This window comes from Populus trichocarpa, chromosome 8 (assembly GCF_000002775.5).
Source record: "Populus trichocarpa isolate Nisqually-1 chromosome 8, P.trichocarpa_v4.1, whole genome shotgun sequence".
Classification (NCBI taxonomy): Eukaryota; Viridiplantae; Streptophyta; class Magnoliopsida; order Malpighiales; family Salicaceae; genus Populus; species Populus trichocarpa.
The window spans coordinates 13,959,864-14,104,042 of NC_037292.2; the positions used below are offsets into that span (position 1 = coordinate 13,959,864).

The 144,179-nt window shown below is 33.4% G+C and overlaps 11 protein-coding genes and 1 pseudogene across 28 annotated transcripts; 3 read left to right on the forward strand and 9 right to left on the reverse strand.

Annotated features, from left to right (window-relative positions):
• Window positions 1–9,889: 9,889 nt before the first annotated feature.
• On the forward strand, window positions 9,890–21,631 carry LOC7473265 (nucleoside hydrolase 3). Of its 16 annotated transcripts, XM_024607628.2 has the most exons (14): window positions 9,916–10,032; window positions 10,700–10,781; window positions 10,877–11,107; window positions 11,593–11,772; window positions 11,975–12,085; window positions 12,393–12,728; window positions 12,810–12,986; window positions 13,110–13,394; window positions 13,582–13,704; window positions 13,820–14,017; window positions 14,123–14,376; window positions 14,484–14,688; window positions 14,788–15,096; window positions 15,303–15,735. In XM_024607628.2, the coding sequence occupies exons 3-14, from the start codon at window positions 10,925–10,927 to the stop codon at window positions 15,591–15,593; spliced, it is 2,652 nt and encodes an 883-aa protein (XP_024463396.1). In that variant the 5' UTR covers window positions 9,916–10,032; window positions 10,700–10,781; window positions 10,877–10,924; the 3' UTR covers window positions 15,594–15,735. The 16 variants fall into 16 exon arrangements, with proteins under 16 accessions (XP_024463397.1, XP_024463396.1, XP_052310923.1 ...); XM_024607629.2 differs by lacking the exon at window positions 10,700–10,781 and having other exon boundaries at window positions 9,890–10,032; XM_024607633.2 differs by lacking the exon at window positions 9,916–10,032 and having other exon boundaries at window positions 10,477–10,781; window positions 15,213–15,348.
• Window positions 21,632–22,594: 963 nt separating this feature from the next.
• Window positions 22,595–24,496, reverse strand: LOC7473266 (histidine-containing phosphotransfer protein 1). Its single transcript, XM_002312683.4, has 6 exons — window positions 24,017–24,496; window positions 23,764–23,894; window positions 23,556–23,624; window positions 23,222–23,293; window positions 22,980–23,052; window positions 22,595–22,862 (listed from the first exon to the last, which is right to left on the reverse strand). Exons 1-6 carry the CDS (start codon window positions 24,074–24,076, stop codon window positions 22,803–22,805), a joined length of 465 nt encoding a protein of 154 aa, XP_002312719.1. The 5' UTR covers window positions 24,077–24,496; the 3' UTR covers window positions 22,595–22,802.
• A 3,276-nt stretch (window positions 24,497–27,772) lies between these two features.
• On the reverse strand, window positions 27,773–31,066 carry LOC7469094 (probable prolyl 4-hydroxylase 4). The gene is made up of 7 exons (XM_002312684.4): window positions 30,860–31,066; window positions 30,697–30,754; window positions 30,513–30,617; window positions 30,367–30,424; window positions 28,809–28,984; window positions 28,430–28,499; window positions 27,773–28,317 (listed from the first exon to the last, which is right to left on the reverse strand). Exons 1-7 carry the CDS (start codon window positions 30,997–30,999, stop codon window positions 28,022–28,024), a joined length of 903 nt encoding a protein of 300 aa, XP_002312720.1. The 5' UTR covers window positions 31,000–31,066; the 3' UTR covers window positions 27,773–28,021.
• A 1,807-nt stretch (window positions 31,067–32,873) lies between these two features.
• LOC18101714 (receptor-like cytosolic serine/threonine-protein kinase RBK2) lies at window positions 32,874–36,075 on the reverse strand (annotated as a pseudogene).
• A 13,831-nt stretch (window positions 36,076–49,906) lies between these two features.
• LOC7473267 (uncharacterized) lies at window positions 49,907–50,554 on the forward strand. Its single transcript, XM_002311780.3, has one exon. The coding sequence runs from the start codon at window positions 49,907–49,909 to the stop codon at window positions 50,552–50,554; it is 648 nt and encodes a 215-aa protein (XP_002311816.1).
• Window positions 50,555–53,595: 3,041 nt separating this feature from the next.
• Window positions 53,596–56,119, reverse strand: LOC7491253 (uncharacterized). Its single transcript, XM_002312685.3, has 4 exons — window positions 54,927–56,119; window positions 54,384–54,594; window positions 54,166–54,295; window positions 53,596–54,044 (listed from the first exon to the last, which is right to left on the reverse strand). The coding sequence occupies exons 1-4, from the start codon at window positions 55,802–55,804 to the stop codon at window positions 53,782–53,784; spliced, it is 1,482 nt and encodes a 493-aa protein (XP_002312721.2). The 5' UTR covers window positions 55,805–56,119; the 3' UTR covers window positions 53,596–53,781.
• Window positions 56,120–57,017: 898 nt separating this feature from the next.
• On the reverse strand, window positions 57,018–59,226 carry LOC7469097 (uncharacterized). The gene is made up of 4 exons (XM_002312686.4): window positions 58,911–59,226; window positions 58,724–58,825; window positions 58,477–58,603; window positions 57,018–57,593 (listed from the first exon to the last, which is right to left on the reverse strand). The coding sequence occupies exons 1-4, from the start codon at window positions 59,115–59,117 to the stop codon at window positions 57,379–57,381; spliced, it is 651 nt and encodes a 216-aa protein (XP_002312722.1). The 5' UTR covers window positions 59,118–59,226; the 3' UTR covers window positions 57,018–57,378.
• A 2,711-nt stretch (window positions 59,227–61,937) lies between these two features.
• LOC7469098 (putative E3 ubiquitin-protein ligase RF298) lies at window positions 61,938–66,477 on the reverse strand. 2 transcript variants are annotated; one of them, XM_024606255.2, is made up of 3 exons: window positions 66,313–66,476; window positions 63,672–65,801; window positions 61,938–62,632 (listed from the first exon to the last, which is right to left on the reverse strand). In XM_024606255.2, the coding sequence occupies exons 2-3, from the start codon at window positions 65,793–65,795 to the stop codon at window positions 62,090–62,092; spliced, it is 2,667 nt and encodes an 888-aa protein (XP_024462023.2). In that variant the 5' UTR covers window positions 65,796–65,801; window positions 66,313–66,476; the 3' UTR covers window positions 61,938–62,089. The 2 variants fall into 2 exon arrangements, with proteins under 2 accessions (XP_024462023.2, XP_052310896.1); XM_052454936.1 differs by lacking the exon at window positions 61,938–62,632 and adding an exon at window positions 63,408–63,565 and having other exon boundaries at window positions 66,313–66,477.
• Window positions 66,478–70,048: 3,571 nt separating this feature from the next.
• On the forward strand, window positions 70,049–70,748 carry LOC7469099 (uncharacterized). The gene is made up of 3 exons (XM_002311781.3): window positions 70,049–70,222; window positions 70,349–70,394; window positions 70,485–70,748. The coding sequence occupies exons 1-3, from the start codon at window positions 70,082–70,084 to the stop codon at window positions 70,538–70,540; spliced, it is 243 nt and encodes an 80-aa protein (XP_002311817.1). The 5' UTR covers window positions 70,049–70,081; the 3' UTR covers window positions 70,541–70,748.
• Window positions 70,749–71,375: 627 nt separating this feature from the next.
• LOC7454233 (peptide methionine sulfoxide reductase B5) lies at window positions 71,376–72,444 on the reverse strand. The gene is made up of 3 exons (XM_002312688.4): window positions 72,142–72,444; window positions 71,890–72,046; window positions 71,376–71,783 (listed from the first exon to the last, which is right to left on the reverse strand). Exons 1-3 carry the CDS (start codon window positions 72,234–72,236, stop codon window positions 71,634–71,636), a joined length of 402 nt encoding a protein of 133 aa, XP_002312724.1. The 5' UTR covers window positions 72,237–72,444; the 3' UTR covers window positions 71,376–71,633.
• Window positions 72,445–88,908: 16,464 nt separating this feature from the next.
• LOC7469100 (probable protein phosphatase 2C 35) lies at window positions 88,909–93,292 on the reverse strand. Of its 2 annotated transcripts, XM_002312689.4 has the most exons (4): window positions 91,567–93,290; window positions 90,290–90,421; window positions 89,668–89,877; window positions 88,909–89,420 (listed from the first exon to the last, which is right to left on the reverse strand). In XM_002312689.4, exons 1-4 carry the CDS (start codon window positions 92,485–92,487, stop codon window positions 89,409–89,411), a joined length of 1,275 nt encoding a protein of 424 aa, XP_002312725.2. In that variant the 5' UTR covers window positions 92,488–93,290; the 3' UTR covers window positions 88,909–89,408. The 2 variants fall into 2 exon arrangements, with proteins under 2 accessions (XP_002312725.2, XP_024463558.1); XM_024607790.2 differs by lacking the exon at window positions 88,909–89,420 and having other exon boundaries at window positions 89,446–89,877; window positions 91,567–93,292.
• Window positions 93,293–101,275: 7,983 nt separating this feature from the next.
• LOC7469101 (S-adenosylmethionine decarboxylase proenzyme 4) lies at window positions 101,276–103,069 on the reverse strand. The gene has a single exon (XM_002312690.4). It carries the CDS (start codon window positions 102,805–102,807, stop codon window positions 101,782–101,784), a length of 1,026 nt encoding a protein of 341 aa, XP_002312726.1. The 5' UTR covers window positions 102,808–103,069; the 3' UTR covers window positions 101,276–101,781.
• Between the last annotated feature and the right edge of the window lie 41,110 nt (window positions 103,070–144,179).

Below are 144,179 nucleotides of genomic sequence, written 5' to 3' on the forward strand. Positions count from 1 at the left end.
TGGGGCCTTCTCAAAACCCTAAGAAAGAAGTATTCAGCAACAATCCCATATTTGTTCCATGTATATATATCCTCTCTTTGAAAAATCGATAACAAAACTTGAACTTAATACTTTCGAACTGAATTAATTTTTTCCTCCCCGACTGAGCCAACTCCTTGGGAACGATTGGGGCGTTACGAGCATGCTAGGGTGTTATGCCAAGTCCCTTGAACTTCCTACCAAGCTAGTGTTATGCCAGGATCCCTTAAACTTTCAACCAAATTACGCTACAGATTAGCTGTGTCAATTATTTCAAGAACATCATGGAGACAAGACGATAGAATTGTCTCGAATCTCAATTTGCCCGACCGACAACCCAATTAATCAAAGAACAGGAATGCTAGTTGACACGGCTTGGGAAATATCAGATCTAGATTTTGGTCGGAAGGTTATGTGCAGTTGCAATTCTGAATCCAATCACATTGAGAAGTTAGGGGCCTAATAAATCTGATTTGACCAAGGAGATGATATTTCGAGCTGGCCTTGATGAACATGCCAATGCGGATCTAATCTAAAGTTAACCTCTACTTATGATTTGGTTTGAAAGGAGAAATTTATTGAGCAAGAATATTTCAATTTTTTTCCCACGATTAAGGATCGGTGCCTGTCCCCTCGGCTTCGGAGACATCCAATGACATAGAAAGTGGTATTAATCACTCTAGTTGATTTGGTAGATATATTTATAGAATAGATAGATAAAATCAAGTTAAAAAAAAATAATATGGACACATCAAATGATTTTTTTAATAAAAATAGATATAAGTTATGATCATAGTTGAGTTGAGATATGTTTGTTTGGGAATGTAGTTTAAATTGTTTTTTACTTAAAAATTATTAAAATAATATATATTTTTTATTTTTTTAAATTATTTTTAAAATCATTGTATTAAAATGATCTAAAAATATTAAAAAAATATTAATTTAAAATAAAAAAATAAAAAAAAATTAAATTTTTTAAAAATACTTTTAAAACACAAATACAATTAAAAATTTATCAAAACTTTCTATAAGCTCTGTTTTTTTTTTAAGAAGTTAACATTAGTCGAGATCGAGGTATTGCGTTTTGAAAATATGTTTAAAATTTTTTGAATTTATTAGAAAACTAAATAAAATGGGTACGTACGCAACATCTGTTTCCCATCACATCCTCAATTAATTAACATTCGTACATTCAATGAATGAAGTCAGAGAAGTGGAAGTACTAACTCTTTACATCACATGGGAGAAGTGAGAACGATGATTACACCTATCTATGGCAATGAATGGTCAGTAGCGTTCGAAGGAACATACATACAATCGAAGACTCTGTGGGTACGATTGGACGATACATGCATGCTAGCATGTTGTGCCGAGATCCCTCAAGACTTTCAGCCAAACAGATCAAATTATTTTAAGTACTTTATGGAGACAATATGATAGAGTTGTCTCAGATCTTAATTAATTTGCCTCACCGACAACCCAGTTAATCGAAGAACAGGAGTGCTTATTGTCACGGCTTGGGAGATGTCAGAACAAGATTATTGGATTTTTATAAGGTTCGCCTGTAGTTGCAATTCTGAATCCATTCACACTGAGAAGCTGATGGCCCCGAATCTGACTTGACTAAGGAGATGATCTAGGAGGGGGGGCTGGACTTGATGAACACAATTAAGGATCGGTGACTGCCTCTTCAGCTTCGGAGACATCCTCTAACATGGAGTGGTAGTCATTACACTCAAATTTTTTCAAGATTCGAAGATAATGAATGACCGGGATATTCGAAGACTATTTCTATAATAACTAGGGTTTGGCATAATTTTGACGGGTTGAGGGCGATGCTATTGTTCTTATTGCGAGCGATTGTTATTATTTCGATCACTCTCGAATAGCGATTGTGAGGTATTTATGTTGAATTTTTAGTATAGATTGACAAATTAAGTTCAGGAAGAAATCCAGACGTAATGGGAAAATAAAGGGGTGTTTGGTTTGGTTTTTTTGGTGGGATTCATATAAAAAAACATGTAAAAAACATGTATTTTTATTTTTATAAAATATAATTTATACTTTAAAAGATTATAATCTTAAAAAAAAAACTATCTTATTTTCAAGCCAAACACCATGAGATAACACATTATTCGAGTAACCTAGATGCTGTCGGAGTAAATGATATCGCGGTGATAATCTTTGATTGTTCAAAGGCAATGAATGGACCCAGTAGCATTGGAAGGACAAAAACAATCGAAGACTATTCACCACATGACAATTTACGAGCCAGACAAAAATTTCAATTTTGTTTTTTAATTTGGTTCAATTGAATGGTGTTAGGGAGTGTTTAAGGGTGTTTTACTTTAAAAAAATATTAAATTAATATGTTTTTTAATTGTTTTGATGTACTAATATAAAAAATTAAAAAATTAAAAAAAAATAATTTTATATATTTTTAAACGAAAATAACTTTTGAAAATTATAGTCCACCGGAACGTCAAATACATGGAGGAGTCCATCGAATAAGGGGCCCGCATTCTATTTTAGTCTCATAAAAGTTTGATGGTTTCGAGATATAAATAATATATTTTTTATTTTATTTTTATAGTCAATATTTTGGATTTAACGATGTTGATTATAAGGCCTGCAGAGTCGTTAGTAAATCAAGTCCTGCGTGATGATTACGTCTCGCCTACAATATTAATTAATAATCTCGAAGCTCCCATCAGTTATTCAAAGGACACCTTGCACATCGACTCATCTCAAGGCTCAAGCTCCCAGTTTTGGCTTGGAACGCGCTTTTTCTTCGGCTCCATGTTGCCCTCCATTAATGTGTATGCACGTGGTCCTCGAAGTCAATAAAAAAAATAATACATAGATATGGCCTAGTTTTTGTGAATCTAAGGAGAAATGTGTAATTATACTATGCAAGTAAAAACAAAAATACTAAAGCATCCTTATCCGTTAGTTTATATATATATATATATAATAGAGTTATTTTTGTTATTTTACTGTTTATAAAAAAATAAAATCGATGAAATATCCTTAAATAAATCAATAATAGCTAGTATGTTGTATAAAAAGATTAAAATACTCCTAAATTAAAGGCAAATAATTTATTTTAATCAAGATTATTGACATCATTTTACTATTACAATGAATTTTCCTTCTCCTTTAGCATTTTTTTTTTCATATATATTGATTTCATAGTAATTAGTGCATTAAAGCTTTTATTTTTATTTTTTTCTATTTTGAACTCCTGGATCATCACTTCATACATCCGGTGTTACTTGTTCTTAATTTCTTGTTAATTTCGTTGAACAAAAAGTGATTTTGAGGACTCCAAAATTGGAAGTGTAGTAATTAAACTCCGAATGTATTGAATCTATCCATGAACTTATGGACGCCATGTTGCATAATCACTCGGCAACACTACGAAAATCAGAAGCATGATTGCACTTGGAATTTTTTTTTTTTTTTTTTGGCAACGATCGAGTTTCTCTCTGTGATTAATGATTCAGGCACTCTATAATCTAAATCATCAATTTCTAGTAAATTAGTTAAAAGTCAACTTTTAAATTCAAGGTCAAACTCATCAAAATGACTAGTGATCACTAAAGAAGTGAGTAATTGTTCAAACAATCCGGTTTAGATGAAAAATCTAACCCAACCAATTTTTCTTTTCAAGATTTTTGATCGAACTAAACTGAGTAAAAGAATCAAACCAGTTAGTTTAGTTTGGTTTTGTACTTAATTCAGATGATTCATAAATTATACCTGGAAAACAAATTAAGAAATTGATGCATCTTCCTTCTGTATAGAGTTAGCTCCATCAAGGTCCCATGAGTTTTTTTGTAAGATGAAAAAGAAAAATCAAACAATATCGAGATTATTTTTTTAAAGAGCCGGAAGATATCACCGCATTATTTGTTTTTGTATTTAAAACTATGTTTATATACATTTTAAAAGTATATTTAACTTGAACAAATATTAAATTGATGTTTTTTAATTATTTTGTTATGTTGCCGTCAAAAATTTTAAAAAATATATATTTTAATTCATTTTCAAACAAAAAAATACTTCTTGAAAAAACTTTACACCATATTACAAAATACACATTGTTAGTCTTATGGCTACGATGATGATTTAATGTTGTTTTTCATTATGTTTTGATGATAACATAAACATTGATTTGATATAGTTTTGATATATGGATATCATATCGATAACTCATGATATATTCCATGAAGCTTTTAAATGTTATGATATAATGCTTAAATGATTTAATAAGAATATATCAATATGTTATATGTAACATAATTGTGTGCCTATATATATATATATATATATATATAGTTGTTGTACACACCCTTGCTATGATTTAAACAGGTTAATATCTTTCAAGAAATCATCAAACAGGCAAGGAAAAAATTCACGAAGGTCAAGAACGAAGAACTTGTAAATATAATGGTTATCGACTTCGCTTATCAAGTTTTTGTAATTTTTAATTAAAAGTTAACTAGTAAAAGTTACTGCAATTTTTAATTAAAAGAAATCCTGAATTTGTGTGGAAGCTAGCCACTAGGTACTTAAGGATAAATTGGGCAATTAGGACCCAAAAAAATAATTAAATGCCGGAATAGCACAAGATAAAAAGGTTTTGGTGAAATAGCAGATATCAAGGTTCAAAAACACGACATTTCAATGATGTCGCAGTTCAGAAACGTGACATTTGATACATGTCGTATTTCAGAATCGCGACAATTGATATCATGGTTCGTAACCGGGACATTAATAAAATGTTGTGTTTCTAAACCGCGACATTCTAAAAAAGACCGTTTTGAGAAAAGGCTGGACATTTGATAAAATAGTTAGACTGTAGCCAAAACGGTCAGATCATTTTTGCTACTGTATGGTTTTAGGTCATTTTCGTGTTTTAAGCCTGAAAAAGTTTATAAAATCATAGTTTTTGTTAATCTAAACTTTTATTTACTTTATGATTTTAGAGAGTTAAAATATTTACAATTTTATCAAAATTTGGACAGAGTTTCCTCTATATAGGAACTATTCCCAAAATTTTATCTTGTTTAAAAAAACCAGCAAAAAACCACAATAACTGCAATCAATAAATTCTAACTAAACTCAACATATTCTCATATTCCATAATCATAAGTAGCCCCAGGAATGCAAAAAAAAAAAACATATATACATGCAAAATGAATATAAAATAATTCAATAATACAATATTCAAGTAATCTTAAAATATACAAGCATAACTAATCTATCTATCTACGTTTACATCGTTTACTGGATGATCTGGTCTCATCAATAGCATCGCCGGATCCATTTAGTTAATGTCGCGTTTCAAAAGCGTAGCATATAGGTTTCGCGTTTTAGAAACGTGATATTTAGTGGATGTCACGCTTCAGAAGCGCGATAAGGTCAAATTATGTTATTTCGCCAAATCTTTTTCAAACAATGTCTTTCCCCTAATTTTTTAGGTTTACTATGGTAATTTGATGAAAAAAAAAAAACAATGCTTCACGTGGTACAATTATTTTGCATAGTAATAGGTGATATTAGTTGGTTGGGAACCTATTACTCGTACCAAAATGCTAGAGTTTAAGGACCGATTTTGATGAAGAAAAGCAACATTTCTATTATATTGGGATTTAAAAAAAAAATAAGATAATTTGTTAAAACTTTTGGTAGAATGACATAATTTCATAAAACATTTGGAAAATAACACAATTTGAACACAATCATGTTTTTCAATATTGCTTCTATACAAAACCGCTACTGGAAATAGCGGTTGAACACAACTGTGTTTTCTAATATCAATTATGTACCCAACTGTTATTGAGAGTAATGGTATTTGTAGTGATGTTTCTTCTTCTTCTTCAAAATAATTAACATTATCAACAATCAACTCAAAATTTTATGAAGATTCAATAGCTAAAATTAAGATTTAAGATCCAATGGTTAAAGAGATAAGGTGATATGGCAGGATAGAGAAATTAAGGAAGAAAAAAAAAGAATCATCAGGGACACACTGATGATTTGTTTTTAACACACTTTGTACTGTTAGAAAGATTTCAACAAGATGTTTTTAATTACATCTTGGAAGACCATTAAACGAGGTCATAATTAACCCTAAATTAACCTCGAACAAAACCTGAAGAAATTAGGACCATAATTTGATGGTCTTTTAATGTGTGGTTAGAATCATCTTGTCGAGATCTTTCTAATGGCAATGAGTATGTTGAAAACAAAGGTCCGATGTATTCTCATAAACCTTTTTTTCTTAAGCATTAGATCTTGAATTTTATTTGTTGACCATTGAATTTTTATAAAAAATTGAATTGATTTTCATAGTTGTTAATTAATTTGATTCAGAACTTATTTTTAAAACAATGGCTATTTTTAATAGTGGTTAAATTCAAACTATGCTATTTCTTAATCTATTCAAACTATGCTATATTTTTTAAAACATCATACCTCACAATACCCAACACACTTGCTGTTTTTTCGAGATCCAAATCATACTATATTTTTTTTTTTATTCTTACCTTTCACTCTCCATTATTACCGAACCACAAGTCAAAGTTTCTTTTTTTTTCCACAAAAGAGTTTTGAATACTCATCGAGATGTATTCTCCACTCCCAAATTCTCAAACTAATGAGATAGACGTGTCCAACACCACAAGCAGCACGACAGACCCTTCTCATACACAGCAGCAGCTTGCACCAAACCCTTATTGCACATCGATCGTGCCCTTTCTTTTCTGTTTGGCCCAAGGTTTAGTCAATAACAGCGACAATTTCCTAGCACAAAATGTTCATCAATGATAATGGTATCCCATCATTTTTTTTTTATTTAATTTCGATTATGGACCAAAAGCCTTCTCCGAATTCTTAATGGAAATGTTTTATTCAGTGACTGAGTCCTTGTAGGCCCACCTTGTTTACTATTATACAGTGATTTTTCTAAAGAACAATTAATTTCCTTGAAGCACAAGGAATTGAACACGTGCTCTCAAAAGGAGCTAGGTCACTTGTGTGTTGCTCTAATTGGTTTCCAAGGAGGATAGTCTAGGACCAATTACTTGCTTAATACACTCTTCAGCACTATTTTAGTGGATGTTTACTGGCTAGTGTTAGCCTCGTGCGTTTGATATCACGATCTAATCATGTTTCTAATGTTTTTTTAAAAAATTAAATTTAAATTAATTTTTTATAAATTTATATCGTTTTAATATATTGATATTAAAAATAAATTTAAAAAAAATAATAATAAAATTATTTTAATACATCTTCAATCAAAAATTATTTTAAAAAATAATTTTTACCAAACTTCTCGGCACGTTTTTAGTCAAGAAAGGGCTAACCCTTAACCTAAATCCCACTCATAACTCTATTAAGTGTCCCATAACTCCATTATTAAGGATAATAAGTGAGGTTTGACCGAGATAAACAACTTGTACTAGTGGTAGAAAGCAAAGCTCCTTTTAGTGCAGACACCACAACAAAAACAAATATTTTGGTTTCTAAAATCTTCCGATCTCCCTTTTTGATCCCCTTTTAAACACTCTACTTATCCGCGAGATGTTTTTAATCTTGGACTTTTTCACATTCCACCATTGAGAAAAGGACTGAGTGGGGCTTGATCTCAACCCAATAAAGCCAATATACTCATTTCAATGGCTGGGAAAATAGAATTTATCATGTTGGAGACCCCCTTTAAGCCAATAATTAATGGGAGGAATACGTTAATTAACATATACATAATGGAGGGAACATTCAAATCAACTCTCGATGCTCTTAGCGCATACGTCCCTTTTGAGCCAGAGGGTATTATTAATTAAACCCAATTCGTAATCTTTTTGTTTCTCTTGTTTAGAAGTGTAGTTGTGATTGTTTTTCAAAGTGTTTTTATTTGAAAATATATTAAAATAATATTTTTTTATTTTTTTAAAATTATTTTTGATATCAATACATCAAAATGACCTGAAAACACCAAAAAAATATTAATTTGAAGCAAAAAAAAAATAAATTCAAATTTTTTTAAAAACGTTTTTAAAACACAAAAACAAACAGGGCAGCTAATAATCAAAATGATCGATCCTCTTATTTAACTTAATTATTATTATCAAGAGGAGAGAATCTCTAATTTCAAGTTAAATATTCTGCATGCCCTTCCTAATCTTCTAGGCGTGGTGGTCGGCAAGATTCTCAGTCCTTCCAGGCATGGTTGAGTAGATAATTTAATTTAATTTAATTTCTTCGTTTTTTTTTTTTTGTTCTTGAAGTCTGAATCTGTTCTTGTAATTAAAGCAAGAAAAATATATAATTTTTGAATTCATCACTCTTTGATTGGCCGACAAGAGTGAAGTATAGGGATCCTTCGGCGATCATAATTTACAAGTCGTGCAATCATCCTATCGGACACAGAAAACAAATTATTTTAATTGATGGCATTAAGAACATATATTAATTTATTTATTTTTGGATACTTTAATACGTATGTGAAATCCCCTCCATGATAACAATCAAAGGGCCGTTCAAGTCTCTTCAACTCCAACCGCCAAAACCGAAAAAACAAAACGGACAATCCACGTGGGAAACGCATAACAAAACGACATGCCTACGTAGGAGCGCACAAAGTCTTCGGATTGCCAGTCGATGTCAGGATTTTTGCTGAGGTGTTTTGGACTTGGGCCCCACAGATTTAAGCATCGCCTTGTCAAATTAGAGTACGTGTCTCCTGTGGACAACGTGGCATAATGAATCCTGGGACTTTTAACGGAGGCCCCACGCCTACTTTTCTCGGATTGCATCATAAAAACAAAGAAATAAAGATTATTTATTACCCATCAAGGTCAGTTCTTGTCTTTTCCTTGTGTCAGAAAAAAAAAAAAAAAGAAGATTGTGACAGGACATAAATAATTCTTTTTCCTTACTTTGTTATTTAAAAGAGATAGCAATCAATCCAAAATTGTTGATTTATCTATTTTTTAATATGTCAACTTGTTAAATGCTTTTAGTAATAGTTTTTTTCATTAAAAATGTTTTTTTTATATTTTTTAAATAAAAGGATATCTAAGTTAATTCATAGCTATACTATCATTTATAATGCACGTGAACTTTTTATTTTTTATAAAAAAAATATGAATGGATCTTAAAATATGAATTAAAAAAAAATAAAAACAAAATTCACCAATTCAAAACTCAATCTGTTTATTTGGGTCAACTCTAAAAATTAACAATACATGGCTTTAATTTTTTTCAAGGTCCGGATTGTTTTTGCATTTCAAAAATATTTTTAAAAAAAATTAAATTTTTTTTATATTTTTTTATTTCAAATTAATATTTTTTTGATGTTTTCAAATCATTTTGATGTGCTGATATTAAAAATAATTTTTAAAAAATAAAAAAATATTATTTTGATGTATTTCTGAGTAAAAAATATTTTGAAAAACAACCGCAACTATATTCTCAAATTTTTTATCCTTTAAAATTTTTTATCCTTTAAAAAAATATATAGCTACGTAGTTCATCTACCAACCTATGGACCTTGATCTACGTAGAACTCTGAAATATATAATAAATAATTGATACAAATTGTTGATTATTATAAACAAATATAATTGTGTACATGTTCCCTTAAAGTGTGAATGGTCAAATTAAATCCAGTCTTGATCCATTCACCAAGCCATAACTTGGCCGCATTCAAGGCCGACGAGATGGAGCACCCACAGTTGAATTTGTCAGGATCAAAGAAAATTATAAAATAAGAAAGGAAACCAGAAAAATAAAAATCACAAGTCAAAGCACACCTTACACCAAAAGAATTCCGATCATGCTAGCTCATTGACGATATATATAGAAATGTTTTTGCGGCATGATTATCTTGCCCACAACAGTGCATTCACACCGTTTCTTCTCTAGCTTTTACCACCCCATGGTGGATTCGCAGTGGCTTAATGGAGTTCCACAGCTAGTTCAGGTCTAGCAAAAAAGACTTACGAGGTGCAACATTCTATTACCTAGCTCTGCAGTTTTTTCATGCCAAGAGAGCAGTGATTTATTTACTTGGCACTTTTTTTTTCTTTTACCTTTATCTACACTGGTAAATCCAAGATTAACTGTGAAATTTAGACATGACCAGTGGTTTTTTTCTTTCCTGGAAATGAGAGAATTCAATTACAGCAACAGTATTGTCTCGGCAATATAAATAAAACTTGAATTATGAACATTTTTGGCTCTCGAATTATGTCTGCCAGCCCTTTCTTGGAAATAAAAAAAAAAAATCTTGATTTAGAGAGAGAGCAGGTAAAGTTAAAATCAGTGAAAAGTCATGTCAAGATATATATAATCATACAAAATCATGAATAGAACATTAGCAGTGATCTCACATGGTAACCAAAGATGACATAATTAATTTGACTCACCCCATGATAGCTACCTACTACATGTATGGAATTTGACCCTTCCATATTTTGTTACTGATACTCTTTATCTTCGTTTTTTCTTTTTTTATAATCTCTTGTGATGGAAAAAGGTCCAAGAATCTATTATAGTTCTGGTAATGAAGACATAATTGCATCTTCTTTGTCTCTTCTCTTGCTGCTGCTCACAGAAAGTAGTCTTGTCAATGCTTTTTCACATGTGAATCTCACCTTTAAAACCATTTCAGACACCAATTAGCTAAACCTTCAAGTCCTTGTCTCCCTTCTGTGTGCTCTCACCTCTTTGTTTTACGGCCTCCATTATATTCAGTAAGAGTACTGTGCTTTTTGCTATCATGTTTTTATGTATTTGTTTTTCTTGTTTTAAGGTATGGAATGGATGTAACAGTTTGTATTTTCTGTAGTTTTTGGAGGGAAGAGACTTTGGGGATTGTGATTGGAACAGAGAAAAAATGTTGCGGAGATATCTTTTGGCAGTTGTAGTGTTGATTAATGTTCTTGAACTTGCCAGAGCTAGTCTGTGCACTGATGGGGGAAAGCCACATCGGATTCTTTTGGATACAGATGTTGATACTGATGATTTCTTCGCTCTTTTGTACCTCTTGAAGCTTAACAGATCAGAATTTGAATTGGAGGTGAGTCCTTTTGCTTTTCTTGTATCTGTTGTACATTCATTTTCCGGCTTTTGGATCTGTTGCATAAAAGTTAAGCTGCATATGATCAATGGAAAAGTTGTTAGCTCAGGGTTGAGTTTTGCCTTGATTCTAGAATCATTAAATAGTTTTCTTCCCTAGAATCATCAAATAGTTTTCTTCCCTCTTTGATCACATCAGAATTATTAGATAGTTGGATCAGAGAATTCTTTTCATTCTCTGAAATGGCCAGGTAGTCGAAGCACCTTTTAATCCTAAATAGAGCTCATCTGGATGCTTAAAATATGACTTTAGAGCCTAGTTTCCTGGAATTACAACAGAATTATTATATATCTTTTAGTTACAATGCAGTTTCTGATATCTTTGACAAGGCCTGCATTTTTCCTTTTCAAGATTTTTTGCCTGCTCCAAGATACATATAGGTTCATGAACACTTGATAACATTGGCAGTTATTGCCTTAGTCCAGGCAGTCACTATCAACACAAATGCATGGACTGATGCAGGGCATGCCGCGAACCAAATCTATGACATTCTTTACATGATGGGTCGTGACGATTTATCTGTTGGAATGGGAGGTGAGGGTGGAATAAAAGAAGATGGTCACATACTTCCGGATGTTGGTGGTTATCTTCCTATAGTTGAACAGGTGCGTTCAACTACCCTCTTCTGCATTTAAAGATGGTATCCTTTTCTTTTGATCAAGTTGTACTTTTATGATGATTTGATTTGCTAATACATGCTTAGGGAAGTCAACTTAAAGAAAATTTCATTGAGATATTCACTAATCTCTCGTTTCTATGATTATGTTAATCGACATGGTAGTACTGATGTCTAAGACTCCATATCAGGGAAATGCAACTGCAGGAGGTTGTAGATACAGACAAGCTATTCCTGTTGGTCTAGGAGGACGGCTAGATATTGATTCTAATTATGGCATAAGGAAAGCATTCCTGCCTCAGGTACAAATTTGGTTGAGTTGCTTGTAGTTTTCAACTGCAGTTTAAGCAGATTATTCTCTTTCGCTCGCGCACTCTCACACACTACATGCCAGTGTATTTTGTTTGGATTGATTATTCAGAACAATATGTTAAATCACTATCTAGCAGGTATGTGGTTTCTCCTTTTGTCAACAAGAATTTCCTGTGGAACTGAATCCACGAGCTTAGCATTTGTTGTATTTACAGTTGAATTTGAAGATCTGCTCTTTAACGTTCCTCCCGATAACATTATATTCATATATGTCACATACATTTGTTCATGAACCAGGGCAGCAGGAAGTATTCTCCTCTTCAACAGCCTACTGCCCAGCAAGTGCTGATTGAGAAAGTATCTGCAGGTCCTATTACCATTTTCATAATAGGAGCTCATACAAATATTGGGATTTTTCTTATGAAGAATCCACATCTCAAGAAGAATATCCAGCATATATATGTAATGGGCGGTGGTGTGAGGTCAAAAAATCCAACTGGTTGTTGCCCCAATAATGCAAGTTCATCATGCCAACCAAGACAGTGTGGTAACCCTGGTAATCTGTTCACTGACTACACTAGCAACCCTTATGGTGAATTCAATATCTTTGGTGATCCTTTTGCTGCATACCAGGTAAACCAAGAATAGACTTTGGATACTTCTAGATACAAAGAATGGCTGCATTCTACGATGACACATTTGCTTTTAATTCAGGTGTTTCATTCTGGAATTCCAGTCACCCTTGTGCCCCTTGATGCAACAAATACCATTCCAATAAATGAGAATTTCTTTGAGGCATTTGAGCAAAACCAGCACACATACGAGGCACAATACTGCTTTCAGTCCTTGAAAATGGCTCGTGACACTTGGTTTGACGACCAATTCTATACTGTAATGCTTGTTTCAAGAACTTTTACCAATTGAAACCTTATATTAAATGTCATATATATCTTTTCGTGCGGCAAGGGAGAACTAAAACTTTTATGATCATAAATCTTAATACATCTTTTGCAGAGCTATTTCATGTGGGACTCCTTCACGTCAGGTGTAGCAGTTTCTATCATGCGTACTTTGCATAACCAAAATGGAGAAAATGAATTTGCAGAAATGGAGTATATGAACATAACTGTGGTGACTTCAAATGAACCTTATGGGATAAATGACGGCTCGAATCCATTCTTTAATGACCGTAAAGTTCCAAAGTTTAATCTAGTGAAAGGAGGAGTGCACAGTGGTCATGTTCAGACTGGTCTTCGAGATCCATTTTGCATTGTGCAAAATGGGAAAGGGAGATGCAAGGTAAATCACTTTCTTTAGTGGAAACACACCAGCCAAATTGTGTTCTTAAAAGACCATCTATCATTTATTTTTTTCATCTCACCCAACAAAGATGTTGCTTGTTTTCTTCAATCCAATGGCTTTGGCACTAGGAAAATCAATTTCAGTCGCTTGTTTTAGTTAATTATATTCAAATCTTTACATGTAGGACGGCTACACGGAGGAGGTAACCAGTTCAGATGCAGTACGTGTTCTTGTTGCTACAAGAGCAAAGCCTAATCCGGACAGTAATAGCATCCTTGACAGAGCATACTTCAAGAGCTTTTTGGATGTAAGTTCACTCAAGCATTGTTTCTCTATATAATCATCAGTGTTTATAATTGTTTCTGATGCATCACTTTAGATATCTTTCAATGATATACTAACAAACGTTTTCGTGTATACAGGTTCTTAACCATCCTCATCAGACTGGAAGGTTCAATTTTACTACACAATTTCCTCATTACAAGAAAGTTTTCTACAAACCAGACTTCGGAACCAAAAGACTAGGGAAACCTGTTGTCTTCGATATGGATATGAGCGCAGGGGATTTTCTGGCTTTATTCTATCTCCTTAAAGTGCCAGTAGAAAGAATCAACCTCAAGGCAAGTGCTTTCAATTTTCTAGATTCTTTACAGCAGGCATATGCTATTAGTCCTGTAAAAGCCAAGTTCGAAAGACTACACCTCTAGTTACCATTTTTATTTCAGGCGATAATTGTAACTCCAGTAGGCTGGGCAAATGCTGCAACAATCGATATTGTTTACGATTTATTGCACATGATGGGTCGCGATGACATTCCAGTTGGTCTAGGAGAGGTATTTGCAATGAACCAGTCTGATCCTGTTTTCTCTGCGGTTGGAGACTGCAAGTACCTTAAGGCCATCCCTCACGGGAGTGGTGGACTTTTAGACTCGGACACTCTCTATGGGCTTGCTCGTGATTTACCGCGAAGCCCTAGAAGGTATAATTTCCCTCCATAGATGTTTATGCCTTTTCTTTCCTCTTATTTGAACCGTGATCTTGCTTTATTCGGGACTCAAATATCGAGGGCTTATTTTTCTTCTCAAGGTATACTGCAGAAAACTCTGTAAAATATGGAGCTCCTCGCGACACAGATCACCCTGAGCTCAGGCAGCCTCTAGCACTGGAAATCTGGGATTCCATTGTAAGAACATTGGATCCAGGATCCAAGATTACCATATTGACCAATGGCCCCTTGACCAGTTTAGCCAAGATAATACAGAATGAGAATAACACAAGCTCTGTGATTCAGGTAAGTGGACTTTATCTGCTATTTTCAAGTAACTTGCAACTAATGTTGTGCCACGCAGTGGCGGTACACATGCTCATGATGTTTCAAATGTCATCGCAGGATGTTTATGTTGTTGGAGGACATATCAGCCATAGTGATACAGACAAAGGAAATGTTTTGACTATTGATAGTAATGAGTATACAGAACTAAATATGTTTCTTGATCCCTTGGCTGCTAAGACAGTTTTCGAGTCATCACTTGACATTACGCTCATTCCACTCGGCGTCCAACGTAGAGTCAGTTCCTTTCCTAAGATCCTAAGAAGTTTACGCAGCAAGACGAAAAGAACACCTGAGGAATTGTTTGTGCGGCGTTTGCTATCAAGGCTTTACCGCCTGAAAGAAACTCATCACAGATATCATCACATGGTAAGGATTCTAATCTTAGCCTGAAGGCAAGCACCATTATATTGGTTATAGATAGTAGTAACTGGATCATTTCATAGACTTTCTGAACATTGAAGGGCTTAAATTTGTTTGCTAAGAGACTATAGTTGTATCCGGGGAGTATGCTTGATCCTTCTCTAAAGGAGAGAGTCTTTTAGCTGCCACTACTGAATGAGCTTGCTCTGCAGGATACATTCTTGGGCGAAATCCTTGGTGCAGTCGTCTTAGCTGGGGATCATTCCAAGCTTGAGCCAATCTGGCTAGCCAAACCTATCACGATCCTTGCTGAAGGTGATGAATCGAAAGATGGACAAGTTGTGATTGATGAAAAACAAGGAAAATTTGTCAAGATATTGGAGAGTGTAGAGCCTGAGGCACATTATGATCTTTTCGCAAAGCAACTCACCGTTAAGAAGCAATCTGCTGTCGTTGGAAGCTTTGGTGAACAGAGAAGAATTTGGGGTGCGCCACCAAATTGAATCAGAGGGGTCTGCTTACTGATACATTGGTGTGAACATTATACCCTGACAGCAGTAAATGATTTTTTATTTTTAATACTGTTATTAGTGGAGGATTTCACTGGATCAATCATATTTCCTGCAAGAATAATTCTTTCTGTTTTGTACTTAGCACATTGAAAGAGAAACAAAAAAAAGGTAGCTTATATAGTAGAAAATTGAAGGTATACATTGAAAAAAGGGGTGCTTTCTTTTGTCGGAGCAAAAAAGTATTTTAAACCTGTGAATTCGCATTTGGAAACTATGTGTTCTAAGTTTTAAATCAAGATTTTGATGAATGTCTTTGAAATCTTCTTATAGGATGAACTTTCAAACGGCACAATAGCTAAAAAGACTATTTTCTTCTTCCCCCTTCTCTACTCAGATTTTACCTGCTTGCTATTTCATATTATGATGTTTGTGCACGTATCCAGTGCTTGGAATTTGGAAAATATCTTTAGTGACGAAGCTAGATTCTTTTTTTTTTCTTTTTTCTTTTTTGAGAAATGGGGCAAATCTATTCTAAGGTAAAAACTGGAAAAAATATATTTTATCCATATATATATATATATATATATATTATTGCTTTGAATTATTTGTTGGGGTTTGACCACACTCCCAAATACAAATGTATCCCTGCGATTATTTTTAAAATAAATTTAGTATCGGTTGACTAACGCAAGGCAATCCAAGATATCTCTTACCAGAAATCAAGGAGGGAGGAAAAATAGCGCTAAATATGGCGGAGAAAAAATTAATGCACGCATCTTTGAAAAAGGAAGGTGCATGCATGGTAGGAAGATGTTTAATTACATAAATTCTTTAGAACAAAATCGGATATCTGTAGCCATCATAATTACTGAGAAATCTATCAAAACGCCTATATATAGCGATCTAGTCTCCCTAGTCTCTTGTTTGTTTTTCAAAGAATGGAACTTGATCAGTAAAATATATCGTGAATCGGAGGAGAGAAAATGATCCAGCAGAAGAATCTCTGGGTGCTCTTAGCATTGATTAATACTATAGGACTTGTTGGATTTAATCATCTGTGCCATGCAGAGGGAAAGGCACACCGTATTCTTTTGGACACAGATGTCGATACTGATGATGTCTTCGCTCTTTTCTACCTCTTGAAGCTCAACAGATCACGATTTGGATTGGAGGTCAGTCTGTCAATTGATCAAGTATGTGTTTAACAAATTACATCAATCGAGTCTGCTTTGATCATCAGTCTGCTCTATGCTTGCTCCAGGCAGTCACTGTGAACACGAACTCATGGACAGATGCAGGGCATGGTGTGAGCCAAATCTATGACATTCTTTACATGATGGGCCGTGACGATGTGTCTGTTGGGATGGGAGGTGAGGGTGGAATAGCAGAAGATGGCCACATATTCCCAGATGTTGGTGGTTTTCTTCCTATAGTTGAACAGGTCGGTCTTCAACTGTGCCCCCCTCATGATCTTCTGCTAGATTTCACTGCAATTTTTACTATTCTTTCGTTGTCTCTGAATTTATGGACTCAATGATACCTGAGGCTGTATGATATTACTCAGGGGAAGTCAACAGCAGGAGGTTGTAGATACAGACAAGCTATTCCTGTTGGTCCTAGAGGACGGCTGGATCTTGATTCTAACTACGGCTTACGGAGAGCATTTCTGCCACAGGTACAGAATTAGTCAGAGCCCATTTGAAATTGCGGCGCGCTGCGGCATGAAAATCATATATCGTAATCTTAAACAAACATTAGCCGAGTTTGCTTCTGGTATAGACATGGGATTTTGTTTTCCTATATACTTTACTGATGGAAATAATTGAATGAAATAAATAAACAAATCATTTTTAGCTGCCTTCTGAAAATCATAATCAATATTTAGTAAATGACTTTAATGATATTGATTTTTATGATATTATTAAATTTAATTTCTTAATTCATATATGACTTGTTTATTTATGGAACTAATCAAATAAAATTCAATTAATAAAGGAAACAAGTTAATTATTTTATTTATGAATATAATTGAAATATTTCTTAAATAAATTATTTGTTTATTTGTTTATTCTTTATTGAAATTCAATATAATTGTTATTTCTACGACTTGAGAATAGCAAATTAATTTTATTTTTGAGAAATAATTATAAAATAAACTAATTAGTTCTTAAAATGAACAAAAGAATTAGTTCTTTTTTTTATATAAAATTTTGTTGATAAATTAACCAGGGCAGCAGGAAATATTCTCCTCTTGAACAGCCAACCGCCCAACAAGTGCTGACAGAAAAGATATCTGCAGGTCCTATTACTGTTTTAATTACAGGAGCTCATACAAATATTGGCGTTTTTCTTATGAACAATCCACATCTGAAGAACAACATTGAGCATATATACGCGATGGGTGGGGCCGTGAGGTCAGACGGCAATCTGTTTGCAGACCTCTATAGTAATCCTTATGCTGAATTTAATATATTTGCAGATCCTTTTGCTGCATACCAGGTATTTAATTAATTAATAAGCAAAAACAAATATATATATATATATATATATATATTAGCTAGGTAATAAATAAGAATTGTTGCCTGTGATTATTAATGGAGAGTACGCAGATTTGCTTCTAGGTTTTACATTCTGGAATTCCTCTCACCCTTGTGCCCCTCGATGCAACCAATACCATTCCTACAAATGAGAATTTCTTCAAGGCATTTGAGCAGAACCAGCACACCTACGAGGCACAATACTGCTTCCGGTCCTTGAAAATGACTCGTGACACTCGGACTGACGACCACTTTTACACTGTAATCCTTCCGTATCTTCCTTTTCGTTTTGTTCTTCTTCTTCAAGATTCCTCAGCAGCAAGTGACAGTTTCCTTTTTACGATTGTCGATGGGATGTGTGTTTCAGTGACTGACAAGATTTTTTGCAGAGCCATTACATGTGGGACACCTTCGCAGCTGGTGTAGCAGTTTCTACCATGCGTAACTCGCAAAACCGAGATGGAGAAAATGAATTTGCTGAAATGGAGTACATGAACATAACAGTAGTGACTTCAAATGAACCTTTTGGGATAAGTGATAGCTCGAATCCATTCTTTTACCACCGTGAAGTCCCAAGGTTTAATCTAACGAAAGGCGGAGTGCACAGTGGTCATGTGCAGACAGGCCTTCGAGATCCTCTTTGCCTCGGGGAGAATGGGAAAGGGCGGTGTGAGGTAATCTTTCTAGGACCCCTGCATGCCATCTTCTGTACTTCATAGAGAAAGATGTATCATTTCTTTAAGGATTTACCTTGTAATTTCCTTTCCGAAATGTTAACTGGCCTTCTGATGCAACATAATGGTCGATATAGGATGGCTATACAAAGGAGGTAAGTGGTGCAGAGGCAGTGCGTGTTCTTGTTGCTACGAGAGCGAAGCCTAATCCTGACAGGAATAGCACACTTGACAGAGCATTCTACAAGAGCTTCTTGGATGTGAGTTCACCAAGGCATTAATCTTGTTCTTCTGAATCTAAAGTTCTTTTTGCTTATTCCTTAACTCTAGACCAACAAAATCTAATGCAATGGTAATACAGGTCCTGAATGACCCTCAACAGTCTGGGAGGTTTAATTTTACCACTCAATTTCCTCATTACAAGGAAGTTCTTTACAGGCCAGACTTTGGAACCAAAGGACTGGGGAAGCCTGTTGTCTTTGATATGGATATGAGTGTTGGAGATTTCCTGGCTTTATTCTATCTCCTTAAAGTGCCTGTAGAAGAGATCAACGTCAAGGTAAGTGACTTCAATTTTCCAACAAGTATATACAATTAGCTCTGCTCGTCAAAACCAGCTCGGGATCTAACCCGATAAAGGACCAAGATCATTGAGTTGTTAGGTCAACCTGGTTCAATCATTTCTTATCAAAAAGACATTGTTTTGTTCTTTTAAAAAAATTCCTTAGCCAATTGTTTTGTTTTGTTCTTTTAAAAAAATTCCTTAGCCAATTTAAACAAGTCAATGTTGAAACCGATTCAAATTGAAACCAGCTAAGACCAGATTAGGTTTGTCGAGTTATTCTATAGAATTGTCTTCGAGTTACCCCGTAGAGTTAGAGTTGTGTTGGGTTTAATAATTATACTTGCGACTACCAACACATTGGTTCCAGTTGTACAAAACACAACTATGGTGCCTTTTTCTGTTCTCTTTCCCTCCTCTCGAAAGCAGTGGGTCTAATGTCATATCCTCTTGGTCATTTCATCCAGGGAATCATTGTAAGTCCAACAGGATGGGCAAATGCTGCAACGATAGACATTGTTTATGATTTTTTGCATATGATGGGCCGTGATGATATTCCAGTTGGTCTAGGAGATGTATTTGCAATGAACCAGTCTGATCCTGTTTTCTCTGCGGTTGGAGACTGCAAGTACCTTAAGGCCATCCCTCACGGGAGTGGTGGACTTTTAGACTCGGACACTCTCTATGGGCTTGCTCGTGATTTACCGCGAAGCCCTAGAAGGTATAATTTCCCTCCATAGATCTTGATGCCTTTTCTTTCCTCTTATTTGAACCGTGATCTTGCTTTTTTCGGGACTCAAATATCGAGGGCTTATTTTTCTTCTCAAGGTATACTGCAGAAAACTCTGTAAAATATGGAGCTCCTCGCGACACAGATCACCCTGAGCTCAGGCAGCCTCTAGCACTGGAAATCTGGGATTCCATTGTAAGAACATTGGATCCAGGATCCAAGATTACCATATTGACCAATGGCCCCTTGACTAGTTTAGCCAAGATAATACAGAATGAGAATAACACAAGCTCTGTGATTCAGGTAAGTGGACTTTATCTGCTATTTTCAAGTAACTTGCAACTAATGTTGTGCCACGCAGTGGTGGTACACATGCTCATGATGTTTCAAATGTCATCGCAGGATGTTTATGTTGTTGGAGGACATATCAGCCATAGTGATACAGACAAAGGAAATGTTTTGACTATTGATAGTAATGAGTATACAGAACTAAATATGTTTCTTGATCCCTTAGCTGCTAAGACGGTTTTCGAGTCATCACTTGACATCACGCTCATTCCACTCGGCGTCCAACGCAGAGTCAGTTCCTTTCCAGAGATCCTAGAAAGGCTACGCAAGATTAACACAACACCCGAGGCATTGTTTGCGCAGCGTTTGCTATCAAGGCTTTACCACTTGAAAGAAACTCATCGTAGATATCAACAAATGGTAAGGGTTCTAATCTTAGCATGTATCAGTACTTCTGAAAATCATAATCCTAGAAGAAAAGCATTGCTATCATTTTTGTTCCTGTTTTTTACTGTCTGATCAGAATCAGCATTTTACACAACGTGTAATTGAAATTGTTTCGTAGACTTTCTGCATTTTCGAGAGCTTAAGATTTACATGTGAGTGTTGTTGAATACATGGAGTATCTTTGATCTTTCTCTGATGGAGAATCTTTAGCTGCTATTGCTAAATGATATTACACTGCAGGATACCTTCTTAGGGGAAATCCTTGGTGCAGTAGTGTTAGCTGGTAATTTTTCGAAGCTGGACCCAACATTCCGAGTCAAACCCATCAAAGTCCTTGCTGAAGGTGTTGAATCAGAGGATGGACGAATAGTAATTGATGAAAAACAAGGAAGATTGGTTAAAATAGTGGAGAAAGTAGACTTGGGAGCATATTACGATCTTTTCACAGAGCAGCTGCGCAGCAAGGAACAATCTGCTGTCATAGGAAGCTTTGATGAGCAGAGAAGAAATTGGAGTGTGCCGTTAAATTTAACCAAAGGTAAGCTTAGTTTATTGGGCTAATTATTTCCAGACAACAGGAAATGGTTTCTCTTTTTTTTTCAACTTTTTTAACTCCGATATTTTTTTAATTGTATGCTTAAACTCTTCTTGTGTACAGGATTTCACTAGACCAATAACTCATGCAGAAATTATTAGTTCTGCTGTTCTGTACTTGGAATAATGAAAAAAAAAATAAAGTGCCTGTAAACTTATAGGGAAACAGTGAATATAGACATTGAAAATTTGGGTTCTATCTTTTCTTGGAACAAAATATTTGTAAAAGGTTGTGTTAGGTTAGAATTTTAAAACAGATATAATAAAAACATAAACATGTTTGGTTGGAGAGACATAAAAATATTCAGCTGTCAAAACAATTTTCCTTCTCTTTCGTTCTACCAAAACAGAAGCAGAGACCAAGATGTTTGGTGATAGTGATCGGTCCTCTACTTGGAGACTAAACAGGCAATGGCAACGAAACCTGGGTAGTTTTTTTTAATCACAACTAACCTCCACGTTTGTGTCCATTGCTTCGCAGCAGACAGAAGAGACAGCCTCAACAGATTACAGTTGACCTTAAAAATCAAAATCTTTCCAGTTGATTTCATTAAAGTATTGGCTGTCCAACGATTCAATATCACGGTAAACTTCACACCCGCTTAAGGGCTTTGTTACACAGTTGCCATTTACAACTGGCAACTTCAGAACTTGAACAGAACTTTGGGGTAGGAATATCACTATTGCTTCACTATCTGACCATTGAAATTGTGTACTAGTCCTGTAAGATCTTCAGTATCAAACTGAGCGTACAGATTGCAAAAATTACTACGGTGACAATGAGAAACCAATTTTTAATTAATTAGGAAATGGGGTTTCTTACTTCTACAAACAACACCAGTATTGCACTTGATTGAAAGATAAATGCCCCTGCCTATTAAAAATACTGTCACTCGGTGTAAACCAGCTTGTAAGTTGTAGATTGAGACCAAAAAATAACGTCCCTAAAACCCAAAATCAAGTTGCCTAAATCCTGTCAAATAAATGATCTTGCAGTGATTACTGTATCGACATTAACCTCTGGGAATATTGCATGAACAAGAATCCATGTCATGAAATCATATCGGATGCAGCTCTTGAATTATAATAATCAGCAGTCAAAACCATTAGATTGTCTAGCATGAAGAACAAAGGAAAAGATGGTAAATAAAAGAGAAGCATGAAGAGCAATGGTTGTCTGGATTGAAGCACATAATGATAAGTTGTAGTTCATGGGACTTATGTTCATGAATTAATACAAGCACAATCTCATTAGTTAAACAGAACCTTCCAGTGAGAGTAGTAGAACGCGAAAAAACCCAAAAAAGCTTCTCTACAGTAATCCTCCCACTTTTACTTGCAGCTTTCCTTGCATTGAATTGATAGCCCTTAAGAACTCAATTCTTCCATAGGAATCGTCCCGCAAGCTGCCACGATCTGTTGCTCCAACTGTCATAGAAAACATTTCATTTGAAAAACAAAACATGAATACAAAAGAAATTCAACATCTAGATTTCTTTAAACAAATGAGCATGTTATTAAGCAAAAGTAATTGACTCTACTCACCCTGATTAGAGCTTCAAGCTTGCTCTTCACAAGATAGTAATCCTGTTTCAATTGCTGCAGGCATCTCAGGCACCTGCGATCCAAGTAACCAATCACTTGTAATTGTAATATTAAACATTGTTTCACTTGAAAATACTGATCCTGAGATTCAATTGCTAAATGAGAAGAAAAAAAACTAGGAAAATAATTTGAAAAGATGAAAGAAAACAATATGGAGAATGCGGTAGAGGAAAATAACTCACCCCTCAATGTTCTGTTCCTCACAGAAGTTGCGAAAGGCGATGCAGTCGTTTTTAACTCTCAGTGCACCTATGCTATATAACACAAAATCCAATCTTGTAATCATTCATCGAAAAACTGAGTTGAAGAGAAGAATTCATCTTTATTAAATCAAACAAAAATGAACTAAAAAGAAAAACAAACAATTTTAACAATTCCAAGTCTAGTTTTTCTAGGCCATGTGTATTAGATCTGAACTATTTTTGTAAGGTTCAATGCATTTCATATCCAATATGGAGAAAAACAAACCCTCAAGAATGCTTTTTTTTTTTAGCTGTATAGGAAGCAAACATGTACCTGGAGCTGCTACCCTTAAACTGGTGAACATGAGCATCAACCTTTTTGAAGTCTATATTTTGCTGTTCTCTATAAAAGGAGAGGTAAAAAGAAACCCATTTAGTTAAAATACAGTCAGCTAGCTAGAATCAACCATAACCAAAAGGAAAGCTCAAAACTTTTAATCAACATCATGCAGTTTCAGATGTCTGAGAGGAAGTCTCCTTACAAGGCAGAGGTTAGATCAGTCAGAAGCCTCTCTGAATCTTCAAAGAAGAGAGATACCACTTCAGCAACAAAATCTGGATTGCTCTCATCTTGCAGAAGCTGAAGCTGTTGAAACTGGGCATCCAGAAAACCCTTCATCCACCCAAAAAAAGAACATACAGAGATGAAAACCCAACACAAACACTGACAAAACTCAACAGCAAAACAGAGACAGACTAAAGAAAGTTAACAACATTTTTTTTTTTTTGCACTACCTCCCTAAACAAGGACTTGGTATATTCAACCCATGCTCTCTGCATCTGGCCAACCTCCATGCTTTGACCCTCTCTCTTAAAAAGTTGGAAGAACACAAAAACAATGTGAGTTTTTAAGCTACGGTTAAACACAGCTTTGTGGCTTAAATTTTCAGATCTTGTGGAGTTACTGCACAATCAAAGTGGGTAATAACTAGAGAGCATAAATGCTATGGAAAAATTAAATGTGGAGAGATTTTTGCTTGCTTTTTTGGTTATTAAGAGATTGACTAGCCACCTTTCTTTATCCTTTCCTCTCTGGATTTGTGCTTATGTTCTGTTTTCAGTATTATTTTTTTGGCTCGCACTCAGATTCCAGTCACAGTCACAGTCACAGCCCCACCAACAACATTTGCTCTTCTACTATATCATCATTTAAATGAAGGAACCTCAACCTGACTCCATCTTCATCCTAACTTTACTTGTGCTAAGGCTAATGTATTCCTTCAAGAATAAAATTATTTTTTATGTGCACCACAAAGTAGAAAGTGGAAAACTATTGGTTCTGGTTAAAATTATTGACTCTGACTTCAGACCTTCTTTTTTTTTTTTGCTTAATTTCACGCAACAGTTTATTTTCGTTACTTTACATGTTAATTAAGATTAAATTTATTCTTCTGGCCATCTTAAAGGCGACACCACATGAGTAAGATAAATTTAAGTAAATAAATTAATTTTAATTGCTATTATCAAAGATTGAGTTTATTATAGGATTTCTGATACATTTAAGCATCATTGTCGTATCTCATCCGTAATTTGACTCGAAAAAACACTCAATAACTCGTTGAGTAATAAAATTAATATTTTTTTATTAAATTAATGTTATTTTTTTTATTTGTAAATATTAATATTAAACTTGTAAAGTTTGGATGAATATTGTTGGGTCAATTAAATCATTAAAATTTCATCTTAGTCGGTTTAGTCATATTAATAATTTTTCAATCAAATTAAAATTTATATGGTAATCTTCTAGGTGTTTACTCGATAATCCAATTTTTTTTTTCGAGTCAATTCTCAAATCAAGTATACCAATCATGTTGTAAGTAAGATATGTATTTAAATTTTTATCCATCAAGCAAAACTATATATAGCAGTTGTCATGGTTAAATTATAAATAAATAAAAAAAGTTTAGCGTCATAAATAAATACAAGTAACCAGTCCACCAAACATAGTAGAGATATAAAGTCATTACAAGCTGTTGTTGTTGTTTTTTATTATTATTATTAACGTGGTTGTCCAGATCAGATTGCGCGTACCTCGACTAATTCTACAAGTCCTAAAATTAACAACCATATAAACTTTTAGTGGCTATTATATTAGTAATCATGCTACTCGAACATGAGATAATAAACAGAGCAAGCGTTTATTGCTTCCTTGGTTGCTCACATGACAACTTTCATGAATCAATCAGCCTCCTGATTCCGTCATTGTTGCCACTATCAAATTTTTACTGAAGCTCTCAAAAGAGACATGATCAAGAAAAAAAAAAAAGGTCAAACTTCAAAAAATTCTCTGCTTTTAGGGTAATCTCAAGTGGTTCTCTAACATATTATTTTTATCGATTAGTTGTCAATGTATTAATAAATTATCTTTGTTAATTTAAGTTAATATAATAGTTAGATTGTTATGTAAAAATCATGAAACTCTCATTGCCTCCATAAAACTTATTTAATTAATTAAAATCTTTCATGTGTTAAAGTAGACTATAGAGAAAAAAGTAAAAATTAGGGTTTTTTTATATATTATCTCGTGAATTTTATATTATACAAAATAAAAAAATTAGAGAATTAACTAGTTTCTTATAAATAATTTTTTTAAAAAAGTAAAATTATATGAATATTATGCAACTATTTAATATTTTGTTAACTAAAAACGAATGCATGGTATGATTGAGAATTTATGGATATATTGAGGATTTAATAATAATATCCTTAAAGGTTAATCACTTTTATAAGATTTAATATTTTTTTTGTTTTTACCTAGGTATCCTCGTACTTTTTTAATGGGTGAGACTAGTCTCGTTCGATATTCGTGGCTGCCCCTCCCAATAAATGCATTTTATAGGAATCAAACTTGTGTTTTCATCCTTACAAAAATATAACAACGCCTTAACTGCTAGACCAACATTTCAATAATATTTACCAAAATAATATAATCCACGACAGCGTTTGCCAATTAACATTACAGTATTATCTACATCATCTAAATCCGCAAAGTGGAGAAAGATGATTGGCAAGTTGGTCAAACTTTGAAGTTTATTTCATCTTTGTCGTGTTTTATTTTCCAATGACAATGCGTATTTATTTTTAATCATTGTTTTAAAATTAGGATAGGCTCGGCAAGTCACATGGGTATCGAATAATCCAAGTAAAAAAATAAATTTATTAAATCCATACAAAGTTAAATTGATATACAATCAAATTGATTTAAATCTATCATTCATTAATTTTTAAAAAATTAATTAAAATAATATTGTTTTGATTGAAAAAATAATTGAATAAATCCTTCCAACTAATAACCTAGATTTGATCTATGATTGAATTTCAAGTTGAATTTTAAAATTAAATATATTTTCAGTAGATATTATGGATTGATTAAAAAACTGAATTGTTGTGAAGTGTCAACGTATTCTCTTGCGATCTAGTTGTTTCCATTATTATTTGGTTTCTACCTTTCGGTGTTCCTTAAAGTATATTTATCTAAAAATATTAAATTAATAATTTTTTAAAAAATATATTTATAGATATTTTGTCACGAGAATGGTAAGATCACAAGAAAATAATATTAATTTAGTGCCTTAAAAACACCATCAACCTTACCAGACACGCACCCAACTTTAATTAATTATTTTCATAATCTGAAAGGGGACAGCTGGACAGAACAAAAGATACGACTCAATTCTCAAAGGCCAAGCCCCAGCCCCCTTCCTCTCCCTCAAAGCCGAAAGAAAAAATCACAAGTCACGTGGCCGGTTTGGCTTGCTCGCATTGTGACCTGTGAGGTGTTGACACCAGACGTGGAGAGAGAATCCCTACCAATTTTATTCTCTTTGTTTTTTGTTTTAAGGGATGGTGGTGGTGTGTGTATCATTAATAAGCTTCATATTCTTCCCTTCTTCTCTTTTCATTATTCGTATGCATCGTTGAGGATATTGTCTGATGCGAGATTTGGGCATCCTTTTTCATTACTCTCTCTTGATACCACGGGAATCCGAACTGAACACGACTTTTTTTTTTTTCTCATTAGTATGGATGTTTAATCAGCTTGCGTGCATCTCAGCTAATCTTACGAGTCCTTAAATTAATAATCATATAACCTTTAGTGACCCTAAGATTTGTGAGAAGTAAATCTAAAGTCTGACTAGTTAAACTACATCTCTTCAAAGTAACACAACTTCTTTTATGCATTTGAGTCAAGATGGTCAAATGAATAGTGGGTTGACTTGTTAAACCGAGTCATGTTTTATAAAAAACCACCAAGGATTTAACTCGACATATTAATCTTTAAACCGATCAGAAAACCAGTTAATGTTTTTGTTTTAAAAAGACAACGCGACATTGTTTTGACCAAAAAAAAAATCTGGGTTTGGTGTACAAAAGCATATCATCCACCTCACACATCTTCCAAATCACTTCTCCTTCCTAGTACTCATTCAAATGTTAAGCTTTAAAAGGGCGTTGGGGGGGGGGAGCAAAAAACCATTATTGAAGCACATATTTTTAATGCATCCTCTGTATTTCAATTATTTTCTAAGAAGCTGGCTGTATCTACAATGAAAGGAAAATCACGTTTAAAACCGTCAGGACATGATTACAACTTGTAAAATACAAAATGGATCATTTTTCAACAATGTCTAGTAGAAGATTGTAATTGAAAAGAACAATCAAGTACAGCCCACCAAAACGATCGACAACCCACAGCCACAAGTAACATACAAGGAGCGTGGAGGGCATACAGTGATCTGCTTAACATACCTTACAACTCCTCCTACAATATCCAGGAAGACCTGAAGATCCAACCATGTACTCGACGTTTTTGGTGCATTCTCCAAGGGCGGCCCACCTCCCACAACTTTCATTCTGATCAGTGCAATTCCCACCAGCTTCCAAGTTCTTGTCAAATGAGTCTACATGAATCCACTTTGTGGCGGACCATTTCTCACCTTCAATCACAGGGCACCCTGCGTGGATGCTGCTTGTGTCTGGAACAGCAGTTGGATAGAGACTGAAGAAAAGAAGCGCATCCCCTCTACGTGGTTTCACTAAGTATTTCCAAGGTGTGGACAAGAAGACAAAGGAACACATTAACTGAGTGCAAATGCAACTCGAGGAATACAAGTTATAAAACCATTAGTAATCTGTGTGGTGGCTCACCTGCAATTCCTTTCCTTGCACATTCAGAAAGGTCTTCATGACTAACAGAAGCTTTACGACGGGGAAGTTCCTGATAGCAAGTCATTTTTTGAAAAACTTGAGTTAATTCTTGTAGAGTATTCTCTCTGCCTCCCATTCTCAATGTTACTAACTTCAATTTTAGAGAAGTGATTGCCCAATTATGTCAGTGAATGCAACCAATATTGTAGTTAATCCAAGAGATATGTTAGGCCTATCAGCATGTGTCTCATGCAGACAGCCAAATCCAGAAGGTATTATAGACAAACAAATTCTTTAGCACCGTTAAACTGAAAGTTCTTGTAAACTGGATGAGCACAAGCGTATCCACAATGAAAAAGGACAAGGAGCTTGAACTTACCTCAGCTGAGGGGAACACTGTTTCACCACCCTTTTCCACATCTGTAAGATACATGAGTACAGTTGCCACCCGGTGTCCACCACGGGCAATATTAACCTTGTCAGAAAAGTAATCGTAGTGGGGATCATATTTCTGCCCATGCTCATATCTCAACACTTGTATGTCTTCACCATTCTCTGACCAAAAGAAATACAGATCACTGTTATGCCATTTGTTGAAAAGGGAGGGAAAGAGTAAAAATCTGAATTATTGCATATGTTACATATTATTACATATGATTAAAAGATGGTTAATCTTTCTTGTTTGGTAAATAATTTCTTGCACAAGAGTACAGCTGAGAGAAGCAAACACTACAGTAACTTCAGGATCTCATAACCCGTATACCAAGGAAGAACAAACCTTTAAATGATAGACCACAACAAAAATTCAAGTGAATTTCACGTTCTTTTTTTTTCCTTGTTGCTTTACCAGTAAATTATGATTCATGTATTTGAAAGCAGGGCTTTCTTTGGAATTGAGAGTTCTTTGGCAGATCATTTACAACCCCAACCATCTATCATCACTTGCATCCAAAACATGTTCCAGCATGACCGCCTAGTATCTCCGCAGGTCAATGACAATCAATATTAGGATTTTGAATGTATAAAAATCTTAGAGATTGGATAGCACTAGGCATCAAAAGTGAAAGGTATAGTCTTGAAAGCAAGTTTGTAACCAAGAAGCTTCCTGATAGGCTCTTCTACAACACTCAAAAGCTGTTTCACAATGTATCACAATGAGCAGCAAGAATCTCCTTAAAGGTAAGGCTTCTAATACAAAATGCACCCCTCAATCTTAATCATTATTAAGTGGCACAAACATTAAGGGAAAAAGAAAATGGAAACACCCCTTTTTAGGCTTCTAGTGAAGTGAGCTTTAGCATGCCAATATGACCTTAAAGGCGTGGGGCTTGGCATTACGTTTCTCTCTCTTTGGAAGCCTGCATCCAGGCATCTATTTTTAAGAGACAGAGGAGTGCATGCATAGCAAAGTAGAAATCATATCAAGAAAGAATTCCATCACTTCCACTTGAAAACAAAATGTTGAGCTCAATCGACCACTAGAATTTTTGGGAGCAAAAATGCTTTATATGCATTTTTATAGAGGTAATGAAGGGTAAAACAGAATTGACTATATGCAAGAGCACACATTTTACGTTCAATAGTCTTGCCCGCATGCGGGAAAATAGTGCTTTTGGTGCAGGCTAGGTATGGTCTTGGCAGCAAGTTAAGACCCAGGCTTTGAAGGCAGGCACAGCTCTGGCAAGTGTGAGCCCTAATATGCCCTCATTGAGACCTAGCCTTGCACGGCCGTTTTCAAACACATAAAATTGAACAGAGACAATCCCATATTCCTAAACAAGCAAGAATTACAGTGATGAATTCATAACTGAAACTGACACTGTAGTATGTGAATGTTGGAGTGAGAAATTAAAAATATCAGTAAGAGTTAACAAATGTGTCCAAAAAATGAAAGAAAAAGATTATGATAGTGAGATTCATTATAGTGCACTGCACACCTCTTGGAAGAAAAGTCCATGTTGCAATCTTGTCCTCTATACCAGCAACAATTGGATCCTAGAGAAGGATAAATTAAAATAAAAGGCAAATTATAAGGCTTAATTTGACAATTATCTTACAAAAATAGGACTATAAAAAACAAAACCTTTGCTTTAGTGATAAACATTCCAGAACTGGTTCGAACTTCGCTAAGTTTACTCTTTCCACTCTCATTATCAGCCACTGCTGATCTTTTCAACTCCGATTTGGCCTTAGTTTCACAAAAAAAATCAAAAGTCAATTAAGAGAAGAAGATACTCTTTTCTTGAATATATTAAATTAGGACTCACCAGAGAAATCAAGTGATCGCATTCTAAGTCTGTTAGAAATCCTTCGTACACAAATGCCCTGCAAAGCCATCGTCATTATTTTTAATTTCATTTTAGATTCTGTTTCACTAAGGAGATGAATGTGTGAAATTTCTAAATCTGAGAGAGAGAGAGAGAGAGAGACCTTGGCTTCCAAGAGACTTGTTTGACTTTGGCAGGGTTGATGATGGAGCTGGAAGTACCTGGATAAGAGATGGATTTATGGAGAATCGAAAAGATCGACAGTAGAAACAGGAACTGGCGAGGGTAGATCGTAGTAGCCATCAAATTTGAGAGAAGAGAGGATAGAGAGATTTCCTGGGAAAATGTTTGATTTTTCTAGTTCCTTTACCAATCTCGGCTCGTATTTATGCGTTTTGCTTGGAATCAAAACGGCGACGTTCTTTCCTTTTATAATTAGGGGTCACCACTAACAAATCTATTAAGGGGACAAAAAAAAAAACCAAGGCAAGGAACTCACACGACTTGTCATGCTTCCAGTTAAAATCACGATCCAATTCATATAATATTCTTGAATTCTTTTTTCTTAGCTACAGGTTGCGAGTCGAGTTATTTTTTAAAAATTATAAAAAATATATAAAGATATTATTAATATATTTTTTAATATAAAAAATCAATAATATGTTAAAAATTTAATGCATATTAGATGGTACTTTTTAAAATATTAAAAAAGTGACATTTCAAATAACTTTATTTTTTTTAATATTAATACGATGATATATCGGATCAATCAGGACTAGCCATTGCTAATTTACAAAACTTATAACCCGGTTATGAGAGCGTGATAATCTTATAGAAAATAAAATAAAATATATCATGAAGCTCAATTCTTAATAAGTAAAAAAAGTTGAAAGACAAAAAAAAAACGGCTTGAGTCAACTCAAGTGAACCCTCTAAATCTGTGAACTGAGATTACCTCATATAAAATAATTTGAAAAAATATACAAAGAGCGACTCTAAACCAAATCATTGTTGAAGAAAAAAATTGAAAAATAGATAATTAAAAAAAAATTGAGTCAATTCGTGAAAATTTGGCAAACACGCGACATGATCATATGACCATAATTACTTAATATTTTAACAATATTTTAATATTTTATTTATTTGATAATAATATGTATTCTTAAGCTAGCCTACACTAAATCAAAACTAAGTTTCATTCATAGATGATTTTAAAAACATGCCTTCATATTGGTTTGGTATATTTAGAAAAATTTAATAAGTTATTCTTGATAATAGGATTGAGTTTTAAAAATTATGATAATATATATATATATATATATATATATATATATATATATATATATTATTGTTTGATGAAGTTAGAAATAACTTCAGATTGAATTTAGGCTTTTCATTTCCATTAGACTAAGGTGTCTAAGGTTTGATCATTCCACCCTCTTCTACAAAAAAATATAACGGATCTTTGAATGCTTAAGTTAATAAGTTGTTAGTGGGAAATAGTGCATGTAAAGATAACAATAACGAAGAGTGTATGAGGGTGTATGTTGTGTGACCTGTTTTGTGATCTTATGTGTTGTTACCTAGTGACTCAAGGTATTTATATATCTCAATCACATTAAATTACCTCATAGAGCATGGAGTTGTTGATATCGTGTGGAGTAATGATGAGAAACAATTATTTATAGCATACAAGTAAAGTTGTGTAGGCATTGTACTAAAAGGTTAGTTGTTGTGGCCATAAGTAGAAAAGGTTTTCGCCCTCAAGTGATTGACTAGAAAATTTGACATCGTACTTACATAGCTAACGATGAGAAAGCTATGTGTCATATTGACTTCTTGAATATCATAACACTATATTATTGTATGTGATAACATTGAACTCGAAAATTTATATGAGATTAGGATTCAAATTTAGTGGTTCGAGTCTTTAATAATAGTTGTTCGATGTTTATTGTTGGGAGCCCAAAACATAGCATGCAGGGCTGACTACTTTTTATTTTTATTGTTGTTGTTGTTGTTGTTATATTTACGCCATCGGTGCTGAACTTTTAAACTTGGAAAGATGAATTAACACAATATTTGAATTGTGAAATCCAAAAAAATAAATTAATTGTCAATTATATAACAAATGCAGATAAATAAGTGTTCACAAGAACACGAGTATAGATTATGGCTGAGAATGGATAAGAAGGGAATCCCTGGTAATTAAAGGTGTGCTATGTTATTCGTTATTCATAACTAGTTCTTGAAATACAATGGCTAGCTGGAGACATCTCACCGTTAAACAAATTCCTACTCAAAGCTAAGCAACTAATTTGTTGTTTAAGTCAATGAACATAGTTCAACTGCTTTACTTTTGATTAGTAAAAGAAATGTCATTAAGTTTTGAATTGTTCTTAGCACTTCTACTCATAGCTAAGCACACATCTCCAGGACAGAAACATGTTTGATTAATATATGGTCTGAAAAAGTATTTCCTTTCCTGGCTTCATTTTGTTTTACCGCTGTTCTTCCAAACTGTTTGTTTTAGTTCCATAGTTTTGGCTCCAATGCTTATGAGTCTTGTCAGAATAAAGATTTATAGTGTGGAGAGAAAGGGTAATGGATTCAATTTCGGTGTGGCCTGGAACCACCTCCACCCTTCTGTTGATTCCGATCAGTTGTTGATCGGTCGTGGTCTTCAGACTTTTCATTACAGTTAACCAAAACCACCATCTGTTGATTGAGATGGCTTAGATACTCTGTCGGATTGTATTCATCTGCATCAAACAGATCCGCAACCGAGGGTGTCCTTTGGTGTCGAGACCTTTGTCGTAGCTTCAACTCTATCAAACTGCTTTCATCTCCTTCTAAAACCCTTACACCCTGCAGAGAAATCTTAATTTAACAGAATCGCATAAGAACTTTGTTGAAGCATTTATAGAGGAAGAACTATACTTGGCTCATCTGGGGTCTCTCCGAAGGAGACTGGTCAATGCATATACAAGCTGCACATGCCACATGATCCATTTGTTCTGAATCATAGGCATCTCCGAGAGTTGGATCAACAAGCTCCTTGATGCTGTTTTTCATTAGCAAAGGTTTGGCCTGACAACAACATTGCTCTAAACTGCATAAATTCTTGCTAGAAATACAATACAACAGACTTGAAAGAATCCAATCACTCAGAAAGAAGCTTACGTGCCCACATTACAAGACTTTGCTGTGAACTATCTAAAGCTTGCCTTACGGTAATGAGCTCTAACAACAGAACCCCATAAGCATAAAAATTCGTCTTCTCATCTACTATGCCATGCGTGAAGAATTCAGGAGGAAGTTAACTGTTAAGATAAGAAATGAGATCAGATTACAAGGCAAGATATCTTGAAGATTTAGAGATCATGCCAAGTTTTGGATTACAAACCCAAACGTGCCTTCAATTTTTGATACAGTGTGATGAGACCACTCCTCTGGTAACCATTTTGCAAGCCCGAAATCTGAAATCTAAAATAATTCGAAGTTCATATGTTAGAGATTAAGGGGAGATTTAGGTGTTGCATATTACAGCAGCAAGAAATTAAGTTTCTGGCACTCCTCATGAAGATACAGAAGGCCCTGAGCAGTTCCAAGAGCAATTTTATATCTGATTCGCCAGTCCAGCTTTTCCTTTGGGCCTGGAAACATTTGGTAGGAAACAAATTGATGGTGGAAAACTTGTGAGAGGATAGAACAGACCATAAAGTAAAGATGCTAGGCTCCGTTGGTGGACAATTCAAGGACAAGATGCATTCTGTTACAGCTGGAATAAATAATGGTTACTGGATATTCTGTTAGTAGTAACAGAATGCATGGCACGTGGAATCAGTTACAATCAGTTAGTTGTTAGTTGATTAATAAGCATGGAACTCATGTTAAGCTGGTATATAAGGAGGAACAGTTGACGTATACCACACGCAAAATAATAATAAGAATTCATTCTTCTGAAATCTCAGTCTCTTCTTCTCTGTTTCTTCCATTTCTTCAGTCTTGTTAAGCCAAGCTTAACACATTCCTCCTTCAATTCCATACCCAATCACTTTAGCAATATTAGGATGGTCAACATGGACTATAATCCCAAGCTCCGATAAGAAATCAACATTCATTTCTTCCGGTGAGCCTTTGGTCAGCCGTTTAATTGCAACAAGCTGCCCATCTTCCAATTGCCCTTTGTAAACTTCAGCATAGCTTCCTTCTCCAATCAATTTTTCTTTATAAAGGAAGACAAGGTATCGTAAGCATATTGAGATCGAGACTAGTACAACTACATAAAAAACAGATCATTGCATTTGGAGTAGTTTCATGCTTAACCATGGAATTGGCTAATAAAGTTTCCGAATCGTAACCCCAAGAAAGTGAAGAAAAAAAGAAGCGTAAATCTAGATTCTGAAAGAAGCATAAACCTTTGCTAAAAGTATCAGTTGCAGCCTGGAGTTCTGAGAGCGAAAAGTTATTCCATGAAGATTTGAAATGGCAGAATTCACCGTCTAGTGGAGAATTTAGAGTAGGAATAATGGCCTCTCTAAATTTTCTGCTTCTACTTCTCCTTTGACTTAGCTTTGGTACACCTTCCTTTAGGGGAGGGAGGGTATGAAAGCTCGGTGCAGGTCCCTTTCTAAATACACGAAAGAAATCACGCCAAGGGCAGGAGCTGTAGTGGCATTCGGGTGGCATTCGGTTGCCCTTCGGAGATTGAAGTGCTGGCCCTGGGAGATTGTTTCAGATTCATATCTATTTGAAATGCACGAAGAAGTTTTAGATTCTGTGCTCACAGAGCAATCTTCTAGAACTCCCCCTGGAGAACACTCTTCTGTACCATCCTTCCTCTCCTTTTGCTCCTCCTCCACAGTGAAAGATTTCATATCTGATGCAGAAGCATTCAAATAAATAACAATCGACAGAGTTGCATCAAGACTAATAAAAAGATAGTAACTAGGTATGATACCATGAGGCGAAAAGGAGTAAGAAAACCTTGATCGCGTTAATCGTTTGCGCCCAACAGGAATGATAGCTTTCTTTTCATGATTTTCTTCGAAAGTGTCCTGGGAACCATTGCTGCTAACACAGAAGAATGTGAGAAAATCCAGTGGGTTAAAACAACTCATGATAACAAGAATTAATGCTAAACATCAACAATTATAGATTAAAGGCCAAGAATCTCCCATGCATGACACAAACTTCATTCCTTGAAAAACTTTTCTAGCCCCAGCACCAAATTTCTATCATCATCTCATCTTCAAAATTAAAAATGGCAACTCTATACAACTAGTAATCAAAGGAAAAAAAAAAAAGAGTCATATAACGAAGCATAAACACGATTGGTTATAACATTCTTAAATTCCAACAAGAACCAAGAGAAAAAAAGAAGCTGTTAAGGATATGAAAACGTACCACATAGAAGTAGAAGGTTCTTGGACATCTTCCATGATGTTTCTAAGAGGTCACCAAAGCATAGAGACGATACAAAACGAAAAGGGCGACGGAGGAAACGCGTGTCGAGAGACAGACAAGACAGAGAGATGAAAGTAGCGGCTGTCATGATTTCTCTTTGCTTCTCTAAATATTCCCATTACTTGACATTTCTTTGCTAATTTTTATGCACAAAATTCGGCTTTTATCTGCCATTATTTTCACTCTCTGATTTTTTTTATTGTTAATTAATACAATCCTTGATAAATAAATAAAAATTAAGCTAACCAGCTTAATTTTATATAGTTGAAAAACAAATCCATAAAATTAGTAGATTGAAGAAGGCTTGTGAGTAGGGTCGATTCCAAGGAGTGGCCCTGGCCTCCCAAGGCTCAAAACTTTTGCGGACTCCCCTTGTCAAAGTATAATATATTTGGTCCTTTTTGTTTCAAAACTCTTAATTTAACCCTGAAAATGTAAATATTAATCTTTTTTCCTTGAAAGAATTATTTTCTTGGCAATTTTAACCATACAAATATAGAAATCAGCTCTCCATATTGAAAGATATCAATTTGGTCCAATTTTCTCAAAACAACTTTAGTCTAAGCTCCAATATTTTATTTTTGTATAACATATTTATGTATTTTCTTATTAGGGGAGAAGAAGTTGACCCCCCCTGCACGTCAGTATTCTCCTCTCTGCTTGCTCGGGAAAATCTCTTGTCTTCTCTTCAGGTTGTAAAATGCCTATCTCGCAGCAAAATGTGTACTACTGCTGTATTATTTATGTGATTCTGTCTAGATCTCATCACCAAGCATGGAATCACTCTGTCAAGCCAAACATTCGAAGGCTTATTAATCAAAATAGATTGCTTAACCATTCCATTTTTTTTATATTTCCTCCTGATCTGGGAATTACAGACAGTCATAATTTATCTTCTTAAACAATTATGATGCTCATGTTTCCTGCCTCAATTTCATGAACGGGAAAAACACAAAAGATCCAACCATTTCTGCAGCCTAATTTTATACAGAGGGGAGATCGCAACGATGACAGTACTAACATGCTCCTTTATAAAGACAGAAATTGTGCATGTGCTCCAGATCGTCCAACAACGTTCATCAGAAGTGATGAATTTGACGGTGAATCTGTTAGGTATAAAGAAACGGAATGTAAGCAACCAGATAAATGCACACATAAGACCTTCGTTGGCTTTTGCAGCGAAAAATAAAATGAAAAAAACGAAGAAAGGACTCTCCTTCCTGGTACAACTATGGTTAAACGGAAGCTATAGAGTGGTTTGGCTTATATATTTTAGAGTGCTAAATCGGATGATTTGTTTGATGCTGTTTTCATATTTTCCTTTTATAAATCTTGCAGGTGTACATGCTGAAGGTTGAAGGAGCATTTCGATTTTTACCCCATCCAGTTCAAGTAAAGAATGCATTAGAGGTCGGTTCTGATGAGTTGGTTATCAAAGCACTGCTTGTTAACATGGAAGAAAAAACAATATCAAAAGGAAAAGAAAAACCTTTAGTAGAAAATTAACAAATACAAATGAAAACACTTGGTATATTAAGATGATCTTTACCGATATAATTCTCTATCCCTATATTCATTGGTAAACATAAACAGAAAACTTCTCACGGTATATACTGAGGGAATAAAAAAAAAATCAAACAGTATGATAATGTGTAGCTTTTATAGATGATATTGAATGTTGTCGATAATGCCATCAATGATATTTAATTTATGACCTGGCGATAGACCCTCCTCTCCCCTCCCTTATTTCTTCTTCTTCGTTATGTTTTTTTTTTTTTGCAACAAATAGTCACCCCCTCCCTTCAATCTTAACAGAATTCAATTTCCCGCAACAAATTCGGTCACCACAACACTTAGTTTTTCAGCATTCGTGTTCTGATTCAAATTTTATTGAAGATTCTTCACTTTAAGTAAACAAATCTATCATTTTTTTATTTGAACTCAATTTTAAATTGTTAATTTTTTTGCAAATTTTTTGTAGTATATGTATTTTGTTTTGGTGTTTACTTGTTTTATAGTTTTTTTCTCATACAAATTGGTGGTATAAATTTATGATTTATACATGTTAGAGTTTGTTTTAAATTTTATAAAAAGAAGAAACATATCCTTTTCGTCTTGACTATTTTCATCTTTTCTATTTTCAAATAGTATCCAATCTTATATTAATATTAAAATTTTTCTCAATTTATCTTTGATGAAGGTTATGACATTAATAAAACCTAAACCACGTGAGAAAAACATTATAGATATGTCTTAGAGTACTGTGGATTTAATAATGAAATTACACTTTTTCCCTTGACTGGAAAATCAAATTAATTGGCTTTGAGGGGTAAAATGGTCTTTTCACGGGGTTAATCTGTCATTCTTATTTGTTTCGGGGCAATACTATCTTTTACTTTTTTTAATAATAGTAAAATCACTATATAAACATTAAAAAGTTAAAAATCAAAACCTTTGATCTAGGGGTATTATAGAAATTTCATTTCCCAATAAACAATGTAATTACTCAATTGCCTTTATCATCTAATTTTTTTAGCCTTGACTTTCAGGGGCTTAGATGTAATTTTATAATGATTTTTTTTGTTATTATTATTTAATCCTAGAGGCATTTTAGTATTTGTATAAATAAAAAAGGAAAAAGTTATTGACACTTCCTAATATTTTTATAATTTTTTTAATGTGAAAAAAAAAAAAAAGTCCGTTGAATAGTGCAGGTAAAAGAAAAAAAAACTAGTTGTTATGAAGCTATGAACTGGACTATGGATACGTATTTTTTTTACCTAACTACCTAAGAAGCAACCTAAGCTTGCCTTCGCAGGTTATGAGCATTCTTTGTCTCTAGTTACTAGAAGCCCAAATTCAGGCTCCAAAATAAGTCTCGAGGTAGAATTTTCACATGCCCGTTCAAAGCTTGTCATCCATATTTTTCAAGGGACCAGAATTAATCAGATCATTGTGTCGATTTTTCTCGGAAATTGACTACTTAACTAATCAAGACTCTTTCTTTCCTGACCAAGAACCGATTGTGACTTTTGATTTCAATGAAATGATCGATCATCTTTGCCCTCTAGCAGCTGGAATTGTTGGGGCCATAAAATAATGGATTAAATTATACGTTCCATGCTACCATGACATGCAAAAGGTCTAATAACGGAGTTATATCTTGGAGAAATTGAAGAAGAATTGGGTTTAATTATAAAATTATAATTAGAAAGATTAGAATTCGCTACTTAATATTAGATTAATTATGTAAGAAGAAGACATATTATTCTTAGTGCACCTTACAATTCAAGGTGAATCTTTTTTCGTGAGAAAATCTCTATCTTATCAGATTAAATCCTAATAGTTATAAAACTCTAATTTTAGCATCACATTTATTTTCTAGTTTATATTTTTAATACTTGAGGGTATATTTTACAGTGTAATTTTATACTCTTAAATATTAAAGTCTACAGCTAAATCCTAACCCTCTGAATAACAAACTAATTGTTGTGGGATTTTTGGTATTTTGGTTAAACCCTAATGGATAATCATAAACTAGTTGCTCTATCTATTTTGTATTTTTAAAACATGATAAAAATATTATTTTATCCTTTTTATAAAATATGCATGAGAAACCTTTAGGATTTGATTGTATGCACGAAAACAAAATATTTTTTTTGTTTTTTTGAAATGAGAGATTTTTTTATTTTATTTTTTGGATTTTTCAAAATTTCAGAGAAAAATCAGATATTTTTAATAATGGGTTCATATCTTACAGTGTAAGTCTACGACCTAATATTAGGCAAAATTGTTGGAAAAACACGTGACGAAACAAATAATTTCAAAATAGTCCTTGAAATTTTTTAGAATTTTTTAGGCTTGTTTGGCTAAACATTGAAATAAAAACAAATTAAAAACTAAGCGAAATGTATTAGGGTGTGTTAGGAAAACATACCCTTAATCTAAGGGCTTGCACTGGTTGGGCCCGATACCTAAGCCTAGTCCAGTTGGGTTGAGCCAATTGAAGGTTCACCAATTTTTTTTTTTAAAAAAAGCAGATAGGCTAGATCTAGCCTAGCCGTGTGGGCTGAGCTAAGGGTCAAGCCTACATAACTTAGTCAATGGTAATCATTGCCCAGCCCAGTGACTAAGTTGTGTAGTAAACATGCAGAACGTGAATTATAATTTATATTTTACGTGTTTACACATAAAAGAAAAGAAAAGAAAGAAGATGATGAAGATGGTTACCTAGCTTGGTGAGTGTCGTTGCTAGGAGGTCTGGCGTGAAGATGGTGGAGACGCTGGCAGAGTCAGCTTCTACTCACGTTGGTTGTCCTAGCTAATGTTATGTACAGTTACTAAAAAGACAAGCTGTTGCAGATGGAGCTATTGAGGGAAGCTATTGAGTCATGTTTATGACTTGTTGGTTTCGAGTTGCTAGGTCAGTCGAGAGGAAGATGGTGATGTTGTCATTTCAACCAAAAACAAAGAAGAGAAAGGTTCAGGGGTTGTCACGGTTCTTTCTTTCTTTCTTTCAATGGTGTTTATCACGGTGAAAATGGCTATTGGTGAAGGAGTTGCACGGCTATTAGTGTAGAAGGATGGTGTTGGTGAAGGTAAGAATGGCATAGAAAATGGTTTGGTGGTGAAGAGGAGATGCGGGGAGATTGAGCTGAGAGGGACAACAAAAAAAATAGTTTAAATAATGGTTTTTTTTGCTCCCGTTCACTCAGATTTCTCCTCCTCTCATGCACGAAATTGACCCCTATTTATAAGAGGGAAAAGAGGGGTATGTGGTCTTTATTAGGAATAAATCTTGGTTTTTGATTCAAACAAGAAGGATCCTAACCGTTGGCAAAAAGTCATCATCATAAGCTGTGAAATTTGGATGCAAATGCTGATCGGGTCAACCTCTTTGGGGCGGCATCGCAGTGGCTACAGAGATGACTAACCAACAAGAATTACACTGTGGTGTAGTACGGTGTCGGGCCATGAGAGTGGTGTCTTTATTTATCCTGTTTGGTGGAGAGATAAGGCATTAAATACCCTTGAAAGTAACCACTCGAGCACCATTTCAAGTACAAAAGGTTGAAGATGATAAACAATTATCGTTTGACACCCCATTTTTTTTTTTTTTTGTCTTAGTCAAAACATAGTCATTTTGTACCACAACAAACCGTTTTGGTCAAAACACACCGTTTCATTTAAATCAAACGGCGCCATTTTGACATCCTTATAGTTTTAATTAGGGATTTGACTAAAATTCAATTTAGTCATTTGTCTTTTGATTACTTTTGATTACATCTCTAATTGAATTCAAATTTTTAATTGTATGCGATTTTACCCTTGCCAAACTCAAATATCAACATTGAAGTTCAACTTCTTTTCATTTTGATAATTAGTTTTGAATTTATGCAAAGTGATTCTTTATTGACTATTTAACTTTCAATTTACTTCAATTTCACCCCTGTTTTCAACCAAAATAAGTCTTCGAAGTTCAACGCTTTTTTCAAAAATATCTTTGGTTGTGAATTTTTTCAATTTGATCCTTAATTGACTCTAAACTTTGATTTTCTTATAATTTTATCTCTGATTTTAATCAATTGACTTTGTAAAAATTAAGTTTGATCCTCTAAAATTTCAATCTTCTCGATTAAGCCCAAATTAGGCTTCCAAACTTAATTTCTCACCAATTAAGTCTCTAATAAAATTAATTTGGCTCATTTAAAGTATAATTAAGTCCTTGCACCTAATTAAATCTTTTAATTTAACCCAAATTAATTCTTAAACATAATTAAAATTTTAATTTGGCCTACGATTAAATCAAATTGGACTATTAATGGCCTATTAAAAATTTAATTAAGTCCCTGAACTTAATGTTTATACAGATTCGTCCAATAATCATTTAATTTGACTTTGAATTTGCATTGTCTCTTTAGTCTTGAATATAATGGGATACGATAAGGCTCCTAATTTTATCCAAAACTCCAGCTTGATTTTTCTATATATTTGGTGAAATCCTGTTTAAATTATTGAATTTCAAAATATATCAAAGTTTATAATTATAACTTTAGAACTTGAGAAATCTTATTTATCTTTTTGTTATACGCTGTATCACACACCAATTAAATTGTTTTTGTTTTTTTTAAGACATTCAAAATTGAAATGATTAGAAACAAGGAATACAAAAAAGATGTGACGTATTAGTTTATTCTCTTGTAGCTAAATATTACAAGGAATAATTATTTTTAATGAGTGAGTTCAAATATGGAAATTAATGACGCATGTTAATTGTATTAGGATGATGATAATTACACTGTGATTTGGTGATTTTCCATTTACTAATATATCTCTCATTGTAAAACCAACATAAAGAAAACACTTTCCATGTAAGTACATATCATTTAAACAATCATAAAAAAAAAATTAAAATTAATATAAAAATTAAATTAAATCAAATTTTAAAAGATGAAATTGAAAAAAAAATCAAACAAAATATATAGCAATCAAAAGTTTGAGAACCGAATTTGATATAATCAGCAAATAATATAATATTTCTAAATTTTTCACAATTTCTAAAAAGTGTTTTCCATCCAAAATAAAAGAAAGACACTTTATTAGAAATAAAACCAAATTTGTTTTTGACATGAAAGTATTTTTCGTTGACCGGAAAATATTTTCTATTGACCAACTTTTTTAATGACAAATAAATATAGAAAAGTTTGAAAAATAATTTTCTTGAAAATAATTTTCGAAAAACAAATGCACCAATCTTAATCTTATTGAAGATTTTATGCAGAGGATTCTTCCATCATTGATTCTTGAATTATGCAATCAATTAATTTCTTTTTAACACAACTTAACATCTATTTTATATATATATATATATATATATATATATATATATATATATATATATATATATATATATATATATATATATAATTGGAGAGTTGTCATGGTGAAGTGGGGAGGGGACAGATTACCGATTTTGGATGTTGTGTGATCAAAATTTGGTGATATTTATTTTTCATGACAATTAAGAAATTAATTTCAGGAAATTAAGTCCCTTCTTCCACCCAAAAAAAGTAGTTGAGGTATATTTTTTTGTCATGTTTTCTTTTTCATATTCCAGTGGTTGATAAGAAATTTGTCGTAAGCTCCATGGCTTGTGAGCTTTGACTGGAACATCTTCCTGCTTGTTTCCTTGCTCAAACGTGTTCCCATGATTTGTTTGGCAGTGTGGTTGTGGTTGCTTTTCAAATAGCTTTTCGTATCAAAATACATGTCAATAATTTTTTTTATTTTTTAAAAATTATTTTTGACATCAGCACATCAAAATGATTTGAAAACACTAAAAACATATTAATTTCAAGTTAATAAAAAAATAAAAAAAATTTAAATTTTGTCAAAAGCGCTTTTAAAACGCAAAAACAAACAGGGCTTAGCAGGGTCATAAACAACCATAAATTAAACATGACAATGATTGAGAGATAAATGCCTCAACTCAGAGGGTCTCTTTGGTTTTAATTGTTGTGCCTGTGTTTTATTTTTAACTACATATTCATGTGTTATTTTGTACTGCAGTCCATCTATATCCTTAAAAATCTTTTTGCTTTAATTTTTTTTTATTGTTTTGATTTGCTGATGTTAAAATTAATTTGTAAAAAAATATTGTTTCGATACATTTCAAAGCGAAAAAGCATTTTAAAAAGCAACATTTACTACATGTAAAAAAAGTATCTCAACCCAATAGCTTAAGCTTTTTAGATGAGGTTCACGCTACCTTATGCTTAATTTTTATCAAATAAATAAGGATGATGAGATTCGAACTCGTGACTGCTTGATCATCAAGGATTCAATACCATGTCAAAGAATCATCTCAATCCAATAGCTTAAACTTTTTAGATGAGGTTTCAGGATATGATTTATATTATTATCTAACGCTATGCTCTCAAATAAACACTCAATCTTGTTTGATTATTAAAGCTTTTTGTGTAGTTTTACCTTGATTGCACTAAAAACTCTTCCATTCCATTAAACATGATTAATAAAAAAAGCTACAATTTGTAGTAAACTTGATTAATAAAAAAAAGCTACAATTTGTAGCCTACTAAACCAAGCCATTGATAAATTATTAAACCATGCATCTACAATTTGCAATTATTTTCAAATATAATTTAAGCCACTAGCATCAAATTAGTATAATAAATTTATTTACACATGATAGTTATATGTTAATTATATATTGATGTCAACTCCACGACAGTGTAGTAGTACTAATGTACTATATAAATTACAAGGGATCCATGCCCATGTACATCCCCTCAAGGGACCAAGTGATTTTGAAAGGGAAAAAAAAAAGAAAATAAGATTACTTGATTCTCATATCTTTTACTTTGCACTATAGTTTTCAGAACTGATTCGGTGACGGGCTCAGTTCAAGACCTGGATTTTAGATTTAATCGGGTTACTAGCTTGCCCGGATCAATTTTTTTTTTCAATCAAAATAACATCGTTTTAATAAAAAAAAAGTCAATGAGTTACAACCGGGTCATCAGGTCATACCAAGTTTTTTTTTTTTTTTTTTTCTATAACCCGGCTTGATTCTAATTTTAAATCATTCGGGTTTCAAGCTGACCCGTCGAATCAGACCGAATTTTAAAACTATGCTTTACAGTTCTCAAGGATTTTCTTCCTTTCTAGAAGGATGTTTCCACTACCCCTTCCCAACGTACTATTCTATAAAAAGGCAACATGGGTGGGAGACAACGCACCATCATTGCTTCCTTCCAGTTTACTTCTCCGAATAAGAAAACTTTTTTGGCCCCACTTGGAAAAAGCTCCTCTCTTTTTCTTAAATATTCCATCTTTTTTTAGTGGGAAATTAATTCCATGGGGTCAGATAAATTAGGTTTGTGTTTTGAATAGCTTGTTCTTATCGGGTAAACAAGGTGCACAGTATTACCAAACCAAGCCTTTCCACTTGTATATTTTTTTTTTTATAAATATAGGTGTCCGGACCAGCTTATATATACCTCAACTAATCTCACGGACCCTGAAATTAATGATCATATAAACCTCCAGTGGCCCTGATAGGACTCGAACTCGTGATCATTAAGAAGCAAATCCAAGATCTAACCATTTAACAACCATATAAGCTGCCACTTGTATATATATATATATTTTTTTACTTGTATATTCTTACTAAATATAATAGTGGCAAACTAATACAAATTATTAAATCCACCCAGCTCATGATATAATTTAAAATTTTGATTACGGATTAGCACTTGGATTAATCAAAATGATATTATTTTGATTTTTTAAAAAATTAAACTGGATTTTGAATAAGTCACTGATTAACAGCTAAGTCAACTAGGTTAAACCAACTCGATATTTTTAAAACTTTATTTCCGAATCAACCATGTATGCCGGTAAGGTTTTATACCTGTTACCAGCACTGCAACTTATCAGCCTCTGTGATCTGAGCACCGTGCACAAAAACTCAAAAACTTAGTTGATTGAGCTTCCATGGATGAACCCATTTTAAGACGTTGTGTTCGAATCACTAAGGCACCCATTTTAAGCTCACTTTACAGGGAATGGTGGTATCTTTAGAGGAAGTGCTGGTTAACTTAGTTGATTGAGTTATTTGATATGGTTTTAGCCGTTTTAAATTGAATTTATTTAAAATTAAACTAGAAAGAAAATCGAGAGGATGTTTGGGGGGAAATGATGCTAATTACTTTTAAAAGAATTGTAAGTAGCAGTGCACAATTTTGGAAAAAAACTCAAGTAATTTATTATTTTAAATTAAGTTATATATATTAATTGATAATCACAATTAAGTTGATATAACATAAATGCTTCATTGAAACGAAATAATACATGAAATTAAAAACCAAAATCATATCAGTTTAAGTACAATACTAGTTTAAAGGTTTGTGTTATTATGCGGCTTGAATAAAAAAAAATTAAATGTAAATAAAAATATTGAGGTCATAAATAAGAAGTTATTTGGTATCATTATTAAATTCTATTCAATAAGTCAATTTTAAAACCTCGATTCAACTTCTTGTCAAGCTTAAATTTAACATTAAATTAAATCGTTTGAAAGTTATCTCGATATAACTTAGTTGACTTGTTGGGTCTAGAAGCAACTCAGAAGGCTAGTAAAAAATATGGTTTGACTTTTTTTTTAAAAAATAAAAAACTCAAGATGATTTTTTATTGATTATCGACACAACAACATATTAAATCAACCCAGGCTTTGTATTGTGTGTTTTTTTTAGATTAATTTTCCTCCAATTTCATTTCTCAACAATAAGTTGATTGAAAATTGTGCTTCAACGTTGATTTGTTTTATATAAAATTATCTTAGTCTTATGATTCAAGTTACGATTTTAGTAGATTAATCTAAATTAACTATTTAATTTTTTTTATTAATTTTTTATAAAATTATCTCAATTTCATAATTTTCATCATGAGCCTACCGACCTAGTGCATTTGTTGATAAGCACTTCATTAAAGAAACAACGCAATCTAAACAGAAGATTTGCTTACTATCCTGCAATGTTTTGAAGTAGGTTTCCACCATTTAATTAAAAACTCTGCAACTAAAACACTCGGTCTCGATTTGAGTAAGCATGAAATAGATGGGAGAATCCTCGACCAACTCAAAGCACATGGACTCCAAGTTATTTTATGAAACAAAGACGGAAAGAGTTCCTTTGTGTCATAATTATTAAATTTTGATCCACAGTTTAATTTGAAAAACTCGCAATTCAAAACTTTACTTATAATGAATTTTAATTTTAATTTTAAAAAATATAAACTAATAAATTTACCTAATAAAATAAAACCCGGCTAAATTAATATAATTTTTATTTTTTAAAATGAAAATTATTAACCCGAATCCATTCAATAACTCATAAAAATTAACAGGCCGATACATTTATATTGTTACAAGTGAAATCTCAGATAGGATACTACAGCTATGCCTTGGTGAGCTTTTCTAAAGCATAGCATTTGTGTAATCTTCAATGATTTCCTTACTTTATAAAGTTACGATTATAGTTTTGAGAAAAGAAAAGAAAAAGTGCAAAGCAAGTGGCCATATTTCAATGCTCTTTGGACGATGAAACACACACACATATATAGACAAGAATGATGACAAAAGGAGTAAGAAATCATTGCTTTTGCTTGAAAAAATGAAATGCTTAAATTAAATTAAATAATCACAATAAAATAATGTGTATAGTGTAATTGTTTTTGTGTTTTAAAATATTTTAAAAAAAACTTTGAAATTTTTTTTATTTTTTTCTTTGTTTTAAAATAATATTTTTTTGATGTTTTATAATCATTTTAATGTGCTGATGTCAAAAATAATTTTTAAAAAATAAAAAAATATTATTTTAATGCATTTTCAAGTAAAAAAAAAAACAACCACAATCATACTCCCAAACAAATCTACGTGAGAATTTCAGCGAACTCTATTATGGTTTGTATGTTCATTTATTGCAAATCAAATTTAAAAATAAGTTTTAGGAATTATTATGCACTCAACTTACATGCAAATATGCGATCACTAATAAAATCTCGCGACCACATGTTTTTCCTATAGTTTAGTTCTTGAAAAAAGCTGCTTATTCATAAAAAGTATTTTGGAATGTACATAGTGCAAAGAAAAGGAGAACTAATTTGGCGACGAATCTGTCCTTGTAATTTTATCTCTTTTATTTTTATATTTTTAAAAAAATTTAAAATTTACAATTTTTTTTTTAAATTATTTTATTTTTGTGTTTTTAAATTATTTTGATATATAAATAACAAAAATTATTTTAAAAAAATAAAAAAATATTTCTTAAAAAACATTCCAACACTGTCGGAACACCTCTGTGGCAGTGTAGGCAGCTGTTGATGCATGGGGCATTTTCCAGTTCTTTGTATGCATGCTATAAAGCAGCTAGGTGCGAGATGCGAGCCCATGACACCAGGTATAGTCCAAAGATTTTCAAGAACTTATCGTGTATTTGAGGATATAATTATGATTTTTTTTTAAAATATTTTTTATTTAAAAATATATTAAAATAATATATTTTTTTATTTTATAAAATTTATTTTTGATATCACCACATCAAAATGATTTAAAAACACCAAAAAAATATTAATTTAAAAAAAAAATATTTTAAATTTTTTCAAAAACATTTCTGAAACGTAAAAAAATATTAAGTGCATGCCAGTGGGATGATGACCGAGAATAACTTATATTATTCTATATTATTCTACATGACAAATAATTTCTAAAAATACCAATAAAAAACATCTTAAATATCAAAATCTAAAATAAATGATAATTAAGAAAAATCCTTATAAAAAAATAAGATAAAAATAAAAGGTAATTCCAGATTTGTTAAAACTCACCCATCTCTTTACTCAACATAAATCATAAAAAATTTCAACATAATTGATCTAAGTTGACTTGAAGGATCACTCATGATTTAGCTAACTTGACTCCTTTTTTTTCTTCAAAATAATATAGTTTTTTATTAATCTTAATTAACTTTGATTAACTTACCTAATTTATGGACCAAGCCTTGAACGAGGTTAGGCATCAAACTAATTTTAATAACTTTGTGTTATTCAAAAACATGATATTTAAGTGATTTTTTAGCATGGTGTTAATTACTGTTTTTAAATTATTTTTTATCTAAAAAATATCAAATTAATATTTTTTAGATATTTTTTTTTTTATAATTTTAACATGTCACTATAAAATCTATAAGAAGTAATTTAATATATATTTAATTAAAAAATACTTTAAAAAATATTATATCCTACGTTACAAAAGATGATTTTTATTTTATTTTATTTGTTTTTGCTAGGGAGCACCACCACAACCAAAAGGTATTGTATAGGTTCACCACACCAGAAACAAGCCTATCATCATTCAAACCTATTAATTATCAAACAACACAGGCCCCTCTGGGCCCCACCTTAAAATAATTTCCATCCACGGATGGAAACCGACAACTAACCCTTTCCTGGGCACCCGCAAACGCCGTTATCCTTAAAAGGGATAGCCCCCTAGTTTCCTAACAGAAAATATAAGAACAACTAGAAATAAATCCACAACTATAGCACATTTCACAATTCAGTCCCTCCCATTCCTTGAAATTAATTCCAAATTGATTTTTTGGTTAATATCACCAATGCATTGTCGTGAAAAGTTTAAAGATCGGGGAGCATATTGTAAATTGTAGACCTGTTTCATAGCTGTCCACACAAAAGTTTTTGCCTTCTCATGCTTTGCTGTTACCGTGTCCGTCAACAGGACCCCACCCAATTCCAACAAAGACCCAGTCAGGGTCAGCTCTGGGGCACCGGTCAAACCAGGCGGCCCTAACCCAAAAAATAAAAATAAAAAAAATCATGTAATAATAGGGAAGGCCAGGGCGGACTGCGAAGAAACTCTCCTTTGCCGTTTATTCTCATCTTCTCCCCTATATAAATAGGACACAACCCCATCACCTCTCCTTCACAGCCACATCTTTTCATTTCAAAAAATCCCAACCACCACATCCTCCTCCTCATTCCCCTTCTCTCTTCTTCCTTCCTTTCCCTTCCATGTGATAGAGGAGAAAGAAAGGAAAAGGCTAGACAGACATAACGACAATAACCCTAACAGATTCTTGTAAATTTTTCATCTCTTCTTGTTTAGTCTAGTTATTATTGTTGTTGTTTGTTTAAATTTATTATGGGGACTGAGGTTTTGAGACCACAGGATTGTCTGACTGAAAGAACAAGAGTCTCTCCCTGTCGGAGGAGGAATTATTACTATGGAAACGGGAACGGAAACTTTGCTAACCCTAACGTTTATAGCTCTAACAACAACCGCAACAATCCTAGGTTCAACAGAAAACCAACAGCGGTTCGGTCTGATAGATCGGACCAGAGAAAGAAACAATCAGAGCCGTCGGTTTCAAAGAAATCACGCTCTGTTGATGATTTTGTCAAGATCTACAAGAATAACAGCAGCAACAACAAAGTGATGGAGAAAGTGACTATTTTGCGGCGAGGAGAGTCGCTAGATTCGAAGATCAAGAGCAGCGAGACTGCGTCTGCGACTGTTTCCTCGAAGAAGGAACAAGGAAATGGTGGGGATTTGGTTGTTACTAGTACGGACAGATTGGGTCCGGACCCCAAAACGGTTTCAAAACAGATCAGGATCGTGGATCTTAGGTCTCCGGTGGCTGGGAATTGTGATATGTACGCGGGATCGGCCTTTTCAGTATCTCCGCCACCGAGTTCGCTTCCTTTACCGTTGTTCTCAAAGAAGAAGCATCTTTCGGTTGATGACTCAGCCACCAGAGACCTCAGGCGTTTGCTTCGGCTCGATATTTGAGATCCGAGTAGAATCTTTCGGGTTTTCTCTCCATGTTAATCTCTCTAGCCTCTATATTTCGTCTTTGATACGCTTCCCTTGATTTCCGGGATCCTCCCGTCAGCTTTTTACAAAACTGGAGGCAGATCTGGAAATCAGGGAAGAATACGGGGGCGAATCAGTTAAATTTGTGGTGGTGTTATGTAATACTGGGTTAATCCGAGGGCTGTTTTTAAAAATGGGTTGTATGGGTAATTAGGGAGTTGTCTAGGGTGGAGAAATGAAAAGGAGGAAATTGGGGGGGTGGATGTTGTAATATTTGGGAGTTAGGGTTGTGAGAGAAGGAATTAGTGAAAGTCTTTGTTAGGCCACCACCTAGACTTCCCTTCTGTACTTTAATGTTATGTGAAGAGAGATCAAAATCAAGTTGAATTCAAGCAAGGAAAATATATTTATTTATAATAATTGATCTTTATTATTCTCTAAATAATAATAATAATAATAATATTCCACTGATAATTACTGGGTTTGTTTGGAGGGATGTTCCAGGCAGTTTCCCTGAGCTTTCGGACAGGGTAATCAAGACCAGAGCCGGCAGCCGGCTTAAGCTAAGTTAAGTGCTAGCAATGGCAAGAGACTCTCAGTTATTTTTATAAAATAAAAACTATCTAAGATTTTATTTGTCACACAAATATAAAAAATAAATAAAATATTTTTTAAAATTCTATTTATGATTTTGTTTAAAATCCTGTTTATTTTAAGCTGGCTCTGTCTAGAACACTCATATATCATCATAGTATGGTTAATCAGTGTTTTGTCCCAGAAAAGATACGAGGTTTAGGTTATTGGATCAATTCTTAGTTTATTGAATTAATCAAAGTTAGATAATTTTATTAAAATGATGTTCATTTTTTAAACTATAATTTCTTTAATATTGACCCTACATTTGAACTAGGCTTGGACAAGTCACTAAAAATGTGGTTGGTTAATTGAGTTTTATTAGATAAATATTTAGTATAATTCAACATAAAAAAAATTAGCTTGAGCCAAAGGTTTCGAGTTTTGAAGTGTATGTTTCATAATTTTGAAATCTAATCCGGCCCGATGAATCGACCCGGGTCTGAAAACTATAGCCTATTTAACTACAATACCCGGGTCTGAAAACTATAGCCTATTTAACTACTATTGTTTGTTATGTAAAGGTATTTAAAAAATATATATTAATTTTGTTTTACAATGCATGTTTTACATGCTTAGATGCTAAACAAAATGTAAAATATTATTATTCTTATAAAAATGTTATTTTTATGTATTTTGTAAAAATTCTAAAATTTTATAAAATACTATTCATTGTAATAATATTTTTTTTTCACTAGTTTTTTTTCTTTGATTTATTTTAATTTATGTTTTTTCAGTTTATTTTCTATAAGATTAGTTTAGTCTCATGATTTGTATGAGTTTGACGAGTTCATCTAAATTGACTCAATTTCTTTTTTAATTAAGCTTTTTCAATTTTATTTTTTAATATTGATTTTTGATTGGAAATCATTTAGATTGTCTTTAGACCTACTAAGTTAATCAAGTCATATCAAATTATTAAAATAATTATGTATCAAATATATTAAAATATAATTGGCTTTTCTAAATAACATTTATACACATAAAAAATTATAAAACTATATTATGTTCTTTTAAATAATATCTCCACTATATATATATATATATATATATATATATATATATATATATATATGCTTTCAGGGTGCAGCTGCATGGATGTCTCTTTCTTTTCTTTCTTTTTTCCTGGCAAGACAGGGTCGCAAGAGTGATCAGAAGTGAAAGTTCTGAGTGTTTTCCTAGAAATTATCTCTCTGGGCTGGACTGCATTTTCTGTGGAGGAAAGGTGGTGGAGCTGTGGTCCTACGTATCTGTGCTCAAGTGCTGTGTTACGTTAGCCAGAAGACATAGAAATCAAATCTCGTCCAGTTTGGCATTGTGGGCTTTCTCCACTACACAGAGTGATGGAATATAGTTGATAAAGAAGAAAAAGATGGAAAAGCTAAGCCGAAAACCATCAAGGCTGTCAGGAATATCTTGATTTCTCAAGGTGAATCCATTATCCCATGGGTGCCCTAATTAGGGTTTTGGGAAACTTGGGTCTCTAAAATCACACGAAGGAGAAAGGAGAAAGGAACTTGTTCCTGGAGAACAAATCCCTTTTGGAAAATGAATTTTGTGGAAATGGATTGTTTTTTATTTTTATTGTGTGGTTCAAAAATTAGTTCAAAAACATATTCTGTTATTTAGTGTACATTAAAAATAATTTAATAATATATATATATATATATATATATATATATATGATTCACTTGTTTTTTTTTATATAAATTTGTACCCAGTAATTATTGTACCTTTTTATTTTTGTATTTTAAAAACATTTTTTTAAAAAATTAAAATTTTATTTTATTTTTTTCTCTATCTCAAATTAATATTCTTTAGTATTTTCAGATTATTTTTATGGATTAATATCAAAAATAATTTTTTAAAAATAAAAAAATATTATTTTAATTTAATTTCAAATAAAAATACATTTTAAAAAATAACTAGCTATATTTTCACACCTCATGAGTCCTCGTCAATTTGGACAGCCCATTAATACGTTCAGTGCTTAAAGATGGAATACAAGGGTTAACTCACTATGGAATTGCAACCATGAAAGGCCTTGGCCATCTCTAGATATTCTGCTGGCTCTGTCGACTTGTCAACTTCCAAGCTTCGAGTTGGTGACTTTGTTAATGCTTTCTTTTCCTTGATCGTGTTTTCAGTGTTGGTCCTGTTGGATAGCTACATGGTGGAGAGCTTCTATCCTAGTTTTGATCGTCCACCGAGAAGGTTTTGCTCATGGCGTTGCCTCCTGGTATTGGTGCAGTCTCGGGCACCGTGTTCATGGTGTCGATAGAAAGCAGGCCTAACCGGAGCATCCTTCAATGCTAGGAAAGTGGGAAAAAGGCTATCTTTTTGGGTAGTCTAAAGCTACTTTATCATGTGTAGCAACAAGAGGGTAAACAAATAGAAAGTTTCATAGTAATATCTTCGTTATATATCCATCTATAAATAACATATTGAATTTGTCCTGTCAGAAATTTGTGCAAATAATGCACTTTGAATTCGATAATCCATCAGTAAAATCAAATCATAGATAATTTTACTACAAAAATATCAGACATATATCTTATCCATGAAGATTTTCAAGTGTTCAACTTCCATACACCTCTAGAACACCAGGGATTTGATATTCTTACAACTTTCTGCTTTGCTTGCTGGGGTTCTCCAATTGCAGTCCCTTGATAACCCTCTCCTACTTTTATGATATCAGCTTTAACTATGTGATGATCAGAAGTTCCTTTGGATGAGATCACCGAGTATGATCCTGGAACAAACTTGTATGGTGAGTAGGGTGATGCCAGCATGTAATCCACTCTTGTGCCATACTTGCATGTCCCTTGTACATCTATTTCAACAAAATTTATGACACGCAAACTTTATGATCATCTCGAAAGAGAAAAAGGAAAAAGAAGTACAAAAACTGGTTAAATTTTGGCAAAAAAACCAAGACAAGGTTGTTCAATTACTTTGGCCTTTTGCAACGATGACTACTGGCTCGCATTCCCCTGCATATTCTTTTGCATCTACGTATCCTTTTCCCTTCAGAAACTTTGTCACTTCGATTCTTGGTGTTGGCTTTCCTATGTCCTCGTAGTACTGGAAAATCCATACCGGCGGGTTAGAAGGTGTAGAAAATGCTAGCATTAATGTAGATTATCAAGATATTTTTTGTTGAAAATTATACCTTGACAATGTCCATCCATCTCTCTGATGAGTAATCTGATCCATCAAGAGAATTGATACCTCCTGCCAATATGTGAGGAGTCATGTCATTTGATTTTATCATTGCTCCTATCTGTTTCATTCTCCAATTTTCATCCAAGTGGTCTAATTGGGTGCAGTAAAAGTCTACTTCTCCTGCCCATGGCACATAAATTGTGGCCTTCAGCACATTCCTGCATTAAAAAGACAAGGTTTTGCCCGTTGCGCTTTAAGTTTGAGATTCTCAAGGAAGAATGTTTGCAAATATATTTCTAGAAAATCAAGCTGATGCTTGTACAGAGCAGTAATTCATCTGTTTAAGTGATGACAATTTGTCCTAGAACATTCAGACAGATAAGCTCTTCTAACTTAGCTATTCATAAGAGAAGCATACAACTTTGAATATGGTCCATGATCAATGCCTGTCCATCAGAAATCGCAGACATCTGCCTTTATAAAAAATGAACTTCCTAGTTCCAAAAAAAAATAATCTGCATGTTTAGTATAACAGCGAAAAAAGCAGTACCTGAAATCTTCATCATTGGCAATCTTCTGAACTTTCCACCTTTTGATTGGCCACTTTGACAAGATCGCATTTCCATATCCCGGTGCCCAGCTCTCTGCAAACACGTATTTCATCCCCAAGGAAGCAGCCAAATCTGATAGAGGACTCATGCCTTTCTCTTCATCTGCCTTGACATCTTGCAGGGCCAAGATATCAGAATCCACTTCTTTTAAGACTTCCATAATGCTTCTGCTGCTTTTCCAGCCTTCTTCACTTATGAACTGAGTCATATTAGCCGGCAAGCACACAGGAGACCTCATCACAACATTGCTTCTATAGTTTCTGCTAGCAACAATGTTAGAAGACCCCCCCTTTTCATCCTCCACAAAGCCAAGCAATTTACTATTTGCTAATGAAATCTCATTATCAGGAAGATTAATTGAAACCTTTAGTTTTGATCTTGAAACCTTCTTTTCTGCCGGGAATTGCTCTGAATTTTTCAGGCTATCATGCAAGGGAGATTGCTTGAGTATGCTCTTGGGATAATAGCTTACAGAGTTTACATGAGCATCGAATTCCACCGGACTCTTGTATGCCATATAGCCGTCATGTTCTTGACTGATCATGATTGATTCCTCAGCCTTGGGAACTGCAGGTGCAAGAGAGAACATGGCAACATTGAATGTGGCAATTCGAATTGGTCTATCAGAACTAGAATTACCATGCTTGCCATTTAGATGAATTGAAGATTTACGAAAGCCTGGACGCCATTTACATCGATCTTTGGAGCTTATTTTTCCAAACCTTTTGATAATAACTTTTGGCCTTGGACGCCTCCATATCAGCAACCGTATCCTTGCACAGAGCTGCCGCAACTTCCTGCCTATCAGACCCAACATGTAAGATGCTTGTTGCAGAGATCCTTTTTAAAAATTTGCAATGCAACAAGTTTCAGGCTTTTAGCACTGTGTCACGGTAGTATAATTAGATACGAGACTAACTCTGGAACTAGAAGGGAGAGGTAGCAGGGAACACAGGCTTGTTGCGTAACTAACAATGTGGTAGTGAGAAAGTAGTTGTAGAGGCAAAAAAATGCTTCCTAGTCCAAGTTTCAACTGCTCCAAAGGAGTGGGGTAGTTTTTGACAAATTAGCAATGTTGTTGAGCTTCTTTTGAAACCCTTCAAAAAGCATACCAACTGCTACCATTGAAACTAAGATATAATTGGAAGCCACAAGATATAGAATAATAAGAAGCAAGACTTTCTTCAAGTCTCCAACACAATAATGACACAAGTGGCTTCCGAATGGCTTTGCGTACCAGTGCAGCTGAAATTAGATTTTCTTTAGCAAGTCTGATAAAGTTTCAAAGGATTTAATCCAAATTTGTTGACTAAGAAGTACGAGTTAAGAGATGAAGCAATCACACATGGAGTTTTCCTCTATGCTGATTCCTTCAAGAGGATTTTGTCCACAGTGGGACATGAAGGCCCAACCACAAATGGGCAATAGTCAAGATCAAACAGGTAGATGAGTGTGACTACTGTTCTTGGGTTCTTGTATTATAAGTTTTATGTGTCAAATGAGGTTTTTTTTTTTATAAATAATTTTTTTTTATAAAATTAATATTTTATTATGTTTTTAACTCATTTTATTATGAAAAAATAATTTTTTAATTAAAAAATATTATTTTAATACATTTTCAAACAAAAAACCACTTTAAAAATCAACCATTACTTCACCCTCAAACACTCTTTTATTCTTCATTCTTCATACTTTGTCAAAGAAAACAATCACAACCTTTACAGGCATGAACGTGTGGAATCAAACTGCCGTCCCAAGTGGAGAGTCAATGTTCAATTAAGGCTGGTTTTTCCAGTGGCTTTCGTATCTTATTGTTCATTTCCCTTTTCTCCTTGAAAGCTTGTGGATAATGGATTCTTCGAACATCCAAAAGACGTGTAGTGGTAAAAGGAGTCTCGAACTGTGTTTGATAATGATGATGCAGAAGTGCAACTCGATTAAGAACACACCAAATTAGTGCCTTTTGCATTTCCAACCATACCAGACCACCATGATGAACAGATTCACTTAATAACATGTTTTAACGCAGATTAAAACCTGAAAGCATGAATTGCTATTTCACTGGTAACAGAGACGAAACAAGACAACAAGTCAACTTCGTCCAGAACTTGAAATAAAAACGGACATATTTAATGCTGTCAGCTAATCATGGTTATTGCTCAAGCTCCAGCATTTTATTACAATAGTAACCCTCAAGGGTTTAACTTACAAACCATTTCCCCAGACAGCGTATAAGATTCTTCCAAAGCGTAAACTCACAAATCTTTCTCCACATTGGGCTATTTCCCAGCAACCCGTGCAATGTCATAACATCACCCACATTTCATACCAGTTTCATGAAATCAATTTGCTCTACAAGAATGTAAGAAATAACATCTATTATTTCGTCGATCATTCCTCAGTAAACAAGGTATCCAAAGGGCTAGAAGTTGACTCTGCATTTCTGGTCTCATCAAAGAATCCATTAGATGCATTTTCCCTCCTAGATTTCCTTTCCTGGATTATAGATTCTTCTGTTTCTGTGCAATATTTCCCCTGTTTCACAGGTCTCTCGGCTACAATAAACTTATGTCCATCTCGGCTTCTTTCAGAAAAGCCTGCCCAAACTGAAGACAACCACGAGTGAGAACCAGGACAATTGTATACAAAAGTTTGAATCTTAGTTGTTTTTTGTTTTTTGTTTGTGAAGGGAAAAATATCTACTTCTCTATACTAATTTAGTTCTTGGTGCTATTAGGTTGTCAATACCATTCATTACATGATAATGGTGACATATGCAGCTGAAAGAAAAAAACAAAGGCATGTGGAATGAAGACGCAAAAGATATTCGTCCATTATGTAATTTGTATTTAAGAAAAGTTAAATGCGAAAAAGAAATGACAGAACAGAATGCAATTTGGAATGGATGGGTTCAATATATGACATGAAACTTTTGACACAAATTACTTGCTAGATTATGGTCGTTTTATGGTTCATTGGTTTATCCTCTTGGGGTGTTCCTTAACATATAAGACCTAAGAGATATTCAAGAAATCTTTATCAGAAGCAACTACCATGATGTAAGCCTACAGAACATTTTCAAGAGTACATTTTACTTCAAGTGTGGAATTTCTTAACCATCAATAACGGTGATGAATGCATTTAAATAATCACTTCTGCCTTCAACGACTATCTGAATCCCTACACAAAGATTATTCTCAAACGAAGGGAGCACTATGCTCCAGAGTGTTCAAATTGCAATTACAGTATTCTAACATCTGAGCAATTTTTACTTGTTAAAGGAGACTAAAATCTTGCAAGAAATAAAAAGGGAAAGAGATGTTGTGCATTGATTTCTTCCAAGAGAGCCTGAAAACATTCAAAAAGAAAAATAAAGTACGAAGAGAGTAGCAAAATGTCATAAATTTACACTACACAAAAAAACAGAGTCATCAAGCAGGCCTAAAACCTAAAAAACAATCCAAGTGCAAGCATCAATTTCATGCATACCTCCAAAATGATGCAGAACAATAGAAGCTGCAACAGTAACATTTAATGAAGCCGTACCACACCCATACTGTGGAATATAAACAAAAAAATCGCATATCTCACATTCCTTTGTTGAAAGCCCAGTTCCCTGCAACCAAGCCCTATTCAGAAATCCAGAACCACACCATCCATTTCCATAAAAAGCAAGCAACTTTTCCATAGAAACAAAGAACAAAAAAAGACCCACAATCATGAATTCAATGATTACCTCGTTACCAAGTAAGAAAGCAGTACTTCTCTTAAAAGGGTGTTCATTAACAGGAAAAGCAGAATCCGTAATCTCCACGCCGCAAATATCACAATCTTTCTCCTAATTAAACAACATAAAACCCTAAACATCAGATATTCGTGATAAAAATCTGGAAAAAGAAACAAGATTTGGAAGAGAGAGAAACTTTGAGGAAGTTGCGGGCATCAGAGAGAGAGTGGAAGTGGCGAAAAGGGAGGTGTGAAGTGGAGCCATGGCTGCCAAAAGAATTGAAGTCTCTGCGGCCAACAAGTATAAGCTCTTTGACGCCAAATGCAGTAGCACTTCTTGCTAGTGTACCCACGTTGTGTCTCTTTGCTATGTTGTGTACCACTACATAGCTTTCTCTTACCATTTCTCCTCCTCTTCTCTGCTTCTCAGTTTCGTGAAGGTTTTTAGGGTTTTGCAATTTTTGCCGGTGCTTGAAACGACAACGTTTGCAACATTACTATCTCATTTATTTTACCGAGTGATATTCATTTATAAAGTTAAGACCAGAGCTCGGCTTGAACTTGATTAAACTACGTGCAGTTTGTATTATGTATTTTAATTAATTTTATAAATTTTAAAATTAATAATTATTTAAGTTTTTAATATTATTTTGAATATTATTTTGTTTTTATTCAATTATTTTATATATTTTTAAAAAATAAAACTAATTTTATTCAGAGTACTTAGCTTGAACATTAATTAAGTATTAACTTGAATCAAGTTGAATGAAGTTAATGAAAGAATAAAATTAAATAATTTAATAAAATAACTCGTGATTCACTTTTTAATGTTTTTCTAATTAAAATTAAAGTTCCACGTGATCCGAGTGAGACCAATCAAATTAATCACAAGTTTTTTTTTTAAATTTTTGTCTAAAATAATATCAAATTAAAAAACAAATCTTCGAATTTATATTCTAAGCATAGTATAAAGAAAAGTATGTATAAAGATAAACTAGACATTATTTTTATTTTATAATGTTTGGATAAATTTATATTTATTTCATCAAACCAAATATAAATCAATCTCATTCTCGTCATTTCATCTCATTAATTTATGATACTGACTTTTCTCTTCCATCTTGCACCACAATTAAACTCAACATGTTAGGTGAGAGATAATTGAGACTGTGTTTTGCTTTAATTGAAATTTTATATTTATTTAATTAATTAATGAATATCATAATTTTATATAAATCTATTTTTTCAAACAATAAATGCAACTATTACAACGACAATAATGAAGTGATGGACTCCACTAGTGACGATGAACAGAAGAAGCGCAACCAAAAGGTAGCCGTAAAGCAGGCCCATTACTGTCCCGTTGGATTGCCTCTCTGTCTCAGGCCATCGGAGCACCTCCACTGGCAGCAACTCTTCGCCTCAAAACTCAATTTCCTTTACTCGAGCTGAAATAGCGACTCTATTACTCGTCCAACATTGGCAAATGGATAATTCATATCTTCCAGACTGCCAACTGACAGAAAAGCAGTCAGCAGACGCAACACGAAGGGCATGTAGAAGTCATTTTTCACCTTTATGAAGGAAGAACAAAGTTCACCATTCCCATCAACTTCTTTGGTTTTTCAAGTTAAACATCCCTAGGAAGGTGAAACAATTTCACCCCACGGCATTTGTCTCGCAACTGTTGCAGGACTTCCATCCACATAGAGGACAAAGCAATTTAGTCTTTTAGCATTTCATTTCAAGCTTTTCTGTGGTGATTTAAACAAGGTAATATTCAGATTTCGACATGAATTTTTTTATTATCTAATTTTAATGCTATCGGGTGTAAATTTTAGCTTGATTGTTGGATTGAGTTGATATTTTTACAGGAGTTTCTATACATATTATTTTATATTGGATTAAAATTTTAAGTCAATCAAAATTTAAAAATAGATTATTTCAGATGGTCAAAATTACTAGACGAATCTTATCAATTATATTTGTTTGGACCTTCATCTACTATTTGGACTATATCTAGAGTTACAGAAGGAATTCTGCTAAGATTATAATTGAGTTGGAAAATAGACATTCATACATTTCTGGTGATATATGGCAGGCTTGCTAATTCATACAGACAAAAAAGAATAACGTGTGACGTGTTTGAAATCAGAACTGAAATCTGTCAGGAATGTGTCAAAATTAGAGAAATATTGTTTCCTTGTATATTATGAATTCCAGTTAATATAAGGATTCCTTAATGATCTTGAAAGCATGTATAGCAGCTATTAATTTACATATTCTACAAGTATTCCATGTCAATAAGAAGATATTTATGATAGCAACTATTATCCATAGTTTGCAAGATTTTCATTTCCATTATGGATTGTATGTGATGGCAAAGAGGTTTGGGATCCTTTCGTAGTTCTTTTTCTTATTTTGTAGGATTTTCTTATTCAAAAGAAAGATTATGAGAGGCTATTTAAAGAAGATATTTATGTCAGTTTCCTTTCTATTTTTTAGAGTATACTTTCGACTAAACAAGGAAAGAAACTTCAACATTCAAGACAATATTTTTCAAGCATGGAAAGAGACTTAATGGACAACACAAAAGGATACTCTTTTATCTACAAGTTTCATATTCGGCTACAAGGGACTCAATGCAAAGAAATACGGTTTTGGTGTTGTTTTGACAACTTGTATAATATGAATATTTCTTAAGGTTTATTTATTGTTTTAATTAATATTTGAGATAATTATATTTCAGTTTTAGGGCTTTTATTTCTGTTGGGTTTGTTTTGACCCAAAATCAATGTTTAAGCTTGTTTTAGACATTAGACTTATGCTTAGCTAAGTTTTTAGTTAAGACCTATTGGTTTGCAGTCCAATTTAAGACCAATAGAGTTATTATCTTAGGACTATATTATGTTTTGTTTTACTACAAGTTTAGGCAGCCTTATAAATTAAAAATATTCAATTTTTCTTGAGCAAACTTCTTTTTCTTTGCTAAGACAAAGTAAATTCAACTTATCAAGATATAACTAACCTTGTGGCATTCACAATCATTCAATACCACTGGTTCTTAATTACAAGTTAACTTCGGGTTAAAGTTCAATCAAACCTAATTATTCAGCTTTTTTGAGAAAGTTATCATATTTATTATGGGTTTTGTTACCATATAATCACGAGTTTCGCTTCATTTTCTTTTATGTTGTAAGAGATTTAAGGGGAAGATCGCAAAATATGGGAAAAGCAATACTGAAGCATAAACATTGCACTGTAAGCCAATTTGAATGTCTTAAACTCTTTCAATAGGTGTGACTCGGACGCATTATTCAACTCAAATGAGTCCCGCAATTGTTGCTCAAAACACTCAGCTCAACTCCATAACAAATTAAGAGCGAGCATATCGTACAGGAATACGCTGCTGTATGGGACCTCTACACGAGGGGCAGTCCTTCATCCCTTGTTTCGCATGGAGCTCATTGCATGTTGTGCAAACCACCTGATGAGCACATGGGAGAAATACTACAGCCATCTCTTCCGAGAGGCACATCACACATTCCCTTTCTCGTTTCACACCTCCTGTCTCAGAGAAGTCATGGAAATCGTTGGCCACTTCTGAGATCCATGGAGTCCTTGACTCCTTTTGAGCAGGACTACTTTTTATATCTGCAAGTCTGTTAGCATAGCTTCCATCAATACCCCTACGAAGTGCTGCAATTTTTGAAGAATCAGTCTTCAGTCTCAATTGGGAGATTTCTTTTTCAAGCTTCTGAATATCATCCTTGTACTTCTGTAAATTGGTTTCTGCTTTCAATTTGATCATGCCCTCCTTGGATTTAGCTGAAGCCTCGATATTTTCTATTTCTTTTCTTAATGAACTGGCCTGCATAAGCAGTTCTTCCTTTGCCTTCTCTTCCTGTCGCCATCTAGCCTGTGATATTTTTCACTTTCAATGAGAAAGGGCCTAGTAATAAAGCATGCACGAATAGAATGTGATGTGTCGAACCAATTTGCCAAGCACACTATATACTTTCCAAAAAATTACATATTAAAACTCCACAATCGAATACAGATGTTTAACATTACACCATCAAGCTTCTGGGAATTATGCTTCAGGGGTAAGATGGTCAGGCAAAGACAAACAAAAATGCTCCCTAAAACACAGACAAACAAAGGATAACGAAATGACAAATAAATAAGACCTCAGTTTAAAGAAAGGGTTTGCAAACCAATTTGAAGGTAAGAACATCTAGATGAGAATCCAGCAGGACAGTGCTGCCAGAAATAGAAGGATGAGAGACAAAGAAATACAGTTGGAAAGAATCTGCAAACAAAATTTTGATCACTATACACAGTAACCCTGACATTTTTTGGTTAACAAAAATCAACAGGAAGTCTACAAAGGATCAATATATGAAGTCCATCTTAACATATATTTACAGCTCTAGTGCCAAAGCATGCAGATGCCAGCAGAGAAGTGTCGTTCATTCTGTTAGCAGCAGTAGCATATATTCTAGCCTAAATCATTACCTCTACATGTGCGCTTACCACATCAACTAGCCTTCTAATAGAAGTAGCCTGATAGTGTATGTCGTACACATGTCAATGAACACAACTGCATGTAACACATCACGCATGCACATGAAAATGCAGCAAAGATTCTCAGACCAGGTATCAACCTAATTGAGCATTGTTCACCATTCCATCCATAATTCTTTTTTCTGAGCAGTGAAACAACCTATATCTCAACCAGCTAAGCTATGAACCACATGGTAAGTTGCAATGTTTTGAAATGGTCAATAAGTTGGCAATGAGAAACCTGTCACTGGCTGCACCACTCAATGATTGATCAAACCCCCCCATGCTACGTAAAATTCAAATGATTAGCGACTGTTACAATATATCCAGCGTGTAGCCTCTGAAAAAAGATGGAGGAAAAGGAAATTGGAGCCAAATTCTCAGAAGCATACCTCATGCTGTTCCTGTATTTGTCTAGCCTGCTCAAGATCTTGTAGCAGCTCTAAAACCTTGTGTCTTTCGGTTGCAAACTCTTCCTGGAGCAGAGCTTTTTGCTTTTCCCATGACTGAAACTTCATTAGTGTTTTCTTCTCCCTCTTTGATACTTCCTGACAGCTTGCAGCTGACTCAACTGCACGTAACTTAGCGGCCTCCATTTCTTGCCTCAAAGCAGCATTCTCCACCTCAAGCCTCTGGACAGCAGAATTGGCTATCTCCACCTGCCCGCTTGCCTTGCACAAAGCATTTTCCATTTCAGTAAGCTTCTTCATGGTGCTTTCCTCCAGAGTTTGCTTCTCTTTCTTAAGCCTTTCAACCTCTTCCTTCTCTTGTCTTAGTGACTTAAGTTCAGCCTTGTCCTTACCCAGCCTTCGAGCAGCCTGCATAACCTTTTGATTTGCCCATTCTGTCCATTCTTGGAGCTGATTTTGTAGTTCCCGTGCCCTTGGAATAAGCTTCATAATCATCTCATCCTTCTTGTCACGGGGGACCCACTGTGTTAGAGACTTGTCATACAATATCCCAGCATAACTAGACATAGGTGCCTCAGCACTGCAGCTAGTAGGCACTAAAGTTGAGTTGCTTTTTGCAGGCAGTGAAAGAGAGAGCTCAGTATCAGCTGCTGATGATGCAGGTGGGGTGGTGACTGTAGGTAGAACTGGAAGTACACTTACTGGGGGTAATGCGGATGAGATATCAGTCTTAGGGATAGAAGAGCTTGTACTAGAAGATACTGAATTAAATGTTACATGGGAAGAGGGATTGCTAGGAAGATTCAGGTTCCTGTTATCTTGAGGCACATCAACTCCCATTGCCTTGCTTAATCTTAATGAAGCATTCTTTATGTTAACAGAAGTAGAGTCTGAAACAGATTTCAATTTTTTATCCAAGATCAAACCACCCAAGCCGCTTAGTTTCCCTGCTCTGGAAGCTTTAGACCCATACGTCCGATAACTCTTCTCCAAATGAACTGACTTCTGTCGAAGTATGTATTCTCTCTTATTAACACCAGAATGGACCTTCCTACTGACGATAAACTTTTCTTCCAGTATAGTAGATTGAGATGATCCTGCAATGTTGGAGGATTTATCATTGACTGTAGAATTCGATCCCTCTTTATCTGATACCGGTCCATTGAGAACAGCAGAGTTCTTAGGTTTTGTATTTTTGGGAACTCCTGTCACATTGGTGCTTGTCTCTGATTGAGAACAAGGATTTGGAAGGTTTAGTTCAGAACATTTAGCTTCTGGTTTCAACTGGGGTTGAGTAGAAACAGATGCGGTCCCATTTGAAGCACCATCAGTAGCAAAGCTGCTCAAGGGATCACCATCCATTGCACAAGCATGAGAAACATTCATGTCACAAATCAACAAGCACCACATTGCATCTCCAGTGCTGAAGAAAGGCCTGACTTCCCGAAGTACACAAACCAATTCTGCCAATACATACCTCCCCAGCTGTTGTAAATCCTCAAAACAGTGCTCTCTTGAAGGTTCAATATCATGACCATTCCTAAGAAGTGCTAAAGTATTATCCACTATATTTGACACGGTGTATTTACACCCATAACAGAGACCAGACCTCAAAATAGCCTTCGTAGCCTCTTCCTCAGTATAACCACAAGCAACAATTTTCTTAATTGCACCCTTAAATATTGCATCCAAATTGCTCAAAACAAGTTCTTCTAGCTGAGATTCTGTAAGATCACTCCAATCAGCATCATGGGATTCCTCTGACTCTACTTCCCCTCTAGGCTGGCTTGGCCCAACCTCAGATGAACCTAAGGCACTAGACAATCCAAGGTCAAGTTTTAACCCATCAGAATGGTATTGGTTTACACCACACAAGTCACAGGCACTGGACTGCCCATGACCTGGGGCGGCTTCAAATTTCTCAGCAGAGAATTCATAACCTGGACACTCATTCTGAGCTGAAGACATAATCTTACTCGGGTCACCCAAAGGTGGATCCGCACGGAACTTCCTCTTATTCCTGCTTCCCTTTTCTTGGATAGACGCCATTGGCAAAACTTGAATGGGACAACTACTACTACTTGCTTTAGCAACCATTGACGCCATTTTAATCTGTAAATAAACAAAACCAATATCTTTATATCACTCAAACCTTACCGATCATCTATCCGTCAACCGGCGATGCACCCCCCCATTTAATGTATCAAAATCAACAGAAAGAACATTCAAATAATCATAAAAAAAAGCAGCTAAATCAAGAATCAATACAAATCAAGCAATCAAAAATCAAAAATCATTTCTTCACCATTTTATCTCACTAACAAACAATAACCCAAATCAAGAATCGCAAAATCAATCAATAAAAAAGAATTCCCAGATACAAAAACGAAGAAGAAGAAGAAGAAATAATCAATAACCAATGAATTAAAAATAATCCCAGTTGACAAAAACATGATATCTCAACACCAACCATATAAATTTGAGCAGGAAATGGAACAAAACAGCTTAAAATAAAGGAGATTTATCGATTGAGGCAAACACAAATGATATAAATAGATAGATAGATAAAACATCTATAAAAGAAATAAAGATTTGAGACAAGAATGGAATGATCGAGGCGTACCAGAACTGTGAGCTAACATAAAAATCAAAAGGGTATTAAAAATTGGAGACCAATCTCAAAACATCACAGAAATGGCAGAAATATATGTAGTTATTTCTCCTCTCTTTTTTTTAGTTTTTCATAATTGTATTTGTTGCAAATTTATGTAGTCCTAGAGTTTTTTTTTTTTCTTTATTCTAATAATTAATTTTAACCATACCAACTACCCATGGTTAGCTGTATATAATTAGAGTGTTTTTATGTAATTTTTAATAAGAATTATTAAACTCGATTTGATATTGCAAATTAAGATTTAACTCAAATTTAATTAAAAAATTAGATGAAAAATAACATTTTTAAATTTAAAAGGAATAATAATTTGATCAAAATCTAATTAGATTTTAAGAAAACTAAAACAATTTTATTTTATTTTTTATTTTTTAAATTAAAATAACATTATCATGATTGATTGAGGTTATTTAATTAGTGTGACTTGAATCATAATTTTTTTTAATAAATTTGATTTTGATATATATGAACTATTACTATAATTTTTTGATAAATAATAAGATAAAAATAATAAAATTACCCTATTTGATTCGAGTTTAAGTTTCATTGTTAAACTTTTAAAAATATAATATAATATATGTTCAATTGATACAATTTTTTTTTATTTAAATGCAACATAAATATGATAAGATTATTCTAAATATGTGTTGGTGAAGACAACATAAATTAAGTAGATATTATAAATACACAATATTTCTTTTAGAGTGTGGTTGGCCTAACTTTAAATCTATTTTTATTAAAAATAATAATTACATGTGGTTAAGTTAAAATTTACTCAATCTCTTAATTTAACAAGGGCACCTACCCATTCTTAAAAAAAAAAAATTCCAAACATGGCACCTACTCACAAATTGTTGTCTTTTTATCTTTTTTATTTTATTTTATTTTATTTATTATCCTTCCAAATATTCATGCAAGGAAAAGAAAACGGAAATGTCCTATCAAAACGAAAATGTATTTTTAACTCTCGAGAAAAATTAAAAAAAACATTAGGAGATTGAATGCATTTCTTTCTTCTTTCTAATTGCTGGTATCAATTCCATCCACGCATCAAGTTTGTTGATAACTTATTGGAGTCACACAAAGAAACACCATCTCCTTTTATTTGATTGTGATGCATGTTAAATCATAGTCATTAAGCACGATTTGGACGATATGGTTAAGAGGATTGATCCCAAAAAAATCAAGGATTTATTATTATTTTTAATTAATATGGGTATTTGGCCAGCTAATTGTATGCACCTCGACTAATTATTCATGTCCTGAAGTTAACGACCATATAAGTTTCTAGTGGCTTTAAGGGACTCGAACTCGTGACCATTAGAGAGCAAATACAAGACATGACTAGTTAAAATACCCTTCAGGATTGAGGATTTGTTATCTTATTTAGACTAAATTTATAGTTGAACCAAATAAAATATTATCTGGGTTGAGTTTTAGGAATTCGATTAATTCGATAAATTTTAACAGGGTCAATATAAAAAATAATAATAGAATAAATAATATAATCAATTTATTTTAAATGATTGTTTTAGTTTATGGATTAACATGGTAATCTAATAATGCAGGATCTTTTTAGGATATATTTTAAATTGGATCAGATAACTACTGCCGAATATTTGGTTGCATCATTTTTTTTTTCATTATGCTTGCTAGGATGTATTTGATAAAATTTTTGGTGTAATTACCTTTTAAGAATGATTTCAATAAAAAAAACATTAAAATAATAATTATTTTTAAAATTAACATATCAAAAACATAAAAAAAAACCTAAAAATACATCAATTTAATATTTTTCAGACAAAAAATAATTTAAAAAGTATTTTAAAAATAGTAAAAGCTACCACAATGTTAAACAAACATTTAATTTGGAATTTAGTTTTCAAACTATGATTTGCATCTAAAATCATGGTTTAAAAAAAAAACATCAAATGATACCCTTTTCAAAATCAAGTTCATAAAACTGTAGTTCTAAATGGATAATGAAATAATCAAAAACTCATTCTTCTTTATTTATTTGGCAAATTTAACCATGACAATCAAAAGGTAAAGAGTGTCTCTAATTCATATAGTTGGAGAAACCAAAAAAAGCACTTATTAATCTTTAATCTTGGTTACTTGGGAATATTTTTTACCTAATGCAAACATGTTTTTAATAAAACTTAATGTAATAATTTAGTAAAAGTAGTGAGATAATCATAATTGTTAAATCTAGTCTGGCCTAGCATGTTGATATAGAAAACAAAGATTCATAATCTGATTTAATTTAAATTTTTAATTAAATTAAATAAGATATTGATTTAACAAAACTCGTTCGATCCGACTAAGTTTTTGATGACCTAGTTAATCTAGATAAACCTAATCTACCTCGCCTATAAAAAATAAAATACAATCATTTAAATAAAAATAATTGATTTAGCTACCCAAGTCTTTTATCTAGTTGGAGTGCATCCAAGAAATTATATTATTTTTAATCTAAAAATTAAAAAACAACATGATACACGTGAAATCTTCCTTCCACTTTTCAGAACAACATGATACACATTTTTCCTTTTCCTTTTAGTTTTTTGCAATCTTTTTAGTTGAATTTGATAGTCGGAAGCACAGGGAAGCAAGTGAAAAATACATGGGAGTGTGAATTGGAAAATGAGACTGACTGATGAGACTTTGACCCCCCGCCCGGCGTAGCCCCTCCTTACTCGATGGGGTTGAGCCCCCACCTATCATATGGTAGTAGGTGGGAGTCTAATTTCAATATTTTTAATGGACTTTTAACCATGTTTTTATAATCTGGCCTGGTTGGCAGATTAATTCAAGATTTGATTGATTTAAGGTTAGAGTCGAGCTGAATTTAAAAAAAATAATAAAAATAAAAAATTTTATTGCAATCCATTAATTATTTATTTTTTTAATCAAAACAATATTATTTTGATTTATAAAAAAATTAGGTTTGACCCGGGTGACCCGGTCCAAACTCATGACCCGAGCCTTGGACCGGGTCGACTACCAGGCCGAGTTTAAAAACTCCGCTTTTAAGCATAGTTGTAAAATTTGAATCTGTCTGGCAGGTAGACTCGAAATTTAGTTAATCTAATATATTAATTAATCAAAGTTAAAAAATAAAAGAAAGAATGTTTTTGATCTAATTAAATTTGACTTGATGATATGGTTAATTCGGGTTAAATGTAGTCAAAACCTGGCTCTTAACTCAATGATATTTTTTTTTAAAAAAAATTGACCATAAAATATCAATTTGGTATTTATTTTTTAAATTTTTGTTCAATCTAAACATATCCTTCTAATCCGTGATCCAACCATTATTCTTGTTACATCTCGGGTTGGATTTTACATCTATGCTTTTAGGCCATGGATTTGTTTTTGTTGGAAAAGAAATTTGTAATGCTATTAGTCAATATAACAATCATTATAGGAATTAAAATGATGTAATTATACTTTGAATTTGATATGGAATTATAAGGGTAACTTATTTAATTGTGTTTGACATAATTTATTTTTGTGCCCTTCTCTTCGATTTGTAAATTTAATATTATTTGTTCTTTTACAATACTTATTTCGGACTACAAGTATAATATTATCTATTTTTTTTTTATAACATTACTTAATTTAAATATTAATTTGATTTATATTAAAATTTAGTCACTTATTATTTTTAAATGGCTCACCCAAACAAATTTAGGCACTGAGGATAACCGACCCCACAATGGCTGAGCTACCAAAACAAGCATCCACATCTCCATTTCCACCACCTCGTCAGCAACCGCTTCACCAGAGCGATGCAGATGAGGATGATGACAACGTTAAGCAACTCAAACAATGCTCCTCTCTCTACCTATCCCTACAGGTATTATGTCCCACTAAATTAAGAAAAAAGGAAAGGCTCTAAAACCCTATACCCAGCAAGGGTATTTCTCAGTCACTGATTTGAATAAACTTTTTATTTTTTTTTCCTTTTGCTTATAATTTTCAGGATTGCCTTGTTAATTCCAATAGAAACTGGAAATCTTGCCAAAAGGGTATATGCTAACTTTATTTGTTGTTCGGGGTGGCATCGTTGCTCATGAACAAGTGCTGACACTCGTCCTGCTTGTTAAAATGTTTCACAGAAATTCAAGCTTTGAAGGCATGCAATGATAGGATGAAGAATGACAAGGGGAAGTGAAGATTCGTCACTCAGAAGCTCCAAAACCGTGACTAACTCTCGGCTCACAATAAACTCTCCCTTGACTTCAGCATTCATAACTCTCTGATTGGCAATTTTTGTAATACAATGGATTGCTTCAAACATTTGAGCTATTCAAGAATTTTGGAATGCTTCTCGTATTGGGATTCAATCCAAAAGAAATATAGCATTTGCTTCTCTTGGTTCACAGTGGTGTCATACAGTACTTTATTGTTTCCAATAAATAGGCAAGTAAGAGATGAGAAAATACTTGTGTTGTACAGCAGAAATAAATGGGCACTGGGAATTACGTGATAATTATTTGGACTCAATACTTTATCAGCTTGTAGGCTTGCAAAAGAAGAGAAGAAATTGATAGAAGAAAAAACAGTTATGCTAATTAGCAAGTGTGTTTCTAGGATTGACTCTCTGCTGTTTCCTTTTTTATGCCACCAGTTAACATCTTAATTGGCTCATAAAGTCCTTGGCAATCAAAGTAATGCCTGCCCTTTCTTCTCTATTGAAGATGGTCATGGTGGACAATCTTCATGTTCATTTCGGTATGGTTGTCCAATCCTAGCCCCACATACGCAATTGAGAATCATTGTTTTTCTTAAAAAATCTCTCTCTCTCTCTCTCTGAGAAATCATCATAATCTGAGGCATTTTGGTGACTGTCAAAAACTGCTCTGAGTCTTTAGAAACCATGATTTCTGAGACGGACATAACCATTTGTAGAATAAAAACCCTTAGCTTGGAAGGGATGCGTAGGCAATTCCATCTCATTGCCCGAATGCCCAGGAAAAAGTAGATTATTTTGATGGAAAAAATGGAGATCCTTTTAAAAAGCCTTGTATCTTGAAATTTATTCACCAAGTTCCTAATAAAATAGGACGCCACATTATGTTCTTTTACACAACAACCCCTCAGAGGAAGGGCCAAACAAGGGTGACAATAGATATAAGAAATGGAGGCTAGGGCTGGGATTTGATTTCACATATTTTTGTGTGCTTAGACTGGTTTTGGTGGCAGGCAAAGGGGCTGGGTTTACACTGGAAAATGAAAGCCTTTATTAATTAACTCCAGAGAGGAGATCACTGAGAAGAAACAAACTTGATAGAGATGCTGTTGACACAATGGCGTTCGTCTGTTGGAGTCTTGTGACCCTCGCCCTTGAATACATGACCCAGATGCCCCCCACAAGCTGCGCATGTGATCTCAGTTCTCCTCCCATCAGGGTCCGGCTGAAACTCAAAAGAAGAAGAAGAAGAAGAAGAAGAAGTTACAGATCGATTTATCGCAGCAGCAAGACCTTCATAGAAAGCAGGCCGAAGAAGAAGAAGAACTTACAGATCGATTTATCGCAGCAGGAAGACCTTCATAGAAAGCAGGCCAGCCACAGCCAGAGTTGAATTTGGTGGTGGATTTGTAAAGAGGTGTCCCACAACCAGCACAATTGAAAACTCCTTGCTCAAAAAACTTATCATATTCTCCACTGAATTTCGGCCTGCATGTTTGTGTTTAGATTTATATGTCATCAGATCAAAATCACTTGAAGGTAATATGATGAGAAGAGAAAGGAGGAGAGGATCCATGACTCACTCTGTTCCCTTGTCACGAAGGATGTGAAACTGCTCGGGGGAGAGAACAGCCCTCCATTCTTCCTCGGTTTTCTGCACCGAACCTCCTCCTGCCATCACTGTTTTTTATTCCTATAATGGAGCTAATGCAGAAAAATATGCGGTTATGACTGTATATATCCTATCCTAGCTTGTATCAAAGTAGTATTTTAAGAAAATAATCAAAAGTAAATATTTTTAATTATTTTTAATAAAACTTAAAAACAAGAATCAAGAGAATATATATATAAATTATCAATAATATTTTCTTCCATTATTTCTGGAGCAGCTAGTGGTGGGTGGGTGGTCCTGGAATGTACAAAGACTGAATATAGAACCAAATTCATTTTTATTGTAAAGCCATTCATTGCATCTTTGTACTCGTCATGGGCTTGGGTTTGGACCCCCGTACAATTTTGCTCTCAGCTACTCTCGTCCTACTGCAACTCCTCCTCACCAATCTGTTGGGAATTGCAGCTGGTAAAATGAAATAGAAGTGCAGGGAAGTTGAACATGTGAAAGGCTTGTTCATTGTCTAATCTGTATATGAGCTTATGCTTAGCAAAGCAAGCCTCACTAACGAATCGAAACACCAGAGATTTCCTCAACTTTCCGAGATCTAATTGTTATTTTGAAAATGATCGAAGAAAAAAACATGCGTATACACTTCAAAACTGCTAACTGAAGTATGTTCTGCAGTCCTGGTTGCATGTTTACCTCATAAGGGATCGATCATCTTCCACCATTTGCTCTACCAGGAGCTTCCAAACTATCATGTGGAATCTTTTTGGAAGGAAAGGCAATCACTAACATTAGCAATGCAATTCATGCAGAAAAGTTGAATAATTGGCAGCACTAATTCACATCTTCAAATGCTTGATGCGTACCAAACACCCCCAGATGATTTCTGCAGGCTGAGTCGTTTCCTTAAAATGTCAGAGATGTTGGGGATTTTGACCGGTGATGTACTGATAACTGCCCATTGAAGGCTAAGCACACTGACACAATATTTAACGTGGTTCGGCAAATCACCTACATCCACGGAAGAAGCCATTTGATTATATAGGGAGAGAACAAGATTTACAACAATAGAGGAGGAGGAATCTTCCACTCTTTAACAACTCTCAACCTCACTCTATTTCTCTATTCTCAGTGCTGTAATGGCAGCTACTGCTGGTCCTATATTTCTCACATCTTTGGCTGCACTCTCTCTCTCATTTTGCTCTCAAATAATGCCTTTATTTATAGGCAATTCATGGCAGACAAGAGGTCATAAATTATGGCACAAATGGTGGCAGCACATGAGTTGCACCATTTTGTCAATGGTTGGTGCAATTACCATTGTAGCCTTTTGACAATGGCAACCCTCTTTCTTAGGGTAGGCTGCAAATGTTCTATGATTGCTGCACATTAATGGCAACAATTCTAACAATCACCCCCTTTGCCATTCATGTGGGCAATTGTCCTCTTGCTTTTTCAGCACATGCTTGCATCCTGCAACTCTTCCAAGCTTACCATTCTGAGAGCGTCTGTGACCAAGTTTACAGGTACTCGCCAAACCTTTCAATCACCAGAGTCACCAAAGCACCCCTTTGCTCACTCCAAAGGATCACTTCAACCAGATGGTCTCCCACATCACATCTGAAGAGTGTTAACGCTTATCTTTGAGACATAACATTCCCCTTCGAGCGTATTAACCATGCTCGGTCTGGAATGATTTTTCAAGCCTCACACCAAGGCTTACAACACCCCCTCAAACGAAAATTTCTATTTCCAAGTGCAATAGTCATTATCTGAGTATTTCAATATGATCATGAGCTCACCACTCTTCCAAGAGTCTACTCATCCCGGAGTTGCGTCTGCCCTCTGTTCCACTCTAGGAAACACGCCTTACTTCTCCGTGAGTCTCCCGCTCTTAGTCCCAAGAGTCTATGTAGCTCTCCACCTTTAACAATGGGGGCAACCAGGGGCGGAGCCTTTTACAAGGCTAAGGAGGGTTGTAGCCCAGGTAAAAAAAACTTAATAACCCATTTTCCCTTTTAATTTTTACACAGCCAACCTATGTCCCACTTTCCCTATCTTTTACACAGCAAACCTAGTGTCCCACTTTTCCTTGCAATACAAATTAATTACCAGCCATTAGCCGCCCACTTTACTTTCCCTAGAAACACTAATTAATTAGCCACCCACCTTCCCTTGCAATACTAATTAATTAGTTATATTTTACAGCAAATCTATCTAAATATAAATAATTAATTGGTTCACATGTCATCCAAATAACTTGGAGTTTTAGCTATTTTTCTTCTCAACAATATATAATTTTAGCTTGGATTTTGAAGAAGAATCTATATAGAGAGCCGCAAGAGTGTAAAATCATCAGGTAAGAATTTACAAGTCATGATTTTTCATTTTGAATTCAATGTTTCACATTCATTACAGTAGATTGTTAGTGGAGTAAACAATAGACTATACCCTAGAAATGGATGCATGCTAACACACTAGTAGTCTAGTACTAATAATTTACTGGTTATTTCAAAGTTAAGTTCTCTAAATCTCCCAGTAGTTTGCATCACTAGTTTATCCTTGTATATTCTGCATTTTATGAATATTCTATTGTGGCATTAATATCTTTTCATCTTGCATCTGACTTCCCTAATTCCTTTTACGTGAATAGGTTATAAATTATAATGGAAAATCAAGGAAACAAGAGAGGAAAAACTATGTTTTCATTCTTTAAACCAAACGAACAAACATCAACCAGTAAAGGACATTCTCCTTCTAATGTTGATGTCTCAAATCGTAGTGAACAACCCCCTTTCAAATCTCAAAGAGTTGAAATTGATGTTAATACTCTTGAACGAGATCCTGGGTTACGAATTCCAGTGTGGAAACATCCTATTAATCAACAAGATGAAATTAGAAGAGCTTATATCAAAATGGGTCTATATCAACCTAAGTTAGCAGAGTATCCATAGACTAAATCAGGGAGACAATATCATCGATTTCAATACACTTGGTTTGATCAATTTTCTTGGCTAGATTACTCTCCATCAAAGGATGTTGTATTTTGTTTTCCATGCTTTATCTTTGAAAACAAAGTGCCTCGTCATCTCACATTCACCATCGAAGACTTTAGAAGTTGGAAGAGGGTTAATGACGGGGTTAGATGTGCACTTTTGATGCATGTGGGAAGTCCCACTACACCACATAATAATGCTGTGAAATCTGCTGAAGATTTAATGAAAGTAAGTAGACATATTGATAAAGTTTTGAATGCACAAACTGCTGAAAAAGTTCAGAAAAATCGGTTGAAACTTATGACAACAATTGAAAGTGTTCAATGGCTTAGCTTACAAGCATGTGCATTTAGAGATCATGATGAATCTTTGGCTTCTAATAATCGAGGTAATTTTTTGGAGATGATAAGACTTATGGGGAGACTGAATGTTGACATTGATGATATTGTCTTAGAAAAAGCTCCGAAAAATGTAAAGTATACCTCGCCGACTATTCAAAAAGAGATTTTGCATATTCTCGCGAACAAAGTGAGGAAAAAGATTTGTGAAGAAGTTAGAGATGCAAAGTTTTGTATTTTGGTTGATGAAGCCAAAGATGCATAAAATAAAGAACAAATGGCTATTGTTTTGAGATTTGTTGACATTCAGGGTTTTGTACAAGAGTGTTTTTTTTGCATCGTGCATGTTTCAGATACTACTTCTTCAATACTTAAAAAAGAAATTTGTGATGTGCTCGCTTGATATAACTTGCATATTTTCAATATGCGAGGTCAAGGGTATGATGGTAATAGCAATATACGTGGCGCATGGAATGGACTACAAGCTCTATTTCTCAGAGATTTTTTTTATGCATATTATGTACATTGCTTTGCTCACCGACTACAACTGGCATTAGTTGCAGTAGCTGGAAATGAGATTTTTATTTGGTTATTTTTCTCAAAATTGACAACCATTATCAACCTTATTTGTGCTTCTTCCAAACGTCATACCGAGTTACATTATGCTCAGGCTATAGAAATTGCACATATGGTAGCTACTGGAGAACGTGAGACTAGTAGAGGGGCTAATCAAATTGGTAATTTACATCAAAGTGGAACTACTCGTTGGAGCTCTCATTTTGATTCTATTTGCAGCTTAATAGATATGTATGGTGCAACTATTACTGTACTTGAAAGTATGGTTCAAGAAGGATCTTTTAATTCTATACGTGGAGAAGCTGGTGGTTGTTTGATTGTGATGAAATCTTTTGAATTTATATTCATCTTATATTTGATGCATAAAATAATGGGGATTACTAATTTACTTCGTCGAGCTTTGCAGCAAAAATCTCTTGACATCTTAAATGCAATGGATCTTGTATCAACTACTAAAACATTGCTTCAAACTTTGAGAGATGCCGGATTTGATCTTCTCCTTGCAAATGTGCAATTTGTTTGCACAAAATATGAGATTGACATACCACATATGAATGCTTCATATAAAAAGGCTACAGGTCGTTCATGTCAACAACAAGGTTCAGTGACAGTTTACCAACATTATCAATATAATATATTTAACTCAACAATAGATTTTCAGTTGGAAGAATTAAATTCTAGATTCAGTGATGGGACAGTGGAACTCCTTGTACTTAGCTCTGCTTTAGAACCTAAAGACAACTTTAAATCATATAAAGTTGATGCTATTTACAAGCTTATTGAGAAATTTATTTATGAAGATTTCAATGAACAAGAGATGAATTATTTGAGATCTTAGCTAGAGCATTATCAGATTGATGTGATTCATCATGAGAGCTTTCAGAATATGTCTATCATTTCTGAATTATGTCGAGAATTAGCTGAAACAAATAAGTCGCAGCACTATCATTTGATTGACAGGTTGATTCGTCTTGTTTTGACTTTGCCTGTTTCCACTTCCATTACAGAGCGAGAATTTCCAGCTATGAAACATGTTAAAACTTTGCTTCGCAATAAAATAAAAGAGGAGTTCTTAACAGATTCTATGATGATTTACATTGAACGAGAGATTGTTGAAGATATTGATTCGGATTCGATCATAGATGAATTCTATTCTACAAAACATCAAAGGGTGCAGATTTGATAGTATAATTTATTTTTATTTTTATTTTGAATTTTATGTACTTTAAATTTTATTTTTTATATATTTTATGTTATGTATTTGAATTAAAACTTTATTGTTAACTTGACAAATTTATATATCCGAGTGAATGATTAATCTTAAAAATAATTTATGTGTATTTATATCATAGCCTAGGATAGGAAAAATTCCTGGCTCCGTCTCTGGGGGCAGCCCATTAAAGATTGATCCATATTTGTCTTCATACTCTAAGTATTACAATGTCATTACCAAGCTCACCACCTTGACAAGAGTTAACTTGTTCCCGGAACCTGCGCATGCCCACTGCTTCTACATAGCAGTTGCGTCTTAATGCTCCGCAAGTCATCCACTTATTATCCAAGACAAATGTCTTCTAGCTTATTGATCTTTAGCATAGGGGCAATATCCATGAAAGTCAATCCTGCATTTGTCTTCATACTCATCATAGCCTCTTTATTGGCTATACACTTGTCCACTTATATCCAGCCATCACATTGGCTCTGGGGCATTTTAAAATTGGGCTCCTATCATGGCCCTCACACCTTCTCCTGAGGTGTCTCCACCTGTCATCATGAGACAGTCTGATCTTGGACTTATATCATGGTCCTCACACCTTCTCCTGAGGTGTCTCCCCCTGTCATCATGAGACGGTCTGATCTTGGACTCATATCATGGTCCTCACACCTTCTCCTGAGCTGTCTTCGCCTGTCGTCATGAGACGGTCTTTAACCTGGGCTTATATCGTGGCCCACATACCTTCCATCTAAGGTGTCTCTGCTCGTCGTTATGCGACGGTTTGAACTTAGGCTTATATCATGGCCCTCACACCTTCTGTCTGAGGTGTCTTCGCTCGTCGTCATACGATGGTCTGAATTTGGGCTCATATTGTGGCCCACACACCTTCTGTCTGAGGTGTCTTTGCTCGTCATCATACGATCTCATCCGCCTTTATTGGGGATGACTCCTGTGGCTCCAAGATTCTCTACCACCATGTAGAATTGGGAGAGATCACTGCCACTGATCTCATAGAAAAAGAGAGTTGCGGTGCACTCTTCGCAATCTTCCATCTCATTTTCTATGTTTGGAGCTTCTATGTCTTTCTGCTTGATAGCTCCACCCACACCAACTCTCTTTTGGTGTCTTCGCCTTTCATCATAGGTGATCGCACCCCTTTAATTTGGTGCTTCTGCAACAGCTCATCTTTCCATCCTTGTATGCATTGGAAAGGTCCTCGCTTGTTGTCTTCATCAAGAGCACAAGAGGCTTCCTGTTGTACACAACTTTTACATAGTCTCTGCTCTGAGCTTCATCTGGGAAAACTTCTTCTCCTTGCACCTGTTGTCTCATTATAGTACCTCGTTGGATCACGGGTACTCCTGCACAATCTCCATGTGCCCTCGTGCAATTTATGTTCTCCAGATTTCTCCTCATTCCTTGCTTATGTTTGACAACAGCTCATCTTGTCACAACACCTATCCAAGTCAAAATAGGGTGTTAATCTTTATCCCCTTGTTGTATTTCTCTTCCATTATTAAGGTCTTCATCAATTCTACTCTAAAAAAATCACAGTCACTAAATCTAACTTCTTTGGAGAAATCACCACTCCATCAGATCCTTAAACATACGGAACCCAACTGTTTCTTTGTGCCGTCATTTTGCTAGTCTTCAACAGTTTCATTTCAAACTGTTACATATACGAAAATAGTACCGTATGGATAATCCTTCAACTAAGCAAGTTCCCAGGAAAGATTGGAGGGTTCACACCGGTCCCGTTTAAAACCCAATCTCCTAGACAGAACTTCTTAGGCCATATATATCCATCGTACTATCTTTCTGTATATACAACCATTTGCTAGCTTTGTTGCGGCTTTCCTTTACAAGTGATCTGGGGTATCCTGTTTTATACCTGATTTTTCAAAATCTAGCGAGACTACCAGTGCTTAGATTCATCTAGATTGGTCTTCATCAATTTTCACTCTCCATCTTAAATCTTCCACATGATTGGGTGTCCAAAGTGTCCCAATTTTGCCTTCCCTCAAGGCAATTAAACATTCCCCACTTAGCGGTTCAACACACGTAATTGGGCAAACGTGTGCGACTTCTTCTTCTTCATCTCCATCGACCACCATGATGACCTTCAGATGCCTCCTAATCAGGCAATCTCTCTTTAATAATTCACCACCACCATTTTCATTCTCAATCTCAATGATCGGACCGTACCATTGCAACCAGAACGATCAAATTAGATGGAAATAAGTCTGAAATCATCAAAATAGCATTTCAGACGGCTAAGATTTGATCAAAACAATTCTGGCATGATTCGCGGCCCAGATCCAGTTGCACATAGGATCAGCTACACTAAATCCTTTTCCTCGGCTCGCGGCTGATGACGTGTCAGTGGGTCCCATTGTGCTGACGTGTCAGCTGACTGGTTGCTGACATGGCATGCCCACTATGCATGCTGACGCAATGCTTATGTCATGATGATATCATCCTCCATCCAGGTTAGCCACGTGGGTCGGGTCATCTAGTATTCGGGTCAGGTCAGCCCATCCGGGCGAAGGAGACGCGTGGCACGCGTCTGTGCGCGTGAGCAGCCACCTCGCCGGCGCGTGACGGCCATGTTCGAAGTCTAATTTTTGCGCTGTTTTCACCAGTGTGCTCGTCTCTTCTTCCTCTAAACAGTGGTATGGTCAAAACATAATTTTGACAACTTTTATTTTTGAGCAAAAATCAAACACCGCTTTAAACTAAATGCTCTGATACCAATTGTTGGGGATTCCGACTAGTGATGTACTGATAATTGCTTATTGGAGGCTAAACATACTAACACAATATTTAACGTGGTTTGGCAAATCGCCTACATCCATGGGAGAAGCCATTTGATTATATAGGGAGAGAACAAGATTTACAACAATAGAGGAGGAGGAATCTTCCACTCTTTAGCAACTCTCAACCTCACTCTATTTCTCTCTTTTCAGTGCTGCAATGGCAGTTACTGCTGGCTGCCCTTGGCAGCCCACTCTCTCCGATATTTCTCACATCTTTGGCTGCACTCTCTCTCTCTCTCTCTCTCATTTTGCTCTCAAATAATGCCTCTATTTATAGGCAATTCATGGCAGACAAGAGGCCATAAATTATGGCACAAATGGTGGCAGCATATGGGTTGCACCATTTTGCCAATGGTTGGTGCAACTACCATTGTAGCCTTTTGACAATAGCAACCTTCTTTCTTAGGGTAGGTTGCAAATGCTCTATGATTGCTGCACATTAATGGCAATAATCCTAACAAGAGAGATGCACAAATTGACGGTTTCTTGATCGATTGCCGCTACTAGTATTTCAAATCAGGAGACGGAAAGCATATAAAAACACTGTTGTTCTGAGAAAAAAACCTACTATGCTTATGGGATTGCATTGCAACATTACAAAGTATCATAACAAGTTTGTGATTATTCATTAAGATTTGACCAAAAAAACATCACAAAACTAATTTGTTTAATTAATATTTAGGGTATGAATTTTACAATGTGATGCATATTCTAGGTATTAAATTAAATGAATTGATAAAAATAAAATGTTAGGAGCTAACGTAGACTTTAATATTAGGAGTTATAAAATTACACTATAAAGTATATTCCCAAGTATTAAAGATACAAAATATAAATAAATACATTTAATACATACAAATGTATGTGGTCCAATGACAATTTATGTTATAAGTGTATGTACTTATTTCATCATATTTATTGATGATCATTTTATATATAGTTATGTGTCATTAATGAAATACAAGTTTAAATCATTTAAAAGATTCAAAGACTTTAGAAATAAAGTTCAAAACAAACTGAAAAAGAGTATCAAAATACTTTGATCAAATTGAGGTGGTGAATACTTGAGTCTAGTATTTTAGGACTATCTAAAAGATAATGAAATTTTCTCACAATGAATACCTCCTGTAACACCACAACTTAATGGAGTTTCTGAAATGAGAAATCGTACCCTATTAGATATGGTACGCTCAATGATAAGCTATGCAAACCTTTCACCTTTTTTCTAAGGCTATGCTTTACAAATTGTTACTTACCTTTTAAATAGGGTTCCATTAAAATTTGTTAATAAAACTCTATATGAAATATGAAATGATAAGAGACCAAACCTATCATAATTAAAGATTTAAGGATGTGATACTTATGTAAAGTGTATTGTATCTGAAAAGTTAAAAGCTAAGTCAAATAAATGTAAGTTTATGAGATATCTAAAAAAATAAATTGGATATTATTTCTACCATCCCGTTGAGCAAAAGGTATTTGTCTTAAAATATGTTACCTTTCTGGAGAAAGAATTTGTTCTTGAAATAACCAATAAGAGGAAAATAAAACTTAAAAAAGTTCAAGAACTATAAGTTGACATTCAAATAGAACCATAAATCAAGACCATAACATTGGATGTTTATTTTAAGACTCAAGAAATACAATAACACAATAAATTTGGGTGGACATGTTAGACACCAATGAGATATCAACTTCTCGTGGAAATTGATGATGACAAGTTGCTTATACTTGATAAGCCTACCAACTATATGGAAGCAATATCTAATATTGATTATAAGAAATGGTTTAGGGCCAATAAATCTGAAATGAATTCCATGTATACCAATTAGATATGGATTTTGGTTGATCTACCTGAAATGATAAAACTCATTGGATGTAAATAGGTCTTTAAAAGAAATACTAATATGAAAGACAATGTACAAACATATAAAGCTAGACTAGTTGCCAAAGTTTACAGACAAAAACAAAGGGTTGAAACTTTTTTACTGGTAGCTATGTTAAAATCCATAAGGATTTTGATTGCTATAGCTACATACCATGATTATAAGATTTGACAAATGAATATCAAAACAACATTCCTAGATGAAAGTTTTCACAAAGATGTGTATATGAAATAAATTGAAGATTTTGAATCTAAAAAATTTACCAACAAAGTATGCAAGCTATACAAATCCATTTATAGGCTTAAACAAGCTTCAAGGAGTTAGAATATCTATTTTAATGAGATAATCAAATAATTTGATTTCATAAAAAATAGAAAAACCTTATGTTTATATATATATATATATATATATATAAAGTTAATGAGAGAGTTGTTTTTCTTAATATATATGTAGATGAGATAGTATTGATAGGAAATAACATTCATTTACTATAGTCAGTAAGGATCTGGTTGTCCAATAATATATCCATGAAGAATATGGAAAAACAACTTATATATTAAGAATAGAAATCTATAAAGATATATCTAGAAGGTTACTTGGATTATCTCAATTCATGTACATAGACAAGATGCTAAAATAATTTATCATGAAAGAATTCAAAAGAGGATACTTACCTATTTCATCAGGTATATCTTATGCTTTGAGTATAATGAGTAGATACCAATCTAATCTAGGTGAGAGTTACTAAAAGATAGTTAACAATATTTTGAAGTACTTAAGAATAAATAATAATATCTTTCTGATCTATGAAGGACATGAACTAGATGCTAGTTTTCAATCAGTTATTGATAATAGAAAATCTTAGTCAATATATATTTTTACTCTAAATGATGATGCTATGAGTTTGAAGAGTTTTAAATAAGAGACCAAAACAGATTCTACAACTGAATCTACATATATCTATGTGTTTAAGGCAACAAAAAAAGTTGTTGGATCAAAAAGCTCATAATTGAACTATGTATGATTCCTAGCATTGTTGATCTAGTAGCTTTATATTGTGAGAACAATAAAGCCATTACATAAGCAAAGAAATCAAGGTCTCATCAAAGATTCAAACATGTATTTAGACGATTCTATTTGATTAGATAAATCATAGAAATAAAATATGTAAAGATAAAATGAGCACACACTGAAGAGAATCATGCAATTCCTCTCACTAAGGCACTGTCCAACTAGAAGCATGATCATCATATGAAGATATATGATATTAAATACATGAGCGATTGACTTTAGTATAGGTGGAAGATTGTTAGTGAATATGTCTTGTAACCAATCAGCTAGTTACATGTAATACTAATTTTATTTATGTAAAATATATTTATTATTAATAAAGGTTTTTTTTTATCTTTAATATTTATTTATATTTGATTAATGAATCTAATGTTTGATTAATGAATCTAATAGAGTTTATGAGACAAAAATATTTTGCAAAGAAAATTATAAAGTTGTTAAAATTATAAGATTCATATTATATCAAAGTATTGTTTTTAAATATTCATAGTCAATATTTTATAAAGACTGAATATTAATTAAAGTTGTTAAAACTGATACATATTATATTTCTTCTTTTATGAAAGGAAGCAATTGCTCTCATAAGTTGAGGTATGAGAGATACCTGAAATTAATATACAAGTGTTTGTTAGATTACATGTACACTAAATTGACTCATATGAGAATTTTGTATGGAGAGATCACTTCTATTTATAGAAAGCCTCACATGATAATTATGTAAATGATCTTTAGACTTAAGATCACTAAGTTATCTTATATAAAGAATATTATGCTTTGATCATGACTCCATGTTGTCCTAATCAAAGGTAATAAATAAACAAATATTGAGTATAATATAAAGTATATTAAGGTATTTGAGTAATCAATAGAGAATTCATCACCCTAGTGAATTAGGGAAAATATTTCATATGTTCTCAAAATATTATTGATTGTGAAATCCTTGAATACGATGAAATGATATTTGAAAAGAGTTTCAAATATTATTTAAATAATCAATGATTATAGTATTGAGAACAAAAATGATTTAACAAAGAAAATATATTTTATGCTTTAATGCCTAAATCAGAACATTCTTAATGAAGAAATAATAATTACACTGAAAACCCAGTCACTGAAATTTTAGAGAATCATAACAAGTTATGATCAATAGAGGTATTTGAATAATCAATAGAGTACTCGTCACCTTGGTGAATTAGGGAAAATATTCTATATGTTGTCAAATAGTATTAATTGTGAAATCCTTGATAAAAGTGAATAAGATTTGAAAAAAATTTCAAATCTAATTTAAATAATCAATGACTATGATGTTGAAAAAAAATGATTTAACAAAGAAGACATACTCTATGCTATAATGTCTAACTAGAAACATTCTTGATGAAGGGATACTAATTACACTAGAAACTGGTAACTGAAATGTTAAGTCAAACCATTTATGACTTTTCTAATATTTAGAGGATCATAACAAGTTGTTAGATATTGTATTTGATCTTCAAATATAAATCAATCAATTATTGAATTGATAATAAATTAATTTATTTAATCATATTTTATTTAGGATTGTGATTTATATTTGGATGAATTTATTAGGGAACCTAATGGGCCACATACATAAGAACCATTAGTCAGAAATTAAAATAGGATGATTAATCAAGTGTAACTTAATTGTAAATAAGTTTTAGAAATTGAAGACTATAATGTAATTTGTACATGGAATTACAATTCTAGGCTTAGAAAAATCAAATAAGGACTTGATTGAATAAATTTATAAAATTATCATGAAATAGTATATGTCATATTATTTAAGGGGAAAATGATTTTTTTTTAATCATTTATAAGGCTTTCAAGTTTTTCTATAAATAGAATATTATGTCTCTTATTTTATATACAGAAAAAACTATTTTAGTTACAAAAACACCTACAACACAAAAAAGGTTAGCACTCACATGATTCTTTGGATTTTTAAACCCTAAATGAGTTAAGAGATTTCTCATTGGTGGTTTGTGTGGATAACCATTAGAGGCCAGACACTTGAAAAATTTATAGTTTGTGATAACCCAACCTTGAAATAATTATTCAAAGCCAAAAAGAATATGTAATCTTTAAGTAATCTTTGTTTAAACTCTAAATGATTTTAGATTTGTCTAACATGATTCTTGGAATTTTAAAAACTTTTAAATTTACTGTTTCCGTTGTATATATGTCTTTCAGGAAACCTAACATTAATGATGATTCAATGGCTTCTTTTGCAACTCACATCATTTGTTGTTGCTTCTAGAACTAGTTTAACTGCTTCATTTCATGACCTAAAAAGGCCTTTATCACCTCATTCACATTCTATACATAAAGGTCTTTTCATAAATTCCATTCAACTTTCTTTTTTTCTTTTTATAAATAAGCATTTTATGAAAAAAAATGCAATAATTATTTATTGAAATTACTACTTTTAAGTCATGGAATTTGGACCAGATAATTTCCCATTGTAGTTATTCTAATTTTCCATTGTAGTTATTCTTACAACTGGTATTGATTTATTGTCATCATGCTTTGCTCAAGTTTACTACACTATACCCATTATATGTTCAACATTTAGAATTGTCTCTTAGAAGGAGCTAGCTTGAAGGCATCTTTCTTGATTCTTTGAATTCTCACTCTTTGTTACCTTTTGCATTGGCCAAATGGAAAGTTATTAATATTTATAAATTATGTGATATTCAGGTTATTAAAAGAACTAATTGAGTAATGAATTCACTATGCTCTTAAATATGATGCACCACGGATAAGAATAATATAATTATTATTTTTGCTCTTCCATCAAAATAACAATAAGCTTAGTATTTGGTTTTTTTCACTGGAGTCATTAGTCGTCATTATAGGATTTAAAGGATAATTGGATTGTTTTATTTTTTAAATGCATAGTGTAAAAACTATATTACCCTTAAAAGCAATATATTTTAAAAGATTAATCAAGGTAATTAGGTATTTTTACTCTTTTATATGCATAATGTAAATACTATATTACCTTTACAAGCAAAATTATTAAAAGGTTGATAGGGTGCTTCTATTCTTTTAGAAGTATAGTGTAATAATTATATTATCTTTAAAAACAAAATTTATAAAGCTTGCATCTAGTGGCTTTTTGTATTTTTAAATTGGTTTTTTAGTGATTAATAAGTGGATTTGAGGGCAATTTGATTTTTTAACAATCATGAATATTATTTTAAAATATTATTGGCATTTGAAGTGTCTCACAGTACTCTAATGAATTTTTTTTTCCTTTTTTTTATTTTCTTGTGAAAAAATAAAAGGTGATGTTCTTAACTACACTAACACGATTGCCTTGGTGGATAATCAAAGAGATAGTGTTCGCTGGCAAAGTGACCAAAGAAGCTGACGAATTAAAGAGAGTGCAAAACTCGAGAAGTGAGAAGCTTTCCATTTAGTTCTGATATTAAGCAACAAATTGTTTTTTAATCTCTGCTCATAACCTTGATGTTAAAGGGAGGGTCGGTCTTGAATCTCTAGTTCTGTACTATAGCTGCGATTCATTTGTGAAAGGTAAAGAATATTTAGCAAAGAGTTTCCTGTTTAATTGCCCAATAGCATGTGTGACAAGAAATACTACAGCATTGGCCCGGCACTGCCTCACAAGTGAAGTCATTTTTTTTTTAACACTGAAAAAAAAAGGTTTAGGTACTGCTAAAATATTAAAAAAAAAAAACAAAAGATTTAAACCATGAATTTAAAATCTGTTGTATATTTAACAATATTTTTTTAAATATCAAGATGGTGATACACTAAATGATTTTTTTAGTTAATATTAAGACAATAATATATTAGATTTATCTAAATCAATTCGGGTTGATTTGCGAAACTCAAATGAATAAACTTTCAAAAATAAATAAATTGAAAAGCTCAATCCCCAATTAATTTAATATCAAAGAGTGAAATTAATAAAAAAAACATAAGTAAACTCGAGTTAACAATCCAAACTCGCAACCCAAGTCATGAACATCATTGAATTCAATAATTTTTTTTGATCTTAAAGATTATTTTTCATTTAATTGTATGATAATAAAGTACATGCTAATTTTTTATTTTAGAAATATTTTAAACAAAAAATAATCAAAACAAGTGTGGGGGCCTAAGATAGCAAAAATAAGCATAATTATTTATGCTAAATAACAAAAAGAGGTCCTTTTTATTTGAAGTAAAAAAAAATAGATTATTGATAACAAATGCTAAAATTATAATTTTTTCAAAAAAAAGAAGTTAAATCATTGATAAAAAAAAGTGTGAAATTGTTTTTTTCTTAAATTGAGGGACTAAAAGTACATTAAACAACAACAAAAAATAACAACTCAGACATTATGGTTTGACCCGTTAAACCTGTGATTCAGGTCATGGACTCAACTAGGTTTAATACATTTATTTTTTTTCTTAAATTTATGTTTTATCTAAATATAAAATAATAAAAAAAGGAAAAAAAATGCTTAGGCACGCACACTTAAGCCTAATTTTTTTTTGTTTTTATCTTGTTAGGGACGGACAACCATACTTGGGCCTTTTTTCCTATCTTTTTAAGGGGCAACCAACTCTTTTTTTTATATAAAAAAAACTAATAATTAGACAACATGTTGTCTGCTTGAGGTAAACAATATGTTATTTGTTTGCCCAAATTTTGGCTATCACTGTGATGACTAGATAATCAGGACAAAATATTTTTTATCCTAAAACCCCATTTTATCCTAAAAATATATTATAAACACCTTTAGAACATCTAAAAATTAATTTATCAACCTAAAAAACCCAAAAAAGGATCCATAAACACAAAATCAAACTAGGTAAAATTTTGTTTCCTTAACTATGATTTGTTTTTTAGGTAATATTGAGATTTTAAATAATCATCATCAAATTCTTCTCATTAAATGGAATTTGTGGACATTTAGATTAACTATTTTAGTAGTCGAAATTGGTGTTAACAACGATTTTTTCTCTCTACGTCAAAATCCGACGAAGCTCTCTCTCCTCTCACAAACAAAGGATTGAAAAAAAAATGAAGTTTTGTATCAAAATTTAATTTCAAAGAACGTAAGGGATTGAAAAGGTATAATTTAAAAAATTAAAGGATTAAATTGAACTTTTCATGATAATTTTGAACCACCACCTATTTTCAACACTTTTTTTCATCTTGGATCTCTATCTTTTCATTTTGCCCTTGGTTGGCAAATAAAAAGCGATTCTCCTGTTTTTCAGTTGAAGAACTGAGTCGGGGAGAAAAAACCTTTGAGAATCAAAATGAAAAAAAAGAAGAAAAACATCACTCTCAAGTGCATAGTAATTTTTAAGAAAGTCAACAATACACATGTATAAAGTGTTTTCACCCCATGGTTTAGTGTTCTTTATAATATATAATTTGAGCTTGTTCTTAACAGACCCAAGGCTTGACAATTTTTCAACTTCCTTTCATTTTCCTTGATCGAAAATGACAATATTGTTCCTGGATTGCCCGGGACCATCAAATGGCAAAGATTTTTTCTTTTTCTTCCCCTACTGTACTGTGATTCGTGAGCTCTGTGGTGAACTTGTCACCAAGTAATGGGTTGCCGCTCACTAACTCCACTGAAATGAATTGCCGACATCGATCCAATCTTTCTCCAAGAGGTGGGGGCATTTGACTTCAAACCTTTGTCACTTACTGAAGAAACAAGAACACAAGCACGAGAAAGTCACATCCTGTGGAAAACAACCCCATGTCTCGGGCATTAATTGGATCAGACAGCTAACCCAATATCATGGCAGGAACTTCGACGTCCAGAGACAACATCAAATCTTTGAAGTAATTGAACATAGTCTATAGATTTCACTGGATCTGTTTATTGTTTGTTAGCGGATACAAAGCATGGTAGCTGCAATAACAATATTAGATATCATGTAGGATATGCATTATTTATACATTTACTTTATATCTTTTCATGCCTACTCTTCACAGAGATATCAGGAAGATCTAGGATTACAACTGAGTCGTTGAGCTTCCAAGCAGAAACCTGATGAAAAATTTTCTTTCTTGATACAGCATAAAGAAAAAGGAATCTTCATGGAATTCATGATTATCAGCCTGAACATCCCGGAATCTCTCCAAAGTTTGTTTTCCAACTCCCCTTAAGTTTAGATTAGAAGGGGAAAAGTTACAGCAAAAAGGGGAGCATTTTTCTCACTAAGTCACGTGTAGTTAGTAACCATGTTTTAGTAGACAGATTGGTAAGAGCTTGCAGCGTGGAGATCCTTGAGCATGCAGACCAAATTGCCTTCTATATTGGCAAAGGGTGCCCACTAACCCCCATCCTGATACAAGCCAAAAAAAAGATCATTGAGACTTCAAGGAATAGATTCCTCAGAACCAAATTTGAGGCAAATGAAGAACAGGCAGCATCAAATGTATTAAACAAGTGAAACTACATGGAAATAAAATGAATGTGAGGCAGCTTTCTAGAGGTAATTTGATAGGGTTACTATAGTAAACAACAAGGGAACATCACCCAGTCAATAATATAGTTGTAGCTCAATTGCACAAGACAGTATATAGACCCACCAGCTCCAAGGGCTTCTGGTGAGATGGAGATGGAACAACAATAGCTGGGCTTCGACTCATGGAAAGTTGCAGATCTGTGAATTCGCTTCTTATTGCGCGGTAAATTTCTGATCCGGAGGTGGTGGAGCCGTCAGAAGATCCTCTTCCTGCCCTTGAACTTGCAGGGTTCCTATTTGCCCCAGTGGTTCCATCTGTATCTCCAGCACCTGTCTGTATTAATAAGAATAGACATCAAGATCAGCAAATCATCAGCCAGTGACAGGCACCTCAGAAAAATAATTCCACTAGTACTTTGAGATTCTATGAATAGGATGCCCAGCTTAACCTTACTGAGCTTCCAAAGGACAAGCACCACTTAATAATCTTAACCCAAACACATCAACAGCCCACCCCAAACACAAGCAGTTGCAGCATTCCTCAGGTGGTACAAAGCTTATTCTTCAAAAACTGAAGGTTGCGAAAAAAAAGACAAGCCTCTCTCGAGTATGACATTCTAACACTAACTCTACTGATAGACATTAGTTTAAAATGAAAACATGAGATTCAACTAGAGCATTGGAAAAAGATACATAAATAGTAAACTGCAAAGCCAGAGGATTTTTTTTTTCCTAATCAAACTTACATTAGACAAGCCCTTAATGTGAACAATAATGATTGTAATATCATCTGTCCTGCTTTCATGTTCCAACCATATTTTGTATGACTCCCCAGCAATGGCAGCACAAGCATCTCGGGGGTCTGTGCATCTTGCCACCTATCAATAGAAAGAGCCAGTAAAATATCAAGGACAGAAATAGCAGGAATGAGAGTAAAAAAACAGAGATAAAAAGTCTACAACCAACTTGACTAGAATTTCATCACGGAAGAAAGTGATAATCAATTCAAAATTCCAATGGAATCCATATTTTTTTCCCTCTGTTTTTTCCTTGGCAAGAAATATTTTTTACATGATTTCAGTGGACATATATTACCCCCAGTGGCTTCTGGCAAGTGGCATGCAATGTTTTTGCTATTTCAACTAAGAACATCATTAAGTTATGTTCCTTGCAATAGAATTTTAAATGGCAATTAATTAAATTTTGGTTGCTTGTTTTAAAAATTCAAAAGCATAGCAATAGCCATGTTTTACCTTAACAAGATATCATTTCTACTATGCTGAATTTAATTTTAAAAAAAAAACAGCATTTTAAGAAGATTGAAAATTTTATTAGAACATGCAGCTAACATCCACATGCACCTTTTTCATTTCAAGAAGTTATTAAATAAATACAGTAATTGTTAAATCTGATCAAATGTCTGACTATGGCTCAATATAATTGTTTTACGGTTTCTAGAGGAAAAGCAAATTTTAGTACACTAAATTCGTCAGCGAGCAGCTCAGAAATGTTACTGGTAATTCTTCTATTGCAGCACTTGATGGTATAGTTCGATGAACTAGGCCAATGAACCCCTATTTAGCACTGCATTGCAACACCAAACACGTCTACCGACAGTACAGAGAAAAAAATTATGAAGAAAAACTATTTTCATAATTATGTATTCAACAAAATTTGATGCCAATCAAGAAAGAAGGTAATTTCCTTTAGTCTATTTTGATCGGTTTCTATGATAAGCAGGCACTCTTTCTTCATTCAAATGAGAAAGTCTGGATGCAGATCAAAGTCAATAGTTGATACTGACTTAAATATCTGTACAACTCCGTGTAAATTCCACTTCTTCATTTCCATGAAATTATAAACTTTAATGAAAAGGAAAAAAAAAAACTATCAATTATTACTGGACAACAAAAAGCAGCAAGCAATCAGAGGCCTAACTATATGAAGGCAGTCGAAAGGCAACCACTAAATCATAAATGCAACGCATAGAAAAGAAAAATACAGAAGGGTCATAACGCCATACCATATCCACAACAGTCTGGCTTGAGAGGAACTCAAAAACTCCATCACTTGCAACAACAAAGAACAAATGATTAGGAGTAAGGCGAACCATAGACACCTCTGGAACAGAAATGACACCGATTTTCTCAGCTGTACTATCCCCTACACTCCTCGAAAATGCTGTTCCTGGATACATCCCGTTTTGCACCCACAATCTTGGAGGATCAGCCCCGTGACTTTCCTCATTACCCCATACCTGTATATCAGGATCCTCAAGCCCTTCGACTTGATCAACAGTCAGAACCCTAGCCCCAGAAAGCTTAACTCTCTCATACTCATCTTTCCTAAACGGTGTTTGATCACTAGACAAATCCTCTGCTACAATCCTATTCCCATTTTTAACAGCAATAACTGCTCTCGAATCGCCCACATTAGCAACATAAATTGTATCTCCAATCACAAGAACTGTTATCGCTGTTGTACCACTCATTGAATCATCAATCTCACTACTTCGTAACTCATTGTTTGCCGTTGAGAATGCTGAATTATAAGCTTTAACAGGGTCATCCAACAACGTGGGATCAGATGCTAATATTTCAACTAACCTATCCTTAACAAACTTGGAACATTCAGTACCAAAATGACCATGGCCATCAAACACACCAAAGAAATGTACATTTGGGTTACCTTGAACTTGTTTTTTAATGCAGAAACTATCCTGGTTTTCCTTATCTGGCGAGTCAGGATAGTAACCTCTCTGTGTTAAGACAGAGTACTGCAATTCATAGTTACGTGAAGGGACAGGAACAATCTCCAGTGATCTTTGTGTAAGTATATGCTTGCTGGTGGCATTCATATATGAACCCATTTCACCGTAGTCCCCTGAATTACTCTCTGTTGACGATGGGTACGTGCTACAATACTTGCCTTGAACACAACCCATATTACAAACGTGTAACCAAATAGCTAAAAAGAACAAATTTTGAACCGCACGCTTAGTGTTTGCCAAAAAAATCCAAAGAAGAAGAAAAAAAGGGGGCCTACAAATTGCAGGGATGCAATTTCTGGTGGAAATAGAGAAATGGGGATCTTATAAATTCAACAACGAAGCACTGTAACGAGTGATTTTGTGGGAAAGACATGTTCTTGACAAAGGAAATTGAGAAACAAACCCTAAAAGGCAAAAGCTAAGAAAATGTCTCCAAAAACCTCTCGGTGTTTAAAGAGGAAATTATATTCTCAAAATGACGATGAAAGATTTGAATCTGGGTTATACCCAAGAAAACGTTTTACAAGAGAATTATAATAAACCTCCAAGGAAGAAGGGAATTATCAGTTGAAAGAAGAAGCAAAAGAAATGCTAGGGCAGACCCTAAGCAGAAGCAAAAGTTGAAAACTTTTTTCAGTCTATCAATGATCACACGATGACGGTGGATGGTTTCCAAAAGAACGAGAAATGCAGCTGTTTAGGGGCGCACAAGATCGCTGCTCAAGAAGATGAAAGAACCAAAGCAAGGAAGCGTGCTTGTACTATTGTTGAAGACACAGGAAAATTAAAGATAAACAACATGAGAAAGCGCAGGAAGAGGACAATGAAGCGTCGATGATGACGCAAACGAGAGAGAGGTTGTGTGCATGGATGGGTTTTCTTTTTGTGCTCAGACAAAAGTCCATCTTCCAAGAAAACAGACAACTCTATTTAGACAGTAAAGTGATAAAAACAAAGTTACATGTTTTTCCCTTTTTTTTTTATTGAATCCCAGATGAGTGTTTTGGATTATTGAGGTAATCTATCTGAATAAGGATAATTAAATTAAAAAAAAAACTAACCAGTAAAAACTTCCAATTGAGCAAGGCTTTCTTGATATATTTCACCATATTAGGACAGAAGTCACTGTGATTGTAAGGAAATTGTGAAGAGTGATGGAGTTGTAAATATGGCAAAGTTGAAGTTAGCATTGATTGGCTAAAGATTACGTCTCCAGAGATTTCGTTGTTTGTTTGGATCTTAAGTTTATGGCTTTTACCGTTAATTAACTATCCTGACATTATTTTTTAGATGAGTTGGATGATTAGTTTTCACGTTATTAATTACTTTCCCTGTGCTTGTCTTTATATTTTTACAATTTCACTCTCACAGGTTTTATATTTTCTTGATTTTATGTGTTGAATTTTCTTTTTTTACTTTCCATGTTTTCATATATATATATATATATATATATATATATATATATATATATATATATATATATATATATATATAGTTGATGATGCAAAGTAAAACTTGAGTCTATAATATTTTTTTAAAAAATTAAATTTAACACGTTAAAAAGCACATTTATTTTTCATTTTATCCCTTATATATTATAACATCTTATATCAAAAAGCAAGAGAAAATGTAATATATTGATATGTATTTGGTTTTGCGGTAGTTTTTACTGATATAGTTTGAAAAAAAATATAAATTATAGTTTTTTCTTCAAAATTTCAAAAGAAAATTCATGTAAAATTAAGATATATGTTAATTAAATAAATATTTTAAAATTTATAACTAAAAAAATACCATAACACGGAAATAAAGGAACTTAATAGATTAATCGAGTAAAACAGGTAATTGCTTTACTTTTGCTACTCTTAATATTCAACTATATATCATGGCAAGTAATTCAATATTCAATCAGTTTAGCATTTCTTGTTTGCACGCCAGGCTATTTTGGATGCATAATTTTTTATTTATTTACTTTTCCATTCAGAAGAAACCAGGAAAACTCATCAAGTGGGAATCTCTGAACATTAAGCTAGAACAAAACAATAGTTCTACTAATTGGATGATGAAGAAGAAGCAATAGCTAGGAAAGTTATAAAACGAGAGGCGGCCTTCACTTTCTTGGAGGTCAAAGTCTGAGATGATGCCATAGGCTGCTAATTTGTCCTTAATCTGTTTGAAAGTTCCTGTATAGTGCTAGAAGATAAAGATAGATAGAAACCCACTACCAAGAAAACTACTCTTCATCGGCGAGAGAAACTTTTCAGAAGGTGCAAGGTAGGGATGTTTCGAGAGTGTTTCCAAGCAACATTCCTTCCTAAAGTGCTTTTTCATAAAGGTTGATTTGGCAACAAAATTCTAGTTGATATGCATGTGGCACCCAAATGACCCTTTCTAGATCTCTTCATCAACTTTATTGTATAGCCCGTTGTTGTTGTTGTTGTTGTTGTTGTTGTTGTTGTTGTTGTTGTTGTTTCTAGAAAAACTTTTAGTCAATGTTATTATAGCTAATTTATTGATTATATTTAGCATTGATTTTATTCATATAAAATATATTTATTATTAATAAATGTTTTTTTTTCTTTAATATTTATTTATATTTGATTTATGAATCTAAAATAAAGATAAAGTTCATGAGATAAAGATATTTTGCATATGAAATTATAAAGTTTTTATAATTCTAAGATTTATGTCGCATCAAAACATTGTTCTTAAATGTTATTAATCAATGATTTAACAAAGCAGACATACTTCATGTTGTAATGTCTAATTAGAAACATTCTTAATGAATGAATAATAACTATATTAAGAAGTTAAGTTAAACCATTTATGACTTTTTTAATATTTAGGGGATCATGATAGGTTACCAGACACCGTACTTGATTTTCAAATATAAATCAATTAATTGTTGAATAGATAATAAATTAGATTGTTTAATTTATTTAATCCTATTTTATTTAAGATTATGATCTATATTTGAGCAATATTATTAGAAAACTTAATGAGTTACACACATAAGAACCATTGGTTACAAATTAAAATGAGATAGTTAATCAAATATGACTTGATTGTAAATAAGTTTTAGAAATTGAGAACTAGAATGTAATTAATATAATTCCAAGACTTAGAAAAAAAATCTTGATATCTTATCATCTTATAAATAGAATGATATGCCTTTTATTTTCACAACTAACAAAAACTATGTTGGTTACAAAAACTCCTAAGACATAAAAGAAAAGAGTTAGTACTCAAACGTATAATAATCCTTCTCTTCCAAAAAGATTTAGGAGATTTTTCACTGCTGATTCGTGTGGATTATCATTAGAGATCTAATACTTGGATGATTTGTGATTTGCGACAACTCAACCTTGAAGCAATTATTCAAAGAAAAAAAAAATCTGATCTTCAGGAAATATTCATATGAAACCTAAACAACTCTAAATCTATCTAACAGGATCCTTTGGACTCCTAAAAAATTTTAAATTTATTATTTTTGTTGTACATATATCTTTCAGAAAACCTAACAAAAATAACCTAAAAAGAAAAGAGAAATAAAATGAACTACCAACTATTAAAATAATTGTCAAGGAGCTTCTTAAGTTTGTATGAGTCTTATGTTCAAATTAGGCACATGTGTACAAGGATTCACATACAATGATGAATATCACCTTCAATTTAAAAGCTTGAAATAATATGTTCTGACTTTATCTTATATATAAGCAATTTAGTTTTTTCTATTCATTTTCAATATAGGATAACTACCACTCAAATGTACACCTTACAAATTTCTCCTCACTTGCAAGTTTGACCCATTCATACACAATTCTCAAGTCCTCTTTTAACAAAATTATTTAACAATGTGATTTTGATATGTAAAGCTTGGAGTTTAGTTTTTTTTGCTTAACTATGGGGAAGCAAACAAGGTAATAGGAGCCCAACCACAATTTCCACTATTCTCGAACCAAACCATTAATTTCAATACCATTTGTTAACGAGTTTTATTTGTTTTATGGAGATACATGTGTTTTTGCGTTCATATTATCCTGCATGTATAGACACTTATATATAATAATGGACACCACCTCCGATACAAAAAAAACCTAGACTAATAACCATCTAGGTGGTGGCCTAGTGGTAAGAGCTTGGGACTAAGAGGTTTGCTCCCTCTGTGGTATCAGGTTCGAGCCCTGTGGTTGCTCATATGATGGCCACTGGAGGTTTACATGGTCGTTAACTTCAGGGCCCGTGGGATTAGTCGAGGTGCGCGCAAGCTGGCCCGGACACCCACGTTAAACTAAAAACTATATATATATATATATATATATATATATATATATATATATATATATATTGTTTTGAATGTTAATACATATCTAAATGATATGTTTAAATTAACTCAATTCAAAAATAACTTATTTTTGTGTGAAGTCTAATTCAGTATTGCATTTACCATGTTTTTTTTTTATAAAAAAAACCTCTTCTATTTTAAACCAACTGATTTTGAAAAACAAAACAAAAATTTTAGATGGACAAACAAAGTAATAAGAGCCCAAGCACAATTTCCACTCTTCCCGAGCCAAATTATTAATTTCAATACCATTTGTTAAGGAGTTCTATTTGTTTCATGGAGATATACGTGTTTTTGCGTTCACATTAGCCTACATGTATAGGAACTTATATATAATAACGGACACCACCTCCGATATAAAAAACCTAAACTAATGAATTATGTGTCTATCTTATATATAAGCACCTTTTTTTTTAATTTTTTAATATGAAATATTTATCACTCACATGTGCACCCAATAACAATGATGTCATTTAGCATTGCCTCCAAATTATATATATATATATATATATATATATATATATATATATATATATATATATTGTTGTGAATGTATGTTAATTCGGATCTAAATGATATTACCATGTTTTTTTTTAAAAAAAAACCTCTTCTATTTTAAACCAACTAATTTTGAAAAACAAAACAAAAATTTTAGATGGACAATGACAATCTTAAATTATTCACCATTTAAAAAACCCTTTAATATTGAACAATATTAATGAAAGCTATTTTATATGTGTTGATATGGAGAGTTTTCTTTCTCATAAAAACTCCATACTTTCTTTTCTTTCTAGCATATCATGTATAATTAAATCTCTATAAATTAATATAAATGAGATCATGAGAATTTATTAATTAATCAAGATATTATTTAAACTTCAATTTCAAATCAAGATCAAACAAAAATATTATTTAATCAGGGTTATTAATTTATTGAGATTATATTTTATTTACAAAAAAAAAAAAGTTAACCAAAGTTGCAATTTTAATCTTTTGTTTCCAGATTTTAAAGCACCAAGAGTAAATGACGCTAAGATTCATTTACTAGTTATTTATGCTACACTTATTTCTTTTGTACCCTACATCTCAAGTTATTCTACGAGTTTATTACTGTTATCATTACCATATATATGGGAGATGATGGAAATTCAACTCAAAGTTGCATCCAAATTGCGAATTCAAGTAAGACTCGATCGACTTGGATGATCACCTCAACCAAAAGTGTGATTAAACAACTATATATTTTAATTTTCAATGCATTTAAACTCCTCCAAGATATATTATAGTCGAGTTATCTAGTAAAAAAAGTGTTATTGTCTAACGATTATCCTATAACTAGGCCTTTACCCATTGAAGTTTCTTAACCAACTTCATTAAAACAAAGTTTCTTAACTAAGAAATTATTCCTTTAATCTTATGAGTGAAAGGTAAATATTGATGCCTATTAGCTAGCATTTTTAAAGCAAGATCTTGAAACTATATTGATAAACTCATATTTAATGGGCAAACAACCCTCGGAAAAACCACCTCTTTTTGGCTCAGTCAAAGAAAGGACCCAACTACATTGGGTTTAGCCTAGGAGAACAACTTAGTTCCATGGGCACACCTACATTTTGGATCTTACTCTCTCTATACTCTTAGCTGTATAAAAGTCTTCTAAGAGCCCACCATATTTCCATCAATATTAATATATACGTTTGAGATATTTTCCCTTATTAAAACTATTAGAAAAATATTACGTTGTAACCCTTCCTTTCTATAAAAGGACTCATGAGCTATAAATAGACCACAGACCCATTAACCAAAAAAGATTTAGAATCTTTATTCTCTACTGCATATTTATTTTTATAGTATCTTTCTGTTATATTATTACATTCTGACTTAATCATTGGAGAGTCTTCAAATTCACCAAAGAGAACCTTTTACAAGTATTTGACACCCGTCTCCAGCCACCTTGGCTAAGAAGAATGGATCAGATTGCTAGAACCAAGAGATTAATCGATTATCCAAGACATAAGTCTTGCCCCCAAGCTACTTGGATTTTTTAGGACTTCATCAATGACACTGTCTATGAAAAACTAATTAAAAAATCATTAGTTTCTTTCTAATGACATTTCCATGTCATTTCATGGAACACAACCATGACATACCTAAGTTAGAATACTTGATGGATCTACCTGTTACTGCGAGCACTTCTTTATTTTCGGACTTCCTAGGCTATGTGAGGATTTTGTGTATAGTAATTTAAAATAATTTAGAGGATAAATGTTATTTTTTGTTTGACTATTAGACATATTGGTGTGAAGTTGCTTTTAGATTATTTCTAATGGGTTTTATATTTGATAAACACTGTAGGCAATTAATTTCTTCTAAAGGTATCATGCATCTCAACAAACTCGGTAGGCAATTCAAAACTCACCACTCTCATCGTGGCTGATCTAGCAGGACCAATCAACTTTGGGTTTAATAAGTTTCTTAATATTTGTAGCTCTTAAAGAGGACATAATTGATCCTAAAATTTAACTTGCTATGTTATGGCTATGGTTTATTGTGATAAGGAATAATAAGATAAAAAAAAATTGCAATCTTTGATGGAATTACCCTAGAAAATTATGTCAAGAGACTAAATGCGATGAAATTAAAAGTTTGATGAGATACTTTCCATTGATGGTTTTTTCTTGGCAATGCAATTACCTATGAAATTTTGCCTAAATACTAATGGAATATTTCGTTTTTTTATTTAAAGAAATATACTCATGAAACAATGTCATTTCAAGAGTTTTTTAAAAAATAAAAATAATAATTTTTTTATATAAAAAAATACTTTTAAAAAAAATTAACTCGAGTTAGTTTTCGAGTCCCAAGCTAGGCTAAAATTTTAACTATGACTAAAACTAACCTGCTCAAAGACAAGCATCAAGGACTTCTTATCTTATATCAACCTCACTAAAGCTGAAAAGAAACGAGGGAGGGTCCATAAGCTTCTCTTTTCTCATTTCGTTGACAATTCACTTGTACATTAATTAATATTAGCATTCAAGTCATCGTTCTCCATGAAACAGTGAGAGGAGATCAAAGTCCATTTTACTTGGTAAGCTAGCTTGTTTGTCCACGATTCCACCTCCTACCTAGGAGTACCTTGCCTTCTCATGAATTGACACGTGAGCTTACAAATTCTTCACGTATATAAACAGTGGTGCTGAGTATTTTTGTTGAGTTTTCTAGTCATCCATTGTATTTCATGAGACTATTCGTTATTTTTCCTTGAAAAAGAACCGTGTCATGGAGACTTATCCTTGCCATAGAGAAATTGTTTTTTTTTTTAAAGTATAAAAAATATTAAATTGATATTTTTTATATGTTTTTTTTTATAATTTTGATATTGTCATGCCAAAAAAAATATTATTTTTAATTAAAAAATACTTTTACAAAACTTCATACATTAAATTGCTAAAGACTAACATAAGCTAATACCAAGGTTGAGTTTTTAAATTGCAATTAAGCCCAATTAAATGAACGAAGCCTTCCATTCAATCATCGAAGAAAAAATCAAACATGCTAATAAGAAGCCCGATCTGCTTTTTAAAAAGAACACAAAGGCCTCGAAATAGAACCGTTCAAGAGTCACTGGTGACCCTAAAGTTGTCGACTCTCAAAGCGTAAAACAATATATCCTCCATTCCCTTGGGAACTAGGCTGTTCATGTAAGCCAGCCCCCATTCATTATCTAAACAGAGTTTTATTCTAAATCATTTTGGATATTATTTTAATATTGATATTATAAATCTAATAAACTGGATTATAAATCGTATGAAACTCAAATCATCTTGTAATTTTGTTTTTTTTATTAATATAGATGTTCGAGCCAGTAATTGCTTCCATCTCAATTAATCATATAAACTAATTTTCATGCAGCTTTGATATACACTGTGCATGCATGTAAATGTAAGTGCACATACATTAAATAGAAATCTTGAACGGGCAGTAATAGAGAGCTACGGCTAGCTAGTAATTTCTGGACAACCTCAATCTAGGAATTACCAAAATTATCTTGATGAGTAAAAATGCCATGTAAAGGGTATACTGGCATGGTCATGAGGTGAGGCATGGACGTAATATTGGGATATAAATTGCAGTAATATACATGCTTTAAGCTGGCACATGCGATCTCCATACTTAATTTCTGTGGCAAATGATTCTTGGCCAAATTAAGTCAGTAAAAGTGAGAGTGAACAACACACATTAATCTGGCCACTCATGTTCACGTGTTTGTAGATTCTGTGTATTGTAATGCGACAAAGCTGTTAGATTGCATATCATATCTAAGTGTGGTGACTTCCACGCCAGATGCAACTCAACTATCATCGTAAACAAAGCGCATTTACACTTCCATGTAAAATGTTCTAACCCCATGCAAATCATCAAGACTACATGATGATTCAATGCTTGATTCCCCTCGTCTTTGTTTCTGTATTTCATTGCGGTGCCTCCTGTATTTTTCGTTAAATATATACGGTTTTAAAAATATTTGCTTAATCAATATACATATCTTGGTATGTGCGGAATTAATTAAACAATATAAATAATTGATCATGCATCATGAGGGGAACAACAAGATTTTATAACTTAAAAGGTGTTGATTTGTTCTTTGATAAACTAAAAACATAGGAGACAATTGATTGATCAAGGGGGGAGGAGGGAAAAGAACAGAAAAAACAAATTAAGTGAAAGAGAAAGTTCCATATAAACCTGAAACACATTGAGCACCTTTTCACCCCCCCACTACTACACAAGCTCAAAAATCTTTAGGCGTGACAAGCCTAAGTGGGGTGCATTATCATGAGAGAGCCCAAGTTTTCACCCCTCTTCTTGATGCCTCCACATCCATCTTCTCATCTCTAGATAAATATTCTCCCATCCCCACTTTTATCTATGATCTTTCTACACAGGTCAAAAGCCCACAATCCCTCAATTAACCAATCACATCTCTCCACATCATCACCCGTCCTAAAAAATTCAGCTAAACCCTCCCTCTAAACCCTAACTCTCTTAATCTTTAACCTCCCCTTCCCACAATATGTCTTATCTACGTACCATGCACCAGCACCGATGTTTTGGTGGAGCTATTTCCGGCGGGCCGTGAACGTTTGAAACACGATGCTTCCAGCGGCTGGAAACTCATCGGCAGCACAACTCCGGCATTTCAATCCAAGTGGCTCGAGAGCATGGGCGACACGTGTCCATACCTCGTGGCTTGAGCATGTGGTCGACACCGATACGGTGCCTGGCCGGAAAACTTGGACTGCCTTCCTCAAGGACCCAACAAGATGTTCGATATCATCATCATAAATGGAGCCCACACACTCAAAACTTGCATAGCTAAAGCCATCTTCTGGGGTGACATGGATGGTAGAGTAGCGATCATTGTGAACCCCGTTCATGGAGTATCCACAAGGGTCAAATGCAAAATCACAAATCATAGCTCTTGGATTGATATCACCTATACCGGTAATCTTGGTCATTTCTTTGCCTGCTATGTCACCACTTTTGGTACCACCGGGAGGTTGAAAGAATTTACGAGCCAAAACACGGTCGAGTTCAGTCATACACACCTCTAGGGTGTAAATATCCTTGGGGATTACGTGAGATTGATCACTAGCCGTGAAGACATGCCAAGAATGAGTGGTCATTTTGGAAGGCATGACAGAGGCTTTTCTATAGCAAAGATTGGTAGGAAGGGTCTCCTCGAGGTAGATAACTTCTTCTTTGAAGCTGGTGTGGGGGAAAGGTTGTGCCTTAGGGAAGATAAAGCTACCTCTTGTGTACCTACAAGAGCATAAAGTGAGGCCTAGATTGCAAGCATAGTGTATCAATGGACGGATAGATTTGAGAAGCTGGGTGGTCCCACATGTCTTGATGATGATCTTGGTGGGGTACACAAAGAGGCTTGATTCTGATAACACGTAGGCATCAAAATATTGGTTAGCAACAGCAGATACCACAGTGCATTGGACAGCATTTAGCACTTGTTCCAATGACTCAAAACCAAGAAGCCTAAGGCCCAGATTGTTGTCCACCATCACTGGGTCATCGCCAAAGAAATGAAGCTCCAACCGCTTCTCAAACCCTTCAAATCCAGACATAGCCATTGATATTATCAAATATTGGACTGCAACACAGAGATATAGAAGGAGGGGTTAAATATTGATCAAAGGAAGAGGTGTATAGCTAGTGAGTAGTAAAGAAAGAGAGAGTTTTGGTGTTGTGAAGGAGTACAGGTGAGAGAGAGAAGAGGGGTTAGTGTTGGATTTATAGGTGGGTGAAAAGGAAGGAAATAGAGAGAGTGGGGTTAGCTAGGGGAAGATAGTGAGTGAAGGAGAGAAGGGGGGCATGCGGGTGAGGCAACCAAGAATCATGATTGCAGGCATAATGAAGTGAATAAGATGATGATATGATTTCCTATATATATATATATATATATATATAAACAAAACAATTAATTTATATTATTCGAAATAAATCTTACAGTAATACTAGTAGTAATTTCAAATTTGAGTTGATCATCACAGACGACAAGAACAGGAGGACGGATTTTATGCCCACGCGCATGCATTTTTCTTTGTTTCTTTGTCAATGGTTCTGTCACTACTCAACTCTTTAAGACTCTCTTGCCTCTGCCTAACGCCCTCCAGTTTCAGTACCAGCCAGCCAGCCAGCCACTATATATCCTTTTGCATATATTTTTCCATGGCAGCACTCATTGTCAGGAGTACACAAATGTAGCCCATCTCACAATATTCAAACTAGGAATAAATCCTCTGAACACTCTTTTCCAGTATTCTACCTCAAGCAAGCTTCTTCTTTTTTACTGTTTTTTTTCCCCCATTTAACACCATTATCGAATTGGAACTAGAAGATTGATGTGACTGACTAACCATACTGGATCATTTAATTTGGCTTCATGTTAATTTTTGATGGAAGTTCATAGGTACTACCCAAATTAACCTTGTTAAAAAACATTAAGAGTAATGTTTAGGAATTAAACTTCTATTAATCGAAAGCTCAGGATAATTCTTAATCAATCAGTCTAAAATTATTTTCATCTAATTACCAGCAATGCTGATAATTGAGTCTGAAACCTGTGATTGCAATTCGGATCAGGCCAACTTAGTAGGGTTATCCAATTGGTGTTCTTGTGTTAGAGTGTCAGGCAAATGCTTATCATGCTTATTCAAGGATGTTGGGGGACTCGGTAGCTGGAGGGACGACAGGAGCAGTGCCTGTGATCATGCAAGCAATCCCCATTCATGTTCATGATTCGTTTCCCTAGCAAGAGGGACCATTCAATATATAGTTTTAGTCCCATTTACTGAACTTATACAGGACCGAATAATTGATCTCTTTTTGCTAATTTTTATCGTTGTTTCTGTAATCTTGACATGTATTTATCAGCACTAATTCAGATTAATTAAGAATTACTTGAAATATATGTGTGTATAGGGCATCATCTAATCAATAGGTCATGCATTGATCAGAAGAGTTTTTTGAATTAATGGGACCAGGTCAAAATTCAACATTCACAATGAAAAATCACCGTCTTCGGTCATTCAAGAGCAAGAAGCTTTTATGAAGCATATATAAGAGACATAATTATAGACCGGACTAGATGTTTTTTTTATGCATGACAACAATTATTAGCATTTTTCAATGGAAAAAGTTAAACTTATGAGCTCTGTAGTGCTGAACCTCAGTCATTTGCCGTTTAAGGTCAGTCTCTTAGCTCTCGCCACTAGAGTAGCACAAGAGAACAGACTAAAAACAGAGAAAACAGAATAAACACATGATACAAGAAAACACAAACTAGGAAGCTTAAGGTCTAGCACAGTACACTCCTGATTTGTTTTTTTTTTATGATGGTCACTAGACTTCTAGCTAGCTGCGTCATGTTACGGGGTTAAATTATTATTTTTATATAAAAAATAATGTTTAAAATAAGATTAAAATTCTTTTTATAAAAATAATTGAATTAATTTAGATTGATATGTAACTTAAGTCATAAAATTTGGATTTTCTGATTGAAAAAAAACAAAAAAAACTACGAAGTTATTTTTTATAAATAAATAAAAAACAATGTTGAATGATGAAATTAAAAAAGAAAATAAGTAAAGAAAATGATGTCAACCGTGTTAATTTCCCAAAAATATAACTCAGGTCATTAGACCGGAAGCACCTGGAAAAACCACGAAGTTCAATCCCTGACCAGTCAAATGTTCCAAGATGAAATTTAAAAAAAAAAAAACTATACAAAAGGATTCAAAACAAAAAAAAAATAGCAATTAAAAGAATGAGGATCGACATAGAAATAAAAAATAACATAGAAATAAAAAATAAATTAGAGGAAAACTATAATTTTTTTATTGAAATGTGAAGTTGAAAAGAGAATCAATTTAACAAAAGGATAAAAAAAATAAAAAGAATGAGGATCAAATTAGAAAAAAAAAATTACATGTCACAAATTGGGATTGAAAAATGAAATTGAAAACAAATCAGGATTTTACAAAAGAGTTAAGAAAAAAAATAGAAATAAAAAAAATAAGAACCTAAGTTGAAATCTCAATAAATAAAAGGGGAACTCTGAAATTATGCATGTCCAACAAAAATTTCAAAGGAAAAGGAGAGAAAAGAGAAGGAAAAAAAGAAAGAAAGAAAGTTCCTCTAGTGTCTAACCGTTACACTAACGCCACCTCAACATGAAGATAATAGTGTGACACTTCCAACAACATGACAAAAAAGAGTGTTTGGTTGCTAGGAGATGTGGCACATGCCGCTCGAAGGGCACAAGCACCTTTCACACGCTGGCGTGTGCGTTACACGTGCTAGCTACTTTTCTTGTTTTAATTATATTTTACATTTATTTAAATACTAAATTGCCCCTAAGCCCCAACCTAATAATAACAAAAAAAAAAAAAAACAAGTTTGAAAATACAAAAATTCCATGAACGCTAGTTTTTTTTCTCTTTAAAAGGTAATTAATTCATTCCATTGTGCTTTAGAAATATGAAAGTATAAAAAAGCCCATGTACGCTAAATATGAAAAGACTGAAATGTCTCCAATCAATTTAATAATGATCAATGGACCCAATAAAAATATTGAATTACCCCCAATACAAAAGGTAATGAGTTGTTTTGAGAGAGCAAAATCATTAGTGCACTGCCAAATCCACAATGTATTGAATCTTGTGCTTTAAGACTTTTCTCATGCCTTTTAGATTTTGTTAATAATAGCATGGTATTGATATGAAAACAACCTTTCTTGCTAGCTAATATGTAGAGATCATAGTTATAAAACTCGGTCTCATCCAAGATTCAAGTCACAAGTTAGGTATGTTTACCCGAGTTAACTTAGGTCAATTCAAAACTATGTCATTTTAATATTTTTAAAAATTTTAAACAACATGTTTTTTTTAAAAAACAATATTAATAAAAAACAAATGGGGTCTCACTTTGGTTTTGACGAAGTCGATCGGGTTGCAAGTCAACTTCCACCATATTCGATATAAAACCCAACCTGGACTAGATTTTAGGTTGGTAGGTCATTGGATTGACCTACCTGGCTGAGCCAAGTTTAATAAAACTAATAGAAACTATTTTTCAAAGAGAACAAATGGTGTTAATTAAAAAAAAAAAGAGGAAAAAAAAGAGCAATAAACATGCCCAAAAATCATCAATATTTTACGGTAAAAATAATAATTGTGCACAACAAAAAAAAGTTTATAATGATGTCCCAAAAAACCCAAATAGCTTAGGAGTAAGGCTTATTTATCAGATAATTGGTTAATCTATTGATTCAAGCAATTTATTCTACTCTCCCTAACTAAGGTAGTCGATAGCCGGTACTTAGTGTCTAATAGGCCAAGCTGGCTGATGGCTGGTACCTGAAAAGGTTCCTTTTGATGGATTTATGGACTCTCCAAGGCTTAAGTAAGTAGTTTTTTTAGAGAAAATATAACATGATATTTTAGAGAGAGACTCTAAAATAAATATACAAGCAAGAATGAAAATTGGAGACCCTTTTTTTTTAAAGGATTCATAGGGTCTTTATAGCCATGAATCTTATCCTTTTGTGGAGAAGAGGGTTGAAGTGTAATGTTGCCCTAACAACATTAAATAAAGATAAATATTCCTTACACATCATTACTGAGGGATAAGTAGCAGGTATTTTTGAAGACTTTTGTACACCTAGAGGTATAAAGAGATAAGTACCTTTGACCTCAACATTTTATGTTAAGGTTCATGATTAAAAAAAAAAAACAAGCTGAGTCTTATAGCCCAATAGAGGAACTAGAAAGATCATTGGTTTTACATTCATCAAGTTTCGGTGAGATGAGGAGCCTTTGGATGTCAGGTCTGGCAGCTTGTTAGAGTTACAGGTACTTAGGCTCAACGCGTAGCTGAACCTAAGGATGTTGAGTCATCACCTTGTCTTTGGTCCTTTTTAAATATGGATTTTAGACAAAAAAAATAACATGTATAAAATATGTTGATCCATCAGTAGCCCCCCAAGTCTTTGCATATTTAAGACGCAAATATTTTGAAAGGTTACCAACTTTAATTAAAGTCTCTTTACCTAAGTTGTTTATGTCATTAAGGAGAGACTTTTTACCTTTCTCGCGTGGGATTTTTTGTCTTTGAAAAACTGTTGGGATTTTTTATAACTATGTATCTCGTCTTAATTTGAATAAGATGACTAGGTGGTCTATTTTCATTAAAAAAAAGGTGTCTTTTAGAAAACAAAAAAGGTAGTGCACATTCAATGCAACAATTGAATATACTTCTAGAGATCTAAGATGACATGAAAGGTTATTCATCCAACAGTGAGGGTGAAAAGTTATTTCCTTTATAACCCTAATTGTTCTTGCTTCTATTTTTTCTTTTACTTTCAATTTTTGTAATTTCTCAAAAGCAGTTTGTTGAAAAACCCTAAGCTAGTTTTGTTTTAATCTAGGAATAAACTATCATTCTAGGTATTTCCCACCAAAAGCTTTTTTTTCTTTTAGTTGGAATATAAATTGACCCAAAAGGAGTCAGATCTGTCAATAGAAACAGGAACATTATTACCTTTAATACAGAGTTCAGATTTCAACTTGAGACCAAAGTAAAAAGCAGGGGACAAATGTCCATCAGACTAGGCCCTAGAACTAAAGAGGGTGGAACTCTAATATTCACCTCTAATAGGAGAAAGTAGTTCTCTCTACAGGAGAAGTTCTTTCTATGATGCTATTAGAAAGCTTCAAATGAGAGAAAGGATGTATAAGGCCCCCAAGGATGATGCCCCTAGCATTGTAGGGGTGAAGGACATAAAGTTTGTTAACGATCAACAGGCATAAGAGTACACAACTCAAATTCTCTCATAAACGTATCAATCAGCCGACCTTGGGCTTTGGATGCATGCGTTTAGGTACATTTTTCCTCTCCAAAGATGTGTGAGGGAAGTTTTTAGATACTACCAAATAAGTCCAAGCTAGGTGCACCCTAACGGGTGGATAATCTTTTTCATCTTTGATAAATTTAGATAATCTTATCCATTTTTGATAAGTTTTTTAAGCTTGTCAGAATTGAGTTTACAATTAATATCTTTAGGATCTGTTTCCATCTAGTCATTAGTACTAATGGTGGCAACAACATGCCTTAGTTTTTTACCTTCGTTAACAGACCCACAGAAGCCATGAAAGGAACCCTACAGGGAAAACCTGCTCATATAAAAAAATAGAGTGGGAGGTGATTGCTATTAAGGTATAATAGGCCAGTTAGCCCTATAGATGAGATGCAATAGATGTGGGTTTTTTATTATTTGAGGGTACCTCCCCCTGATGTTAATGGTAAACTTTGTTTGAGTTTGGATGAAAAGAAAACATGTGTTGTATTGACAACGACCTTAACAAATATGAAGCCAATAAGATGACTAGATGGGACTACTAAGCCCTGTTGCAAAGTATACAACTTCATTTCCTTTTTTTTTTGTTACACCTAAGTTCGTTACTGACTCTATTTTTATGCAAGATTGATAGTTGAAAGAGAAGGAAAAACTACAACAAGGTTTATAGAGAAAATTTTATAGAAAGGGTATCCATCTCTTAACTTAAATGGAGGCAAAACTAGAGAAGAGATAGAAGATAACCCAATCATTGTAAATGAACTCCCTATCCTTAAGGACACAATGGAAGGAACAAGAACTCCCATAGAAACTAAAATTAGAGGTAGTCGTACTCCTTTACTTGAGGATCAAACAGATCTAACCACCTCTAAAGTGATTACGAGCCCTGCTGTCTATTTTAAGAGAAAAGTGGTCTTCACCCTTGTGGAGATCGATGTTCCATCCTCTAATATAGAGACTTTTATGGTGGCATTCCTTCTACCTCGACTTTCAACTTTATTTGCAGAGGTTGCAGCAGTTGGGCCCTCTACCCGGGCTGTTCCTAAGGAAGTTGAATTTGAGGATACTTTTGTCAACATCGCTCTTGGTTAAGATCCTTTTAGTTTCCTTACCTTGACTAATAAGGAAAGGTTGCTCATGGAGCATGTTGTCGGTGAAAGGTCAAACCTTAGGAAGACTAGCCTTGAGGTGGTGAGACTGCTAGAAAGGATTCTCATCATTTCATCAAACATCTCGATGATGTTTGATGAGAGTCTGGACAAATAGCATTTAATGTAAGACACTTTCTTGTTTCCCTTTTTAGTTTGGTTTTATGACCATTATTCCTAACATTTATTTTTGATAGAATTTCGTGACGTGCACTCACTCCAAGAGGTGTTAGATGCATGAGAAAAAACATGTAAGGGGAGGACATTGCCAAACATAGGGCAAACCATGATGCCTTCCAATGACTAAAGAATGAGAAAATTGATCTAGAGGTCGAACAAAGAAGCCTCAAGGTGGTTTATTCATTGATGAAGGGACAAATACAAGGCATTGTTCTTTAATTGGGTTCCACTGATAAACTGTCTTAGACCATTTATAACCAAGTGGGTGTCCTGAAATAGGAGACCCCTTGAGGTGAAGACCACCCAAAACGATCTGATGGTTGAGCCTCTCTTTGCTAAAGAAGAAGCCTGAAGTTGCTTGGTGCAACTGAAGGCTTTGAGGAACTCTTTAGGGGAGTTGTAAGAAATTTTTGAAGGGTTTGCAGCTTTGTATGAGATGGTTAGGGATAAGATTTTTTTTTGTCATGTCCAACATGTATTTCTTCAATCAATCAAGGGGAATGCATATGGACTTCAGTGTTGCCTTTCATCCAGTCCAGGTGCCTAGTTTTGCATATTTGTTCCCAATTAAGGTTGTTGCTATCCAATATGGGGAATATCTAGTCGAGGAGCCTGGGCTAGATATCTAAGCCTCAACTCCCCATCTCCTCTTATGTAAACAACCTCGGTCTTGTACGGTTCCTTTATGTAATATTTTTCATTATAAATTTGAATTTTACTTTTCATTTCTACATTGACTTGTTCAATTTATATGGATCTAACACCCATAGTAAAAAACAATCCCAAGCCCTTATAAAATATATTATTGTCGAACCATCTATATGTTTATGCTCATCCATATATTATTCACTAACAAATATTCATTTGGCCCTTTCTTGAACCATCTATATGTTTTTCATTCTAAGCTCACCATTGTGACTGAATCAAATTTTATATATTACATTTTGTCATTGTGGTCAACTTAATTTCCACATATTATAATTCATCATTGTCGTCCATTTAATTTAAGTATCATCATTGTAATTTATTTATATTTTTCATATTAAACTTTGTTGTTGTGATTTATTTAACTTTCACATGATAAATTTTTGCCACGAAAACATATTCCTTCCCATATTATATTTTTTTCCTTTCCCCTTATTCATGCTTTCATTTATCATTAATTTCTTACTCCATAGTCAATATTCACATAATATATTTTCTTGCCCTATAGGCAATATACATATTAATCTCTCATTCTGCCCCCTTGACAATATGCAGATACTATATTTTCCTACCTCATAGATAATATATTATGGATTAATAATATATACCATAATACAATAACATGTCATGAGACTTCTCTTACAATTTTAGTCTGATTTAATAGTCGGATTGAGAGTTATGTTTAATATTGTAAAATTGGACACTAAGTAATTTTATCAAAATTTAAAATTTGCGTACCATTTTATTAGTTTTTCTTATCCAAAACTAAAGTTAATTTACTAGAGATATTCATCCCAAATCACAACAATTTTTTTCCTTTTAATTTATAATTATTTTCAGTTGAGAATTTCCTATTTCACATTAGTTCATAATTTTTTTTTCCAACCTCAATATTTATCGTGCTCATTTACATAATAATTATAACTTATCCATACTTTTTAGATTTATCCATTCATCCATAACTTTGGTTAACGCTTTAATCAACTTATTAGGTTCAATTAATCCATTTTCATATTCGAACTCGTCCTTTTCATTGTTCATAATCATTAATTCTATTATAAATTTGTAACTCAGGCCCAATAACCCTCGTCATTGTGGCTGGATTAACATTTAAAATACTAGAATCGTCGTTGTGGCTTATCTAAAGTTTTACACATTAATTCCAACTTTAATGTCAATTTAATTTTCATATATTATTCTTCCTACTCTATATATGTATCTCACCTATCATTTATTTTCTTTCTCAATAGCAATATTTACACCACATTTTATTTTAACACTACTCTCCATTCTTGCGGCCAACATAAATACTTTCCAGACCATAGCCCTCAATCAAATCAATATATACTTGATTAGTAGCCCCACTCATATGGCAAACTCATAAACATCTGATCAATGGCCTGCACTCATGTGGCCGACTCATAAATATCTTATTAGTAGCCCCCACTCAAGTGGTCAGCTCATAAATATCTGATCATTAGCCCCACCACTCATGTGGCCACCTCATAAATATTGTTTTATGAGGTCCACCGTTATGGATGATTACAATTTATATCCAATTATTTTTGTCAATGGGGTCAGTTTATATTTATGAAATGGTTACCGTTGTTATGGTCAATTTCTATTTACAAAACGGTTACTGTCATTGCGGTCAATTTTGATTATATACTAGACGTTGCAATTGCGGTTTATTACAATTTCTTATTAATTACCACCATTGTGGTTTATTACAATTATCTACCAATTACCACCATTGTGACTTATTTCAATTATCTAATGATTACTTTCATTGTAGTTTATTATAAATCACATGTAAAATATTACTGCATTCGCAGTCAATTATAAAACACATAAATTTTTTTGATTGTATGCAACAAAATTAAATATTCATTCTAATTATAACAACAACAAAAGCATTTTAAATATTAAAAAGAGTAAGGGAGTGCAATCTCTTACCTTGAGCTCATGTCACACAAGCTCTTGAGAAGTCCAATCCCACTTTGTATCTTCTTCTACAACTCCTAAAACAATAAAAATTATTATTCATATCATTAATAAACATTTAACACTAGAATCTTCATACATCCCAATATTTCAAATTTTATATTTTATACATCACAATTCATCAACTAATATTCACCTTATCAATTTAGAGTTTTAATATAGAATTTTATGTTTTTCACAATTTCAATCCACCACTTAAACACGCCCACTCATTTACTTCATCTTAGGTCTTTATTGTAACATTTAACATCTAAACATTTCGTTATTCATTTTTGTAGTTTATTTTAATGTCCACACATTATTTCAATAACCAAATGATTAATTTTTTTGGTCAGAAAATTTCAATGTACAAATCATCAATTTTCATCGATGAATTACATGTTTATGTTTTATCAAACATGTGGTGGGTATTAATTTAAATTCTTATAAACTTGGTATTTAGACATTCTCATCCTTCCCAATTCAATTCAACAATAGCTCAATCACACACTAATTGACTAACTCATTTAAAAGAGTCATAATCAACTTAAATCTATAAATCAACATCAAAGTTTTCAAACTTTATTCCTATACTTTCCAACCATGAACCACAACATGCCAATTATCTATTTAAGCAATAGGTTTATTTCATTTACAACTTCTAAGGCTTTCTCATTACACCATAAACATTCAATACCACATAATCATCCAACTTCAAATCCTTAACTTCCCCCAAACACACATACCACGTGAAATCCACATATCCCACCAAAATCTTTCCTAAACATAGTTACCCATGCCTACTCATTTATTAAACACACAATACCAACAATTTAAACCAAGTTTTCTATCTCCCCTGATAATTCTCTCATGGTCAGCCTTAATAAATAAATTCCTCCTTGAATTATTTTCAGTTTTTTCTATGTTTTTACTATAGTTATTACCTACACCATACTTTTTTTCATAATTTTTTTTAACACAAAACACCCCCAATCTCTTAATAATTTCATGAACCCTAAAATTGAGAAATTTAGGGGTCTTTGTCATTCTTCATAAATTGACCAAATTCATTTCATTTTTATGCATATAATTAACCCAATGATACATCATCCAATTAACACTTAACACAACAAATCTTATGAAACCCCAAGTTCATGAATTTGGTCAATTTAAATTCAAGCATGAAAATTTCAAGCTCCCTCCTTCCTCTTCAATTTTTCCTTATTTTCTTTCAAAAAAACCCAAAACTCTCACCCCTTCTCTCCTCCCTCTCTAATTCCCCCCATTTGATTTAGTATATTGAATAAGAATCAATAACTCAACTTCCATACCATAAACAACTAGATTTGAAAGGAGAAAAATAGAAAGAGACAAAAAAATCCCTAATCTCCCTTTTCCCCTCCAAATTGTTGTTTGCTACTATTGTAAGGAGGGGGAGGTGTTTTTTAATGACCAAAATGCCCTTAAGTCATTTAACTATAGTAAATTTTATAAAGCCCTTGGTTGCAGAACTTTTCCACTAAAGTCTCATTTTATTTTTAATATGGGAGTAAATATAACTATTTAGGGACTTTTCCTTTGAAAATAATAATTTTTCTCAGATTATTATCTACTATTTTTACTTAAATTTTTGCAGTTAACACAAGACTTGCACTAACCATTAGTATTATTCGCATGAAAACTCATACATTGATTAATTCAAAGTTCCCTTCTATTTTTTTTCTAAATATTTTTACCTCCAATTTTCACAAACCCTTCATTTAAAATAATTCTTTTACCCGATTAGGAAGTTTTACTTGATTTATAGCTAGGCTATTGTTTTGCGTACCAATTTATTATTTTGTTCCATATGAGATCTAAATAAATTAATGGGGGATTTTTAATCCTATTCATAGTAATTTTTTCCTCCTTATTATCGTTTTTCAATTAAGGATTTCCTTATATAACACTAGTTTACTATTTTGGACGGGGTTTGCACGGGTCATAAGTGATAAGGAATGCAATACACCACGTCACTCTCTATAATTGTAAGAGATAATATAGCCAGATAGATATGAATAATTGTTTAGTTGTTGTTTTCTACTATAACTACACCTGCACATTGTCTATATATATATAACTCTCTCACCACAGAACAAGTGTGGTTTTACAATTCCTTTCAATAAGTTTGGTATGTTGACATAGGTTGACTCGGTTCATTTTGGGTTTTTTTTAATTGATTTGTTTTTTCAATTTCAACTTTTAACAACCCAACCTTTGTTTTAGTTTTTTTAAAAAAATTTATTATTCAATATTAGTTTTTTTCTTTGAAATTGTACTTTGTATTTTTTTTTATTTTTTCCTATTAGGTTATAATCGATCTCATGAATTTAGTTTTTTTTTCAATTTCAACCTTCAATATTAGATCTATTAGAAGTTGATCTTCATAATTCTTTTTTTTATTTGTTTTCGATAAGGTTATCGCAATCTTATGACCCTAGTGATGGGTTTGGGACATTAACTACAGTTGACTAAGGTTTTTTTTCTTTTTTAATTTCATATTTTTTTTTCAATCTTATCATTTAACATTGAGTTGATTAGGAATTGGCTTTCATAATTTATTTTAATTTTCTTTTTTATGATTATAATTGTCTCATAACACTGCATTTTCTCTTTTTTTTTCTTCTCCTCTCTCTTTTCTCTCACCTCTCCACGGTTTTCGTGTCATTTTATCTAAAATAGTAAGAAGTCTTTCATTTTTATATTAAATTTGATACTTGTTATTTTGATTGCTATTTGTTTTATCTTCTACTCATTTTTTAATTGATACCTTTTTTTTTCATTTTTATCCCTTATCATTGGGTTGATTAAGAATTTGAATTCGTGATTTATTTTTATTTTCCATCTATGGAGTAATCATGGCCTTATAACCCGAGTCAAAGGTTTGGACTGTTAGTACAGATTGACTTTAATGTTTTTTGTCCTTTCTTAAAAAAAATTTATTTCAATCTCATCATTTAAAGGTTGGAGATCGGGCTTTGTCGATTTGTTTTTTTACTTTCTTTTATATGAGTTTATCTCGGTATTATAACCCGAGCTATAGGTTTGGTGGTTAGACCGAGTTTACTTAGGAGTTTTTTTGTTGAGTTTTTTTAGAATTGGATTTTTTTAAGTTGTGCTCTACAACATTGAGTTGGTTTGTTTAGGTTTTTTTAAATTGTTCTTCTTTTTAATTTTGGACTTTCAACATTTAGTTGGTTTGGAATTAGACTTTGTGAATTTTTTATTTGTTATCTCTTAAGTTATTCCAATCTCATCACTCAGATTGTAAATTTACCAAGTTAACCTGAGTTGACAGTGGTTTTTTATCCTTTTTTTTATTAGTTTCTTTTTCTATTTTATCCTTCAACAATGGGTTGGTTTAAAGTTGGACTTCATAATATTTTTTTTAATTTATTTTCTATGAGGTAATTTCATTCTCATGACTCGGGTCACGAGTTTAGTTGGTTGAGAATTATTCTTCATGATTTTTTTGTATACTTTTTATTAAGTTATTCAGGTCTCATAACTACAGCCGCTGATTTTTTAGGTTAACTCGAGATGACTAAGATTTTTTCTTTTTTTTTTAAACCTTTTCTTTTCTGATCTTTTTCCTTCAACAATGAGTTGATTTAAAGCTAAACTTTGTAATTTTTTAAATTTATTTTCTATGGGGTAATCTCATTCTCACAACTCATTTCACAAGTTTAGCAAATTTATTCGGGTTGACTTAAGCTGCTTTTTTATTTTGTAAAAAAACATTGATTTTTTTTTAATTTTTCCCCTTCAACATTTTAGCTTATTAGAAATTGAGCTTTCTAATTTTTTTTTCTTTCTATGAGACTATCATGCTCTCATAACTCAGGTGATGTGTTTTGTAAATTAATCAGGGTTGGTTCAGGTCGATATGATATTTCTCAGTCTTAATGTTGTTGTTTTTTAAATAGTATCGCCTGATATGTTACCTTCTCAATATTTAAAAAAGATGTTGTCCAATATGTATTAGATTTTTAATTCATTATTGGTTTTTTATGTTAAAAAAACATGTTAACAACATCTTTACATTTGTTGTATGCTTTTAAAAAAAAAACAATTATCCGACTAGCACGTAGCTTAGGCCAAGGATCTAACATAAATTATTGGCATGTTTTTTTCATGATAAAAATAATTTTAAATAAAATGAAACAAAATGAAGTTTGGTATTTTTATTTTTGAAAGAATGAAAATAAAAAACTATTTGACACAAACTAAAAAACACAAACAAAACTAGATGAAGATATTTATAGTTGCCAATTTTATTCAATGCGCTTAGTAGGTATTCAATTTTCTCTTTATGAAATGTTTTATATCAAACTCCATGAGAAACTACCTCTTCTATTGCCAAAAAATGAGCTACCATTAATGCTTAGAAAATTAAAAATAAAAGAAAAACATTATATTTTATTATCTATTTAAGATTTAATTTTTATTATTATTATACATAGACACATGTCAATTTTCAACGAACTTATTTTATTGACTAGAAGGACTATTTTGTGATGTTGTATACCATACAAGGGCTTAATCAAACAAAAAGATAATAAAGAGGCTCAATCAAAACCATTCTAAGAGTGCAAGGTGAAATTTGAAAGCCTTTTCAATTCATTGCTAATCATAGCCCATGTATCCGAAAGTTTATATCGTTGGTTTTCATTCAAATACAAACTATGATGGAAAAGGCTAGCCTTTTGATTATATTAATGCTGCTTCTATGATTTTGTTCTACTAAATTCACTTATGAAGAAATCTCTAATTAACCTTGTATTTGGGACTAATTAATTCATTCAAAACGTTCAGTTTAGCGATCAATATCGTGATTACAATAAGAAGAAAAAGAAATTAGGGTTTTCTTTTTGCGTTTTAAGATAATAATAATAATAAAAATAAAAAAAGAATTTAGGAAAGAAGACCCATCAAAAAAGTTGCAAAGATTATGTTTAGTTAAGATGTGTCACTGAGGATGTAATAATAATTCTCACAAGAAATTTGAAACGGCCATGTTCGTGAATGTTGTTTTCATCATATTAGTGAATGTTGTACGTTTCCATCACATTGTGGCTTATTTCTAAAGGAAGAGAAGCATGGATTTGGAAGGGGTCATTTTCTTATCCAAATAGTCTTGAAAAGTGAAATTTGGCATCAATCTAGATTACAATATCAAAAGGGTATTGTTCTTATTATTTTCCCATGTATGAGATCGATCTTACAATATCGAAAGGCTTTGCGTACGTACAAGATTAATACTGTAATAATACATCGCAAAATGAACTCTACCGAAGGAAGGAAGCTCCCCCTAGAACAAGTAGCTAGGAGATAAGCACAAAAGGTCCATGATCGACGACATGAGCTAGCTAGGGGATATCCATGTCAACACAAGGGAGTGGGGAAATAGATGGATAGCTACAGCTAGTCGTGTAAAGGAAAGAATGGAAGGCAATGATGCAAAATGGTGAGTTTAGAATCAAATTTTGGAGTTTTAAGGGCATGGAATGATTCTGAGGGTATGCGTCAGGAATAATCTTATATATGGCAATCTCCATTATGACCACAATCCCACATTTGTGCTGCACGCGCACCCACCAAACTCGAACACTATCTCTTCTCAACATCACACATTCTACGACTCTTTCCATTCTCAATGCCCATCTCTCTCAGAGAAAATGGTCAACCACTTCCAACTATAATACCATATGTTGAATCAAATCTTACTTGGAAAGTCTCAACCAAACCCTCCTTCAACGAAATCCCGACTTTTTACATCAAAATGTGTGGCCAAGATCTTCTTCCTTGTTAGGATGAATTTTGTATTTCTGAAAGCTAGCCAAAAGGGTTTGGAGATTTTCTCCTTTTGAGAGGCTTACAATAATACCAATCCTAATGTCACCTTTCCATCTCTAGCATCCTTCCCACCCAAATCATGGAACCCTAACCCTCGACGGGTCCCACTCATCAGTTCTTTGTGCCCCGACAACCACCGTGGCTGGACCCACACAGCTACACATCATCTATTGTGCGCCCTAACTCCTTGATCACAAGGTCCATTGTATATCCAGGGCTAAATTCCTTCTTTTGAACATGGAGTCCCCACAGGGTCCTCGATTGGGCGACATCTCAATTTGTTGGGGATGGAAATAAGTTGCCTTTAGCCGCCATCCATTGCTTGCATGCGCAGAGTTTTAGCACACATGCGGCCATTTGATGCTGAGGATTTTTGGGTTGGTTTCAATGGCTTGTGTCTTTTGAGCACCAATGAGCTAGCCTGTGGGTGCTACTGTACCATGCGTACATTTTTATTTTATTTTTTTTCCTTGATAAAAATGAACCAAGGCCCACCACCATTTCTTAGCGATGTGCCCTTGTGACAAGTTAGTGCCCAAGAGATTCGAGGATTTTACATCCATTTTCATGGCATGTCAATCTCGAACTAGCTATATATCGAAGCTTTTTGAGTCGATGGATCGTTGAGGTCATCCCAAGATCGAATGGTGTCATATGATGTGTCAAGGTCATGTCTTGTATTAATGTTTTAAAATCTTAGCTCATTAATTGACTCAAATTAAATTAGCATATATACGGGTTAATTAATTCTTATATCCTGACAAGTAATTAAAAGCCTTAGCTAATTTACTGTTATATATGTGAGGTTAGTTTTGATGATATGCAGTTAAATTATTCGTAATTATAATTTAAACTTCGACAATCACTTGAAAAACTAAATTTTATAATTTAACAGCTAGTTTTTAGGTATTTTTATATAATTAGTATATGTTGCCTAGGAATAGATTTTTTTTTATGTTCTTTAGAGTTGTCTCAATGATTTTGTTCATATATTTTCAATTTAATTAGAACCTTTAAATCTTTAATAAAACAAAAAAATCTAATTAGTACATATCAAAATAATTATCATTATTTTGTTTCTAATACAATTATCTTCGATAACTATTTAATTACTATCAACATCATCTCATTATCGTAATCGCTATCATTATTGATAGTTATAATTAATTAATATAACAACGTGTTCTTACTATTAATTATTTTCACGATTCTAATTTTTATTCTATTCATTTTTATTATAATTACCGTCGATTTGTTAACTGTTACCAACAAAAATATCATTAAAATTATCATTTGAACATAATTTTTATTCATTTTTTTTTTGCATTCTTCACCATCACCTACAGTAACCTCACATTCATATTAACCTTTTATTTTTATGTTTTTTTTTTATCAAGGAAGGATTTATATTCAAATCATAAAATCTTACTTTAAGTTGATCGTACGTACTCTATGTATATACACAAAAATAAATCACTCTTTCATTTAAAAAAAAAAGGATTAAAAAAGAAAAGGAATTAATTTCAAAAGGTTGATGGAACTAGCAAACCCATAAGCATTAATTTGTATAGACGACACACATCAATCATCACCATACATGTATCCAACCCAACAGCATAATCCGACCTGTGGGCTTGGTTACACTTGCTAATAGAAATGATTGGGATCCATCATCTTTGAGTGTGAGGTAACAATTTACGATTAATGTTTGTGACCGTCTTATTATACTATAACAATTTAATTATCTTATGGATAGAAATAAAGACCCAAGAATGGTCCAATTAAAAAAGAAAGAAAGAAGAAGACGAAGAAGCATATGCAAACCGAGCGATTATTGATTGATAATTAACCCAACCAAAATAAAAATAAAAAAGAAAGAAAACCAATCAAGTTGCATAATACAGGGGCTCGCGTATGATACCATTTTGGTTCGAGTTATATGATAGATTTGTAAATTTTAGAAGTTGATGTAGTCTAGTCTTATCTAACTTTGACCAGATCATTCAGAAGCTTGAATCAAACTCCAAGTTAATGGTAATGTTTGGTAGTGTAGTGACGGTTGCTTTTTAAAGTGTTTTTTACTTGAAAATGTATTAAAATAATTTTTTTTAATTTTAAAAAAAAATTATTTTTGATACCAGCACACCAAAACGATCTAAAAAATCTAAAATAATCATTTAAAAAAAATACAATGTCACCGCAAAAATAAACATCATAAATAATAGATGATCAATTAACTAGCTCTAACATATCAAATTTAACAACTAAGAACAAGATTGCATAATTGGCAAGTGTGCCAAGAGGGAAAAGGGGGGCTTTACTCGTTTACAATGTTAAATCGAAAATCGTTCCAAAAATAAACTTTGGAGGGCTCCCACAAGAATCATACCTCGTATGCTGCCAAGATTTTTTAGGCAACCAAGACATGTTTAGAGAGGGGAAAAAGTTTTTTTATTTAATTTTAAGGGCAGGAGTCCGCACACATTGTTCGGGTTTGCCCCCACAAAAAGGTGCCTCAAGCTCAAAGGGACCAAATAATTTTGTGCCTCGAGCCCTCTGCTAGGAAGGGACCATAATCGATCTATCTCCAACGAATGAGTATCATATCAGAGATTGCAGGGGGAGGGAGAGGCAGTGGCACCAACAAGCCACATCATTCCTCGTGCTTCTCTGTGAATCAAAGTGAAATAAAAATAGTAATATTCGACAAGTGAAAAATACCCTGTTCCAAGCAAACATAATGCCTACTGTATGAACCTGTGACAAACTTCTCTCTGACTCACAACTGTCCTATTCGCTCCCTCCCCCGTACACCCCAAGTCTGCCCATAAAAGAAGATCCACCCAATCATTCATGGCATGTTCCAACTCACTGAGTTAAGTTTCTTCACACACACTCTTATAATCTCTTTAAAAACTTTTGAAGCTCACATGTAAATTTTTAGTGATTTTAAAATTTATAAGATTTAAATTGATAATTTTTAAAAAATAAATTTATAACCTCATAGTTAAGTTATATCTTTCAAGATTAGTTGTAGTTTAATTCTTAGCAAAATAGTAAAGATTGACATTGTATACACTTCATGCAAAAGGCAATAAAAGCTCGTATCTTAACCATACTTATCCTAAGTTGTGGAGGCTAGCTTTCTCCCTCGAATCATTAACACCAACAATAAATACTAATGTATTGCAAATTGCTCCAGTGGATGCGGAAGCCAACAAATTCCAAGGTTGGTTGGGCTACGCCAAATGGGACTGTAATAAGTAATAACACTGAGTGAGGGCAACCAATAGAGCTAACAGTGGTGCTGACATAAACATGCTGTCATTCCTTGTGCAGAAGGGCCTGTAAAATTCGGCAAGAATGCCAGTCAGCGGGCCCGAGAAAGAGAGGAAAAGGTTCGTATTGGGGAGAGGCTTTCGAGAGATTTCATCAAATTGAGAGAGACCTCAAGTAGCCTCTCCCTCTCATCTTTTCGAGGCCATTGATAATGTGAGAGAAGACATGGCAGGCATGGAGATGTAAACATGGTGGCCATCATGTTCCCTCTGCTCCAAACTCCATGTCCTCTCCAAAAGTTGATATTAACTTATTACCCCTCCCTCCTTTTTTTTTTTTTTTTTACTTTCCTTAATCAAAACCCATCCCCTTGTTTTTACCGCTATAATTTCATTGGGCAAATCCCTCCTAAAAGCTATTGTAATCCCCACCTTTTCCAGGGAGAATAATATGCAAGTGTGATTAGGCACTTCTTTTGGTTAGGCTTGACCAAAAACATAGCACTGCCGACATCTTGGAACACTTAATTTTTAATTAGTGCTAATGGTAACATGCTTTAAGATTCTAATTGTGTACTCCATATGATTACCTAACATTTTTTATAAACTCATAAAAGATTTGGACCGAAGCATATTTTATACTTCAGCTTTTAGTTTGTAAAAAGTAAAGCACTAGTTCGTGTTTCATCCTTTGCTTGGCTTTTGAAATTCCAACTAATTTTAGGTAGCATTTGGTTCATAGTTTTGAAACCCGGCCCGGTGGGTCGACTCGGGACTGGAACCGGGCCGGGTTTAAGAAAAAATAGGAAAAGTCAAAACCCGGGGTGACCCAGCTGGTTGACCCGACAAGACCCGGTCAAAAACCTGATTGCAACCCGCTAACTTTTGTTTTTTGTTTTTACTAAAACGATGTCGTTTTGATTTTTAAAAAAAATATTGAGATAGAAGAGATAGAGATAGCGGAAATAAGGGTCATGTTCCTTGTTTTTTCTATTTTGAAAAGACATAAATTCCCTCCAAAACTGTTACGGTGACAGATTTATTTTATATCTCTATTTTTCCCCTCGAATCAAATAAGTTGCTAATCTTTGTGTCATGAAACACAAACCAAACATAATCTTATTTTCATTTTCATATCATTATATGTTTGGCTTTCACAAATCAAAACCTGGACATGGCCGATACACTCAAGATCAATAGTTATACTGGAAATCACTACCCCTTTATCAAACCTAGTCACTCGCCACTAATTACAGGGACAAAACTTGTATGCATTAAATAAGAGTATGACCTTTGGTCACCTGTTCTCCAAAGATTGGTTATCTTATCATTATCAATAATACACAGCCCACGAAACCCATAGTTAGGGTGACTTTTAAGCAGCCAGTTACCACTTTAGGCTTTTATCCCTAAATAGTCTAAAAAGATAGGTGAAAAACATGTTAGTCATCTTAACCTTGTATAAACACACCCATATGGTTTCAAGTCTACGTGAATAAGCTTGAATTGTGAGATAAGCAATCATTTTCTTGTAAAGAAAAAAGGACTTCATGTTTTTTCTCTTACTCAAACATAAATATTTTCTACAACTAAACACACATATTATACAATCTCGCAATGCTCTCATATCCTCTATAAACCATCTTAGATACCGCAAAGTCCCTAACCTTTCTAAAGGACTTGATTTGCACGTATTCCAGTTATCTAAATCCTGGTTATAAGATCTAGTTCATCAGATCACCCTAGTGACTCGTTGACCCGAGGCCTAGCCTTGACAGGTTTGTGAAAAAACTCAAGTTTCTTTTTTTACCAAACTAATATTGTTTTAAGAATTTTTTTTAATAAAAACCAAAACTTGGGTTGACTAGGGTAAAACCCCTAACACGCGACCCAACCCTTCCACTGGGTATAACCCTAGTAATTAGACAAGCTCGACGGGTTAACCTAGTGACCCTCAAAGGCCTTCCCGGGCTAAATTATTTTAAAAACTCCATATTGTTTTTCACTAAATGACATCGTTTTAAGTTTTTTTTTTTAAATATAGTTCAAACATTTAGGTTGAATTGGGTCAACCCCTAGACCTTGGCCGGGTAGACTCGTACTTGAAACCATGATCTAATTAAATCCAACTTATAACTACTTCCAACTTATAACATCTTTGACAAGATCATAATTTTTTAGCAGTTTTAGTAATTGTATTAATTAGATTTGAGAGAGATAAGAGTATCCTACTAAAAACTAGGAATGTAGCATAATGATTGCAGTGTGGATTTGTTATGAGTAGATTGTATGCTTAATATGACACCAATAATATTTGTATATTATTGGCAAAGTTTCTACTCTAGAGATTTATGAATGAACTACTCCAAGTAATGACTTTATGTAATTAAATATTATGGAGACCTCTGTGTTTCTAAAAAAAAAGGGGAAAAAAATCCTCTTGAGCCCAAACAATTCACAGAGACTTGTGAAGAAACGGGAATGGGCTTTGTATCAAACTTCATGATCTTGAAGGAGTGGCCCAAAGTCTCAGCAATTAGGACACTTAGAAAGTATGCTAAAATGCATCGAGACCGTGATTGGTATTGCGATGCAACCTATGGTGCACAGACACTTAGAAAGTGTTTGTTTGTGAGCAGTGCACCTCTTAAACAAACACACTCTTAGTTTATATTATATGTTTTTTATGGTTGTGGTGTATATATATCCAATTAAAATTTGATCAACTTATTTGATCTGATCAAAACTCAATCGAATCAACTATCATAACCTAATTTATCAGTATGTTAATATTTTGGATGCATTTCACTTTTAATATTTTATGTTTTTTGGTGTGTTTCATTTAAAAAGCATTAAATTAAAATATATTTTTAAATTAAAAAATATTTTACACCACAGTATCAAACACTTAGAAAAGTGAGATAATGGGTTTCAGATAAGGTTAGCATTGCAATGAGACGGACATGACACATGATGACATTAGTCACCAGAACTTAAAAGCCTGAAACAAATGTTTGTTCCTGCGAATTAGAGGGTGTTTCACAATGTAGTAGCGGTTGTTTTTCAAAGTTATTTTTAAAATAAATATTTTTGACATCAGCATATCAAAACAATATAAAAACATCAAAAAAATTAACTTAAAGTAAAGAAAAAAATAATTTTTTTTTCAAAAACACTTTTAAAACGTAAAAAAAAATGGAGTCTTAGGCTAAGGCGGGGAGGTACCAGTCTCAACCTTTGATGTCGAAATGTCCTCCATATAGCTCACATACAAATCATGATAGCTTCAAAACGACAAAAAGCAAAAATGAGAGATGATATTTAACAAATCTTTATACATTTTTTCTTTTTTAATGTTTTAGTCCTTGTTACAAATCAATTATGAACAAGGTTTTCTAGCTGGGTTAAAAACATTATATGAGAGTTCATAAGATGTGATCAAATCAAGAGCTCAAATTGATTTATTATTTTATTATCTGTTCAGAACCTATTGATTTTTTAATTTTTTTTTAAAAAATTATTTTTTTCTTTTAAGACTTTTCTTTTGATCCGATTCAACTTATCTAACATTAACAATATACTAAAACATATGGAAGAAGTATTGTAGCAATAAATAATGCTTTCCCCACATGTTTTGGTGTGGTCTACAAAAAAAATATTTGCCTTCGTTTTTTTTTCTTTGATTATTTTTTATTTTTTTAAAATTTTAACTTTTAATATTAGATTTGATTTTTATTAGGTTGTCTCACTTTCATGACACGGATCATAGGTTTGATGGGTTATCTCAGTATACTAGGGGTTTTTTTTTTCTTATTTAACTTTTTTTTTTCAATCTCATCCTTTTAATAATGGGTTATTTAAGAATTAGACTTTATGATTTGTTTTGTTTTATTTTATTTCTATTAGGTTATTCTGATCCAATTGTTGTTATCCATTTTTAGGTTCCCATAAAAAAACATGAGAAAATACAAAAAAAATATATCAAAAAATATTCGGAAGAAATCCAAAAAATAATAGGAGCGAGAAAAGGATGCTGGAATGCTGAAAAAATGCCAAAATTGGTTGAGGAGGTTCAAAAATATAAGAATTAAAATTTGACAGTATATTTTTAACCGGTGAGAGTCCTGTTGACAAGGAAAATTCAATTCATGAGGAAGAAAAGTCCAAAATCAGATGTTTATGGACTCAATTAATTTTTATCTAAGATTTAATTGAATTTATGGAGGATTTGATTGCAAGAAAAATTGATTTTTAAGTTAATTTAGGTTTTTATTTGAAGAAATTAAAATTATAGGGTCCAATTATAATTTTGAAGAGTTGATTTGGTCAAATCAGGGGCTTAATTGCATAATTATTGAAGTTTGATGGTCAATTAAGGACTTAATTGAAACAATCCAAAACCAAGGACCAAACCAGAAAAGGCGCTAAAATTAAGGAATCCAATTACAAGTTTTCCGGGGGTTTGATTACAAAATTGCAAAACATTCAATGACCAAATCAGAAAAATCTAAACGGCGCCATTCCATTGAAGCCGTTTTCAAACATAACAGCTGGGCAGTAAAGGTAGGAGACGTTAGCAGCGACAATGGAGCCGTTTTCAATCTGGAGGCACGTCTTGCGGCTAACATCCCTCGCCACCGTGATGCATGCCGGCTGTTACAAAAAATGCCTGCATCCTTTGGCTATAAAAGCCAGAGGAGGAACCGAACACAGGGGGAGAAAAAAGAGAGAGGGTATAGTGTAAGAGAGGAAAGAAAACCGAGAGAGGGAGAACGTAAGGAATAGAAGAGGAGGAGAGGAGATAACACAATGGGAAATACAGGAGATTGAAACGCAAAGGAAGGCCGCACGAGGATACAGAAACAGAAGAGAAGGAGAAACCGAGCGGCAAAGCAAAGCTCACAAACACAGCAGGGGAGGTCAGCACCACCACCAGTTTTCTTTCTCCAGAACCAGGTATGCTCATTTCCTTTCTTTGCAAAAATTGATGCATGTTTGTCTAGAAAAAACAAAAAGAAACAGAAGATGAAAGAAAGCCAAAAGATCGCCATTTTGCACTCTGTTAATAACCAGGGGTCTTCGTTTTTGCTATATGCAAAAAAAGAAGTATGATTACCTTCGCACTGTTCCATGCATGCCTAAAAAATTAGGCGTGCATGGCTGGGCTGGTTAGGTCCAGCCTTGCCACATGGGCCGGGCTGGGCCCAGCCCGAACAAAAAAAGAAAAAACAATTTCTTCAAAAGAAATTATTTCAAAAATCTCTGATTTTCTGAAAAAAATTTATTGTATTTTAATCAATATTAGTTTGTATTTTTCTACTGTAAAGATACAAATCCTATATTAAAATATATAGTTTTCGTCAAAACATTTTTTTTTTAAATAAAATAATAAAATGTTTTGTTTCATGCATACGGCCAAGTCTCTCAAAAATAAAATAAAAATCATATTGTATTTTCATATAACAAAGAAAATTTCAAAAATATGTATTAGCATGCATTTTGGCTTTAATAACCAGTTTATTAAAGTCAAGAGAACTAGGCCAATATTTCCAAAATTCCAAAAAAAATATTATTTTGCTTTCTTTTAGTATCTGGGGTAACGACCTTATACGTAAGATGTATTCCGGATATTAAATTCTTTTGCTGACGCTAGAACGGTTAGGTTTTGCCCGATAAGATAAGGATCTCCTTACCGAAGAGAACTTTTCTTAAACCACAAACGGACCAACAACTAGAAAACACGACAAGACCTTAGATTTTATCAAACAATAAAAGAATGCAGTCTACCTTAGGTATGACGTATTTGGGGTGCTAATACATTTTCTTAACGCAACCAGTCCCCGTACCCCGATCTCTGAGACCAGTTAGCGTTCCTAGTGACTAAAATATTAGGTGGTGACTCCCATTCCATTTTTCCACTAATAAAAGACAAGAATTCTTTGTCTCCCCGTATTTGCCAGATAGATAGACAAGATAAAATATGAAGGTGGATGTTTTTGTCGTGACGCCGCACACTTGCGACACCAATGATTAGGGAATAGTGCTTAACAGGTTAGCCTGAATTAACTTGGGTCGTTATTTGTGTTTTTTTTAATGAATTTTTTTTCTAATTTTATCACTTAATATTGTGTAGGTTGGGAATTGAGCTTCTTAATCTGTTTTGATATTTTTTTCTACGGGGATACTTGGTCTTATGATTAAAGTTGCAGGTTTTGATATTTTAACCCCAGTTAAATGAAGTCATTTTTTTCTTTCAAAAGGTTATCTCGATCTCATGTCCTTCAACATTTGATTTGCTTTTTATTGGATTGTCATCGTTTTATGACCTGGGTTGCGAGTTTGGTAGGTTAATCCAGTTGACTTAGTTTCTTTTTCTTTTTTCATTTGACTTCTCTTCTCAATTTCATCATTTAATATTATGTTTGATGGGAATTAGACTTCATGAATTATTTTGATTTGATTTTTATGTGGTTATCTCGACCTTATGACCCAATAATAGTACTTAATGGGTTAAAATATACTGACTTGGCTTATTTTTTGTGTTATTCCTTTATTTAAGATTTTTACAAATTTCATCGTTCAACATTGGATCCGACATGAACGATTGAGAATTAAGCTTCATAATTTGTTTTATTTTGCTCTTTATGGGGTTATCTTAGTTTCATAACCAGAGTCGTGGATTTGGCAAGTTAATTCGGGTTAAATTAGGTCCTTTTTTTTCTATGAGGTTATTTCGGTCTCATGACCCAGGTCATAAGTTTGGTGAATTGACTTGAGTTATTTTTTATTTTTTTTAATTGATTGCTTTTTTAGTCTTACCCTTTGACATAAAACTGATTGTGAACGGAACTTGTTAATTTGTTATAATTTTTTTATAAAGTTATCTCAATCTTATAACCTGAGTCGTGAGTTTAACAGGTTAACTCAGATCACTTTTTAGGTCTTTTTTTAATTGATTTTTTTTTTCTTCTTCAACACTAGGTTGATTCTAAATTAGGCTTTATAATTTGTTTTGATTTATTTTCTATGGGGTTATCATAGTCTCATGACCTAAGTCACGGACTTAACATGTCAACACAGGTTAACCTAAGTCAAACCAATATTTTGTTATCTTAATATTAAAAAAAGATGTCATCTTTGTTGCTACCAAATTTTGATCTTTTTTTGATGTATTTTTTTTTAATATATGTTCTTGACGTATTTGTGTTGTTTTCAGTGTTTTTTCTAAGCGTTTAGTTGTTAAGGTGCTTTTTTTGAGTTGAAATTGGTGTTGCTTTAAAAAAGAAGAATAAAGAAAATACAAAAAATATATATAAGAAAAAATCAAAATGGATAAAGGGACTAAAAGTGAAAAGAAAGAAGTTGAGGGATCAAATTGTTTTTTGGATTGCTTAGTCACCAAGCAATTTACCTATAAATAGTTGCCACACGCAAAAAGGAAAATGGGACAGAGCCATGGAAAAAAAAAAACCTAAAGAAAGAATCCACAGACATATACCAAAAAAAACCTAACCGCCACCTATAACTTTTTCTCCTTAATGTTGATCACTCCCACACAAAAGAACCAAAGCTCCATTATTTCTAAGGATAAATTTTTTTCTTTCCTTCTCCTTTCAAAAGACCACCACCAACTCCTCCTATAATTGTTGGCCATTCCACCAAGTCGCGATAACAATGATATTTTCTTCCTCTGGCGTCCAAGTTTCTTTGGTCTCCGTTGAAGCAGAATAACACAACCAACAGTAGCAGATCTCATGCCTCTCTCACTACTCCTCCAAGCTCCTTCAAACTCAGCTTTTAAAGGTGGAGCTAGCAAAGCTCCCTCTATAGAGATCCATTTTGTTGCATTTCTAGTGGGGGATCCAAGAGGTGATGTAGTAGTTTCATACGCTATAAAAAATTTTCTTACCAGTAGCAGCACAAAAACACAATTATAGGGAGAAGAGACAGACTTGGACTAAAAAACAGGAAGAAGACTAGAACTTTAATAGAGTAAAGCTCCCTTTAGAAGTGTCTATTTGTTGCACCGTCAGTGAGGAATCAAAGAGGAGACAGAGGAGTTTTAGATTCACCAATTTCTCCTCCTCTAGTAGCGACAATGCATGATTCCATGCGTCAGCAATGACGGTGCTGCGTGGTTCCACGCACTGCCGAGATTACCTAGCAACCTTGGAAGGTTTCCAACAGTCCCTAGACAACCACAACAACCTTGGAAGGTCAATTCGAAACCCCAAATGATTTATTTGATAAATTGTTAGTTTTTTGGATAAATTATTAATTGTGTGTATGGTTTTGTGACCATTTAATGATGACTTGTGATTGATTGAGCTGTTAGGATAAAAATTATCAATTTGTCTTTATTGCATATAGCCAAGTCTTTCAAAAATAGATTATATCTGCATATTTTCCTATATAAAAAAATCATAAAAAATAGTTTTTACTTTGCATATATTTTTTGGATTTAATAACTAGTTTATTAAAGTAATGATAATTTGGCCTATATTTCAAAAACACTAAATAAAATTTTATTTTGTTTAATATTTGGGATTATAAACTTATATGTAAGATGTATTTTAGGTATTAAATAAAAAGAAAGTGTTTTTTTTCTTTTTCATGCTTCGACTTTAGAATGACTTGGTTTTAACATGATAAAATAAGGACTTTTTTACCAAGGAGGACTTTTCTTTGACCATAAACAGACCAAGAATTAGAAAACACAATATTTTTTTAGTTTATATCAGACAAATAAACAAAACATTACCTCAGGTAAGGCATATTAGGGGTGCTAATACCTTCCATTTATACATTCAGTCCCCTTATCCAAACTCTAAGATTAATTAGGGTTCTTAGTAATCAAAGTATTAGGCAACGACTCCCATTTTTTTTTTTTTACTAAGGATAAGAATTCCTTGTCATTTTCACCCATTTCATTCCCGATCCAGAAGGATGATCACCATGATGCCGTATACATGCGACAGAATGACGACTCAACTGGAGAGTACCGTGGACTAAGTATTGTTTATTTGTTTGATTATTTTGTTATATTTTATGTTATTCTATACATTGTTATGTTCTAAATTTTTACAATTTTGTCTATCACTTTTATTATCAATATGCATTCTTTTATGTTTTAATTTTTCATGGCACATGTATTTGTATACTGAATAAGGATTAATGTCTCATGCATTACTTGCTTTAATTTTTGAAAGCACACACAAACTTCTAAGTTAGATGGGGGATTAGTGGTTTGCCTTATGATTATGGGTCAGGGTTCAGATTCGTGAAACACTCAACTCATGTTTGAGTGCCTGCTTGGTAATGGTGGACATGCATGCTTTAACCATTCCTAACAACGCCCTCATACTGTTTTTTCTGAAGATCGTCATTGGGAAGATCTGAGACCCTTTTGAGACTTGATAGAAAACCTACTCATGCTCACTTAATGAATATAACATGTCCTTAGGTTGTATGTGTTACCTTCATTTTACATCAAGGCAAGCCCTTCTTAAAGCATCTTGAGCTTAGGACTTGTGGGTGACACAATGGTTGTCACTCAGGAAATTTATGTTGTAGAGTTTGGGCAAGAATAAAAAATTTTGTTCATCATGCAAGAGTTACGACCATGTGTCACCCCTTAAAGGGCAAGTTCATCATATAAAACATACTCATACATTTAACACGCATGATCATAGGTTGAAACGTAGGTCTCTCACCTAAGATCTACTACACCTGACTGAGAGAAAAGATGAAAAACGAAGAAAGGGCTCAAATAGAGGTTCATTATCAAAAAACAATTTAGAGCATCATAGGTGAAGTGGCTAGACTCAGTAACTAGGCAGCATTTTGTCTGTTTTCCCCCATTCAACCAACTCAAGCTCAAGTCATCATGTATCCAACAACAGAAGGACCTTTTGACGATAGGTTTACCAGTCCCGTGAACCATGATAAATGGGTTCTAGAAAGGAGATTAAGAGCAATTGAAGGAAATAATCTGATTGACCTTGTATTAACAGTTAAAATTTGTTTGGTTCCAAACATTGTGATGCCAAAGGAGTTTAGAATGCTAGACTTCATCAAGTATACCAAACTAGAATGCCATAACACCCATCTTCTGTCATACTATAACAAGATGGTTGAAATGATCCATAACAATAATGTAACAACCCGACTTTTCAAGCCAAAACAACGGTATTATATATATATATAGACACACACACACATACACTTGACATATCATCACATCGGAATTCGATGAACCTGTTTCCTCTCATTATCGAGATGCAATCCATACATCAACATCAATTTACATAATGTTTAAAAGTAATTCTTACACATACACATAACATTATATTTGCCTGATTACAAGTTCGCATTAAAATAAACATACATAGACATGAGTTTGCATTCCTATCCTACTAGTAGTCATCATGAATTTAAACAAAAGCATCTAATAGTAGTTATACATTCAGTACATTTTGTTCATACAAAATACATCGTGATTTAAAATGCAACTACATGGCTCCTTGCAAAAGTAGGTTCCTGAGCATGGGGTTTCTTAAACACCTCGTTAGTGTGATGTCCCGGCTGCAGTACAAAATATTTATAAGAATATAGTTACTTAATAATAATAAGCAGTCTAGTAGTTTAATGAAGCATTAATATTATTCCATGTTTGAGGCGTAACATTCATAATTTCTATATATATTTGGTATGCATAGTTCGTAGTACATATACATGCATCAATTCTTGTAATCAACCATAATCTTAAATATGGGTATCCTTTTAAGGCATCATTAGTCGAGGTTAACCATTCGTTCGACCCAATCATCCATTTAGGATGCTATTAGCCGAAGCTAATCACCTATTCATCCTAGCCATCCCTTCGGATGTCATTAGCCAAAGCTAATCAATCATTTATCCCGATCATCCACTTAGGATGCCATTAGCTGGAGCTAATAAATCATTTATCCCGGTCATCCATTCGAATGCCATTAGCCGAAGCTAATCAATCATTTGCCCCGGTCATCCATATTATCAACATTTACTCATTTGGCAGTTTGATATCTGTATTAACACAATACGGTAACATTCATGATAGAGCATTTCATAAATTAACGTTATGAAAGAGGAAGGTGAAAATCACCTACCTGTTCCACCTTCGGGTTATCCTTGTCCTGACGATGGTCCGACCCCGGCCGCACCATCTAAGACATCAACGACCACAAATCAATACATTTGCATCCTTAAATCATATTCATCACCATACTTATTTCAAGAATCCATATGTTCACATTCAAGTGTTCCACATTTTACAACATCATATAATAAAATTGTAACAAACATTTTAGTCATTTCTGACCGGGGAGTTTATTGTAGAAAATCGGTAATGAAAACTGATTCGCTACAGGTCGCACAATTCGGCAGCGAAAACTAGTTCACTGTCGGCCGTACAATTCAACAGTGAATGCTACTTCGTTGCAGCCAACACACTTTCAACAGCGAATGGTAATTCGCTGCAGGCAACTCAATTTCGATAACGAAATCATAATTTCGCTGCAGCCAATACACTTTTGGCAGCGAACATTGATTCGCTACAGATTACGCAACTTCGGCAATGAATCGCAATTTTGCTGCAGACATCACCCTTTCAGTAGCAACGCTGATTCGCTGCAGACAACACACTTTTGGCAGCGAATGTTAATTCACAGCAGACAACTCAATTTCGGCAGCAAATAACAAATTTGCTGCAGAACACACAATTTCAACAGCGAACACTGATTCGCTGCAAACAACTCATCTTCGACAGCAAAACCCCGATTCGCTACAAACAACACACTTTCAGCAGCGAATGTTAATTTGCTACAGCCAACACATTTTCAGCAACGAATGCTAATTCGCAGCAGACAACTCAATTTCAGCAGCGAATCATAAATTCGCTGCAGAATACACACTTTTGGCAGTGAACACTGATTTACTGTAGGCAACTCAATTTCGGTAGTGAATCACAATTTTGCTGCAGACAATACATTTTTGGAAGGGAACACTGATTCACTGCAGAAACCACAACTTTAGTAGCGGATCGCAATTTCACTGCAGACATTACACTTTCGATAGCGAACGTTGATTTACTGCAGATGACTCAGTTTCAGTAACGAATCACAATTTCGCTGCAGACAATACACTTTCAGCAGCGAACACTGATTCGCTAAAGACAACACAACTTCGGCAGCGAATCACAATTTCGTTATAAACATCACACTTTCGGCAATGAACGCTGATTCGTTGCAGCCAACTCAGTTTCGGTAGTGAATCATAATTTCACTGCAGACAATACATTTTTGGAAGCGAACACTGATTCACTGTAGAAAATGCAACTTCAGGAGCGAATCGCAATTTCGCTGCAGGCATCACACTTTCGGCAGCGAACGCTGATTCGCTACAAACAACTTAGTTTTGATAGCGAATCATAATTTCACTGCAGACAATACACTTTCAGCAGCGAACATTGATTCGCTGAATACAACGCAACTTCGGCAGCGAATCGCAATTTCATTGCAGACATCACACTTTCGGCAGTGAACGCTGATTCGTTGCAGCCAACACACTTTCGGCAGCGAATCACAAATTCGCTGCAGAACACACACTTTCAGCAGCGAACGCTGATTCGCTGCAGACAACTTAGTTTCGACAATGAATAACAAATTAGCTGCAGAACACACACTTTCGGTCACAAAAATCCAACAGTCACATGTCACAGATTTTAACTTGAACACACACATGCATTTGCAATTCTAGCACATAATTTGGTCACAACCAAGGTTGTCAAAAACACATTTTTAACACGACACGGAAAGTACAATATAAACTCGAATCGTAAAAACGGATCGTAAAATCGCAAGAAAAGTTTTTTACATTGAGATAATAAAAAGTGGAATTATAAAACTTGGTTCAACACTTGACAGCATATAATAAAGTGAAGCAATCAAACATGCAAAATATGGAATCTATCATGAGAGGAGCATGCGTCCAAGTTCTTTTTATTGTCAAATCTTGAAACTGAAATTCTCAAACAAAGTGGAATATTAAGGACAATATCTCAGACAATATTTAGGCTTAAAAACTAAATTTTAATCACAGATAAACCCGACTTCATCACTTGTCTGGGTTTAATTATGCTGGTCACTGACAATTATATAAGTAAAGATTTGTTATTTGCTAGCAAAATCACCCAATAGTTTTAAATTCCAGGATCAAGTTTCTCTTACTGAGCTTTCAAGTGAGTTTCCTTCTCTTCTAAATATGCAAGTTCTGATTGAAGTAATTATAACTTAATGACGGATAACTCAACCTGCAAATAAAAATACATTGTGGTGATTAGGACCATATAAACCTCAAAATAATTGATAAACATGCTAGAATAGGTTGTTCCATAAACCTTTTCCTGACCAATGGCGCTAAAACCCCATGACAGCCTCTATAGGTTAAACAAATTCAACATGAATGCAACACTGCTTAGTTTTCTTCTAGACCAGAAACGACCATTTGAGTTATTCTAAATCAGAAAAAGAAAAAACATTCAATACAAATTTCACTAGTCATTCTCAACAAAGGATCAAACTCAAACAATTAAAAGTAATTATCTAATTTGTGGGAATTTTTCCTTTGATTTGCGAAATACAAACCCCTGATCATCATTCCCAATTCAAGAATCGACAGTAATATTCTAATCAACAAAGTAATTATCTATGATTGATTGAACGAACTCGACATTTCTTCAGTTGTGGTTTGGATTGATTCAGATGCATAGAACATGTGAAGAATAAGAGCCATGATCTAACAATAAAAATAAAGTCGGATTGAAAACCAAAATTGAAGAAAAAAACATACTTTGGATTGAAAATCAAACCAAATGCAGTGTGTGGACCATGATCATGAGGTTTACTAGAAGAAGAGTGCAGCGGATCTGACATGATTTAAATTGCAAACCCAAAAACCTTTTTTTTCTTTCACTTGCAACCAAATTAAACCGAACCAAAGAGAATTGAAATCGAACCAGAATTTTAAGCACAACAACAACAAAAAATCACAAATTAAAACAACACTTACTCTTTCCAGTAGCCGAGCACAGATTTTTGTACTGGGATTCCTATGAGCTAAGATGGTAGAGAGAAGGGTAAGATGCTGGGTCATGCTCTTGCTGTAAGTAACTATTGCTAAGGGGATGATTTTTTGAGAGAAAGAAAGAAAGTGGAGGCATTGCTTATGTTAGTTTGCTTTTGCTAGGGTTGAGTCGAGATTTAAGAATCAGAGAATATGAGATTTGGGGAAAAGGGAATTTTTGTTAGATAGGATGGAGAAGAGATGAGAGGACTGAGAAGAGTCAGTCAATGGTTTTTGTTAATTTTGTTAAACTCGGTAAACTCGGTCCGAGTTCACCGAGTTTGACCGATTTTAACTGAGTTTGCTAGTTTTCGAGTTTTCTACCTGATTTCACACAGTATATGTGTGTTGACTCGTAAAATTGTATGATTTTACGAGTCAACTCACGAGTTTGACAACCATGGTCACAACAATCCAACAGAGTCACATGTTATAGATTTTAACATGAACACACACAAGCATTTGCAATTCCAGCACACAATTGGTCACAACAATCCAGCAGAGTCACATGTTACAAATTTTAACATGAACACACACATGCATTTCTAATTCCAGCACACAATTGGTCACAACAATCCAGTAGAGACACATGTTACAGATTTTAACATGAACACATGCATTCTGGCCAACTTTTCTGCTAGGGCCAATCCTTTTTCATGTTTTGTTCATTCCATTCATTCATATTTTTTTGTTAAGTGTTCTAGGTTTGGTCCCATTATGTCTTTATTTCCTTGTTCTCCTAGTTGATTTCGGTTTCCTTCATAGTTGGCCCAGAAATCCTTGGTCAATTTTCTTAGGGTCTTCTTCTTTATTTTCAGTTCTTGGTCTTAAGAACAAGAGGAAGAGATTTTTATGACCCATACCTTTTGAATCTAAGTAAGTTTGGGGAAGGTTTGACAATATTTTTTCTCTTCTTCTGCTGGTTCTCCTCTTTTTTCTTCCTCTCTCATTTTCTAGCCCCTTTTTCCTTCCCTCTAGCCAGTCCAATCTTCTCTCAAGATCTCAACTATCTTGTTCTCTCTCTCTCTCTCTCTCTCTCATTCTCTCTCTCTCACACACAAACACACATTCACAAGGCCCTCTCTGCTGGTATGGTTTAGGTTTTCATTGGGAAGGAGGAAGAGAGGAGAAACATGCAGATGGACATGCAACTGCTACAGACAACTTTGGGAAGAGGAAGGCTCATCTTCTCTCTCATCCTTGTATTTATAATCCCCATTAAATGAGGTGGGGTGTTTGGGGTTGGTTTAAATATGTTCATATCCTTATTTTGGTCTCTCCAAAATTGGTTTTACCCCTCCCTCCCAGCTCTTTAAGACAGTATGATTTGTCTCCCTAAACTTTTAATTAGACTGAATTGGTGTTGATTCAGAAATCAACAGCGAAAATTACGTCGCTACCAAATCAGAAGTCGGCAATGATGGTGGGGTCATTTTTTATTTTCATTTTTTTCTTTGGGTGTTTACAAATAAGATGCCGATCTATTTTTTCCAATATAGTCTAATAGGGTTTGCCTTTAGTTGGTATATGAGACTAAACAATATCAGGATCAAGAAATGAAAGACCTGATAGACGCCTTCTTGAAGCAGTATAAATTCAATCTAGAAACTGCTCCTGATAGAACCAGCTCGATGGCTATAGAGAAGGGAAACCAATAGTTTATGAGGGCATATACGCAAATATGACAAGATAAGCCAACACATATCCAACCTTCACTGATAGAGATAAAAATGGTGATGTTGTTCACCAACACCTTCTAATCCCCTTATTATGAGCATTTGATGAGAAGCTTAACTCAATATTTCCATAAGCCATGAGGATTACCGAAAGAATTGAACAAGCTATCAAAATGAGAAAAATTAAAGGTCTTATCATGGATTCTAGAATAATAACAAGAGATGAATCAGAAGATGGCTTTTAGGTGGGAAATCTTAATTGTGTGGTCCGACCAAGTCTTGTTGTAGCATCAAATGCTCAAATGTCTTTGTCAACGATTGATATACCTCTGCCACTTGAGTTTGTCTACCAGCATATGTTAGACTCCAGACTTGTTGCCCCGACTCCATCAAATTCCATACAACCACTGTTTCCTAGGTAGTATAATCCAAACAAGAGATATGATTATCATGGTGGATCCTAGGCCATTCAATTGGTAAGCAAGGGATGAATTGAGTTTGTGAAGAATAGTGGTGCCTACCACATAGTCACTTTATTTTTAGCAATGACTAGTAGATTGCAAAATGCTAACACGACATAGATAATATGTAATTACCCAGAGAATGAGCATTGTATTTTGCTTCAATATATTTCCATATATCGTGAATGCATCACATACTTTCAATGAATTGTGTTTTGTTCTTTGTCTTATTATTGTCCTGAAATAAAGAGGTATTTCTTTCAAAGGGTATTTTGACAAAATATTTTGATTAAACTCCAACATGCGAAATTCCGACTAGTCAATCCTAAAAAACTAAAAGTGTTTTGATTGCGGAAATGACTCGATGTTCATTAAAATGACATGATAAATAATATGAGGTGACCAAATAAATTTTGAACTCACATATGAAATTGAACCACACATCATTTAACTAAGTTTTAGTATTATGCATAATGACATGTAGTAGACTCGGTAGTTATGGACTCACAAATCGTGATTCTTATAAGTCCAAATCAGTATGTTGGACGAGGTCAAAATTTATCGATTCAAACCGACATTTCTTGAAATGAGAAAAGGCCATTTTTGTTTACTCCTTTCACAATTCTTGAAATATATATCCATTGCAATCCCATTTGAGCCTGATAAAATATTTTTAAAAAATAAAAAAAAATCCTGACATGGATCACACCCCATACTAGGGCAAATGAGGGATTTTTAGTTGAAAAGATAAAGACAATAGTAGAATCAATGATAAAGAGAATGTTAAGAACAAAAGTCCAATGATTGAGAAAAGGGCTAAAGGTGAAAAAAAAACCATAGATTGGGGGGCATCCAAAAAAACTTTAAGGAAGGCTACGTGAAAGCCAAAAAGTGGAGATTATCAGCATTTAAAAGGTAAGTGAAGGTTAAAGGTAGGAAAATGCCTATCAAGTCTAAGAGGGGCAAAAAAGGGTTTTTTTTAAATTGAGGAAAAGCACAACAAATGCCAAAAGTCAATACTAGAAAAAATATTAAGCTACAAACATGATTTTTTGTTAATAAAGCCTCTCGTATCTTCAAGTGATTAGATTATTTATCTATAAAAAAAAAAGTTAGATTTTCCTTATGGCCTTTGTTAAGAGAATATTGATCTTTTAGGTGAACACAAAATGAGTGGCATGGTTATATGTCATTCTTTTACAAAGATAATAAAATGAAAATAAGCAAATAACGAGGCTAATTATTGGCAGAGAACCCTAACCTTCCATTTGAATTGAAATTTGAGATAAAAGAGTATCATAGAGATAAATGATAGGTAATGAGTTTTAGTATTCTCTTTAAGTTTGAGATTGACAATGACAGGAGTTGCATGTTATACGTTAATGTTTGACCTTAATAGGTAACACTGAAAGTTTTTGATTGATTCTAAAATTCTGTTAAGAGTGAGGCATGATTATTGTTTGATTATGATGGAGTTTCCTGTCTGGTTTTAGAAAACAAGATTTATTGATGAATAGTTTTAGAAAACATGATTATATGTCGTTTCCTCTATAAAAACAGTACAAGAAATAGAGTTAATGAATAGTTGATGTTGATTCTAGGTCTTTGAAACCCTCACACACCTTTTGAGCTTGTGGATTTCCTTTTCTTTCACAGCCATGAACCATAACCTGCATTATGTGCTTTTTAAAGTCATTTTTAATCAAGTAAGCGATTTGAACTAATAAATAGCGCTCTAAAAATCTTAAAGAGCTTTTCTATAAGGGTCGTGGCTTCATGAATTAAGTTACTGGTTATTATGCATACTGATAAAATAGGTGCTCAAAAGAAATAATCTTTCTTGATAAAGCCTCAAGTTTTGACTTGAGCATCCTGTTTTGTTTTTAAATTTAAAGAAGGTCACCTCGTCACGTACCATCAAATGATATATCCAAGATTATAGATTAAAATTAACACAGAGAACTATAGAAAAAACTATTTTAATCTTATAACAGGTCAATTTATGTTTTCAAAATACAAGACATTTAAAGGACTACATGTATTAAATGTCGTGTATTGGGTCTTTGACCAAAAAAACTTGATTTTAAAAATACTTTCAAAAACTGACATCTCTCTTATTTTATTTCAACAATAAGACTTGAACATACATGATCTTTGAAATGTGCAAATTGATTCTAGAACAAGAAAGATTTTCAAACAAAAAAATCAACTGAGTTTGCAAAGTCCTCAATAGAAATGACATTGACACTTCTTTATCATTCTTGAAAAGTTGAGTAGTCGGGGGCAATACAGTGGACCTTGAGAGGGAAAACAAACAATATTTAAATCAGTTGAGGGCAAAGAAAGATAATCAAATGATGAATCAGTGAAATCCATTGAATTTATGTTTAGCATATGGCAATGACAAATACCTCTTGATTATAAGCAGAAGAACGAGCACATTCAGATCAACTAAGGGCAATATTTTTCAAAGACAGTCTATGATTTAGTGAATTTCAGCAGCAATTAAGAGTAATGTTACACTTGAAGGACATCTTTATATTTTCTTCTTGGTTTACCCTCTGAAATATGACTATAACTCCTGAAATATGTTATCGCATGAGTGCATTTCAATGAATGTCAGAAGGATGCACACCACCAAGACTGACTATGAGATAATTTGATTTAAAGCCTATTGACTCAAGGTGCATTTTCACCACATGAATGTGGGTGATAAAAGGGAATATCATGGATGATGACAATGCATTTTTTTTTTCATAATTTGATTAGACAAATTGAGAGGAACTTGTTGAGAAAAACACTGAGTATACAACAATGAGCCTTTTATTACAAGCTATGAGATGTGTGCCTGGACGACTTAACAGTTCCATTAAGGTTGATGATAACATATACTTGAAGAGTATGTTTCAATTAGAGGCAACTTTATGGCTAATTGAAAATTTAAGATGAGATCGACTTTGGTAAACCTTTTGGTGATTGTTGGCAAGATGCATAGTCAAGCTTGATAAACAACAAGATCAGTAATCATTATGAATAACCCAGGATGAGCTACTTACATTTGAGTGGAGGACTAACATACGATAAACTCAAATAAGTCGGTAAATCAAAAAAATAGAGAAGGTTTTGGATAGCGAACAAAGGCACCTTATGACAATGGAGTATCAAAGAGGAGGGCCTATATTTCAAACCAAGTAAGGATGCATGTACGTCATCTAATCCTAAAACATTGCATAAATATTTTTTAATTTTATAAGAGAAATCCTCAGTGAAATCCATCAAGATTTTGATGAATCTGAGTGTCCAAAGAAAGAATCATTGAGTTAATGATAGCAAAGAATCATAGTTTTAACCCTAGAACTGGAAGAAGATGAAATAAACCCTATCATTAGAAAATTCTCAATAAAATAAGAAGATTAACCCTATTATCAGGAAGAGTTTTCAAGGCAACCCTGCAATCAGGAAGCACTGAGTTTTCAAACCCTATGATCGGGAAGTATCAGGCCAACCCTGCAATTAGAAAGCACCAAGTTTTCAACCCTGTCATCGGGAAATCTAGTTAAATTCATTCATTAGGAAGAACAAACGTTAACCTTGCAATCATGAATCACTAGGAAAGTTCAATGAGAACTTGATCAAGCCCTATCATCAAAAGGAAAGAAAATGAAGAACCCTGTCATTAAGCATCCTAATTTCAAACCCTACAATCATGAAAGAAAGTGATAAGAACCTTATTATTAGGAAATTCTCAAAGAAAGAAGACAGTTCAAACTTTGTCATCAAGAAGAACAAGAAAAGCCTACCATCAAGAATTTGAGTTTTGGGAACCCTGCCATCAGGAATCTTAGTTTTTAATTCCATAATCAAAATATTTTGAATTCAATCAAAATAATTAAAAACACCTTCAGAGAGTTCTAGTTGAAGGGGATCGCTGAGATTCAGGATTTCAGGTTAACCGAGCTGTAAACAAAGATTTTAGTTCTAGTTAAAGGTGATTGCCAGATAAGATCTCAGGTTGATCAAGTTGAAGACAGAGATTTTGGTTCTAGTTAAAGAGGAGCCTCTAGATTGAGATTTCAGGTTAACCCAACTTAGGACAAAGATTTAGGTTCTGGTTAAAGAGTTGAGATTTCAGGTTAACCTAATAGAAAATGGAGATTTTATTTCTGGTAGAGAGTAGAACACTTGTGCATAACACACACATGCACTAATGAACTTGTGTGTGCTAGGTCCTGAGCATCGTCATTTGTGTATTCCGCTTGTCTACGTAATGGGAGAGAGTGTAGGAAACCTCTTGGTGAGGGAAACACTTAGTTGTTAGGCAAACACGAGTGAATCAGTGAGGGAAAGGCTGAGTCTAACGGAGCTAAACTGTCATGCGAGGTCTATTTTTAGGATGAAAAATTAACCCCATGACAAGTATCGTTGATTGGGGTTTTAGGTTGATCGAGCTACTGACACAAATTTTGGTTCTGATTAAAAGGAATCACCAGATTGGGATTTTAGGTTAACTAAGTTGTAGACAAAGATTTTGGTTCTAGTTAAAAAAGATTGTCAAATGGGATCTTAGGTTGATCAAGTTGAGGACAAAGATTTGGGTTTTGGTTGAAAGGGATCTTTAGATTGAGATTTTAGGTTAACCCAACCGAAAATAAAGATTCAGGTTCTAGTTAAAGGGTTGAGATTTTAGGTTAACCTAAAACATAGATTTTGGTTCTAGTTAAAGAAAATCGCCAAATTGAGGTTTCAAGTTGACTGAAATACTAACAAAGATTTTGGATCTAGTCAAAGGAAATCACCAGATTTGGATTTCAGGTTAATCGAGCTGTAGACAAAGATTTTGATTATGGTTAAAGGGGATTCGCCAGATAGGATCTTAGGTTGACCTTGAAGACAGAGATTTAGGTTTTGGTTAAAGGTGGTCTTTAGATTGAGATTTCAAGTTAACCAACCAAAAACACATATTTTAGTTCTAGTTAAAGGAAATCGTCAAATTGGGATTTCAGGTTAACTGAGCTGTAAACAGAGATTTTAGTTTGGGTTAAAGAAAGCCTTTAGATTGAGATTTTAGATTAACCTAATTGAAAATAGAGATTTAGGTTCTGGTTAAAGGGAGTCTCTAAATTGAAATTTCAGATTAACCCAACCGAAGACAAGGATTTTGTTTCTAGTTAAAGGGGATCGCTAGATTGAGATATCAGGTTGGCCAAACTTTTGGCAAAAATTTTGGTTCTGGTTAAAAGGATATGCCAGATTGGGATCTCATGATAACCAAGTTGTACATAGTTTTGATCGTAGTTCTGGTTGAAGGAGATTGTTACAAAGACAGAGTTTCAAATCAACCGAACTAAAAGTCTTGAGAATATTAGTTTTGAAAGAACAGTTTGTTTGTTTTTACAATCTTACTACGCAAAGCACTTAGCAAGTCTTTGCTCCGTAAGTATTGTAAAGAAGGGGTATTTGTTGCTAATTTTTTACCTAATTTTTAAAGTGTTTTAAAAAATATGTGTTCTTGATGTATTCGTGTCATTTTCAGTGTTTTTTCTACGCATTCAGTTGATAAATTCCGTGGATGCCAGTAATTTTTGGAAGGTCAATTCCTAACCCCAAACCATTTATTTGATAAATTATTAGTTTTTGGGACCAATTATTAATTGTGCGTATGGTTTTGGAACTGTTTAATGATGATTTGTGATTGATTGAGCTGTTAGGATAAAAATTATCAATTTGTCTTTATTGCATATGGTTAAGTCTCTTAAAAATATATTATACCTGCATATTTCCCTACATAAAAAAATCATAAAAAATAGTTTTTACTTTGCATGCTTTTTTTGGATTTAATAACTAATTTTTAAAGCGATGAGAAGTTGATCTATTTTTCAAAAAAACCAAACAAAATTTTATTTTGTTTAATATCTGCAATTACGAACTTATACGTAAGATGTATTTCATGTATTAAATAAAAAGACAACTTTTTTTTTTCAACTTTAGAATAGCTAGGTTTTAAATTGATAAGATAAAGACTTCTTTACTGAGGAGGACTTCTCTTATTCTTCGACCATAAATAGACCAATAATTAGAAAACACAATATTTTCTTAGCTTATATCAGACAGATAAACAATGCATCGTACCTCAGGTAAGACATATTAAGGGTTCTAATATCTTCCCTTTACGCAATCAGTCCCCTTACTCAAACTATGAGACCAGTTAGGGTTCCTATTGACCAAAACACTAAGTGACGACTTCCATTCCCTTTTTTTACTGATAAAAGACAAGAATTTCATGTTCTTTCCACCCATTCCATTCCTGACTATTCCCAATCTAGGATGATGATCGTCGAGACGTCATTCACGAGTGATAATCTTGAAATTGTTTTTAGTCAAATTATATTTTTACGGGTTATTTGAGTTATTTTTGCACCCACAAAATCAATTGAATTATATCGATCAACCCCCATACAGTTTAAATTACGGATAGCAAGGGGCAATTATCTAGTTAACAAAGAAACTAAATCATGTGGTGATATTACTGTACTTGCAGACGCATGCAATTGTGGATTACAATAGTAATCCACAGTTCATTCCTCTTTTTTTTTTTCACTTT

Coding starts and splice junctions, on each gene's coding strand:
- LOC7469100 (XM_024607790.2), bottom strand. CDS start 92,487: ATGGGTTGTGTTCAAGGCAAGTATTGTAGCACGTACCCATCGTCAACA. Junction 90,422..91,566: donor GCCAGACTGTTGTGGATATG/GTATGGCGTTAT, acceptor TTCTATTGATAG/GTGGCAAGATGCACAGACCC. Junction 89,878..90,289: donor ACATTAAGGGCTTGTCTAAT/GTAAGTTTGATT, acceptor TTATTAATACAG/ACAGGTGCTGGAGATACAGA.
- LOC7469094 (XM_002312684.4), bottom strand. CDS start 30,999: ATGGCTACTACGATCTACCCTCGCCAGTTCCTGTTTCTACTGTCGATC. Junction 30,618..30,696: donor GCGATCACTTGATTTCTCTG/GTGAGTCCTAAT, acceptor TGTGAAACTAAG/GCCAAATCGGAGTTGAAAAG. Junction 30,425..30,512: donor TGTTTATCACTAAAGCAAAG/GTTTTGTTTTTT, acceptor ATCCTTCTCTAG/GATCCAATTGTTGCTGGTAT.
- LOC7473265 (XM_024607629.2), top strand. CDS start 10,925: ATGTTGCGGAGATATCTTTTGGCAGTTGTAGTGTTGATTAATGTTCTT. Junction 12,987..13,109: donor TTGACGACCAATTCTATACT/GTAATGCTTGTT, acceptor CATCTTTTGCAG/AGCTATTTCATGTGGGACTC. Junction 13,395..13,581: donor ATGGGAAAGGGAGATGCAAG/GTAAATCACTTT, acceptor CTTTACATGTAG/GACGGCTACACGGAGGAGGT.
- LOC7473267 (XM_002311780.3), top strand. CDS start 49,907: ATGGGGACTGAGGTTTTGAGACCACAGGATTGTCTGACTGAAAGAACA.
- LOC7473266 (XM_002312683.4), bottom strand. CDS start 24,076: ATGGAGGTTGGCCAGATGCAGAGAGCATGGGTTGAATATACCAAGTCC. Junction 23,895..24,016: donor CCAAGTCCTTGTTTAGGGAG/GTAGTGCAAAAA, acceptor GGGTGGATGAAG/GGTTTTCTGGATGCCCAGTT. Junction 23,294..23,555: donor TTTAAGGGTAGCAGCTCCAG/GTACATGTTTGC, acceptor TGTGTTATATAG/CATAGGTGCACTGAGAGTTA.
- LOC7469101 (XM_002312690.4), bottom strand. CDS start 102,807: ATGGCTATGTCTGGATTTGAAGGGTTTGAGAAGCGGTTGGAGCTTCAT.
- LOC7469099 (XM_002311781.3), top strand. CDS start 70,082: ATGGCTGAGCTACCAAAACAAGCATCCACATCTCCATTTCCACCACCT. Junction 70,223..70,348: donor CTCTCTACCTATCCCTACAG/GTATTATGTCCC, acceptor TATAATTTTCAG/GATTGCCTTGTTAATTCCAA. Junction 70,395..70,484: donor CTGGAAATCTTGCCAAAAGG/GTATATGCTAAC, acceptor AATGTTTCACAG/AAATTCAAGCTTTGAAGGCA.
- LOC7469097 (XM_002312686.4), bottom strand. CDS start 59,117: ATGGTAAGAGAAAGCTATGTAGTGGTACACAACATAGCAAAGAGACAC. Junction 58,826..58,910: donor ATGCCCGCAACTTCCTCAAA/GTTTCTCTCTCT, acceptor TTGTTTAATTAG/GAGAAAGATTGTGATATTTG. Junction 58,604..58,723: donor CTTTCTTACTTGGTAACGAG/GTAATCATTGAA, acceptor GCTTGGTTGCAG/GGAACTGGGCTTTCAACAAA.
- LOC7469098 (XM_024606255.2), bottom strand. CDS start 65,795: ATGGCGTCAATGGTTGCTAAAGCAAGTAGTAGTAGTTGTCCCATTCAA. Junction 62,633..63,671: donor AAATACAGGAACAGCATGAG/GTATGCTTCTGA, acceptor AAAATATCACAG/GCTAGATGGCGACAGGAAGA.
- LOC7454233 (XM_002312688.4), bottom strand. CDS start 72,236: ATGGCAGGAGGAGGTTCGGTGCAGAAAACCGAGGAAGAATGGAGGGCT. Junction 72,047..72,141: donor CTTCGTGACAAGGGAACAGA/GTGAGTCATGGA, acceptor ACAAACATGCAG/GCCGAAATTCAGTGGAGAAT. Junction 71,784..71,889: donor CTGCTGCGATAAATCGATCT/GTAAGTTCTTCT, acceptor TTTGAGTTTCAG/CCGGACCCTGATGGGAGGAG.
- LOC7491253 (XM_002312685.3), bottom strand. CDS start 55,804: ATGTTGGGTCTGATAGGCAGGAAGTTGCGGCAGCTCTGTGCAAGGATA. Junction 54,595..54,926: donor GCCAATGATGAAGATTTCAG/GTACTGCTTTTT, acceptor TTTTTAATGCAG/GAATGTGCTGAAGGCCACAA. Junction 54,296..54,383: donor GATGGATGGACATTGTCAAG/GTATAATTTTCA, acceptor TGGATTTTCCAG/TACTACGAGGACATAGGAAA.